The 144,179-nt window shown below is 44.7% G+C and overlaps 7 protein-coding genes and 1 long non-coding RNA gene across 9 annotated transcripts; 5 read left to right on the top strand and 3 right to left on the bottom strand.

Annotated features, from left to right (window-relative positions):
- The first annotated feature begins 10,091 nt into the window (after positions 1–10,091).
- On the top strand, positions 10,092–10,568 carry LOC127309201 (uncharacterized). The gene is made up of 3 exons (XR_007857014.2): positions 10,092–10,184; positions 10,285–10,410; positions 10,489–10,568. It is a non-coding gene; the product is annotated as an uncharacterized lncRNA (long non-coding RNA).
- Positions 10,569–44,548: 33,980 nt separating this feature from the next.
- LOC127305476 (GCN5-related N-acetyltransferase 4, chloroplastic) lies at positions 44,549–50,664 on the bottom strand. Its single transcript, XM_051335891.2, has 3 exons — positions 50,462–50,664; positions 49,604–50,006; positions 44,549–45,076 (listed from the first exon to the last, which is right to left on the bottom strand). The coding sequence occupies exons 1-3, from the start codon at positions 50,589–50,591 to the stop codon at positions 44,797–44,799; spliced, it is 813 nt and encodes a 270-aa protein (XP_051191851.1). The 5' UTR covers positions 50,592–50,664; the 3' UTR covers positions 44,549–44,796.
- A 141-nt stretch (positions 50,665–50,805) lies between these two features.
- On the top strand, positions 50,806–55,037 carry LOC127305474 (mRNA-decapping enzyme subunit 2). The gene is made up of 8 exons (XM_051335890.2): positions 50,806–50,975; positions 51,049–51,200; positions 51,328–51,455; positions 51,806–51,904; positions 52,542–52,694; positions 54,020–54,123; positions 54,302–54,369; positions 54,689–55,037. The coding sequence occupies exons 1-8, from the start codon at positions 50,890–50,892 to the stop codon at positions 54,868–54,870; spliced, it is 972 nt and encodes a 323-aa protein (XP_051191850.1). The 5' UTR covers positions 50,806–50,889; the 3' UTR covers positions 54,871–55,037.
- A 1,938-nt stretch (positions 55,038–56,975) lies between these two features.
- On the top strand, positions 56,976–61,262 carry LOC127309867 (uncharacterized). The gene is made up of 9 exons (XM_051340582.2): positions 56,976–57,076; positions 57,170–57,261; positions 57,554–57,651; positions 57,739–57,826; positions 57,904–58,058; positions 58,137–58,207; positions 59,120–59,234; positions 60,336–60,492; positions 61,138–61,262. The coding sequence occupies exons 1-8, from the start codon at positions 56,985–56,987 to the stop codon at positions 60,483–60,485; spliced, it is 861 nt and encodes a 286-aa protein (XP_051196542.2). The 5' UTR covers positions 56,976–56,984; the 3' UTR covers positions 60,486–60,492; positions 61,138–61,262.
- A 23,506-nt stretch (positions 61,263–84,768) lies between these two features.
- LOC127309866 (secreted RxLR effector protein 161-like) lies at positions 84,769–85,491 on the top strand. Its single transcript, XM_051340581.1, has one exon. The coding sequence runs from the start codon at positions 84,769–84,771 to the stop codon at positions 85,489–85,491; it is 723 nt and encodes a 240-aa protein (XP_051196541.1).
- Positions 85,492–86,620: 1,129 nt separating this feature from the next.
- Positions 86,621–90,435, bottom strand: LOC127305473 (uncharacterized). Of its 2 annotated transcripts, none has more exons than XM_051335889.2 (3): positions 90,134–90,435; positions 88,053–89,842; positions 86,621–87,939 (listed from the first exon to the last, which is right to left on the bottom strand). In XM_051335889.2, the coding sequence occupies exons 2-3, from the start codon at positions 89,809–89,811 to the stop codon at positions 86,915–86,917; spliced, it is 2,784 nt and encodes a 927-aa protein (XP_051191849.1). In that variant the 5' UTR covers positions 89,812–89,842; positions 90,134–90,435; the 3' UTR covers positions 86,621–86,914. The 2 variants fall into 2 exon arrangements, with proteins under 2 accessions (XP_051191849.1, XP_051191848.1); XM_051335888.2 differs by having other exon boundaries at positions 88,053–89,838.
- A 26,016-nt stretch (positions 90,436–116,451) lies between these two features.
- Positions 116,452–118,225, top strand: LOC127305472 (uncharacterized). Its single transcript, XM_051335887.2, has one exon. It carries the CDS (start codon positions 116,632–116,634, stop codon positions 117,964–117,966), a length of 1,335 nt encoding a protein of 444 aa, XP_051191847.1. The 5' UTR covers positions 116,452–116,631; the 3' UTR covers positions 117,967–118,225.
- Positions 118,226–121,228: 3,003 nt separating this feature from the next.
- On the bottom strand, positions 121,229–122,104 carry LOC127305471 (protein FD). The gene is made up of 2 exons (XM_051335886.2): positions 121,705–122,104; positions 121,229–121,611 (listed from the first exon to the last, which is right to left on the bottom strand). The coding sequence occupies exons 1-2, from the start codon at positions 122,029–122,031 to the stop codon at positions 121,528–121,530; spliced, it is 411 nt and encodes a 136-aa protein (XP_051191846.1). The 5' UTR covers positions 122,032–122,104; the 3' UTR covers positions 121,229–121,527.
- Positions 122,105–144,179: the final 22,075 nt, after the last annotated feature.

Raw genomic sequence — 144,179 nt, 5'->3', positions numbered from 1 at the left:
ACGAGGCCATATTTGGCACGTGCGTGGGCCTTAGGATGGGAAGCAAGGCCCCGGTCGCGGATTTCCAATCCGAACCACGGGCGACGGTTTTTCCATTTTCGGGGTGCCTAAGGGCTTTTTTTGTGAAGCGGCTACATGGCGCGCATTTCAAGATCGCGCGGGACCTCCGCCTGCGGTAGGATACCTCCTACGCACCACCTATCACATGCCATATGCGCGCGGAAGCCATCTGGGAATCCCACCCGCTTCCCGCGGTGCCCCGCGAATCCGCCGGAAACCGTCCGGGATTTGAACCGGCGACACTTTCCTTCGCTCAATAAATGGAGGGAAAAATGTTTTTAGGTCTAGGACGCGTCATTTTATGTGCTAAATGTTTTCCGTTTCCCGCGTTGGCGGACGGGTGCACGCGCGCGCCCGTACGGCCATACCGCATGTCCCGCGGCCCCGTTTTGCGCGATTGGCAAAGCAAAAGGAGCCAAAAATCGAGCGGAGCCGCGTGGCGTCATTTTATGCGTCCTAGTGACCACTGCAAAAGACGGAAGTGGGATACTGCAATTATCTTGGAGAACCCTTCACGAACAGGGCTATCTCGTCCGAGTTCTATGGCTTTTAGGGGAAATGAGTAGGAAACGGCCCGTTTCACCACATAGTTTGTCGGAACGAGGCCATATTTGGCACGTGCGTGGGCCTTAGGATGGGAAGCAAGGCCCGGTCGCGGATTTCCAATCCGAACCACGGCGACGGTTTTTCCATTTTCGGGTGCCGGAAGGGCTTTTTTGTGAAGCGGCTACATGGCGCGCATTTCAAGATCGCGCGGGACCTCCGCGCGGCGGTAGGATACCTCCTACGCACCACCTATCACATGCCATATGCGCGCGGAAGCCATCCTGGGAATCCCACCCGCTTCCCGCGGTGCCCGCCGAATCCGCCGGAAACCGTCCGGATTTGAACTGGGCGACACTTTCCTTCGCTCAATAAATGGAGGGAAAAATGTTTTTAGGTCTAGGACGCGTCATTTTATGTGCTAAATGTTTTCCGTTTCGCGCGTTGGCGGACGGGTGCACGCGCGCGCCGTGACGGCCATACCGCATGTCCCGCGGCCCCGTTTTGCCGATTGGCAAAGCAAAAGGAGCCAAAAATCGAGCGGAGCCGCGTGGCGTCATTTTATGCGTCCTAGTGACCACCGCAAAAGACGGAAGTGGGATACGGCAATTATCTTGGAGAACCCTTCACGAATGTGGCTATCTCGTCCGAGTTCTATGGCTTTTAGGGGAAATGAGTAGGAAACGGCCCGTTTCACCACATAGTTTGCTCGAACGAGGCCATATTTAGCACGTGCGTGGGCCTTAGGATGGGAAGCAAGGCCCCGGTCGCGGATTTCCAATCCGAACCACGGCGACGGTTTTTCCATTTTCGGTGCGGAAGGGCTTTTTTTTGTGAAGCAGCTACATGGCGCGCATTTCAGTATCGCGCGGGACCTCCGCGCGGCGGTAGGATACCTCCTACGCACCACCTATCACATGCCATATGCGCGCGGAAGCCATCTGGGAATCCCACCCGCTTCCCGCGGTGCCCCGCCGAATCCGCTGGAAACTGTCCGGATTTGAACTGGGGCGACACTTTCCTTCGCTCAATAAATGGAGGGAAAAATGTTTTTAGGTCTAGGACGCGTCATTTTATGTGCTAAATGTTTTCCGTTTCGCGCGTTGGCGGACGGGTGCACGCGCGCGCCCGTGCGGCCATACCGCATGTCCCGGCCCCGTTTTTGCGCAGCTTGGCAAAGCAAACGGAGCCAAAAATCGAGCGGAGCCGCGTGGCGTCATTTTATGTGTCCTAGTGACCACTGCAAAAGACGGAACTGGGATACGGCAATTATCTTGGAGAACCCTTCACGAACAGGGCTATCTCGTCCGGAGTTCTATGGCTTTTAGGGGAAATGAGTAGGAAACGGCCCGTTTCACCACATAGTTTGTCGGAACGAGGCCATATTTGGCACGTGCGTGGGCCTTAGGATGGGAAGCAAGGCCCCGGTCGCGGATTTCCAATCCGAACCACGGGCGACGGTTTTTCCATTTTCGGGGTGCCGGAAGGGCTTTTTTGTGAAGCGCCTACATGGCGCGCATTTCAAGATCGCGCGGGACCTCCGCGCGGCGGTAGGATACCTCCTACGCACCACCTATCACATGCCATATGCGCGCGGAAGCCATCCGGGAATCCCACCGCTTCCCGCGGTGCCCCGCCGAATCCGTGAAACCGTCCGGATTTGAACCGGCGACACTTTCCTTCGCTCAATAAATGGAGGGAAAAATGTTTTTAGGTCTAGGACTCGTCATTTTATGTGCTAAATGTTTTCCGTTTCGCGCGTTGGCGGACGGGTGCACGCGCGCGCCGCACGGCCATACCGCATGTCCCGGCGGCCCCGTTTTGCGCAGTTGGCAAAGCAAAAGGAGCCAAAAAATCGAGCGGAGCCGCGTGGCGTCATTTTATGCGTCCTAGTAACCACTGCAAAAGACGGAAGTGGGATACCGCATGTTCCACGTGCCCGATACGGCCATACCGCATGTTCCACGCGCCCGGTTAAAGGGGGAGATCTACGGGCCTCTGAGGTTAGGGTTTCATGTACCAGAGGGAATCTGCAGGTAAGATGCTATAATTATTTTACTACTAGTATATTATTGTTAGAACTTAGAAGAAACAATGAAAGAAAAAAACAAAAATTTAAAAAAAATCATTATGCCGAGGGGGGCCCTAGGCGTATCTGGGGCCCTAGGCGTATCTGGCAACCCTAACATTAATCCAGGGTCCACCTGGTCGGCCCGGGCGAAACAGCTACCCCGAGGGTGGCCCTCGGCGTATGGGCGCGACAGGGTAACCCGAGGGTGGCCCTCGGCGTATCTGGGGATTTGGATAACAAGCACCTGGTCGGCCACGCACGCGCGCTCGCGTTTTCCTCCTCCCGCTCGCGTTTTCCTCCTCCCGCGCCCGCTCCTCCTCGCCCGCCGCCGCCTCCCGAGCCGCCGCGCGCCGCCCGCCTCCCGAGCCGCCGCGCGCCGCCACCCGCCGGCACCCGCCGTCCCCGCCTCCCTGCCGGTCGCCGGCCGCCGCCGCCCGCGCCGCCGCCGCCCGCCTCCTCGACCCGCGCCGTCCCCGCTTCCTCGCCGTCGCTGCCGCCGCCCGTCGCCGGCCGCCGCCCGCCGCCGCCGCCGCGCCGCCGCTTCGCCCCAGCCCCTCCTCTCGCAGGCCACCGCGCCCTCGGCCCCTCTCCTCCCGCGCCACCCCGGCCATCGATCTCCTCCCGCAGGTATATGTTAGTGTTAGTTAGTGTTAGGATTAGTTAGTTAGTGTTAGTTAGTTAGGATTTGTTAGTTAGTTAGTTAGTTAGAAATAGAAATTTGTTAGCTGTTAGTTAGTTAGTTAGGATTTTTTTGCTTAGTTAATCTGTTAACAGGAGGTTTACAGTAGTAGCTACAAGGAACACATCCATGTATGTTAGCTTCTTCGCTACTACTACAGTACATGGTTTGCTCCAAATTATACTAAGACTGGCCCGAATTCATATCTTACCCGAGTTAGTTAGGATTTTTTTGCTTAGTTAATTTGTTAGCCGCCACCGGATTGTTTAGTAGAAATATGTCTAATAATGTGAATTTGGTGAATTTGTAATAGGCCATGCCGTGACCGCCTCTTCGTGAGCACCCGGCGTGACGATCCCGGATCTTGACGCTTCTCGCCGGTTGTTCCACTACTTCCTCTACAGCCGAGGGTGAGCAAAATTTCGAACTTCTTCTCCGCATTTTATTTATGTCACTAGATTCATTTTCCAAGTCAAGTTGCGTAACCTAGGTGTCACTTCCGTCCTCAAGCGTTACGTGGATAAATATGCATTAGTGGTCGGCATATTTTCAACCGTAACGCTTGCGGCATTTACGGATAGTCGGCGGATCCGTAGTTGGGCACGTTCTCCATGCTGCTCCGGTCCGAGTCAGGATTTCGGCAGCGCTCACCGTGGTGCTCCGGATGCACATCCTCTTGTCTTTTTGGCGAGACGTGTATCGGGAGAGCAGCGGGGAGGTGCTGCCGAAATTTTGACTCGGACCGGGGTAGAGCATGGAGAACGTACTCAATCTACGGATCCGGCGGCTGCTAGGAGCCCACCTAGTAGAGATGTAGGTTGATGCATTCGTTTTGCTCGTTAAAAAAATTAAAATATGATGCATTTTCCTATTTGATATAAATGCTATGCTTGTCGTTTGGCTTCCAATAGAGCAGAGGATGGCTGATAATGGATGGATGTACACCGGCCGTGTTAGTGCGACTAATAAAACAGATGAGTGGATAAGGAAGACTTGGCATTTAGTGAAGGAGTTGGCGCGTGGTACAAAACAGAAGGTTCAGCCACTTTGCCCGTGCAATCGTTGCTTGAAGCATCACCGTCGTGGAAAGGATGACATGTTTAAACACCTTCGCAATATGGGTATATGCCTCGTTACGTCACGCAGATCGACTTTGATGAGCACGAACGTGACAGAGGTGAGGTGATGCGGCAGCGGCTCAATGGCAATGAGTACGATGGGGTTAGAGACTTTCTAGATGATCTTGTCGATGCCCACATGCCGTAGTCGCCACCTTCACGGGAGGAACCGCCGTAACCGGAGGAACCTCCGTAACCGGAGGAACCAGAGCCACCGCGAAGGCCTTCTATGATATGATAGCCGCCGCTAAGACGCCTCTCGTACGATGGCGCCGAGATTTCTCAGCTCGATGCCATCTCCCAATGTCTAGCCGACAAGACCCGGTACAACACCACCCGTGACGGCTTCGAAGCAAGTCTGAAAACAATCGGTAACATGTTGCCCAAAGGGCATTGTCTGCCTAAAAGCCCGCACGAGACGAGGCAACTCATGTCGGCGCTCAACATGGATTATCAAAGGATAGACTGTTGTGAAAATGGCTGTGTTCTCTTCAGGAAACAGTTTGCGGAGGACAAGTACTGTCCCATTTGTAAGGCCTCTAGGTATGAAGAGGTAACGGGAAAGGATGGTCGGGTGAGGCGGTCAAAGATCGCAAAGTCGATTCTTCGGTATCTCCCATTCATAAAAAGAATCCAGCGGCTTTACTTGATCGAGGAGACCGCCAAACAGATGACGTGGCACAAGATGGGGACTCGAATAAAGGACAATCAGGGGCGGACGAAGATGGGACATCCATCTCGATGGCAATGCATGGAAGAACTTTGATAGAAAATACCCCCATATGGCAGCAGATGCTCGGAATGTCGAATTGCGATAGCTACGGATGGCTTCAATCCATATGGTATGTCGAATTCCAATTACAGTTGTTGGCCCGTGTTTGTAATTCCGCTCAATCTCCCTCCCGAGTCCTAATGACGAGGAAGACCATGTTTACGTCGCTGATCATTCCAGGGCCCCATTACCCGGGAAGAACTTGAGTGTCTACATGCAGCCGATTGTGGAAGATTTGAACCACTCTTGGCACCACGGACGTTGACGTACGACCGAGCATCGAAGACAAACTTCGCATGAAAGTTTGGTTGCGTATACCATGCATGACATGCCTGGGTACGCCCTAACATGTGGATGGTGTACACTGGTAAATGGCCATGCCCAAAGTGTGCGAGCATCGACTTGAGTTCCTTTGGCTAAATAAGGGTCGCAAGTATGTTGCGTTTGACACGAATCGGCAGTACCTCAAACGGAGGCATCCGTTCGGAGAAGACAAAAAGAACTTCAAGAAAGGCAAAGTTGTGCATGAAGTAACAGAGGTGCCAAAGTTCGATGGTATAGCTGTTGATGCCGAGCTACGTGCTCTCGTGCCGGCGGCATCGGAATCTGGCCATCAATTTGAGGGATATGGTGTAACGCACAACCTGGACTCACGAGGCAGCCTTAACGAAGCTCGAGTATTACAAGGACCTCGAATCGCCCATAACATCGATGTGATGCACACCGTAAAGAATGTCGCGGAGTCCTTATTTCACACGTGCCTAAACATTCCCGGAAGTCAAAGGATAATGTCAAGGCTAGAGTTGATGTTGAGAAGCTCTGTGATAGGAAGAAATTACACATGCAACGTCCTACTGGCCGTCGAAAGAATTGGTTCAAGCCGCACGCCGACTTCTGCCTTGATTCCATCCAAAAGAAGGAGGCATTCAAGTGGCTAAAATACGTTGTGATGTTCCCTGATGGTTATTGTTCGAATATGAGCAAGGGAGTCAATCTTTCGACGGGAAAAGTCACCGGGCTCAAGAGTCACGACTATCATATATGGATTGAGCGGCTGATGCCGGTGATGCTTCGAGGGTATCTCCCCGAGAAAATATGGCGAGTGCTCATGAGTTGAGCCATTTCTTCCGCACGCTCCGTGCTAGCGAGATATGTCCTAAGGTTATTGAGAAGCTGCAAGTTCAAGTGCCGGAGTTGTTATGCAATTTGGAGATGATCTTTCCGCCAGCTTCTTTACTCCGATGGCACATCTCATTGTGCACCTCGCAAACGAGGCACTATTGGGTGGCCCAAAGGCGCTTCGGTGGCGCTTTTGTATTGAGAGAGAGTTCAAGTATATTCGGAAGATAACTGAAACAAAGCCAAGATTGAAGCATGCATAGCTGAGGCAACGTGCCTTCGGGAGATGGCAGATGCCGCAACAACGTACTATCCTGATGAAGTTCCCACTCTGCATAACCCGGTCTCTCGTTACAATGTCGACGTGCCCATGAATGACCCCAAGCTTCAACTATTCCAATGTCCCGGTGGCAAGGCTGGTAAAGGACAAAAATATAGATTGGAGAGGGAAGAGAAGGATTGCATAATGCTCTATGTGCTTATGAACATGAAGGAAGTGGTGGGGGGACGACGACGATGGCGGTCACGATTTCATTAGGTAACATGGTGTAATGCTTATTGTATCTAGTTTCGATCACCTACACTCAACTCGGTCTAATGCTTATTGTATCCTTTCAGCGAATTCACGGATGAACAGTGGTGGCTTCCGCGATCCCACGGGCGCGGAGTTGGAGACTCTACTGAAAGAGGGTGCTCCAGAAGTAAAAATAAACTTTGTGTCTTGGTTCATGAAAAAAGTAATGTCTAAGCTGTCCCTCTTACCTACCAATATGTGACTTGTCCCTGTTATTCCACGTAACTAATGCACACAACAAATTTGAACCGTGATTGTAGGGAGCTGATGCAAACGTTGAGATGACAGATGAGTTGAGATGTGTTTCCCAAGGTTGTAACCGTGACGTCATGAAGTATGAGAAGTATGACGTGAATGGGTTTCGATTCCATACGAGACACAGGAAGGGCCGGCGAATCCAAAAACGATAAATACTGGTGTCTTCACTAAAGGATCCGATACCTTTGATTACTACGGGAGGTTAGAGAATGTATACGAGCTGACCTTCAACCGTACAAACAAACAACTCAATCTCGTTGTGTTCAAGTGTCATTGGTTCGACCCAAGAGGTGGACAGAGAATTACCAAGTCCATTGGGTTAGTTGAAGTTAAGCCTTCCACCACCTATACCGGAGCCGATGTCTATATTGTTGCTCACCAAGCCAAGCAAGTTTATTATTTGCCGTACCCATGCCGTAAAGCGGCCCTCAACGGCTGGGAAGTCGTGTTCAGTGTATCGCCACATGGTAACCTACCGATTCCCTCCGAGGACGATTACAACAACATTGACCCCGTAACATACGAGGGAATTTTCTATCAAGAGGAAGAGGACTTCGGGCACTTTGAGTTAGAATGTGTTCTTGAAGAGGACCTCGGGAACGATGCGAAACTCGTGGTGAGTCAGTGGTGGATCTAAAGGACATAGATATGCTCGAGAAGTTACAAGTGGAAGATGATAGCGATGATGAGCCTCCACCCGTCTATCAAAATCCAACTTACTACTCAAAAGATAGTGATAGTGATAGTGGCAAGGAGAAAGAAAATGAGATTGACGATGAGATTGATGACGGCTGGTGAGGGTCTTTTATGTGTTTATATTTCAACATGCTTCTTATTTGTTTAGTATCTTTATGCTTAGTATTTATATTTTTTTCAACATGCTTCTTTATTGCTTAGTATCTTTATGCTTAGTATTTATATATTCTTGAACATGCTTCTTAATTGTTTAGTGTCTTTATGCTTACTATTTATATATTTTTCAACATGCTTCTTAATTGTTTTCTCTTTCTCAATGCAGGTGATTGAACAATATGAGCGGCGGCAAGGAGGACTCGTCGAGCTTGCTTAAGAAGATGCAACAACGCAAGAACAATGTTAGAAGGAGTGAGAGGGAACCGCGTCGCAATCCGCGTTACGAGGACTTTGCGGTAGGAGGAGGAGGACGAGGACGAGGACGAGGACGGGGACGAGGTGGTGGAGCTGGAGGTGGCTTGGGAGGAGGTGGAGGTGGAGGTGGAGGTGGTCGGGAGGACCGGACTTTGAGCCACCACCCTCGGCTTCAGGCGACGTTGCTTCCGGGTTCTTTTTGGAGGGACGTCTAGAGAGGAGGCGGAGACGGAGTCTAGAGCCGAGGAGGACTCTAGCCGCGGGTTTGAGACTCCGGAGGAGGATGGGCGGCCGAAGGCACTGAAGATTCGTGGGGAAGCGAGAGTCCCCGACGAGAGGAAGGAGCCTAAGACCCATGAGGCGAAGACCCTTATAATTCCTGCGGCACCGAGTAAGTGTACTAATTTGGCAATTTCGATTTTCATGTACTAATGTTTGATTTTCATGTACTAATGTTTGATTTTCATGTGCTAATGTTTGATTTTCATGTGCAGCAATTGGATATTTCCTCCGGGGTCAAGGGGCGCCCGCCTAGCAGCATGATTGGAGCTTTGCTTAGGAAGTTCTGGCCGGGCAAGTACTATCCCCTCGGCATCGTCCCAGCTGGCGAGATGAAGCTAGCCACTACTTGGACGGACTACGAGAGTGCCACGGCGTAGGCTTCCCGACGCTGCCGAGGCCGTGATGAGAAAGTTTTGGGTAAGACATATTTTCTCGAGCTTCGTTCATATTTGATGACCCCAATGTTCTAACTCATGAATCTCACAATTGTTTTTTGCATGATTGAAGTGTTTTTATCGTGTGGCGCCCGAGGTTGAGGAGGCGGCCGCGAACAGGACTTTGCGGGCGACTTGTGAGAGGTTGACACCGCAGTGTGGTACAACCAAAGGATCACGTCCGCGGGTCACTTCGGGCAGAGAGAGGCGAGAGGGTCCATAAGCCGGACATTGTCGGTAAGAATGCTAAGGCCGAGTACGAGATGACGGTGGAGGACTACATGTCGGTGAGTAAAATGTCAATGAGATTCTACATTGCTACTAAGTTGCGATTGCATTAGATTGAGTTGAGTATTGCATTTTCAGGTTATCCCCGATTGGGCCGAGCCGCATGCCGAGGCATGGGAGGAGATGGTTAGGACGAGGTGGCTCAAGATGGACGAGGACTTTGCGGCCGTGGCGAGGCGGAACGCGGAGAACCGAGGCGACGGTGGCACACAACGTGGGGGGAACCTCAGCTCCGAGCGCTACAAGGGGCAGTCGGTATGTATACATTTTATTTTCCTTCAGGTTCAAAGTTGGTCGTCACAACAATTCGGTTCGAGATGCAGAGGGCCGCGTTAGGACCCGAGGAGGAGATGTCTGACCTCGAGATATACAACAAGATGCGGCTTAAGAAGCCCGATCTCTCGCAGCCTCAGCCCTCGCTCCCTGAGTACTTCGGCACCTACGCCGAGGACGTCGAGAACTACTGCGAGATGGTGAGGCATCGTCACCCGGAGGTGGATGACCCCATGAGCGCGGAGGTCGACGAGGAGTCGTTGGTCTGTCGTCCGAGGGTTGCCGCATGGCCGTCTCGCCATGCTGAACAAGGCCGTCAAGCATACCCTCACCACGACCTTCACGCGTCTCAAGGCGGGACTCACCAAGGACAGCCCCCTCTCCCGCCTCGTCGCCGGCTCGGCAACAACCCGCATACGACGTAAGTTTCCCTCATTTCCATCCTCTTTCCGACTTTCGTTCATACATTGCTAAGTGCTAACGAGACATGAATTTGTGAAATTGTAGCCTGACTTCGAGGCGGCCTACGTGGTCGCTCATCAAGAATATCAGGTGGCCTTCAACCAGCACCAGCAGCACTTCATGGAGTACATGGCATATATACATGTAAGTTCCAACCTTTGTTTTTGCAAATGATGACAAGTCCCACTTTCCCCTAGTTTGATGCTTCATTTCTTCAAAGACTGACATGTAAACTATCTTGCAGGCGTCGATGGTGGCCAATCAAACTGGACAGACAGTGGATTTAGGGCCGATGCCTCCCTTTCCGGGGCCGGCGCCAAACATGCCATCGAAGGAAAATTTCGCTGCGGAGTACTATGGGAGAACAACGGTAAGTTCTTCGCCAAACCGAATACTACGGCTTTCCTTTGCCTCGCAAATTGCTAACATCTCGGGAACATGTGTGTAGGGAACGGGATGTTCCGGAAACCAGGGTGGTGGGAGGGAGATCACACCGGTTCATCATGGTGGTCCTTCTCCCGGTGCTACACCGGTACTTCTCCCGGTACTTCTCCCGGTCCTTCTCCCGGTGGTTCTTCCGCAGCTTCTACCGGAAGGAATCGGCCCGGGCCGGTGTCTAGCGGCGACGAGCTCCTCTAGTTGTCGCATTGTATCTCTTATCGACACTATGGCACCATGCATGTATGCACACTATGGCACTATGTATGCATCCCATGTCACTATGACACTATGTATGCAACCTATGGTACTATGACACTTTGTATGCACTTGATGTTATATGTATTTGCACTTCATGCCTATGAATTTCATGTGAATTATATGTGCTTGTGTATCCTGTCAAATCTGGAAAACGCGCGAAACAGCAAAAAACGAAAAAAATGAGCCAAATTGCACCCTCTACGCCGACGGGTATACCCTCGGGTAGCTCCCAGATCCACCAGGGCGCGCCACGCGTCCGTAAATGGACCAAATTGCACCCCCTACCCCGACGGTAAGGCCCTCGGCGTAGCGCCGCCGCCAGGGACGCCCAGGCCGCGCCACGTGTGCAGTGTACCCCGACGGGGAGGCCCTCGGCGTACCGTTGCCGGGGACGCCCAGCCGCGCCACGTGTGGAGGTAACCCGACGGGGAGGCCCTCGGCGTACCGTCGCCCGGGGAAGCCCGAGTCCCCGCCACGTGTGGGCGTATGCCGACGGGCGCCCTCGGCGTAGCGTCGCCCGGGGAAGCCTGTGTCCCGCCACGTGGCTCCATACGCCGACGGGGCGCCGCTCGGCGTAGCCCAAACGGACGTTAGCCGGACGGCGCCGGCCACCGTGCTACGCCGAGGGTTGCGACGCCGACGAGCGGTTCCAGCCGTCGGCCCTCTGCGGCTACGCCGACGGCGGCCTCTACGCCGAGGGCCGCGTGTGCTCTGCCGAGGCCTATCTTCCCCGAGGAGCTACGCCGAGGGGGCCCGTCGGCGTATCGTACGCCGAGGGCAAGCGCGTGCTACGCCGAGGGTCGAAGGCCGTCGGCATCTACCGCGATTCCTGTAGTGCGAGAACGACTGGAGATCCGATGTTTATTTACCCCGTCAAGGAGCAGCGTTGAAGCGGTAACTACACTTGCGCGTTGCATGCATCTCAATTCCTGACTGTGAGATCATGGATGAACGACGGGAGGTACATAAGTCGTAGGCCTCGCCGTTGATACCGGCACGTCAAGGGGATCGTGCTTTGTCAAGTCTCCTTGGATCTCTATTTTATTTCTTCTGTATTCTCTCTCTTTTATTTCTTTCGATCGATTTGTTTACCCGAAGGGTATTTCTTTCGACCATGATATACCTGGAATATTTTGGGCCAGCCAGATCATGTATTCTAATGCTCTGATTTGACTGCATAAAACTAGTACGTACAGCAGGGACCAATCCAGAATTTGATTAAAAATTTCCAGTTCTTTTTTTTTCTAAATATTGCGTCGGTGTCAAGGAGGAAGTGATCCAGCACCAACGCTTGAGCTGAACAGCCGATGTCCGGACTGTGGCGGAAGACAGCGACAGGATTCCATCCTAGGCATGGGCCAAGTTGCAAGTGATTTCCCCGCAAAAAGAAAGTTGCAAATGACCAATGGACTCCAAAAAGACAATGGAGCTGAAGACTCCACTAGATGAATATTTTCCCATATGGCAACCATCCGTGTCTTGTGGCCTAAGAGGCGCAATTCCCGCGTCCATGCCAACTTTCAATGCAGATGGTAACAATTTAGAAACCCCGTGTCCACCAAATTGCAAGTTCCATGCATGGACAGTGGATCGACTTGATCAACACTGATGGTCAAATTATGTTCTTTGTCATGTTTGCAAACCTGAACAAAAAAAGGTGCAAACCCCTCTCGGAAGATTTGGGTTCATAATTAAAATATAGAATGCAGTTTAGAGTTGGCCAAAATCCAAACCCTAAAAAATTCAGGCCAAAATCCATTGATGAAGTACTGGTGGACTAGAATGGACAATAGAAAATGCCATTATAGATATATTTTTGCTTCTTTGATCACATTTACCTCTTGGGAAATAGGGGCAACTCCTATTTTTGCACTTGTTTTTTCATGCCCCTCATCATCATTTCAAAAGTTAAAAAGACGATATGAGTAACACAAACCCAAGCGAGCATGTTGTGTCTTTCGTGGCCATGCATGGCTACTTGTAGTTTTATCAATTGATTTAAAGGTAGATTTTGTGTGCCTCGGTTAAAAAAAACCATTTGTTCATCATAACAAGTTGTAATGAAAAGCTTTTGTACAAACTTAGGATATATATGGAAATTATCGTGACTTGAATTCGACCGAGTGTCTATTTTTTTCTCTATCTATGGGTTTTTTTTATGGAGTTGAATATACATTTGATTTCTTTGAGATGCTAAAACATGGAGATTATTAGTCATTTATATGGAAGACTCGAAATGTGACCCGCTTTTAAATTGGGAGTGACTTTATGGCTCATTCGAATGAGAATTAGCTCGATTCCCATTCAGATGAAAACACATTAATCCAATTGCGACCCACGTGCAACCGATATATAACTGGAAAAACTGAGTTTTGTAACTCACCTGCAATCCATATGTAATTAGGAAAATCTAAGGTGCAACAGCCATACAACCCATGCGCATTATAAATCATGTAATGCCACAACCAGCAAAAGAGTAGAACCATGCATTGAACGCCAGCTTATAACGAAAAGTTACGAAACAGATAGGAAAAGGAACATTGTGTGCAATCAAAAAAAAAAGAGAGGTAAAAGTCGGTGAAACTCCTGGTCAAATCTCGGCCGTTGATATATCCAGATGCGGAGCAGGCAGCTGACCCGGGGGAACCGTTTTCCAAAACCGGACGGCACGACCGACGCCGACCGACCGGCGCACGAGAAAGGATACGAGCACGCATGTGCAGGGCGACGGTGCCTCAAACAGCGGCTGGTCACAGGCTCACAACCAAGCTGTACGTACGCGGTCTCTCCTCCAGCTCCAGCTCCCAGGATGGATAAAGGGGGAAAAAAGGTAAAGGAGATGGGATGCAGGAAAAGTTGAGACCATGCATGGAATCCTCGAACCATCACCTACAGAGGAAAGAAAATGTACGGTACATGTAGGGAACGGAAACAGGGGGGAGAGAGCCACGGTACGCACGCAGCACAACGTGGGCGCGAGGCCACTTTTACTACCCATGGCCCGTTGGCTGCATTGCATGTTATCCATCTCATGCGCCTTGCCATTTGATTTGATCACTTCCGGTCTTTGGCCGGATCACCGACTTGTTTAGTCGTCCGTCGTCGTCGTCTGGTCGTACGATCCCTCTATTATTCTCCGTTGCTCCACAAGAGATATTCGAAATTACTACACCTTTCGACCCTCACAAAGGCGCGGGCATGTGCATTTACCCCCATGAAAGTACACACACATGCCGTATTTTCATGAGTAACTGAGCCAACAAACCTTGATGTTAGCGAACTAACCATTCACCTCGTCTGTCCTCACATCTCATGCGTAGGTAATCTCGTGACTCGGCAAGGGAGTATCGCGACGCAATATTAATGTCACCTTGAGACCGAGCTCTGAAACCTACCTATAATCTCAGTAATTTCATCTCACGATTTGGAACACAAACTCGTACTTTCTCGTTTTTGAAGACGCGGAAAATAGGTGTATTGTTTGAAACAAAAAAAAATATGTGGTTGATTTAACATTTTACAAGCTTGCGGTTGTAAGTAAGTACATCGTCTGATGAACATGATCTTACATACTACATTGTGGTTGCATTCTGCATTTCTGCTAATCGATGCCGTTTGTGCTAGCTTTTTGTCAAACGAGGAACTTAGTATATCTATCGCACTAGTTGTAGCAATGCTGAGATCCTCGTGCCATGCCTTGATTTATGTTACTTGCAAAATGTCATCGGCACATTAGAGATTGACTTGGAGTTATTCTATTTAAATCTCCTTTGCCATGTTGCATCGTCTTGTTTTTGTCCGATTTGAGGTTGAGCTAAAACATTCTATTATTCATTTATTTATACTAGACATTTTTAGTTTTAAAAATATATCCATTCTTTTAACATATATATGATTTTAACACTTACAGTTATCAACTATAGTTGGCAAAATTAACCACGTAATAATGCAACTAAATTTTACAATGCATTAGTTTTGTCATGTAATTTTAACATTGATCCCGAAATCCACTTGAACTAAACTTGAAGGATATATTACTAAGGAAGTGATGTTACTCTTTCAAGGACTATCGCTTAAAAATATGTGGTGAACATTTTTTTTCTAGATCACATAAGTTAAAGTAGAGCAAAATCGTATGTTTTCACATAGTAATTGCATTGTTTTCTGAATTCAAAATAAATGACATATTCATGTCTATTTTAGTTTCCTTAAATATCTTGATCAAAACCTCGAAAGGTGGTATTTCTAGAATGCATGATTGTCTATTTTAGGTGTAAGAAAGTAGAAGAGATACTAATCAATAAAGTACTACACATAAATCCTAGAATATACAATTCTATAAGGGTTTTGTCCTAAAACCGATGCATTTGTCATTAACTATTCATTTCAAGGAACAAAATTTATGCCTTTCATGTTCCTCGGTTCAAGAATCTGTTGCCATCACTTCAGACCTTCGGGTGGATGATACGTCTCCAACGTATCGATAATTTCTTATGTTCCATGCCACATTATTGATGTTATCTACATGTTTTATGCACACTTTATGTCATATTCGTGCATTTTCTGGAACTAACCTATTAACAAGATGCCGAAGTGCCGATTCTTTGTTTCTCTGCTTTTGGTTTCAGAAATCCTAGTAACGAAATATTCTCGGAATTGGACGAAATCAACGCCCAGGGTCCTATTTTGCCACGAAGCTTCCAGAAGACCGAAGAGGAGACGAAGTGGGGCCACGAGGTGGCCAAACCCTAGGGCGGCGCGGCCCCCCCCTTGGCCGCGCCGACCTGTGGTGTGGGGCCCTCGTGCCCCCTCCTGACTTGCCCTTCCGCCTACTTAAAGCCTCCGTCGCGAAACCCCCAGTACCGAGAGCCACGATACGGAAAACCTTACTGAGATGCCGCCGCCGCCAATCCCATCTCGGGGGATTCAGGAGATCGCCTCCGGCACCCTGCCGGAGAGGGGATTCATCTCCCGGAGGACTCTACGCCGCCATGGTCGCCTCCGGAGTGATGTGTGAGTAGTCTACCCCTGGACTATGGGTCCATAGCTGTAGCTAGATGGTTGTCTTCTCCCCATTGTGCTTCATTGTCGGGTCTTGTGAGCTGCCTAACATGATCAAGATCATCTATCTGTAATTCTATATGTTGCGTTTGTTGGGATCCGATGAATAGAGAATACTTGTTATGTTGATTATCAAAGTTATGTCTATGTGTTGTTTATGATCTTGCATGCTCTCCGTTATTAGTAGATGCTCTGGCCAAGTTGATGCTAGTAACTCCAAGAGGGAGTATTTATGCTCGATAGTGGGTTCATGTCTCCGTGAATCTGAAGGGGTGACAAGAACCTCTAAGGTTATGGATGTGCTGTTTCCACTAGGGATAAAACATTGATGCTATGTCTAAGGATGTAGTTATTGATTACATTACGCACCATACTTAATGCAATTGTCTGTTGCTTTGCAACTTAATACTGGAAGGGGTTCGGATGATAACCTGAAGGTGGACTTTTTAGGCATAGATGCAGTTGGATGGCGGTCTATGTACTTTGTCGTAATGCCCAATTAAATCTCACAATACTCATCATAATATGTATGTGCATGGTCATGCCCTCTCTATTTGTCAATTGCCCAACTGTAATTTGTTCACCCAACATGCTATTTATCTTATGGGAGAGACACCTCTAGTGAACTGTGGACCCCGGTCCAATTCTCTTTACTGAAATACAATCTACTGCAATCTTTGTTCTCTTGTTTCGCAAACAATCATCTTCCACACAATACGGTTAATCCTTTGTTACAGCAAGCCGGTGAGATTGACAACCTCACTGTTTCGTTGGGGCAAAGTACTTTGGTTGTGTTGTGCAGGTTCCACGTTGGCGCCGAATCTACGGTGTTGCGCCGCACTACATCCCGCCGCCATCAACCTTCAACGTGCTTCTTGACTCCTACTGGTTCGATTAAACCTTGGTTTCTTACTGAGGGAAACTTGCCGCTGTACGCATCACACCTTCCTCTTGGGGTTCCCAACGGACGCGTGTTGTACGCGTATCAAGCAGCTTTTTCTGGCGCCGTTGCCGGGGAGATCAAGACACGCTGCAAGGGGAGTCTCCACTTCCCAATCTCTTTACTTTGTTTTTGTCTTGCTTAGTTTTATTTACTACTTTGTTTGCTGCACTAAATCAAAATACAAAAAAATTAGTTGCTAGTTTTACTTTATTTGCTATCTTGTTTGCTATATCAAAAACACAAAAAAATTAGTTACTCGCATTTACTTTATTATCATGTCTAGTCCCGTAGTTGTTACTCTATCACCTGAGGAATCGATCTTCACTTTTAAACAAGGAGGTGAAGAGAATTTTAAAGAAGCATGGTCTAGAATTTTTGATGCTTATAGTAAAACTGAACCTAAAATGACCTTAAGTTTGCTTCTTAGTAATTTCTATTTCGGGCTTATTCTTCGCTATAGATATGCCTTAGATGCTGTAGTGGGAGGAGATTTCCTTCATTGTGATGGGGATCAAGCTTTTAATGCCATAAGGAAATTGATTACATCATTTAGCTCCGATAAAAATTTGAATCCATCTCATGCTAGCATGCATAATAGATTAAACACTATTGAAACAAATATATCCTGTTTAAAAGAAGTGTATAACCGAATTCGCGAATACTATGATTATGTTCCATTAAGCTTCGAACCTTCAATGTGGGTGCCTACCGTTAAAGCTACTATTGGTGGTGAAACTTTTCCTGCTCGTTGTGATATTATGTCCGAGTTTTGCCTCATGCCTGAAAAAATTTATAAATCTTTGACACTTTGGGGACTTACTGAAGGGGGAGAAGAAATAACTCTTACGGATAACTCTGTTGTAATTCCTAAGGGTATAGCTGAAGGTGTTTTCACAACCTTTCTAGGAAGGACGGTATCCACTGATTATCTTGTTATTGAATGTGTAGGGACATGACAAATCACGCTTGGAAGATCCCTGCTGAAACTCATGGGAGCAGTCATAGATGTTGGGAAAGGCACTCTAAATTTTACCTCTACACCCGGATACGGTCATGTGTTCCCTAGACCAAAGAGTAGGAATAAGAGTAAGAAAGGTAAGAGCAACACCCCTGGTAAGAATGCCGATGCACCACCCTTCGATACCACTTGATACACACTTTCTGCGCCTAGCTGAAAGGTGTTAAAGAAAAGCGCTTATGGAAGACAACCCATGTTTTTACCTACAGTACTTTGTTTTTATTTTGTGTCTTGGAAGTTGTTTACTACTGTAGCAACCTCTCCTTATCTTAGTTTTGTGTTTTGTTGTGCCAAGTAAAGTCGTTGATAGAAAAGTTCATACTAGATTTGGATTACTGCGCAGTTTCAGATTTCTTTGCTGTCACGAATTCCGACCTGCCTCTCTGTAGGTAGCTCAGAAAAATATGCCAATTTACGTGAGTGATCCTCAGATATGTACGCAACTTTCATTTAATTTGGGAATTTTCATTTGAGCAAGTCTGGTGCCATTTTAAAATTCGTCAATACGAACTGTTCTGTTTTGACAGATTCTGCCTTTTATTTCGCATTGCCTCTTTGCTATGTTGGATGAATTTCTTTGATCCATTAATGTCCAGTAGCTTTATGCAATGTCCAGAAGTGTTAAAAATGATTGTGTCACCTCTGAACATGTTAATTTTTATTGTGCACTAACCCTCTAATGAGTTGTTTCGAGTTTGGTGTGGAGGAAGTTTTCAAGGATCAAGAGAGGAGTATGATGCAACATGATCAAGGAGAGTGAAAGCTCTAAGCTTGGGGATGCCCCGGTGGTTCACCCCTGCATATATCAAGAAGACTCAAGCGTCTAAGCTTGGGGATGCCCAAGGCATCCCCTTCTTCATCGACAACATTATCAGGTTCCTCCCCTGAAACTATATTTTTATTCCGTCACATCTTATGTGCTTTGCTTGCAGCGTCGGTTTGTTTTTGTTTTTTGTTTTGTTTGAATAAAATGGATCCTAGCATTCACTTTATGGGAGAGAGACACGCTCCGCTGTAGCATATGGACAAGTATGTCCTTAGCTTCTACTCATAGTATTCATGGCGAAGTTTCTTCTTCGTTAAATTGTTATATGGTTGGAATTGGAAAATGATACATGTAGTAATTGCTATAAATGTCTTGGATAATGTGATACTTGGCAATTGTTGTGCTCATGTTTAAGCTCTTGCATCATATGCTTTGCACCCATTAATGAAGAAATACAAAGAGCATGCTAAAATTTGGTTTGCATATTTGGTCTCTCTAAGGTCTAGATAATTTCTAGTATTGAGTTTTGAACAACAAGGAAGACGGTGTAGAGTCTTATAATGTTTACAATATGTCTTTTATGTGAGTTTTGCTGCACCGCTTCATCCTTGTGTTTGTTTCAAATAAGCCTTGCTAGCCTAAACCTTGTATCGAGAGGGAATACTTCTCATGCATCCAAAATACTTGAGCCAACCACTATGCCATTTGTGTCCACCATACCTACCTACTACATGGTATTTCTCCGCCATTCCAAAGTAAATTGCTTGAGTGCTACCTTTAAAATTCCATCATTCGCCTTACAATATATAGCTCATGGGACAAATAGCTTAAAAACTATTGTGGTATTGAATATGTATTTATGCACTTTATCTCTTATTAAGTTGCTTGTTGTGCGATAACCATGTTTCTGGGGAAGCCATCAACTATTCTTTGTTGAATTTCATGTGAGTTGCTATGCATGTTCGTCTTGTCTGAAGTAAGAGCGATCTACCACCTTATGGTTAAGCATGCATATTGTTAGAGAAGAACATTGGGCCGCTAACTAAAGCCATGATCCATGGTGGAAGTTTCAGTTTTGGATATATATCCTCAATCTCATATGAGAAAATTATTAATTGTTGTTACATGCTTATGCATAAAAGAGGAGTCCATTATCTGTTGTCTATGTTGTCCCGGTATGGATGTCTAAGTTGAGAATAATCAATAGCGAGAAATCCAATACGAGCTTTCTCCTTAGACCTTTGTACAGGCGGCATAGAGGTACCCCATTGTGACACTTGGTTAAAACATGTGCATTGTGATGATCCGGTAGTCCAAGCTAATTAGGACAAGGTGCGGGCACTATTAGTATACTATGCATGAGGCTTGCAACTTGTAAGATATAATTTGCATGATACATATGCTTTATTACTACCGTTGACAAAATTGTTTCATGTTTTCAAAATCAAAACTCTAGCACAAATATAGCAATCGATGTTTTTCCTCTTTGAAGGACCATTCTTTTACTTTTATGTTGAGTCAGTTCACCTATTTCTCTCCACCTCAAGAAGCAAACACTTATGTGAACTGTGCATTGATTCCTACATATTTGCATATTGCACTTATTATATTACTCTATGTTGACAATATCCATGAGATATACATGTTACAAGTTGAAAGCAACCGCTGAAACTTAATCTTCTTTTGTGTTGCTTCAACACCTTTACTTTGAATTATTGCTTTATGAGTTAACTCTTATGCAAGACTTATTGATGCTTGTCTTGAAGTGCTATTCATGAAAAGTCTTTGCTATATGATTCACTTGTTTACTCATGTCATATACATTGTTTTGATCGCTGCATTCACTACATATGCTTTACAAATAGTTTGATCAAGGTTATGATGGCATGTCACTCCAGAAATTATCTTTGTTATCGTTTTACCTGCTCGGGACGAGCAGAACTAAGCTTGGGGATGCTGATACGTCTCCAACGTATCGATAATTTCTTATGTTCCATGCCACATTATTGATGTTATCTACATGTTTTATGCACACTTTATGTCATATTCGTGCATTTTCTGGAACTAACCTATTAACAAGATACCGAAGTGCCAGTTGCTGTTTTCTGCTGTTTTTGGTTTCAGAAATCCTAGTAACGAAATATTCTTGGAATTGGACGAAATCAACGCCCAGGGTCCTATTTTGCCACGAAGCTTCCAGAAGACCGAAGAGGAGACGAAGTGGGGCCACGAGGTGGCCAAACCCTAGGGCGGCGCGGCCCCCCCCCTTGGCCGCGCCGACCTGTGGTGTGGGGCCCTCGTGCCCCCTCCTGACTTGCCCTTCCGCCTACTTAAGCCTCCGTCGCGAAACCCCCAGTACCGAGAGCCACGATACGGAAAACCTTACTGAGACGCCGCCGCCGCCAATCCCATCTCGGGGGATTCAGGAGATCGCCTCCGGCACCCTGCCGGAGAGGGGATTCATCTCCCGGAGGACTCTACGCCGCCATGGTCGCCTCCGGAGTGATGTGTGAGTAGTCTACCCCTGGACTATGGGTCCATAGCTATAGCTAGATGGTTGTCTTCTCCCCATTGTGCTTCATTGTTGGGTCTTGTGAGCTGCCTAACATGATCAAGATCATCTATCTGTAATTCTATATGTTGCGTTTGTTGGGATCCGATGAATAGAGAATACTTGTTATGTTGATTATCAAAGTTATGTCTATGTGTTGTTTATGATCTTGCATGCTCTCCGTTATTAGTAGATGCTCTGGCCAAGTTGATGCTAGTAACTCCAAGAGGGAGTATTTATGCTCGATAGTGGGTTCATGTCTCCGTGAATCTGGAGGGGTGACAAGAACCTCTAAGGTTATGGATGTGCTGTTGCCACTAGGGATAAAACATTGATGCTATGTCTAAGGATGTAGTTATTGATTACATTACGCACCATACTTAATGCAATTGTCTTTTGCTTTGCAACTTAATACTGGAAGGGGTTCGGATGATAACCTGAAGGTGGACTTTTTAGGCATAGATGCAGTTGGATGGCGGTCTATGTACTTTGTCGTAATGCCCAATTAAATATCACAATACTCATCATAATATGTATGTGCATGGTCATGCCCTCTCTATTTGTCAATTGCCCAACTGTAATTTGTTCACCCAACATGCTATTTATCTTATGGGAGAGACACCTCTAGTGAACTGTGGACCCCGGTCCAATTCTCTTTACTGAAATACAATCTCTTTGCAATCTTGTTCTCTTGTTTTACGCAAACAATCATCTTCCACACAATACGGTTAATCCTTTGTTACAGCAAGCCGGTGAGATTGACAACCTCACTGTTTCGTTGGGGCAAAGTACTTTGGTTGTGTTGTGCAGGTTCCACGTTGGCGCCGGAATCTCTGGTGTTGCGCCGCACTACATCCCGCCGCCATCAACCTTCAACGTGCTTCTTGACTCCTACTGGTTCGATTAAACCTTGGTTTCTTACTGAGGGAAACTTGCCGCTGTACGTATCACACCTTCCTCTTGGGATTCCCAACGGACACGTGTTGTACGCGTATCAGTGGACATCGGTTTTTCCATTTTGGAAGAACTACAATGATGATCCGAATTTTCGGACCACAAGTCAATGAGGGTGAGAAGTAAGCAAGACAACTCTTGTTTTTTTTTTGGCATGGATAGCATAATACTACTCATTATTTTTTGAGTCTTGTACTACACAATAATGGTATAAATTAAAGTTCAATGTATGAAGAGGAAGGTGATTGTGATATTGTAATATTGTCCTAACACTAGGACGGCCCGGATATATATTATAGTAGCACACCGTGGGACATGGCATTTTTGCACTAAGAAGCATATGCTACTTATTTTTTTAAAGCATTTTAAATGAATTTTAAAATGTTAAAAATTCTAACAAGCCCTCATTACAAAATTCTTACGCCTTTCAATGCTCACAAACACGCATGTGTATTTACTCCCATAAAAGTACACACGGACCCTATTTCCATGAGTAACTACGAGGAACCGAGCCGACAAATTATGATGTTGACGAAGTAACCACTCACCTCGTCTATTTCACATCTCATACGTAGCTAATTTCGTGAGTCGGTGAGGGAGTCTTGGGACGCAATATTTATGTCACCTTGAGCTTGCGACCGAGCTCTAAAGCCTACCTATAATCTCAGAAGTTTTAGCTCATGATTTGAACACAAAATCTGACTTTATCATTTTTGAAGAAAGAGAGGAAAATGGATGTATTGTTTGACAAAAAATATGTGGTTGATTCAACATTTTACAAACTTGCAATTGTACGATATGTGCATGGTCTTCTTTATCGTCCGATGGACATGATCTTATAGACTGCCACCTGGACCCATTCTGCATTTCTGCCAATCGATGCCGTTTGTACTAGTTTTTGTCATTAATTTTGCCAAACAAGGAACTTAGTATATCTATCGCACTAGTTGTACCAATGGCGAGATTATGGTGACATGCCTTATGTTATTTGCACAATGTCACCGACATTGTAGAAATTAACTTTGTGGTATTCTATTTAATGTTGTATCGTCTTGTTTTTGTCCGATGTGAGGTTGAGGTAAAACATTCTATTATTCATTTATTTGTACTATACATTTTTTACTTTTAATTTTTTCCCATTTTCTCGACATATGATTTTAGTAAGTAGAAGGGATACTAATCAATATAGTACTGATAAATCCTAGAATATACAATTCTATAAGGGTTTTGTCCTAATATATGCCTTTCATGTTCCTATTTTGGGACCACAAAACAATGAGGGAGAGAAGTAACCAAGCCAACTATTTTCAATTTGGCATGGATTGCATGCTAGTATTCATTATTGTTCTACATAGTAATAACTTGAATAAAAGTTCAATGTATGAAGAGGGAGGTGATTGTGATATTGTAATATTGTTCTAACATTAGGATGAACCTGATAAATATTATAGTGGCATATCGTGAGACAAGTTTTTTTTTTGCACTCGAGAGCATATATATGCTCATGATTTTTGAAATGTGTTTTAAATGAATTTTAAAATGTTAAAAAATTCTGACAAAAAATGTAGGACTTACATCTCGACGTTCTAAGTGCTTCCAAAGTTGATTCAGGGAAAACCAATATTATTTGTATCATACCATAAAAAAATACATAATTATGTGCTAACAATATCCTTCACAAGACATTTCTTAATATTTTTTGCACATGACACAAAAAATTCGATTGTCCGCGAAACTTGGCGTGTGCACATAGAATGCTAATATGTACGTGCGAAAATTTTATTTACATTTGTTTTGACATTTTAAAATGTCTTTTGCGGTGTTAGTGGCATGTTCCTGCATTCATATGAACATATCCTATATTCCTATGTGAAGTATTTCTATAAGAATCTTGTAGTACAAATCCTATATGAATAAAACATTAGGTCATACCTTATGGAAAAACTACTTTGGCACAATCAAATATAACTCATCTTCGTATAGGATTTAACTAGCCATGACATCCTAATACTATACTTTTTCTATTCCTATGATTTACCTATCCTATGAATCAAACGGGCTCTAAGAAGCAGTAGTGAGTATAGTGAGTGAGTGAGTGGCGCGGCAGCAGGCCTGGAACGGGGACAACTCACGGACGATTGTAACGAATCCATGCTAGCCGTTGATTACAGATTGAATGGGTGGGGGTGGGGACTGGGACTTTCTGAACCCGGTCGCGTCTCCTCTCATATCTCAACCGTGGATCATCTCCTGATTCGGCCTAATTTTAGAAAGTTTAGCACGCCTTTTGGAGCTTACTTCCTTATTTAAGAAAAAATAACACATAAAATGTATGTATTGTTAGACGGGCAAATTTTAACTCAATATTCATATGCATGATGTTTTAATATTTTAAAACCTATATATGTGTTTGTTGTCTGTGCAACAAAAGCTACATTTGCCATTTATTTTTATTGCCTTTTTGCCGCATAGGGATTGGACCAGTGGTAAAGATATTGAGATTGGACATCGGTACAACCACATATTTTTTTAATTTACAGCCAGGATATCATGAGGGTGTGTCGATGTATTTCTCTTTTCAGAAAGCTCGTGAACCCTGAGGCCATGAATTTCAGCGTCATGATAGGTCAACATGATTCTCAAGAAATAATATTATGATCTCTTCGGAATGGGGTGTAGCGAGCAAGGTTTCTTTCTCGTTGCCAAAATAAAAAGAGTCAGCTCACTCATGCATGTTCGTGATTCACGAGCCATTTCGCACGGTACGGTATCCATCCATCCACGATGAATCCAAAGGTTGGTGTTGGGGTTCCATATTTACAATCTTGAACTTGTCCAAATGTAACTCAATACTTCTTGTTCTCAAAAATTTCGGAACTCCACTAGGATAGTTATGAAATATTGACTAGAATATTTATGAAACTTGGCCAAAAATGTAGGAAACTCCACTAGATTTTTTACGAAACTATTAAAACCATGAATGGATGTTCTAGACTAATTTCATAGTTTCACCATGGTGGATTTTGATACAATACAAGGTTGCTTTTACAATTATTTTGTCACCAAACCAAAAAAAAACATGTGTTGATTTAGATAAATTACAGTGATATTATTATAAGTTGAATGTGACACATTGCAAGACAATGCAAAAGATTTGGTTTCATATGAAGAATACCTTTGTACCAAGAAACTTGAGATACACAAACTTTTGCAGCACATTCTAAACTGAACTCAACTATACATGCGTTATCAGGTAATTCAAGTGGTTGATGTTAGCATATACATTGTAATGTCATGTTTATCTAATATTATTAGGGCTCTTTTCACTGCAATACCAACAAATTTATCCTCTCGAATTTTGTGTGCCTCTTCTTGTATCAAATTTGAGTTCGCAATTGGAAATGGTAATAACCCATATATTTAGTCTTATTAAGTAAACTAAGAGAAACTCAATCAACTCATTATTATTTGTTTAAATTACATTTGAATAAGCTTGGCATATTATTATGCTAACATGTGTTTATTCCAATATAATCGAATGGTAATATATGAGTGCGATATGCATTTTCGAGGAATAACCACACACTAAATTAATCAACTAATGAGATATTGTAACCTTGCTTTTATGTGCATGTCCAATAGTATAAGCCTTTTACATACTTTTGATCCGACCCGTTTGTAAATTTTTGGTCTAAGTACACAATTGTCATGCACTAATTCAGAAAAATGTTATCCTATCATTCACTTAATAATATTTGTAGGCTCTTACTTATACCACTTTCTAAGTAATTATTCTTCAAGTGAATTGTTGTTATTTATGATTGACATGATTTTTGTAGTAAAATAATTTTGCATTTGCTCTCAATATGTTAGTATCGTGTGATGTTTTTATGACATAGGATCGATAGAAAAGTAGGATTGAGAGTTTAAGAAGGGTTTGGATGCTCTACTACTTAACTATAAGCTATATATAAGAGCTTAAGATGGAATTCAAGAACCGGTAGATGTGTCATATAGGGCTATTGTTTTAAGCGTAAATTTCAAAGAATTCAAAAATACATTGGAGTTTGAGTTGCTAAAGATATAAAGTAAGAAGAGCCTAAGTGGTTCCATTTCCATATATATATATATTAATATTCTTTGGAAACAGATAAAAACACAAGATATTTCTCTTTACAACACAAGAACTGTTTTGTGGAAGGGGATAGAAACCTATCCCCTCCGTTCAAATGAATAATGCTTGTAAAATTTAGATAAAAATCAACGTCCTCTAAATTTGACCAATGTTATAAACAAAACTCTGGAAATTTATGTTACCAAATTCAATACTAATAGATTCATCATAAAATACTTTTTCATAATACATTTGTCTTATGTTGTATATGTTTATATTTTCTTCTTTACATTCGGTCAAACATAAGACTTTTGACTAAATTTGTAAGCCATATTCTTCGGAAGGGAGGTAGTATTTGATCATCATGCTTGCTACATGGGCACAAAAACCATGTCAGCCGACTCATTCTATGCCAGACCGTGCCATGCGCGTTGTGCCAAGCCCTATCGCACCTTACTCGTGTCGTGCCTAAAGTTGGTTGAGTTATAACTTAATTCTCACCCGGATGCGAATTAGCATAATCGTTGTAAATTATAAGACCGCGACCATCAAAAGAGTAGACCCATAGGGATACCATCTTACAAGGAAAACTTACAAACCAGGGAAGAAAAAGAACATAGTACAAGCAAAAGAAAAAAAATTAAGTTAAAAGGCTAACGGCTTGGAATCCTATGTTATATTAATTAGAACCCTAACGAGACTTCAAGTCATGTTTGTTGAATTTATTTAGCTCGTAATTTGAATGTGGTAGAATATAAATTGGCTCGTTCCGCGGAGCCTTGAGTTTGTAATCTGCTTTCAGCCGGTGTGATCCCGGAGATGATCCAGGAAGAAGTATTAACGATGTCATTTGATCAATAAAGTACCACATTTTTCTCTCGAAAAAAACTCAAACTACCGATCAAATCTGGGCCGTTGATATTACCGATGCGCGGGGCAGGCAGCTGACCCGGGAACCATTTCCAAAACCGGACGCCACGACCGACACCGACCGACCGGCGCAAAAGAAAGGATAGGAGAGCACATGTGCAGGGCGACGGTGCCGCAAACCGCGGCTGGCTCACAGCCGGCGATTCGTAGCTGTACGTACGCGGTCTCTCCTCCAGCTCCAGGATGGATAATAAAGGGGAAAGAAAAGGCAAAGGAGATGGGTGCAAGAAAAGTTGCGACCATGGAATCCTCAAACCATCACCTACAGGGAAAGGCAAATGTAGATGCATGAAAAACGAAACAGGGGAGAGCTACGCACGCAGCACAACGTGGGCGCGAGTACGCAGCCACTTTCACTCACCCTTGGCTCGCTGCATGTTACCCCGCTCTCATGCGCCTTGCCAACTGATTTGATCGCTTCTGGTCTTTGGCCGGATCACCGACTTGTTTAGTCGTCGTCGTCGTGTAGATCGTACGACCCGTCTATTATTCTCCGTTGCCCCAGAAGAAATATTCGATACCCATTCTCTTGTCAAGCTGCGGCTAGGCCCCATCCAGCAGGATACGCGCATCAGTGAGCAGCACTAGTGAGAATGAGTGAGTGAGGGAGTGGTGCGGCAGCACGCATGGATCACCAACGAGCAGAGCCGGAGGGGATGGACGCGGGCTGCAGAAGTAAAGACAAAACTTTCGAAAGAAGTCCACGTAACCCCCTAAGTATTATGTTTGGGACATTAAACCCCCCTAACTATTAAATGGGACAAATCACCCCCTAAGAGCAATTCCAATAGTATAGCCAATTGCTGGCTATAATAAGATGCCATGTCACTTGTAGTTAGCATATAGCTAATATGTACAATAGTTGACTATAAGAATGAAGTACTTTATAAACATATGGTCCACCTTTCACTCTCACAAAGTGCATAGGAGCACGTGCAAGAGCTGGCTATTGCATAGTAGCCCACCTCCCTTCTCTCTCCTCTTCTCTCTCCTCCAACTAAGCACATATATTATATTTAAACCCTTATAGCCAACTGACTAAGCCTTATTGTACTTGCTCTAACTATGGAATACCGGGCAACTCACCCCCTCAATCTGGATTAGGCTGTTTTGGGATGAGATTGGCTGTTTTGACAGTTGTTTGATCCGGTCACACATGGTCCGGTCGAACCAAATACTAGAACCGTTTATTCTGGTCCTCTCCCCCGACCCGTGTGCTCTGCTCTCTCCGTGCCGCTCCTCTCTCTGCAGTCCGGGCTGCTCCTCTCTCTGAAGCGCTTCGCTTCTCTCTCCATCGGCGCAGACGTCAAATCCGATGATCGGGGGTTAGGCATGGTCTTGGTGAGTTCTGATCCGCTCCTCTGTCCCGCACTGCGCCGCTCTGTTCCGCTCCTCTGTCCCGCACTGCGCCGCTCTGTTCCGCTCCTCTCTCCACCGTGCTGCTCCTCTCTCCCGGCGACGCAGGCGAGGTCCAGTCCGATGATCGGCAGCTCTAATTGAAGACTCGAGGTCGGTTCTCGAATCAGTGCAGGTTTGTTCAATTTTTCACCCCGAAGGAGCTACCCATTTCCCTCTTTGTGTGGAGGATGGACTCGATGACGGCTGGACAGAAAAGGCTGGGCTTTTGTTTTGATATTTCTTCAGTACATGTAGGCTGCCCGTGTGAGTGTTAGCTGGGCTACGTCTAATAGAGATGATGCAGTACTGAATAAGTTAGGGAAATCAGTTAGCTGGGCTACTACGTCCATTTCTGTTTCAGCAAATGAGAGCTCAAAGCGATGTGCTTTGTTTGTCAATATGGAACCTTGCATCGATCGCTGAAGCTTCAGTACAAGCTTCCTCCAATCGCTGGAGCCCACTGGACAACACCACGGAGCAGCGATCGCTCGAAGCTCCACCCTCTCTGCTGATCTGATCAATCGAGGTCAGAGCGACGGCGGACGCGCATCTGCTCGAGTCGGGAGGATCTCCACCCTCTCTGATTTCTCTTCAATCGGGAACGAATTGGGGAGCAGCTCCAATCTCACTGAATCGGGGACGGCCGCGGTCGATGCAACCTCTCTGAGCTCGGCAAGATCGACTGGAACGCGGCGCAGCAGCGGCGCGGGACAGGCAGAGCGGCGGCGCAACAGCGGGCAGAGCGGCGGGATTTTGGTGTCGCTATGCTCTCAAAACCACTGTCCACGTGGACCAAACAGCTCTCAAAACAGCTAAATCCGGTTTTGAGGGGTTGGAGGGGGTAAGTTGCCCGGTATTTCATAGTTAGGGGGGTGATTTGTCCCATTTAATAGTTAGGGGGGGTTAGTGTCCCAAACACAATACTTAGGGGGGTTATGTGGACTTCTTTCCAAAACTTTCCTAGTTTTTTTTAGTTCAGAAGTAACCCACATACTTTCTGGGTTTTTGAAATTCCAGAACTCCACCAAGACAATTATGAAACACCAATAAAAATTTAAGAAACTCAACCATTTTTTAGGAAACTCTCCAAGTTTCTTTTATTGAAACTATTGAACCAAGGATGGATATTCTAATCCAATTTCATAATTCGACAATGGCCAATTTCGATACAATACAAGGTTGTGATTACAAATCTTTGAACGGCAAAACACACAATATGTGATTTAGATAAATTACGGTGGTACAGTTACATGTTGAATGTGACACGTAACACAATGAAACTATTTTAGTTTTACATGAAGAATATTTTGTATCAAGAAAGTACGAGGTATCCAGACATTTGCAGCACATCCTGGGTTGAACTCGATGGTACAGATTCAGTTATCATATAATTCAAGTGCTTGATGTTATAAGACCAAATGCACTGTACCGTGTTTCTAATATGCCAAGGGCTTTTGGTACCAATGACAACTGACCCTCTTTCTATTTTTTGTGGCTCTTGATGCAGCCGCGTCGAGATCGTAGTTTGGAAGTGTAACAACCAATATGTTTATACTTATTAAGAAACCTAAAAGAAAATAAATTAACTCATTGTTATTTGTTTAGAGTTTGATAAGTTGTGTTTATTATCGTGCTAACATGTGTTCATTACAACATAATCGAATGGTAATATATGAGTGCAATAACTATTTTTGCGAAATAACCACACACACAATTAACCAATTAATTAGATAGTGTAACCTCACTTTTATGTGCATGGTACAAGCCTTTTATATACTTTTGATATGACTTGTTAATAACTATTAGCCTAAGTACGCACTTTTCATACATTGATTCCGGCATATGCTATCCTCTTAATCAGATATTACTAATACTTATAGGCACTTACTTATAGTGTCTTGTAAATAGTTATCCTACAAGTGAATTGTGATTATTTGTGATTAATGTCATTTTCGTAATAAGATATTTATGCATTTGCTCCCAATTTGTTATGCACAGATTGAATAATACGATTGGGTGTTGAACGGAGGTTTTGGATGCTCTACAACTTAATTTTAAGGTATATATATAAGAGCTCAAAATGGCCTTCTAGATATATGTATTAGATATGGCTAGTGGTTTAAGCGTAAATTGCAAGGAAATCAAAAATACCTTGGAGTTTGAGTTGTGCAAGATATATAAGTAAGAAGATCCTAAGTTTTTCCAAATATCTAAATAAAATATTATTTGAAACTGATATTTCATATGTTTATGGCTGAAGCTGGTGCTAGAAGAAGAAAGAACAAGATATTTCTCTTTACCACATGAAAATTGTTTTGTAGAAGGGGATAAAAACCTATTGGACCATCATGCTTGCTACATGGACACGAAAATCACGCGAGCTGACTCATTCTATGCTGGACCGTGTTGTGCATGCTGTGACGAGCCATGCTACGCCTTGGCCACGTCGTGTCTAAGCCAAACACACTTGCCCGGGCTGGTCACACATGTGTCTGTGCATACCAAACCCTGTCTCCGATCAAGTTCTGGTTAATCATGACCTTCTTGCCTTGTCACCGACAAAGCAGGAGGAGCGGAATAGAGGCAAACCCTAGGGAACCCAAAACTAGAAAATGGGAGCACCGGTGGCCTACCACAGTACCACGCCCTACACCAAACACCAGCTCAGAGCAAGTATAACAGTATGCTATAAAACTACTTACATGACACCTTTGTCTATTGGGAGGAGAGAGAGAGAAAATTGTGAACTCTTATGCAAGAGCGAATGTCTAGGCATGTTTCTAGGTCGAAACATTAAATAAGAGAAATCACAAGAAAAGTTCTACTAGCTCCACAATAACAGGCACCACTCCCCCCGCACCCCTCCCAAACCCTAAACGCTCCCCGCCGCCGCTGCCGGTAGCGCCGCCGGGCAAAAGCCGCGGGGCGCGGCGGCGGCGGCCTCTACTCGTTGCCGTGTTGGGACGGCGACCGCGATCCCTCAATGCTCGCGGCGGCCGATCGGACTTGGTGATGGGCGGCGGCGGTGGCAGACCTCTGCGCGCCGGCCAGACGCGGCAACCCCTTGCCTTCCGCCGGATCTTCACCGCAGCATGCCGGAGGGGCTGGTGGCGGGCAGCGGCCAGGCCATGATCTGCGCCACCTTCCCCCCGCCTCTCGTCCATGTGTGGAGGCGATCTCGGGCTTCTCCCGCGACACGAGGTCGCCCGGGGCAGCAGCCTGGGGTACGACGGTGGAGGTGGCCCTCTTCTTCGCCGAAGAGGGTCGGCCTGCGGTTGGTGGTGGTGGATCTATCGATATATCACCGCATTCTGGCGGCGTGATGGAGGAGCTTGGAAGCGGGTGTCGGTGTCACCGGTGGAGGGTTGGAGTGGCTAGCCCGGGATGGTCGCCGACGTGGGGGTCCGACCTGTATAAAGGCGGCGGTCCTAGGGCCTCTCTTACGTGAAGAGGAAGACCTACCGGAGGCCTGGACTCGTGATTTGGCCGGTGTGTTGAGTTCCGGAAGGCTCCGCCGGCGAATGTAACAGTGCTTTTTGCCTGGAGTTTGCTGGATCGGTGGTATTCGGTCGTGCGCACCATGCTTTTATTCCGACCGTTTGGTTCTGGAGGGAGTGGCGTGAAGCTCTTTTTTTGTGTTGACATCAAGTGACTATGGATCCATGATGAAAGTCAGAAGAAGAGAATTTCATGAAGGCCAGAGGGGAGGACTAGCTAAGGGAGGTTCAAGTCTGCGCGCTGTTGAGAGACTTTCTTGGTGTTCCGGGCTTCACAGCAACGGTATGAAAGTGGGGGCGACAACACATATGAAGTTCAGAGTTCTATCTTTCAGGAAGAAAACCCAAGGTCTGGCCTTAACTAGTTGTGCGTGGCAATGACCTTGTTGGAGGCATTGTTTTGAGAGCGGGGACTATCTTCAGGGTGAAAACCTAAGATCTCTGATCGGGTGACGACGGTGTTAGAGCACTGTTCCCTTCTTGGAGGCGTCGTTTTTGAAGAGTCTGTATTTCAGGTGTTGTCTTGGCGGTGGATGTATTGCTGTTGTTAGGCCCGAGATGCTGTAACGGGGCTTTTGTTTCTTAGTTTTCTTTTTCTTTTTTTGGCTGTGTGCATCTGTAGTGCCATTAGGGTGGTGCGTTGTTGCAGAGGCTGGGTATAATTGGTATCATTTTGATATTAATATATTCCCTTTATCGAAAAAAGCTCCACAATAACAATATGTGATGTTGCATCAACCGCTTTTCTGCCATGGCATCTTTGTTTCAAATACCGTAACTAAAATTATTTCCATGGGAGGTACAGAACCCTCTTGCCACACATATAAACCCTGCCATGGAAAGATTTACACATAAAACTTTTTCCCCGGCATCGTAAACCTTAGATTGATCATCTAGTCATTTTTGTTCATCATCTAAATGTAGATGCTTCCTAAGCCGCCACCATATCAACCGTAATTAGAGCGTGTACAAACTTACCTACATGTAATCATCTCCATCCTTTATAATTAAATGGCCTAACTCTTGCAGAATTCTTGAAACTAACACCAAGTCCACTTGCATGCACCGGGTACAAGTGTGCAATAATCATGGCGATGCAGACGAGGTCAACTCATTTCGACTTAACCATGGTGGAAAACGAGCATACAGAGGTTATGCCCTTGGACCATATTTCATATTTTTAGGCAAATACAGATATCAATGCATATATCACCGAATGTGAATGCAGAGAAGATGTTATTTGAATAATAGACTCATGAGATATGATAAATCACGATATCACAAACAATGCCATGTTCCGCACAAATAATGAATTATTACAGCAGATTATACTTTCCTTATCTGACCACACAAAATAACACATTTTTTTGCGGGAAGCACAAAATAAGACTTTGTAGCAACTTTGTTTGGTTATTATGGTGGATAATTAGGTCATGGGACTAGTAAGTCTGCAACTGTAAAGTTTGCTTTTTTTTTCGATAAAGGGAATATATTAAAGTCTGCAACTGTAAAGTTTGCTATAGTTGCTAATATTATTTCCAGTCCAGAGTTCCATACATCTTTAGGTCATGGAATAAAGGTATCTCCAACAATGTTGACAAAGAAACATTAGGCGAAGTGAGTGGCATGCAGAGCTATCGTGCATGCACCCATCATGCCGAGGACCTACACGACGGGCAGGCATCCATCGCTAGCAACGTACTGCATACATACGACGACCATTGCCTTACAAGTAAGGCAAAGTGGCAAAAGAGACAAAAACTTTCTGCTATGTTTATTTCTTCTGTACTTATTCTCGTATCGAGCAACGCTTCCAACTTCCATCCATGTACTCGGCATTATTTTGTAGATTGGGCTATGTACGTACGCATGTATAGACAGACTGACAGAGTATATAGGTAGCCGATCGATCGACACTGATGGTTTGGTACTTTGGTCCATCGCTTTCACGGCGGACTAGAGTAGAATATAGAGTTAGTTGCAGGTGCACAGGCCGTGAGATCACTTTGACTTACATGCATTATTGCTCTGATTGGTTTACAACCGGCCATCGATCGAGCTCGCCGGACGAAGGTCATGGCGTTCAATTTGTTAGAGCATCTCCACTCGTCTCCCCACAAGCTCCCCACGGCCACTTTTTTTCATCCGAACGGCGAAAAACGGCCCAGTCAGGCCCCCGGTTCCTCGTTTTGGTCCGGATTTGAGCCTATTTTCGTCCGGACTCCCCATATCATCCTCGGTTTCCCGGGGGTCTCCCGGGGACTCCGGATGAAGCTAAACCAACCGCCCACGCCCACGTGTCTCCTCTTTCGTCCGGATTCCCCGAGCCATCCTCTTTTTCCCCGAGAAACGCCGCTTGGGGAGCACACGACTGGGAAACTACTCCTCCCCACGCCAAATCTTCCTCCAATCCGGACGAAAATTTCGCCGGATTTGGGCGTGGGGAGCGCCAACGAGTGGGGATGCTCTTAGGTCTCGCGATATGGACGCTAGCTAGACGCTTACTCCGATGGCGATGGGTGCAAAGCCACAGCTGATACCGTACACCCCGGCCTGGCCGCCTGGCCCTTCTTAACAATACAGATCCCCAATAGTCTTTAGCTTCATGTTTTGTAGAGGTCCATTCTCGTTCTTAATTTGGTTAGAAGTTTTGGTACCACTCTTATAAAATTTCCTCCTGAAAAGGCATTGCTTCAGAAGGAAGTGATCCGAGATTTGGATTCTGGCCATCTTAAAAGACGGTTTGGACTCTGGCAGAACAAGAGAACAATGTTGTAGCAGAGATGGGTAACTTAACCTTCGGCTGAGATAAACCAAAACTGTATCTATTTGGATATATTATTTTTGTCCATTGTTCTTGAACAGGTTGGTATTTCAAGTGAACTAGTTTCATAAATGCAATTTGATATCGTATCATAGCAAATAGCCACGACAAGTTGACGCTCGGACCAACCCTTGGTGTTTTTAAGCGCTTGCCCGTGGAGAAATCATTTGTTCTCGTTATAGGCCTATGGTCAGGGCCTTATACAATGACGTCAATTTGCCGAAGGAAACACGTTTGTTTTCAGAAATGAAGCGTTGGGGCAAATTGATGCAGAAATAACTAATGATTTATCGTAATTTTTGTGAAACAAACCATCCACAACAATATGTAGTAGGCATCTCGTGGTTGCGGCAGAGTTTCAAAAGTTATTTGTTTTTAGATTTTAGTTTTTTTTGAACTTTTGCAATATTTGTTGCTTATTCTACTGTGTTACCGGATATTCCCCAACATGGCAGATTGACCCTAGATAAAGGCCCTGGTGGTATAAGAAAAATAATGCAAAACAATGGCCAGAAGTCCATTAAGTATCGAAGAAAGAAGTGATACTTGTCTGAAAACATTGTTATTTTGTTACATAAACAAGCCCGTGGCAATAGCACGGCCGTATTCCACTCAGCTGGGCAACCCGCAGCAGAAGTTCCAGAAATCATCTTTTTATTCATATATTCTCATGATTGCCATTGATAAATATCCTCGCCCCCAACCTTTGCTACATCGTCCATTTTCCCCTTTTAGCAGCCGCCTCTCACACAAGCTTGACAAGATCAAATCACTTACTTAAGCGTATGATCCCTCTGATTAAGAAATATTGTGTTTGATCTTTGAACAATTGCTAATCAACTTACCACTATTCTATTTCTTTATACCGATTTTTTTAACTTTTTATAGCTGCAAAATACTTCTCAACAAATGATCTTAGTCTTTATCATATTTATATTATATTTTAATAAATTAACCAATCCATTATAAAAAATAAAATCAGTAAACTATTTTTAAAATTTTGTATCGTTAACATTGGTTGTGGAAATTGTAGTTTCACTAAGTTTGAAGATTGTATTATAGTCAACATTATGTTAGATGTCTCCTTGAGACACTACTTTTTAAAACCCTATAGTTAAATCGTATTCTTATTGGTAAGAAGAAAAGAGAGTAAAATCACATGTCATCAAAGATAACTTCTTACACTCGGATGAACTTCAACTGTATGTACTTGTTCATGAACTTCCTTAAGTATTACTAGTTACCTCTAGAGCTAATAGAGGTTTCTCGAATAAATTATTCTTGAGAAAAGTTTCTTGGATATTACATAATTGACTATTTTAAGTGCAAATAAGTAGACCAAATAGCAACAATTTACCAAATATAAAGTCAAGAATACAGAAAATATCTATGAGGCATTAGTCCTCTGAATTTTTCAACTGCTCATTTAATTGTCCGTTTCTGGCCAATTTTAATCGTCGCATTATTAGCTTGCATCGTATGTTCACTTAGCACTTGGTACTGATGTAACATCACTGATCACAACACACATGAAATAGCCTAATTTATTTGTTTGATCGACACACTTATATTTTTTTTTGGTGTACTTGGTAAAATAGTAGGACTTGGAATTAATAAATATGCAAGGAATTTTACCCTTTGTTTTCTTTGATTGATTTGTTGTATGCATGTGGTGTACATGATGCACAGGGCGAGCTTATGTCAATACATATGTGTGGTCGATTTTTGTTTTGTTTTGCGGGTATATGTGTGGTCGATTAAACATGAAGAGAGGAAGTAGTAGGTAGCTACGGAGGGAAAGGCAAGAGCAGGAAACGAAAGAGGGGATGGACACAACGTGGGCGCGAGTACGCGGCCACCCTTTTTACACTCTCGCTGCATCTTGCATGTTACCCGTCTCGTGCATTATTCGCTTCTTCTACTCTCGGTCGGATCAGACCACACCACTTGTTTACTCGTGTCGATCGTACCATTATCCAATGATTCAATACGAGTGAGCTGAGTATCATCGTCTGGCCTCTGTCGCTGCATCTGGGCTCCACCAGCAGGATGCGCGCACGACATTAGTAGTCAGATCAGTGATCAGTAGCGAGATATAGCGAGTGATGCGGCAGCACGCAGGGCTCACAGCACGTGACGCCGGCCGGGGCGCGGGGAGCCCCATGTGAGATGCGACCACCGTATACGCGTCACCCTCCGCCGTCGATCGTGAATCCAACGGGCCGTTGACCGGATGGCCGGAGGAGATGAATCACGGCCGGGGATCGCGCGTCGGCGTAGACTCGACGCCTTGTTTTGCGGCGACGGTGAGGACAGGGCCAATCACGGACGATTTGAACTGTTGCACATCCCGGTTTGCTTTTGGGAAAATATCCACTGATACCACCCCTTACATGATATCATGATATCGAGTTTCACAAAATTTGAATTCTAAGTATTAAAAAATTTAAAATAAATTTGTGGTGGTTGACAAGATGTGTGTTTACATTCTCTAGATTTTTCACAGCCAAATTTAAAATACACCAAGAGAAACAAAAAAGACAAATGCTATGTGAATAGTGCCATTTGTGTTTTTGTCTTTATGTGACACTATTTATGCTTAATTTCTCTTTTTTTTTCTCTATTTTGAATTTGGTTACGAATGTTACTGGGCATGTATAGACACGCATCTTACGAACACCCAAAATTTTGGTTTTAATTTTTTGAACATTTAAAATTTGGATTTTGAAAAGTGGTATCATGGTATCAAATAAGGTGTGATATCACTAGATATGTTCTCGTTTGCTTTTGTCACTCCGGGCCTTGTTTTGCGTTTTGGCTATCTGGTGCATATGCTCCATTTATTTAACCTGCATTCTAATATAAAAGTTCAAATATTTTTTCTACAAAATGTAGCATGTAGATATCAATATCCTGTGTGCTTAGAAAGCTGGTTCAAGAAAAACCGACTTTTTTTGTGTCCATTGCAAAATGACAAAATTTGGTCCTAAAATAAGGCTTCTCACGAGACATTTTTTTTTACACAAGCAACTGAAAATGTTGCCTTTCGCGAAACTTCATCATGCACACATGGAATGTTGAGATAATCATGCAAAGTTATTCTAAAAAAATTAACATTTTGGATTTTTATTCATGGGTAACGGGCTCCGAGATCAAAAGTGCATTACCGAATATTTATAGTATATGTTAAAGGATCCTGTCTCGAAAAGGATGTCATGCGACATTTTTTTCTGGGTCGAGGGACTATGATAGTTTAATATCTTATATGTTGTGGATGTGATTTATTCCTTCTACCATGAATGGGATTTAATTAAGAAAATACAAGAAGGTTAATTTCTTCCATCAACATTTTGTGGATGAGAATTTTGTTCCTCCTTTATAAAAAAATATTGATTTTTTATTTTTATTTTTTTGAAAGTAGCTCGATCGAGATCGTTACAAGTTGAGCATGAGCCAATTTTTGTAACTTGACTCAGTTCAGGTCAGCTCGAATTTTAGTATGAGCTAACTTAAGCATAGTCCAACTCGCTTGACTTGACTAGTTTGCAGCCCTGGTCGACCATATATCACATTATATGCTTAGCTTCATGTGTATTTTGTGGACAAACTCATCTTAGTAGTCGAATCCCCTTCCTGGCAATCGATTGTTGGAGCGATCATTTTCCTTGGCGCGGCAGCGCTCGCGCCATGCGCGAAATCAATTCCCTTTTTGTCTTTTAGTGTTTAATTACGTTCACATGTAGCTTTGTGTTCACACTAATAGCTCACGTTCCCACTTGCAAGTTGCATATAGCCAAGAGTGTTCACACTGCATGCATGCATAAAGTATCTCATGGGCCTGCATTTAATAAGCCAACTTTTTAGCATGAGGCTAGCTCTCACAAGTTGCTGCATGCATGCACAGAGCATCTCGCTCTTTTTTTTCAGCACGACGCATACTTTCAATTCTCTTTATTTGCAATTCCCTTTTGACAATTTTTTTTTGCAATTCCCTTTATGTTGTTATTTCGTACGGGATTTCATGTTTTTTGGATTAATTTTTATAATTCCCTTTTTCGGGCCAGTGGTTTTTAAGGGGGAAAATAACGGGTGGGAAGATCCACTTGCAACTCAAATGAACTACCACTTGCTACTCAAATTAAATCTTTGTTTTAAGTTGTAAGCTAACAGAAATTGCTAAAATATTTTAAATGAAATTTACTTTTTAGAGTCGCTGGGTTTTTGTATTTACCGTTGATAAATAACGGAGCACCGGGTTGATAACTTGTAAACAAAAATAGAGTCGCTACATGTTTTAAATTAAATTAAATTTTAAGGGTTGATATTTATTTATATTTACCATTGATAAATAGCGGGTCACCGGGTTGATAGCTTGTAAACTAAAAGAGAATCGCTAAAATATTCTAAATGAAATATTTTTTAGGGTTATTATTTATTTATATTTACCGTTGGTAAATAACGAGGCACTAGGTTGATAGCTTGTAAAATAAAAAATGTTCGCTAAAATATTCTAAATGAAATACTTTTTAGAGTTGGTAGTTATTTATAATTACCATTGATAAATAACGGGGCACTGGGTTGATAACTGGTAAACTAAAAAGAGTCGCCAAAATATTCGAAATGAAGTTAGATTTTTAGGGTTGGTAGTTATTTATTTTTACTGTTGATAAATAACAGGACAACGGGTTGATAGCTTCTAAACTAAAAAAGATTCGCTAAAATATTTAAAATAAAATTAACTTTAGGGTTGATAATTTTATACATTTATGGTTGATCACTCAAGTACGGAGGGGCTGATTATTCAAATAGAGAGAGCTGATAACTTTTAGCCAGAAAAAAAGTTTGTCGAAACATATTAACATGGGTGCTAGTTTTGAAGATCTCGTCGAGACGGATTTATTGGTGAAAGCGAATCTTAATTTAGAGTTATCGTTTGAAAGTTAAAACGTTTTGAATTTTCAAATTTGGGAAACATTCCGCTGACATCAGCAGATTCGTCTTTTTGTGGATGCATTTAATTTTTCCTCAATAGCACATACGAGGTTGATAATTTTATACATTCACCTTTGATCACTTAAGTACGGAGGGGTTGATTATTCAAACAGAGAGGGTTGATAACTTTTAGCTCAAAAAAAAGTTTCTCGAAACATATCAACATGGGTGCTAGTTTTGAAGATCTCGTCGAGACGGATTTATTGGTGAAAGCGAATCTTAATTTGAAGTTATCGTTTGAAAGTTAAAACGTTTTAAATTTACAAATTTGGAAAAGATTCCGCTGACATCAGCAGATTCGTCTATTTGTGCATGCATGCAGAACTTTTTCTCAATAGCATGCACCAGGTTGATAATTTTATACATTTACCGTTGATCACTCAAGTACGGAGGGGTTGATTATTCAAATAGAGAGGGTTGATAACTTTTAGCCGGAAAATAAGTTTGTCGAAACATATTAACATGGGTGCTAGTTTTGAAGATCTCGTCGAGACGGATTTGATTGTTAAAACGGATCTTAAATCGGAGTTGTTGTTTGAGAGATAAAACATTTTAAAATTTCGAATTTGATAAGTTTTAACGTGAACATGAGTAAGAGAAAGGAGAAGAAAGAGGTTTGCTCACGTAACCCAAAAAAGCTGTCTGAAAGTGATCGCTAAGTAAGCTTTGAGCGAACGACCGCCAGCTAGGGTCGCCCCTTAGTAGTCGGTGGTAGCCGGGATCAGGGATTTCCCTTAGAACGAAAATGAATTGATCAAATCATTTTTCTTTTCCTTCTCTCTTTTGTAATTTCTCCGCATAAACATTACACTTCATTCGGTAATTTTCTTTCATAACCAAAATTGATAGTTTAGGCCTGGGTTGTAACTTGTAATACACTCTACGCTCCATATTAATTAGTTGTCGATCACAGATTTATATCTAGATACAGCTAAATCAGCGATAACTATTATGGAACAGAAGGAGTATCTTCCAAAAATTTCCTAGTTCGGCTGAACTGCTAAAGTTCTTGCAAGTGACTCTAACTCGATTCGGTTGCCCGCACGTATTAATCGGGTGCAGTACAACACCACCAGCGAGCGTGTCAGCGTCAAAACTCGTTTCGAGCCCGATCATACTAAAATTTCAGTCGAAGCGAATGGCAGGCGCTTGGAGCAATATATCGTGCAGGCATATCTATCATGCCGGCCGGGGCCCCACGCAACAGTCATCGATCGCCACCCACATACAAGTAATGCAAAGCCAAAAATAATAATCCTCAAAACATTAGTACACATGCTGTGTCGACATGTATTAATTTGGAGTAAGTACGTATAGCTACCAAGCAGATACCGATGGTTCGACCCTTCGCTCTCACGGCCGGCGAATCGATTAATCAACGAGACCAAATTAAGTTAGGCGCAGGTGCTTGCTAGCTAACTGCTGTACTCCAGTGCTAATACTGAGCTCGGACGCAAGAATGGATTCGAGCTCGATTGATTGATTGACTGATAAGTGCCTCCGGCGAGCTCGTCTGATATTCTGATGGCTCCGGCTCAGCGAAGGTCGTGGCAGTTAGGTAGCGCGATTTGGACGCTAGCAGCAGCTTGCTCCGATCGGTGGACGATGGCTGCTGCCGACGATCGACGGCGACGTGCGCGCTAAGCATCAGCTACCACTGTAGACCCCGGCTTCCCCGTCTTTAAATACAGGTCATCACTCGCTGCCACGTACTGGTCTTTCCGCTAACATCTCGCCATTCCGGTTGTTAACGAAATCAATTGATCCATAGGACGCGCGCGACTATTGTTGTGCGAAAATGGATATGGCAAATATTATGCTGACAACATTCTAAATGTATATTTTTCTGAATTGTATCTGCGACTACTTTATCGGTCGACGAAGCGGCTCAGTTTCGCCGGTTCCATTGAATTGTATCCCCGGCTCCCCGCAAAGCAAATAAAACAATCATCTGTTCTAGTCTACTACTACCCTACTTTATACTTATGTTGTTACCTGACTATTTGCCTAGGCTAGCTTGAGCAGCGGTACTATCTGCTTAATACTAATCAATTCGCGAGGTGGACCTCCTGTAATACTGACCTGGCATCGCCCCCTGAATCCGACGTGCCACTGGCCACATTGCCAGCTGGCACAAGCCGCCAACCGGTCGCCATCGTCGCCACGTCGGACCGCACTACGCTAGCTAGCTTGTGGTGTTTGTTTAGGGGTGTCACGGCTGCCGTTGCGACTTGCTAATCACGTAGGTGAGCTCTCAGCTAATTCCATATGCTCCAACAAAGCTAAGCTAGCCTTGTTAGTTAATTATCATATACACTAAATTAGTTAACAAGTACTTGCATCGGGCATGCACATTGTACCTTTGTGGATGCATGTACTCCTATTTTTCTCGTTGGTATTGCTTCTAAGATACCCCTCCTATGTTGCACCATCATTATTGGCCGGGAGAGTACGTACCATGAGAGCCGAGCACTGGTAGCAGGTAGGTGGCCATTAGGTGATGAAAACTGGTCAAGGGCATATCTCGGATCGCATGCTCGGAAAGGAAAAGAAATGGTTTGAAAATGGGAAAGGAAAAGCATAGATAAAAGAATATTAATAAAGAAAAAACGGGAAACATGGGATCACGATTGTTGCATGTGCGCGCGCCAGTTCTGGACCGAGGGTCCAACTCCAGCTCATAATCTATTGCTTGGGTTATTCGGGCGTATAAAAAAAAGGAGAATCTTCCAGCCTTTAGGCTTGTTTAATCGTATATCGGAGAAATACAAAAACAAATTCGTATTTCATGAATTTGATTTACTTGTTGACTGCACTCTGCACTGACATGTAGGTCGGTAAAACCCCATATATACATAACAGTAACCTATGAGAACATTTCATACTGACGCACGGTATGCATAGCAATAAAACGTCGGCCAAGAAAAACAAACGAGCAATCCTGTAGCCTAGTGAAACGGAAAGAAAAACATGGAAGCATACTAGTTCAGGTTGCCACGGAATGGGAAAGCATGAGAAAGCGGAGACAAAGGAAAGGGAAAGGAGAGTGAGGTATAGCGTATGGGCGTCGGTCGGCTCATGTGGGGGGTGGCAGGAGTACATGCTACACAACAACATAGGCGACTACTGGGGGCTACATTTTTGTTTTTGCGGCACAGCTCACCAGGTATTGTTGGTGGTGACGCGCTGATGCCGATGTCTCCCCATGCGGAGCGTCGGCCACCGACACGGCGACCGCACCGCCTGCTGCCCGTACACGGAACCGGGGATCGTCGGTGACTTAAGCAATACTCCAGGATACAGTACTAGGAGTACATTGTTTGGCGTTATATTTCTTTTGCTAGATTTTTCTAGCCTCGGGATTTCCATCGGATCATAGTTCAGAGATGTCAAATGGTCCCGGTCAAACTGCCCTCTCCAACCACATTGCCCAACTATTTTTATTTTATTTTAGCTACAACCAGCCTTGAACAGAACATATAAGTACGTGGCTCAGAGTATACAAGTGTTGTACTGTATCAAAATTTGCAAATTGACCAGCAAATAAAACACAAAAATCAGCACGAGCAGTGTGCGGTTGGGCATTTTTGGTGGGCACCATTCCAGTCGACACATTCTAAAATCTTCAAAAGTTATGATTTTTTATAATATATGTGTACAGTGGATGCCATGACGATTCTTGAAAATATGATCGAAAAATCCCATCGAACTTTGAAAATAACTATTTTTTGAGGGATTGGAAATAGTACAGTAACTCTTTGTTCACCTTTTATTTCTGGACAACTACTTCGTTCTGTTCACCCCGGGTGCCACTATCTGCCCTGCATGTGCGAGCACCATTATTCCGCTAACCTAAAGAGAAAGTTAAGTTGAGGCCGATCTGAATCTGGAAGCCAGGGTACGTGTACTGCATAATGCCGGGCACAAACAAAAGGGAAGGCACATATAAATAGCGTTAGAATTCGTTGAGATCACATGCATTATGCACAGATCCAACGATCTCGCCTCACCTGCTGTGCTGGTGGTGTGGTGCGGAGATGATGATCAGTTCAGATGAGCTTCTCTTCTCCTCTCCCTTCCAGGACAGTGCGTGCATGCGTCCCATGTGACATGTTCTTCAGTTCCATCTCCCCCACCCCACCCACCCAACAGCAAAATCTCCTCTCCATTTCCTCCCCTCGAACGGGATCGGCTGCAGCCACGCAAGAAGGTTCTACACAACAGGAACATCATCAGCAATGCTCCAACAACCATACAGTTGAGAGGAAAAAAAGGGGCCGTTACGCGCGTACCTGGTTGGTGTCAAGAACATCATAAAGAGACCACTATGCCACCTAGCGTACTGGCACCCTCTCTGCTGACAGGCAACAGTCCCAGGGTGCACCCTTTAGGGTTCATGTTTTGAATTGCTGCATCAGAAAGAAAAAAAGTTGAAAGTTATGAGGAACCGAAGATGTACGGCTCACCGAGATAATGTGGATTGTACCTTACAGTTTCTGCAGTTACAGAGCAGCAGAGACACATACCTGAATCAGCACAGGGAGACTACAACATTCACTTAAAAATATGTGATTCATATCTGGGAACAATCTTGTCAGTCATTAGAATGAGAGGCAAACAGAACACCCTGCATAACTGAATAAACTCTGTGATGAAAACCAAAGGAACTTATGTACATGACAACAACTGGGATGCATGGAAGCTCTAAGATTTTTCTGTTGCTCCCCAGGCTACTTGCCACGAGTTCTGGGTCAGCTCATCTGAAGAAATGAAGTCTACGACATCCTTACATCTTTTTGAAACAATATACTGTAGCTGTTATATGATATACATGTATGATATGTACCCTGAACTATACATCAACTGCTATACATGAGAAGAGACGTGCTGGGGCACCTCCGTAGTACCTCTGAAGTATCTACATATCAGCTCTGTAGCATCTACACAGCATTGCTGTAGTATCTACAAGTCTCATTTCTTGTGGTCTGATACTCTGAAACTGTAACAGCCTAATTCTTGGGCACTAGCTTCATCATGAAGTCGTATTGCACTCCTTCGGCTATCTTAGGTGCCGGCCACTTGGCATCTTCTGGTACACGGATGCTTTTGTAGCCTTGGCTTTTGTACAGCCGCAGCGCGGCAAGGTTACTTACATCGCAGTGCAAGGCCACAGACCGGCATCCCCAACTCCTTGCTCGTGCCTCAGCTTCCGCGACGAGCATCTTAGCGATTCCTTTTCGACGTTCCTCCTTTCGAACCGCGACGTTTGCTATGTATGCAATACCTGTTCTGCACATATTTGGAAGGAACTTGGGTGACTTTCAAGAGGGAGAAACTACTTGCTGCATGTACATATTCAGAACACTTCATGCAGAATGATCTGCGGGAGAAGGTTTTGCAATGCTGAGTACTTCATGCAGACTAAAATTAGCACAACCAATTTCAGGCTGAAAGTTTTCCTATTGAGGGAATATTTTAGAATGAGTCGACTCAGGTAATTGTGTCCAATACTCAGATGAATGTGACTAGAGGACCCATTCCTTCAAACTTTCTTGATGAAGCAAAGCATATACATGGTCCCGCCTATTATTTCATATTTCTCCAACTTTATGCAGGTAAAGAGCCTGCATTTCGTATCGGTAGGGAGTAGCTATAAAGTAGAACATATTAGGAAATTGACATCTCAACAGAACATGACTACAAAGTAAACATAGATACTAGATAGAACCAGGAAAATTGAGAAGTATGATCTAGTTAGTACCTAAACATATTACTGTCGGACAAGATTGTCAAGGTTGAATAGTATTCCAGTGAGATTAAAAGCTGCACTAGAGATGCATGAAGCTTGCCCTATAATTTTAAAGAACACCCAGGGTTTTGCATATTATTTTCATTGAGCAGAAAGTGTGTCCTATACTAGATACATAGTTATGTTGAGTTGTGCATTCTCAAAATATGGTAGACATCAGGATTCAAATGAATGTTTATTCTTTTTATTGGTTAATTTTCTATATATTTTGTTTTCTGAAAATATCAGAAGTGATATTGCACAAGTTGTTGCATCTTATCCCAATCGAGCTTCGAAATGTAACACTTTTTTACAATGAATTGTTAAAATAAACAGCAATGAACCAATATTGTGCTAATACACTTGCCACTAAATTGGCTGGGTACTGCATCTTATACTCGTGTTGATATTTTTCATTTCTACAAGTAAACCCATAGTTTTACAGGTTTGGGTTCAATTCGAACCCTTCTGTTTATTTGCGGTAAACAGAAGGGTCATCTGAAACTATAACCATTCACCTTAGCCATTCTATGTTATGCTATAGGCACACTAGATGACCATATAGCCTTTTGGTTCTAGTCAAGTACAAAAGGAAAGACACACAAACAAAAAGAAAAAGGTACACAACTACATATTACTACCATGTCATAGTGCAATGAGCGTAAATCATATTGTCTTATAACCTATGAGCGTAATCCTGGAACACAGATCACAGAACATGTTGTCATGTTGAGTAGATTTATGCCACTTGAGGAGTTTATACCAGATGGATTCTCAGGAACCTAAGGAAGTGAAAAGATGATGTGATACATCCCTTTGCAAAGCTACAACATGCACTTGTGAAAGAGCAACACAGCAATGCTAAGTTTCCACACTGCTGCTGTTAGTATGACAGAATAAGATTTTTTTTATCACACGGGAGAGGCGCTCTCCAAAGATTGAGTCGATGAATTATTAAAATAATGTTTTGAGAGTAGTCCTATACACATTTAATATGGCATGTTCTAAGATACTCCTATGTTGCATCATTATTGGCCGGGAGAATACCATAAAAGCCAAGTGGGTGGCTAGTAGGTGATGAAAAGCTGGTCAAGGCATATCTGGGATCACATGCTAGACCCAGAAAGAAATAGTATGAAAATTTAAAAGGAAAAGGAGAAAAAAAAGAAAATAATTGGAAAACATGGGATCACGATGGTTGCATGTGCACCACCTTCATAGTTCTGGACCGAGTGACCAACAACTAATCTATTGCTTAGGTTATGTTAGCGCATATAACGAAATAAAAGAATCTTCCTGTCTTTAGGTTTGTGTAATTGCCTCAGAGATATGGAAAGAAACAAAATCACATTCATCAAATTAATTTAACTTTGTATTTGCAGCCAGTGCTGACATGTAGGACCAGTGCCGTGGAAAAAAATCAGCTGGACCCCACAAAAACAGCAACTTGTGAAACATTTTACTGATGCACAATAGTCATCATAGGATAGGAAAATGTAGAGCAAGCAAGGTAAATAAATAATTAATCTTGCAGCCTAGTGAAAAAGAAAAACATACTAATAGCTACTAACCATAAAACATAGGCCTACCTCTGTTTCGATGAATGAAGGCTTATAAATTTAGTCAAAAGTCAAATCTTGCAAATTTTTACCAAATATAAAGAAAATATAAACATCTACAACATGAAACGAATATATTATTATTTTTTAAAAATGAATCTACTAATATTTATTTGGTATCGTAATCGTTTATCTTTTTTCTATAACATCGGTCAAACTTAGACGATGTTGGCTTTTAACTAAATTTGTAAGCCTTAATCATTGGAACGGAGGGAGTATTGCTGCTGCTGGCTAACGGAATGGAAAAGCATAAGAGAAAGGGAAAGGAGTGAGCCAGCGTCAGTAGGTGGCATGGCAGGAGTATATGCTACAAAACACAAGGGACTACTGGGGTTTGCGGCACAGCTCACCAGGTGTTGGTGACGCTCTGATAGCAACGTCACTAAGCGCAGATGCTGGTGGGAAAAGAATTGGCGACCGACAAGGGGACTGCACGGCCGCTAAATTTGACGACACTGGCCTTTTGTGATAATAATACACTTGCCACTAAATTTGCTGGGTATTGCATTTTATTCAAATGCATCCACATAGTTTGAGTACTGGAATCTTATACTCGTGATGATGTTTTTCATCTTGTACAAGTTAAAGCACAATTTTATGGGTTTGGATTCGTTTCGAACTATGGTTTGTTTGTGCTGAAGAGAATAGTCATCTGAAACTATAACATTCAACTGAGAATTCTATGTTCATGGTGTAGGTACACTAGATGACTATAAACTTTTGGTTCTAGTCAAGCACAAGAAGATAGACACAAACAAAAAGGAAAAAGTAATGGGGTCCCCAGATCCCACATCAATATATAACTATAAAAGGAAGCAGAGAAACTACGCATAAAGATAGAACAACAATTTATTTTTTAGAAACTAAAATGCATTATATAATCGAGAATTACATGAGTCATCATAATTAGAAAAAAGGCTACAAGATTAGTTGATTACGCATTACTATCATGCCATAGTGCAATGAGGCGTAAATCCTGTTATCTTATAACCTGTGACTAAATTGAATATGCAATCCTGAAACACAGGTCACAGAACATTCTAAGTAATCATGCTTATAATTGTATGGTATGCGATTGATAAAATATATGACCAGTATTCTTAGAAGACTGATGCAGTGAGACAATGACGTGATACTTCCTTTTGCAAAGCTATATGACATGCACTATCAAAATAGCAACATGGCAACACCAAGTTTGTCCACTCTTGCTGGTAGCATGGCAGAATAAGAAAAAAAAATGCCACAGGGGAGAGGCACTCTCAAAAGATTGAGTTGATGAATTATTTTTCAAAATGTTTTGGAGAAACAGTTACATGCACATTTAATATACCATGACTTGAGGATGTTAGACTTTGCTTTCCAAGTTGGACTAGAATCAGTACGATTTACTACCTTGGTTCTAATATTTGCGTTCAACCTTTTTAGTTCTTGAAATGCAGCTACAAAGGCGGCTTAAATGCAAGGAACTACTTTTAGTTTGAGGTAAATATTTTAGATATCTTGACTTTTTTTAGTTTGAGTAAAATTTTCCTTGTCTCCAGTGCTTGAAAGAAAATTGTTACCCTGAGCCATTATTTGAGGCAAGGAGCTTTTACAAATCTTCCTCAAGAGATATAGAAAACCTTACTTCCATCAGTTTTGAATAAAATCCCTAATATCAGCTCCCCAGCCTGTTTCTATTTTGGGGAAGAAAAATAGTACACATTTTATTCTTAGCAACTTGCTTATTGTTATCTCCTATGCTTCTAATCATCTGCCACAACCAGCTAAGCTAAAAAAAGATTTGACGGTTAAGTTTTGGTTCGGCCGGCTGGCTTTCCATAGACTGCAGAACTAGTTTTTCACTTCTGGTAACTCTAATATTTTCTCAGGTATTTCCTTACATCTGTAGTTACCTAAGGACACCCCACTTCTGTTTTCGGCTTCCCATGGAGATTTAGAGAACTAGGTAACAAGAGTAGAATGTGTAGTTGTTTATCACCTTTAATTGTGCCAATTCTTGACTATAATATTATATTGGTATTCCATGACAGGTTATGTTAACAGCATGACTGCTGGCTTAAGTCGAGGATATCAAATGTAGTGCATATCAATGTCAAGACAACAAGGTAGGAGCAAATAGCTATCAGACACAGGATGATGCACCCACATGTCTAAAAACATTTAGCATCTAAAATAGCTATAGAAACTGTGATTATACCCACATCTCCTTGTAGAACAGAAACAATAGGTAAGCCATGAAGAAGTAAAGAGAACACTGGTATTACAAGGCATAAACAAATGACATCAATGATATGGGTGCTTAGAAACATTTATAGCTTATAGTTGCACCTACATGCCTAAACGATTCTAGCATCTAGAAACTGGAAAAAACTTGCGTATTTAAGTTTAAAGCAAATAGCGATGTACCTTCTCTGCTTGAGAGGTCCCCGTCTTGGAAGGTAGTCCGCCACCGTGTCGACCGTGAGAATACCAGCAATGGAGCCTTTACTGACACCATATTTCCCATGAAACTCTGCATCCGTCAGATCTCCACACTCGATACTGATTGCGCCGTTAACTGCAGCAGGGTTCACCGCAACAAGGCACGTCCTCGTGCAGCCAGGTGGAACCGCGAAACCGGATAGGAGCGCGATGTAACGGTCGAGCCGGAGAACGAGGTCTAACGGGAACTTGTAGCCCGGGAAGAAGGAGCCGCAGTGAGTGTCTGCAACTTCCCAGCAGTCCTCCAGCCGTGCATCTCGAACGACGATGCCCGTCCCCGGGTACAGAGACGGCAGCAGTTCGACCGCTTGGCTGGCATAGCATACTCCTGTAAATAAGCAAGCATGTATTCCTGTCAATAAGCAGGGGTGCCAGATACGTGAAGGGAGATGGCAACAGAACAGCAAGCTGGCGCCGTGCAGTGGTGTTCACAGACAAAAATGCACCAGACAAAAACATAACTTGCGTTCAACAATAAATAGCATGCTAAATGGGGAAACTACTGGATTCAGTTCTCGAATTAGGCTCATTTGGCGTGTGACAGGGGCTTGGTAATGGCCACACGGCAGAGCCAAATGCCCAATTGGGGCCGACCTACTACGCTTCCATTCTCGTTCAGGATACACAAGTACAGAATTACGCATGCCGAATCATATATGGTGAATTCGCAAAAAAAAAAAAATCATATATGGTGCAAAATTGACTGGGTTCGGCGTATCCTGATGACCCAGTGCCCGAACCGTACAGAGGATTTCAATCGGAGGGGAGAGTGGGGGCAAGGACCTGCGGCGGGTTTGGAGGGGAACGGCGAGCGGTGGCGCTGGACGGCGGATCGGCGGCCGTGGCGGAGAGGGGAAGAGGATACCGACGGCGACGAGGAGCGCGGTAAGCCTAGCAGCGCCGGCGGCATCATGGCCTCCTCGTCCCCTCCGCCTCGCCTCCTCCGCTCCTTCGCTGTCTCCACTGGATTTTTTTTTTTAATCCCGCAAGCCAACTGGAATGCGTTTTCCTGCTTGAGAACGTATTCTGTTGAGATATACGTAAAGCGTTTGTGCGTCTTTACTTTCATTTTACGTAACCCGAACGAATACGTTTTCCTGCTGGAGTCACGGGTCTCTTACTCTCTGCTCGAGTCCGGCCTGCAGTCAGTGAGCGAGACCAGAGAGAGAGAGAGAGGGAGGCAATCGGTGGGCGGCGGCGAAGGTCGGTGGATGACGATGGCCGGCGGCGGGGGACTGAACCGGTCGACGTCGAGGGGCCAGCTGCCGCCGCAGGAGCTGCTCGACGATCTCTGCAGGTTCGTAGCCCTAACCCCCAATCCCAAGTTCATCCGAGTCCAACCAAATCCAAATCCAATCTGCTGGTGGCAGCCGGTTCGTGCTGAACGTGCCCAAGGAGGATCTGGAGTCGTTCGAGCGGATCCTGTTCCTGCTGGAGTGCGCGCACTGGTTCTACGAGGACAACTCCGTCGAGAGCAACCCCTCCCTCAAGTCCCTCTCCTTCAAGGACTTCACCACCCTCAGTAAGATTCATTCTCTCTCTCCTTGCGGTTCAGGACTGTAAAAACCCCTATCAGAGATGATGTTCGGTGTCATTCGTCGCTAACTCCGACATCGTCGCCGTGGTTGTTGCCGTCGTTGTGTATGCAGTGTTCAACAGCTGCAACGCTCTCAGGCCCTACCGCGCGCACCTGGACGACATCTACAAGGACTTCACCCACTACAAGTTCCGCGTCCCCGTCTCCGGCGCCATCATCCTCGATGACACACATGACAGGGTAATTCTTCTTTTACGCACGGGTATCCATCCTATCACATACTGTAACTGCCTCCCTCAATGGTGTTTAGAGATTAAGACCTAAGTTTAGAAATGAGCATGTCTGATGCCAGCCGCCCTGCTCGGAAAAGACGCAACTTAAATCCTATCATCGTGTGCTATACTGGTATCGAATTGGTGTCTCTTCTTAATAGATGGCCGATGACATAATTTCCTCAAATTTCAGTACAAAGAATTTCGCACTCAGTTGTTGCGAGATACATCAATTTACAGCTTATGCTTCTCGACCCTAATAGCCAACAGTTTCCTCAAGATTTTGTTTAATCTCAAGGTTTGCTCCCTACTGCGCAGTGCTTACTTGTGAAAGGCTGGAAGTCTAGTGCCAGTTGGAGCTTCCCCCGTGGAAAGAGGAGCAAAGATGAAGAAGATCATACTTGTGCAGTCAGAGAGGTAAATTTCCGGGCCTGATCCATGTTTTGCTTTGCTGTTCCCGTGAACCACATCGTGAAGCACTGATGTTCTTAGATATTGCTGGACAGTCAGTTTCTGGTTCGCTGAACATGAGAGTCCTTCACTTCGACAGATTAGTTCCTAGGATTCAAATTTTAAAGCTATTCATATTCTATCGCACCCAAACACATCACATTCTTGAGTTAATGTTTACGTCTTTTCTCTGTCGCATAAGCGCCCCCCTCAGACATTTGAAAGTATCCTCCAACAATGGACCCCATTAGCATGTATCACGATGCCAAATATACCAAGTATATCTTCAATTTGTAGAACTTTACAGAATTTAAAAGTTTCCAGTTTTGAGCCATTATTTCATTGTTGGATGTGTTCTTTGCTAGGCTGCACAGCTCCCTAGTTGTCTGTCCTATTTTTCTAAAATGAGAATTTGGACAATTTAGCACCAGTTAGCTGTGTTTATGCGCGATAGCTTCTCTGCATGAATTACGTGAAGATCTCCAGGTTGTCATAGTTTATCTTTTGTCCAGTTTGCAGTGGGTCCTGTCCAATATAAGACTTCACCACCATTTATTACATAACTGATTTTCCTTAAGTGACATTTATTTGCCACATGATGCAGGTTCTTGAGGAAACTGGGTGTGATGTTTCCAAGCTTTTGAAACTGGATGACCACATTGAAGTTTCAATTGGGCAACAAAGAGTTCGGCTCTATATTATTACGGGTGTTAAGGAAGATACTGTTTTTGCACCTCAAACCAAGAAAGAGATCAGTGTATGCAAATTTTCAAAGTCTTTTCTCATCTTTCTATGGCTAATTTTTTGTGTGCACCTATGAAGAAACTTTTCAGCAGATATGGTATGGTATATATGACATGGTTCTTTTATCCGTAATATGCTTGTTTAGTGCGTATTGTGTTATGGTTTCTCCTTACTAAATAACAGGTTGTAAATGAATGATCTTAACTGAGACATTGCATCCAGGCCAAGGAAAAAAATAGCTGGCTATAGCTTCGCTATAGCACCGCTATAGCTTCTGGGACAGCCTTCCGCGACGCTAAGCCTGTTTCGTCCGCTATGGACGCTAAGTCCGCTAAGGTGCCGCTAATTACCGCTAAAGAGTATAGCCGCTAGAGGAGCTATAGCGCCACAAACAAAATTGCTCCATCACACTAGAACTTGAAGCCTAATGCATGTTTTCATTGGCCAAAAACCAAGCCCTCGATGCATAGTCAATTGCTTCCATCCATAACCTAGCCATTCCTCTCATTTTCGCTCGGTAGCTAGCGAAGGATTAAATCCTGATGCAGCTAGAGCAATCCACGATCTCTAGCACCAAGCCGGTTGTGCTCCACGGCTTCTATATACGCCCAGGCCGTGACAACCGTGGCTAGGGAGACATGGGCTGAATTGAGACGACTGAAAACCACCGTGATGTCTCATCCTGAAACTCAAGATGGATTGTCGCAACTCCTATATCTTGTACTCTTTGTTCCTCGGTGTATTGGTTTAGATGCCAGACAGTAGAACCACAAAATTAATTTGTATACAGAAGCTTGTTTGTCTATTCAAGAACTAGAACTGCTACGTCGAGGCTTGCTTCTCTATCCTTTCCTCTTTGTACTATACTTCTATATGTGGAACAGATGCAACCTGCCTATTCAATTCCATTCACCCCTTGTCATTTTTTAGAAATAAGGATCGTAGATAGAATTGGCGTATCTAGTTTAGGTCCATCGCAGATTATAAGAAATGCAATAGTCTTGGAGATGAAGAAAAATATTATATTTCATAATGCATGCTGACTCCAGGCTTAGAAGTAGCACAACGTAATCACGTGTTATTTTTTCGAAACTGCTAACTGATGCATATTTCTTATTTCCTTGGCTTGAAAATTTTAGTCATGTGTCCAAACTGCTTGCAGTTTCTTGCTATTATGCCCTATACTCTAAGCTATAGCTTAGCATTCACTAATTACTGTGCTTGATATTTAAGCTATTGCTGTTTGCATTGGTTACTTTTTATTTACTATGCCCTTTCTGTTTTGTTAAATAAGAAAAATGATCACTGCTAAGCTATGGCTGTCTGCAAATCTGGCAGGAGATCTCGTGGCACAAAATTGATGATCTTCTACCTGCTAGTGATGATGCAATCTCTCGTGGAGTGAATGGGATGAAGCTTTATATGGTTGCACCGTTTCTGACGTCAGTATCTTATCTTTTTTACCTCCATTCTATATAATTCTGTATGCATACGTTGTTATATGCATTACCACCATGGTTGGCTGTTAGCATCTTAGCATGTTTGGTCAGTTCTGCTTCTTCAATGTAATTCTGGTGGTTCTGTGTTATTTGGTGCCTTACTCTTTTGCTTGTGTCCCAGGGGTTTAAAAGCATGGATAGGTACACATCGTCAACCAGTATACCAGAAGTCAGATGCATCTGCTAGAGGTTTATTCTGCTTCCTCTTATACCCATTGGTGGTCAAGATGAACATTCCTGAATTGTCATGAAGTAGTTCCGTGTCGACTCTTTTGCTTAATACTACTTGCCAAGTCCTGTTCTCTATATGTCTTTCCAAAGTGAACCAAATGCCAATACACAAATAGAACACATTCGAGACCAGAGTTGTCATATTTATTATCTTCATGAGCAACTTTCAGTGCTTTATATATATCCATGTGGCCATGTCGAGCCTGCTTGGACATGTACTGCTTTCTTACATGGCTGCGAACCTTGCGCTAACATTTGTGGTAACATCACTGCACAGGTACCGTGTGGAAAGCGAAGAATCCCTCAGGTGTCACCGTGCCTGTCGAGAACCCTGTGATTCATAGAGCAGTGTCTGACCCACAGCATGTTGACCACCGTCCTGGTAAAAGCTTCAGAAACTTCAGATTCGATACGGCGAGTATCCTACAGTCGATGGAAGAATCCTTTCTACTTACCTAGGATCCTGACAGGTCATGAACGCCTGTACCCTTGATGTGAATAGCCTCCCTTGTTGTTTTACTGAAATCCACGACAATCGTCTCCCTGTGTTGGTATCTGTAATCTAGATTGCAGCAAGTGTTACAACTCTCTTGAGTTGTTCTAATATCATACCTTTTCCTGCGTAAGTTCTTGCTTTTCTAACCTGGCGCTTATATGTGATGTCTGAAACTGTTCATGCTGAGTGCCGTAAGAATTCTGGAGCACTATGATCCCCCTCTTTTTGGACACTGCGCACTATGCTTCTTTTTAAAGCATGTATGTGATAGTCACTGTATTAAACCAGCCTTTTTAGTCCTTATTGTTGGTTGCATGTAATTCTATTCTAATGGGCTCGGTAGACCTAGATCAACAATAACCCGGTGTCCTCATATGAAACAACACATGCATCTTGCTTTAAATTGTGGTGTCAGAAATTATACATGTTTTTTGAATGCAAAAGCTTGGCATTGCATTGGCTCCAATGCCAAATATCATTGTGTAATGATGTTTGAGGTTTAGTGCCAGTATCCTTGTTTGGATGTTCACATATTTGAGATCTAGACTTGATATTGTGGTTGAATATCAGTTTTTGTTTGATCATTAGTATATTATTTTGTACATGTTTCAAAATGCATTTATGCACAACCTGTCAATATATTCGAATAATTATATATTTCATAACAATAACAAAGATAAGAAATATTGTGTATAACGATTGTAGCAGCATAAAATTTCATAAAAAAGAACAAAAAATGGCGTGAGAAATGTACCCAACAGCCATGCTCTTGGTGTCGTCATTCTTCGCCAGAAGACACCGCTCGGCAAGGTCCAGGGTCGTCGTGTATAACCTGTTCTTCTCGTGTGCCAAGAACTTCCGTTTACAATCGTAGATGTTCAGCAGCATGCCTTGGACGCGACCCCAGGCTAATGACATTTGCTCCGAGCAGGTATGAAGTACACCTCGCCAAGCTCCATGTGCTACCTGTTGCTGCACTCGAACGGCGGCGCCGGCGTGGCTCTACCAGCGAGCCATCGCCGAAGAAATCATCGTCCTTGTGCAGCCCGTCATGCTGTTTCTCGCCTCGATCGGTATCGAGGTATACCAGTACCACACACACTTAAATGAGCTAACTGAAACTCTGAATCTGATAAAACGACATACAGTGACTGACAGACTTAAACCCAATAGCGCAAGATCGGACGGCGTCGCGCGTTGCATCGAACTTTTGCTCCATATATCACCTGAACTAGCGAAGCCTAAAAAACGCCTCAACTCGCGAGTCACGACTGTTTACGACGCCTCTAGGGTTTGTACCACCGCCGCCGCCCCTCCGACGGTGCCGGCCGCCGCTTTGATAGTTTACATTCGTTGCGTGATCTTGCTTCGTCATTCTTTTCTCAGCTACTTCGGCGACGTTCATCCCCTCCCGCATCAACAGCCTTGCCGCCAAGCGCCACGAACCATGGAAGCTCAGACCACCAAGCTTCAAAATCTCAACATAACCACAGATGAGACGGACGATGACGCCAAGGCGTTGCAGCATCTTCACTTAACCAGCGATGTGGAAACAGAGTCCGATGCCATATTCGAAAGGGATTACATTGTTGACGATGATGATGATTACGATGACGATTATGATGATGATTATGATGACGACGACGATGATGATTACGATGAGGATGGTGAAGACTTAGAGCCTCGAGTAACCTTAGGTGTCTTAGGGGAGAGACCACAAAACTGGCATTTTTTTCTTCCCCAGCACTTCCCCAGTAAAGCTGGCGGTGCCCCGGTGCATATGACTATACTTTTTTAAGTTGTACATTCATCTTACATCGTGATGTCATCTGAACTGTTCTTTAATTATGAGAAACGTATTTGCTTTTCAGGCCTGGCTTGATCCTGTCAATTTGCCATCAGGAAAATCCAGCTGCTGCGACTTCTGCGGCGACCCACTGCGTTTCGTCCTGCAGGTTTGTTTCATCCGGAAATATTAACTCTAGATCCTCGTTTATATTGAGGGGTGCCAACAAAATTGGTTACATCTGTGCAGCTTTACGCACCCCATGAGTGGAAGGGAACAGGCTACCACCGCATGTTCTTTGTGTTTATGTGCCCATCCATGTCATGCTTACAACTAGACCAGCATGAGCAGGGGAAGGACAGGGCAGCAAATCCTAGAAGAAGGTACGTAGTGGTAGCATAGCTGTCGATTGTCTAGTGTTTTAGCCTGAAGTTTTGCATTTCTTGTTTGATCGATTGCGGTGAACTGTGCTGCAGTGTGAAGGTCTTCCGGTGCCAGCTGCCCAAGGATAATGAGTTTTATGCAGCTGAAGAACCTAAGGGGTGTGTCGGATCACAATGTTCAGGAGGTAGCTTTGTTTGCTTTTAGTTCTACATGTTTTGTGCTATTGAGCTGCATTTCTCCTAGTACGAAACTAGCTTTTGAAGTTGTGCAGGCAGATAGCTACTCTGCTATATAGGACATATTTCTGTTGTATTATTGACATCTTCCCTCCAGTAGTCACTACGTTTTCGATAATATAATTATTGGATCACAAAGCTATGCACTGATTTTCTTGTGTGGTTGAATTATTGGAGTACGATGAGTAATTAAGACACTGAGTCATGTATTTTTTTTTTCCTTTGAAATATTTCTATTAGGAGTCCATATTTGGCTTTGTGATTGGTGTGCTACATGGAAAGGTGAAAACTTTTGCAGCCACTGTGGGAACACAAGATACTGTTCTAGGAAGCATCAGGTACCAAAATTTCTCACATGTACATTTAGCTTTATTTGTTTACCTCCCCTGCTTGAATAATGAGTTATTCTCGGTAATGTTATTCAGGAATTGCATTGGCGCGCTGGTCACGAGAACGATTTATGTCGAATACCCAGTTCACCCGATGGTTCTATTCTTCCAGGCGCAGGGAAAGGTTGTCGACTGTTTCAGTGTTCTTTAGGTGTTCGTTGTACCTCCCATGTAATTTGTTGCCGTTTGTACTATTTGTAGTATTTCCTGGCCACAGATGGCCCGAATATCTGGTGGTTGGTGAAACCGAGCCCTCTTCTTCGACTAGTTCTGGTGATGATAAGTCGGAACTGATGGGTGTGCAAGGACAAGTCGAACCAGATGTCATGATGCAAGCATTTATGGACCACTTTGAGGTTTTCTCCGTGCTTTTCTGTATTATTTGTAGTGAAATGCTACTATTTATTCAGTAAAATGCTACAACTTATGCGCAGGCTGATGAAGACAATACATGCTGGGCATCTTTCCGAGACCGTACTGAAAGAAAAGGAAGTCAAGTATTGAGGTGAGTGTGAACGAGTATACTTTTTTTTTGAGTGTGAACAAGTCAGACTTTTGTTTGTGTTTTAGCTTTTGGATCGACAAAACTAGTGTTCGGTCTTACTTTTGCGCCACAATTGCTATTGGAACACGATGTACCGTTTCAAGTTGAATAAGTGGCTTGTATTGTCATGGGTACTGGTGTTTGGTCATCATGGGTTTTAGTGAATCTTCTGGTTATTCTTTATACTAAGGACATGACTAGGTGTAGGTCTGTTGATACCGCCACTTGATTGACCTTCTGGACTACCTATAGGACTGTGAGTTCCCACAACACTGGATTGGCCCTCTTTACAACACTGTCCTATCTTATTATAACGAATCATGAATTTTTGGCATCAAATGGCCTTGATGTCATGTGAACTGCTAGCCATACTGCTCAGGTCACCATGGACTCTGCCTGTGTCACCATTGAAGGCTCCATGTTAACAATTTCTTCATCCATTTAGTATATATTGCAAGAACAAATTTAATAACTTGCAGCAAAATTTAATGATTATGCAACGGTTTTTTAGGTTTCAACATGAGTGTTATTTGTGTGCAATAAGTGCATTAAAAATGTGTAGTAAAAATTAAATCATTTGGCAAAAGGACCATAGATTATCATAACATTTATTTTCATGAAATTGCAATGATGGTACACTTCTATGCAACATGAGCAATAAAAGCAACAAATATTTGCAACAAATGCAACAATTAAACTATAACAATAACAAAAATCTAATTACAAAGCAATATAAAATCTCACTACACATCAATTTTGTTTAGTTTGCCATTCAACATACATCCAAAACACTTGCTTAGACCTGGCAACAATTAGATTGAGCATTACTTGCGAAAAAAACGTATTCATAATTTTAATTATTTTGTCATGCAGGTACCATAGGAAGGAAGGTGCAGAACCTCTTTGGGCAGTATCATCTGGGTCTCTATCAGAGGCTGATATTCCATCGTGCATCTATTGTAATGGCCCGCTTGGCTTTGAATTTCAGGTAGGACAACTTTCAATTTCTATGAACTATTCAGCTTATTATTTTCTGTCCACGAAAAAGATTTTTATGAACTATGATACTATTCAGTTTTACTTCTGTACCTACTGTTTGAATCTGAACCGTTTCGTGTAAGACTGATATTCCAAGTGAACCTGGGCTTTCAATCAAAAGCTGGGCCTTGTGCCTTTCCTCTAAAAGTATATGCATGTCTTATCACCCTTTTTGTTTATGTGATGCATTATTACTCTTGGTGTTTATGTTACTTTCATGCCTACCTGACTTATCAGAGGCAAGTCAGAACGTGATGTTCCTTCAATATCGACCCTCCATGTACACTCAACGTTTGCTTGGTTTTTGTCCTGACTTCACCTCTGTCATTCCGGCATCAGCCAGACTCCTATCTTTTACCGCCTAGAGAAGAGGCAAATAGTAGAGTTTTATCATAGCTTCTGAATTCTTCTGTACAGGTGTAGGGACAAATATACATGTACTAAATCTGGACAAATTTTGGAAATGCATTCTGCCGTCAGTATTGTAGTATAGAATATTGGAATTCTTCAACGAAAACACATCTACGCACATTGAATTCACTAATGCATTTATATGTTGATATGCATGTATAGTATCTCTAGTGGTGTGTTATTTCTACCCTAGGAAAACCTACTTCGTTTATTTTCTTTCGCCAAGCAGGTTCGGAAGGTAGATCCTTATGCCACTTGTATATTATATAATTATTGGAGGATTGCCTTGGATGCTAGTTTCTCAGTGGATGACAGGAAACCGGCCTTGATAAATGACTTTGCAAATGATAATGAGTTGGAAAGTCACTCTATTACTTCAAGAGGACCCATTGGAAGAGCAGTTTTCCACAAAACAGCCTAACCGCCATATCAAGTCTAGTGTCTTAGGCTTGAAGCCTCTCTGGCCTGGTGCCATGGTGCGCAGTTAGGGTTTAGGAAAAACGCATATGATGTGCAGGGGGGCGTGGAGATAAGAACATGGGAGCATTGTTCTAGATAACTATTGCTTCCCTTTCATTGACCAGACACATTTTTTTTTGCTTTTGGTTTCACATTATATATATTTCTACTATACATGCAGATAATGCCACAGCTGCTCTATTACTTCCATGTTGAAAAAGAACCAGACCCCCTTGATTGGGCAACAATAATTGTGTACACATGTCGAGATTCATGTGATGGAAGTGTTAGCTACAAGGAAGAATTTGTACGTGTTCAGTTCTCTCCTTAGCCAGCAGGTTTGTAATATTTCTGAATACATTTTTATTTGCCCTCAGTTTTTAATTTCATTATAGAGATCTTCATAATTTGTGATCAACACTAAGCTATATTATGCCTAAAGAACTTCTGCTCTATTTTTCTTTATGAAATTATCTGCAACTACATTCTTACAGAATCCACATATTGTTTGGTATTAGGTACACAAGGATTTATGAAACTGTTTTCATGCTACATGGGTGATAAACATAACCTAGATTGGTTTTCCTATGTATTGTAAGATGGAATATGTCTATTATGTCTACATGGTAAAAGTGCAAATATTTCTTTTTAAAACAAAAACGCACCTAGTGATACACATGTGTTGAGTGTTGGCTAGGCCCACTTAGCTCATATACTAGGCAGTTATCGTGTGAGTATTCAGTTGTACGGAATATATATGGTCTTTTCTCTGAAAGCTGGGCTTGCTTCCTTTCAATTTTCCACAGCAAGTAGACATGACTCAGGATTTACTTATTCAGGCAAAACCTTTTATGTGTTTACAGTCCGAAATAGATCAAATAATAATGCAATTCAAACTGCATTTTCACTAATGGCATGTTTTTCTATGGATATTGGGTCAGTGGGACATCTTCACATTATGTTTTTATTACTTTTGTTGCCAGGCCCTCAACACCGTCATCTCATTTGAAAGGTTTTGTGTGTGGAGCTATAGAAGAGGATGTTCACTGAACTTGTGTAACTTTCATGTACCTGGAGCTGACAGAAATGTAACCGCTATTTTGCTACCTGACATGGACGGTTATCTGCATGACTTCAAGCTGAGTAGTATAATTTAGTCGATACCTGCTATTCAATTACTCTGAAAGCTTCTCTTGTTTAGGTTGGCTATGTTTGAGAATTTGGCCAGCATAGCCAGGTTGTGAACCCATCGCTGACAGCTCCTGGGCCGGACGGCTTGCCGGTGTTGTTCTTCAAGAAGTTCTGGGGAACCTTCAAAGGACCTATGTTCGTCCTAGGGAGGCTCGACATCGCTCGTCTCAACTATGGGGCTATCTCGCTCATCCCTAAGGTGAAGGGCACGGACTGCATTAAATAGTTTAGGACGATTGCTTTGATTAATTTTATTTTTAAGTTCATGGCCAAGGCATATGCGGCTTGATTTGCTCCGTTGGCGCACATGACCATTGTCCGAAGTCAGATGACTTTCATTAAAGGTAGATGCCTGCACGAGGATGTGCTTGCGCTACATGAGATTGTGCATGAGCTACGGATAAAGAAGCGGGGAGGCTTACTTCTCAAGCTCGACTTTAAGAAGGCGTATGATTGTCTGAGCTGGGATTTCCTTCGGGAGGTGCTCCTTAGGAAGGGTTTTTCCACGATGATTGTTCACCGCCTGATGGAGGTGGTATCTGGGGGCCACACAACTGTCAATGTTGATGGGGAGGTTGGGGACTATTTTAGAAAATGCAAGGCAGTGTGACAAGGGACCCCTCTCCCCGATTCTATTTGTTTTCATGGTGGATTCTCTTGCCGTTATTTTATCTAAATCGAGTGAATCTGGGCACATACAGGGTTGTGCCTCACCTCATCCCTCGGGGTGTCACCCATCTCCAGTATGCAGATGATACCATGATCCTAATTGATCCTACTCGGATGGGGGCTGCTAACCTAAAGCTCATCCTACTATGTTTTGAGAACATGTCGGGACAAAAGATGAACTTCTTAAAGAGTGTGCCAGTTGTGACAGGGGTTGCAGAGCCGGGGAGGTTGAGGATCACCAGCAGGCTTAACTGCAAACTGGGCAACCTGCAGATTCAGTATCTGGGGCTGCTAGTGAGCGATAAGACCCTGCCGACGGCGGACTTGATCTTTTTAACGGTGAAGGAGATAACCATCTGGCTACTGCTATGGACCCGTAGTCCAGAGATGAACTACTCACGCATCACTTCGGAGGCGGTGGTGATGAAGAGGCCTCCGGTGATGATCTCCCTCTCCGGCAGCGTGTCGGGAAGAGCTTCAGAACCCTCCCGAACTAGGGTCGACGATGGCTGCGGCTACAGAACTTTTTGTGGATGTAGGCTCAGGTGTTTAGGTTTTTCCCGAGGATGTGAATTTATAGGCGAAAGGGCGAGGTCGGTGGGTGCCCGAGGGACCCACACCATACCTAGGCGCGACCAGGGGTGGGCCGCGCCTAGGGGTGGTGTGGCCAACTCCTGGCTCTTCTCCGTCTCCCTTTTGGACTCCATCTTCGTGACAGCAAAATAGAAACTTCGGCTTTTGTTTCATCCAATTTCGAGAATATTTCCTGTACAACCTTTCTGAAATATAAAAATAGCAGAAAACAAGAACTGACACTGTGGCATCTTGTTAATAGGTTAGTTCTAGAAAATGCATAAAAATGCCATGAAGTGTAAACTAAACATATAGAAATTGGTGTAAACTAAGTATGGAGCATCAAAAATTATCCTGGTGGATTTTGGACATAACTTGTATTTGTTTTGATCTGTTTTTGTTGGGTCACGAACTATAAATTAGCTCATTATCCGTTTGCGCCAACCTGCCTCAGCGGCTCTGCCCTTTTTTTACCGCATCTGGCAGGGCAAAGGCATGTCGTATGGGCATGCATTATTAGAGGAGGAGAGAGAGGGGCAAAGATTCCTTTTGTGTGGCTGGCACATGGTCATGAAAGGGCAACCCTTATGGGCCGTGCATTCATTAGGGGAGCATATAGAGGGAAACATGCATTTTGACGGACACAAGGACGCACAAACAATGTTTGCTGAACGCAAAGCTACCTCAAATTTAATCTAAAAATGCGTCCAAGCGTCGTGTCGACATCAAGATGTGGCTGGAAGCCAGCCATACTTATCCTCTGTCAACTCTGCCGAGGATATCCAAAGTATGGATTGTAGTTGTTGGTTGTCAACGTGTTTTCCGATGGCTATCTTGCGGAGCTAGATGGTGAAAGAGCAGTTCCCTACTTAAATGGATTTTTTTTATGTTTGATGTCAACACAAGAAAGGTTTTTCCATGTTCTAATTTGTCCTAGGTACATGTATCGTTTTGCACAAGACGGCGTTGGACACTTGAAGAAGGAGTAGTGGTGTTTGTTGCCCCCTAGTTATTATAGTGTGTGGGGTGTAGTGATCTCGATGGAAGGAAAGGGGTTTCGTTTTTCTCGCATGCACAAGCCAAACGTTACAGCCTCACAGCCTTCATATGCTTCAAGTTATCACTATCCCTTTGTGTGTTCAGCCTTTTTCTCGAAGCTGGCGGCTCGGATGATATATGTTAGCCTTCTCTTCCTTGGCCATCTACATCAGTAGTAGGCCATAATTATGATTAATACCTCTTGTTAGCGTTGTATCCACACCTCCTTAATAACTCCTTCGCCTATTGCAGTTTCATCTTAAAACTTCATACTCCACCCCCTAGGTTGGAATCTCTAGCATCTGGTTCATTCAAACATTCTTAAAAACTCACATTATTACTTGCATTACTAGATTTCATATAAGTATACTTTAATAACGGTAACTATGAGCATTAAGATATCTTGCAAACTAACTCTCTGTGGTTTGATATTCTTACTTTCGAAACTAGCTACAAACGAACCTTGCAATTGCAGTCATCAATTACATAAAAGGTAAATAGGAAAAAAAACAATTAAGAAATGAGCAGTAAGCGCCACAAGTGTCCTCGAACTCATTCATACTGACATATGTGGACCTCTTAATGTAAATTCTATAGATGGTTTTGCTTCATTCATCTCCTTTACATACGACACTTCCCGCCATGGGTATATTTACCCTATAATTAAGTGATCAATCGGAAGCTTTGAACAAATTCAAATTGTTTAAAGCCAAAGTTGAGAACCAATTGAATACAAAAAAATGAAGTTGTACGATCTGATTGCGGGTGAGAGTATTACAGTAAGCATGCTCCTTATAGGAAAATTCCAGGACCCTTTGCTAAATTCCTAGCTAAGAATGGAATTGTTGCCCATTATTCAATGCTTTGTGAACCTCGGAAAAATGGTGTGGCTGAGTGTCGCAATCGTACTTTTATGGATATGGTGTGTAGCATGCTTAATCATGAAAGTTTGCCAGTAAGCCTATGGATGGAGGCATCAAAGACGGCTGCACATATTGAAATCTTGCTCCCACTAAGTTAGCACCGAACACACTTTACGAGATATGGACGATGTGTGTGGGGTTGTCCTGCTGAAGCTAGAGTTTTCAATCCACAACTTAAGAAGTTAGATCCAAAAACAGTTAGTTGTTTTTTCATCGGATACCCACATTGGGGAAAGGGATATCGTTTCTATTGCCCTGGTCATACCATTAAGTATGTAGAGACTCGGCAAGAGGTATTTTTCGAGGAGAATGAAGTTACGAAAATAAGGAAGGTTGATCTTGAGGAAAAGAGGGCGTGTTCTCCTTCCCCTACTATGCAAGAGACCGTTCTACCAATGCAGAGGAGAATCCCATCTCGTGTTGAGACTAGATCTCACAGTTTAGGTCCTCAATCTGATGGCGATTCTGAAACTAATGATAATGGAAATCCATAAGGTGAAGACAATCACCAGTCAGATAATGAAGAATATCCTTATAATAATGATGCCCCTCCCCACCACCATCTCTTGTGAGAAGATCACATCGAGAAACAAGGAATGAAAGCCATCTCAGATGGTTATTCACTTACATGAGTGAGGATGTAAATGATATAGGAAAGTTGGAGGATCAAATCTCATATAATGAGGCCATTAAAATTTTGAATTCATCAATGCGGCAAGTTACCATGGAAGACGAGTTGAAATCTATGAGCTCAAACGATGGTTGGGACTTACAAGAAGTTCCTAATGGTGCCAAAAGAGTAGGCTACAAATGGGTCTACAAAACTAAGGACGACTCCAAATGAAACATCGAAAGATTCAAAGAAAGATTTGTGGAAAAAGGGTTCACAAAGAGAGAAGGAATCGATTACAATAAGACTTTCTCTCATGTGTCATGTAAAAATTCTTGTAGGGTTGTTATGGCTCTAGTAGCTCATTTTGACCTAGAATAGCATCAAATGGACGTCAAGATGGCAACATGGGGCTAAACCTAATGATCAAAGGGGAGAATGTTGAATTGATTTGATAGACAAAAGGAGATAGTCAAAACACTTGACGTTAAAAGAAAATGGAGTGGCCCACAGGACCAACGTCTAGGAGGACCTTTTCTTTACGTCACTTATCTCCTAAACGCCCTGATCGGGGGCACCTCAACCAACTAATGGCTCTGCCCCCTGTTGTGTGCGCATATATATAGGGGGAGCTCCTGGCGGCTGTGAAATCTACAAAGTTAGTGCCTAGCCTCGCTGCTCCCCAATCTTGTTTTTCGTAAAGTGAGTGCCGGCGGCGGCAGCAGCGGCGTGGGCCTTGTCTTCCCGATGCTCAAGCGCGGCGACTACACCAACTGGGCCATGGTCATGGAGGTGAACATGCAGGCGGCGTCGCTGTGGGACGCGATCGAGGACGTCTCTATCTCTCGCCGGGAGGACAAGCAGGCCCTCGTGGCGCTGCTGCGGTCCACGCCACCGGAGATGCACCCGATGCTGATCGGGAAAAGCAGCGCCAAGGCTGCATGGGAGGCCATCCGCGTTTAGCACCAGGGCACCGATCGCGTGCGCGACACTCGCGTGCGATGGCTCAGAACCGAGTTCGAGTCGATCATGTTCAAGCCCGGTGAGCGGATCGAGGACTTCGGCATGCGCATCTCCACCCTGGCGGCGACACAGCGCTCCCTCGGTGATGCCTGCGACGATGAGAAGGTAGTGCGAAAATTCTTGTTTGTGGTTCCACGCCGCTTCATCCAGATTGCATTCTCGATGGAGACGCTGATGGACCCAGCCACCCTCACTGTCGAGGAGGTTGTGGGCCACCTGCGTGCTGTTGAGGAATGACTTGATGGCGAGCCGGGCGGCACGAACGCCGGCGACCAGCTGCTGCTGACAGAGGAGCAGTGGGAGGCGCGCAAGAAGAAGCCCAGCGGCGGGAGTGATGTTGGCGCTGGCGGTGGGCGTGACCGCGGCCAGGGCTCTGGCGCGCGGAAGACCACTCCACCTCCAAAGAAGGGCACACCACCGTCTGGCGGCAGCGATGATCTTGATCGCGAAAAGTGTCACTACTGCGGCAAGAAGGGACACTGGGCCCGGGAGTGCAGGAAGAAGCAGTGCGATGAGGCGGCGGCGGCAGTCCACCTCACGCAGCATGAGGACGACGAGGAGCCCGGCCTCCACATGGCCACTGTCGTGGAGATTGTCCATGCCATGACAGCCGGGCCTGTCGTGCCTGGTCCAGTGGTGGACGTCTCGCTGCTGATGGGGAGCACATCTTCCTCAACGAGGAGCGTGCACGCGTCGTGCTCCGACGTGCGCCAAACGACGTCGACCCCGCGTGGTACCTCGACACTGGGGCCTCAAACCACATGACTGGTGACGAGGATATCTTCGCTGAGTTGGACCGCGTCGTGTCAGGCAAGGTGCGGTTCGGGGATGGCTCCATCGTCGACATCTGCGGGCGCAGCACCGTCTTGTTCGCCATCGATGGCGAGCGGCATCATGAGCTCGCAAACGTCTACTGGATACCGAAGCTGAAGTCCAGCATCGTCAGCATCGGCCAGCTGGACGAGCTCGGCTTCCCCACCCACGTCGAGCACTATTTCATGACGGTACGGGACCAAGACATGCTGCTGATCGCCAAGGTCCCTCGCACCAGGAACAGGTTGTACATAGCACATCTGAAGATTGTGCAGCATGTGTGCCTGGCGGCGCACACCGACGACGAGGCTTGGCACTAGCACATGCGCTTCATGCACCAAAGATTCGATAGCCTCCGGAAAATGTCCAGGACAAACATGGTGCGTGGGCTTCCTGTGGTCGACCACGTCGAGCAGCTGTGTGAGGCCTGCATCGCTGGCAAGCACCGGTGCGCTCCGTTCCCGGCTGCAGCAAAGTTCCGTGCCACGACGCTGTAGGGATTCGTAGCATAGAAAACAAAAAAATTCCTACCGCGAGAACGCAATCCAAGCCAAGATGCAATCTAGAAGACGGTAGCAACGAGGGGATGAACGATACTAACCCTTGAAGAGTTCCAAAGCCTACGAGAGGAGGCTCTCGTTGTTGCAGAAGATGATCACTTGCCGCTTTCAAAAGCGCGTAGAAGATCTTGACGGTGCCACAATCGGGCAGCACCTCCGTACTCGGTCACACGTTCGGTGTTGATGAAGACGACATCCTTCTCCCCGTTCCAGCGGGCAGCAGAAGTAGTAGCTCCTCCTTGAATCCCGGCAGCACGACGGCGTGGTGGCGGTGTCGATGGAGATCTCCGGTGGAGCTTCGCTAAGCGTTGCGGGAGGGGTGGAGGAGGTGGGGCGGCTAGGGTTTAGGAGAGGGGGTGGTGGCCGGCCACTATGAGGGGTGCGGCCAGCTATGGCTTTGGTGTGGCCGGCCCCCTCCCCTTGCTCCTCATTATATAGGTGGAACCCCCAAGTGTTGGACTACAAGTCTTCGAATAAGACCCCAACCCAAAAACTTCCATGTGTAGGGAAACCTACCTAAGGTGGGATTCCCACCTCAAGTGGGACTCCCACCCTTCCATGAGGGGGGTGGCCGGCCACCCTTGGTGGAGTCCACCTGGGACTCCACCCCTCTAGGGTTGGCCGGCCATGAGAGGTGGAGTCCCTCCGGGACTCCGCCTTCCAAAGTGATTTCTTCCGGACTTTTCTAGAACCTTGTAGAACCTTCCATAAATGCACCGGATCATTTTCAAACTTATAAAATGACTTCCTATATATGAATCTTATTCTCCGGACCATTCCGGAACTCCTCGTGATGTCCGGGAACCCATCCGAGACTTCGAACAAAACTTCGAACTCCATTCCATATTCAAGTTCTACTAATACGACATCAAACCTTAAGTGTGTCACCCTACGGTTCGCGAACTATGTAGACATGGTTGAGAATTCTCTCCGACCAATAACCAATAGCGGGATCTGGAGATCCATAATGGCTCCCACATATTCAACGATGACTTAGTGATCGAATGAACCATTCACATACGATACCAATTCCCTTTGTCACGCGATATTTTACTTGTCCGAGGTTTGATCATCGGTATCTCTATACCTCGTTCAACCTCGTCTCCTGACAAGTACTCTTTACTCGTACCGTGGTATGTGGTCTCTTAAGAACCATTCATATGCTTGCAAGCTATTAGACGACATTCCACCGAGAGGGCCCAGAGTATATCTATCCGTCATCGGGATGGATAAATCCCACTGTTGATCCATATGCCTCAACTCATACTTTCCGGATACTTAATCCCACCTTTATAACCACCCATTTACGCAGTGGCGTTTGATGTAATCAAAGTACCTTTCCGGTATAAGTGATTTACATGATCTCATGGTCGAAAGGACTAGGTAACTATGTATCGAAAGCTTATAGCAAATAACTTAATGACGTGATCTTATGCTATGCTTAATTGGGTGTGTCCATTACATCATTCATATAATGACATAAACTTGTTATTAATAACATCCAATGTTCATGATCATGAAACTATGATCATCTATTAATCAACAAGCTAGTTAAGAGGCTTACTAGGGACTCATTGTTGTTTACATAACACACATGTATCAATGTTTCGGTTAATACAATTATAGCATGGTATATAAACATTTATCATAAACACAAAGATATATAATAACCACTTTTATTATTGCCTCTTGGGCATATCTCCAACAGTCTCCCACTTGCACTAAAGTCAATAATCTAGATTACATTGTAAGGTACCTAACACCCATGGCATTCTGGTGTTGGTCATGCTTTGCCCTAGGGAGAGCTTTAGTCAACGGATCTGCTACATTCAGATCAGTATGTACTTTGCAAATCTTTACTTCTCCATCTTCGATGTACTCGCGAATCGAATGATAACGCAGCTTGATATGCTTCAGCCTCTTGTGTGACCTTGGTTCTTGTGCATTGGCGATGGCACCCATGTTGTCACAATAGATGACTAGTGGGTCCAATGCACTAGGAACCACACCGAGCTCTACAATGAACCTCTTCATCCATACTGCTTCTGATGAAGCCTCTGAAGCTGCTATGTACTCCGATTCTGTTGAAGACTTCACCACCGTGCACTGCTTTGAGCTTGCCCAGCTTATTGCAGCACCATTCAATATAAACACGTACCCAGACTGAGACTTAGAGTCATCATGATCAGTGTTCCAACTTGCATCGGTGTAACTGGTTACAACGAGCTCTTGGTCACCTCCATAACAAAGAAACATATCCTTAGTTCTTTTCAAATACTTCAGGATATTCTTGACTGCTGTCCAGTGTTCCATTCCTGGATCACTTTGATATCTGCTAGTCAAACTAACAGCATGTGCTATATCCGGTCTAGTACATAGCATGGCATACATGATAGAGCCTACTGCCGAGGCATAGGGGATCTGATTCATCCTTTCTCTTTCTTGTGCCGTAGCCGGTCCTTGAGTCTTACTCAAGACCTTGCCTGGTAACATAGGTAAGAACCCTTTCTTACTTTCGTCCATTCTAAACTTCTTTAGAATCTTGTCCAGGTATGTACTCTGTGAAAGCCCTATTAGACGTCTTGATCTATCTCTATAAATCTTGATGCCTAATATGTACGATGCTTCACCAAGGTCTTTCATTGAAAAACTTTTATTCAAATAACCTTTTACACTGCTTAATAGTTCTATATCATTCCCAATCAATAATATGTCATCTACATATAATATCAGGAACGCTACAGAGCTCCCACTCACTTTCTTGTAAATACAGGCCTCTCTATGACACTGTATAAACCCGAAGTCTTTGATCACCTTATCAAAGCGTCGGTTCCAACTTCTGGATGCTTGCTTCAGTCCATAAATTGAACGCTGAAGTTTGCACACCTTGTCAGCATTTTTAGGATCGACAAAACCTTTGGGTTGTACCATATACAACTCTTCCTCAATGTCTCCATTAAGGAACGCCGTTTTGACATCCATCTGCCAAATCTCATAATCGAAAAATGCAGCTATTGCTAACAAAATCCTCACAGATTTTAGCTTCGCTACAGGTGAGAAAGTCTCATCGTAGTCAACACCTTGAATTTGTCGGAAACCCTTTGCGACAAGTCGAGCTTTATAGACAGTAATATTACCATCAGCATCTGTTTTTCTTTTGAAGATCCATTTATTCTCGACAGCCTTGCGGCTATCAGGTAAATCTACCAAAGTCCACACTTTGTTATCATACATGGATCCCATTTCGAATTTCATGGCTTCTTGCCATTTGCTGGAATCTGGGCTCATCATCGCTTCTTCATACGTCGCAGGGTCTTCATCATTGTTATCCACAATCATGACATTTAGACAAGGATCATACCAATCAGGAGTGGCATGTTCCCTTGTCGATCTGCGAGGTTCAGTAGCTATCTCGTTTGAAGTTTCATTATCATTATCATTAGCTTCCTCTGTTACCGGTGCAGGCTGCACAGGAACAACTTCCGGTACTGCGCTACTCTGATCAACGAGAGAAGATTCAGTAATCTTGTCGAGTTCTACTTTTCTTCCAGTCACTTCTTTAGTGAGAAATTCTTTCTCAAGAAAGGTTCTGTTCTTAGCAACAAAGATTTTGCCTTCGAATCTGTGATAGAAAGTGTACCCTATAGTTTCCTTAGGGTATCCTATGAAGACGCACTTCTCCGCTTTGGGTTCTAGCTTGTCCGGTTGTAACTTTTTTACATAGGCTTCGCAACCCCAAACTTTAAGGAACGATAGCTTAGGTTTCAAATTAAACCATAATTCATACGGTGTCATTTCAACGGATTTAGATGGTGTCCTATTTAAAGTGAATGCAGCTGTCTCTAATGCATAACTCCAAAATGATAACGGCAAATCAGTAAGAGACATCATAGCACGAACCATATCTAAGAGAGTTCGATTACGACGTTCGGACACACCGTTTCGTTGTGGTGTTCCCGGCGGTGTCAATTGTGAAAGTATTCCGCATTTCTTTAAATGTATACCAAACTCATAACTCAGATATTCACCTCCGCGATCAGATCGTAGAAATTTAATCTTCTTGTTACGTTGATTTTCTGCTTCACTTTGGAATTCCTTAAACTTCTCGAAAGTTTCGGATTTATGTTTCATGAAATAGATATACCCATATCTACTCAGATCATCTGTGAAGGTTAGAACATAACGATAACCACCGCGCGAGGCTACACTCATTGCTCCGCATACATCGGTATGTATGATTTCCAATAATTCTGTAGCTCGCTCCATAATACCAGAGAATGGAGTCTTAGTCATTTTTCCCATTAGACATGCTTCGCATCTATCAAGTGACTCAAAGTCAAGTGATTCAAGTAATCCATCGGTATAGAGTTTCTTCATGCGTTTCACTCCAATATGACCAAGACGACAGTGCCACATATAAGTAGAATTATCATTCAATTTAATTTGTTTAGCATCAATGTTATCACTACTATCGAGATCTAATAGAAATAAACCATTCTTTTCAGGTGCTCGACCATAAAAGATATTATTCATAAAAATAGAACAACCATTATTCTCTGACTTGAATGAATAACCGTCTTGCATTAAACAAGATCCAGATATAATGTTCATGCTCAACGCGGGTACTAAATAACAATTATTGAGGTTTAAAACTAATCCCGAAGGTAGATGTAGAGGAAGTGTGCCGACAGCGATCACATCGACTTTGGATCCATTTCCAACGCGCATCGTTACTTCATCCTTTAATAGTCTTCATTTATTCTTTAGTTCATGTTTCGAGTTACAAATAAGAGCAACCGAACCAGTATCAAATACCCAGGTACTAGTACGAGAACCAGTAAGATAAACATCTATAACATGTATATCAGATATACCTTCTTTCTTCTTCTTGACAAGGCCGCTCTTCAGATCAGCCAAATACTTGGAGCAATTACGCTTCCAGTGTCCCTTCTCCTTGCAGTAATAGCACTCAGCATCAGGCTTAGGGCCAGTCTTAGGTTTCACAGGAGGCGTGGCAGCTTTCTTGCCACCCTTCTTGAATTTTCCTTTAGACTTGCCCTGTTTCTTGAAACTGGTGGTCTTGTTGACCATCAACACTTGGTGCTCTTTCTTGATCTCAATATCAGCAGCTTTAAGCATGGAGAAGAGTTCATGTAACTATTTGTTCATGTTCTGCAAAATGTAGTTCATCACAAAGTTCTTGTAACTAGGTGGCAGTGATTGAAGGATACGATTAATTCCCAGTCTGTTAGGAATAACTATTTCCAAGTCACTGAGTTTCTTCGCATGCCCGGTCATAACGAGCATGTGCGCACTAACGGAGCTACCCTCTTCCATCATGCAACTGAAGAAGTGTTTCGATGCTTCATAGCATTCCATGGCCGCATGAGTTTCAAAGATAGTTTTCAACTCATTGATCAACTCATGTGGATCGTGGTGCTCAAAACGTTTTTGAAGATCGGCTTCCAAACTGCATAGGATGGCACACTGAACTTGAGAGTACCGAGTTTTTCGAGCCGCGTAAACATTCTTTACTTCATCGGTTTCAGTTTCTGCAGGAGGGTCACCTAGCGGTGCATCAAGCACATATTGCAGGTTTCCACCAGCGAGGAAAATCCTCACATGACGGAACCAGTCGGTGAAGTTGCTACCGTTGCTCTTAAGCTTTTCTTTCTCTAGGAACTGGTTAAAATTGATTGGGGATGCCATATTTACAACATATATTTGCAATAGCTTAGACTAATGTTTATGAAAAGTTGAGTTCATTTTAATTCAACAAAATTAAAAACTAGGTGAACTCCCACTCAAAACAATATCCCTCGAATTGTCTTAGTGATCACACGAACCAAATCCACCACACCAAGTCCGATCATCACGAGACAAGATGTAACTTCAATGGCGAACACTCAAAATGTTCATCATATCAATCATATGATTCATGCTCTACCTTTCGGTATCACGTGTTCCGAGACCATGTCTGTACATGCTAGGCTCGTCAAGGCAACCTTAGTATCCGCATGTGCAAAACTGGCTTGCACCCATTGTATGCACTTGTTGATTCTATCACACCCGATCATCACGAGATGCTTCGAAACGACAAGTCTTGGCAACGGTGCTACTAAGGATGAACACTTTATTATCTTGATATTTTAGTGAGAGGGATCATCTTATAATGCTACCGTCGCGATCTAAGCAAAATAAGATGCATAAAAGGATTAACATCACACGCAGTTCATATGTGATATGATATGGCCCCTTTGTCTTTGCGCCTTTGATCTTCATCTCCAAAGCACGAACATGATCTCCATCATCAACGGGCATGATCTCCATCATCGTCGGCGTAGCGTCAAGGTCAATGACGCCGTCTTCATGATTGTTCTCCCATGTAGCAACTATTACAACTTCTTTGAAATACTACTCAAAATGAAATTTAAAGACAACCATAAGGCTCCTTCCGGTTGCCACAATACAATAATGATCATCTCATACATATTCATCATCACATTATGGCCATATCACATCACCAAACCCTGCAAAAACAAATTAGACGTCTCTAATATGGTTTGCATATTTTACGTGGTTTAGGGTTTTCGAGTGAGATCTAATCTACTTACGAATATGAACCACAACGGTGATACTAGTGTTGTCAATAGAAGAGTAAATTGAATCTTCACTATAGTAGGAGAGACAGACACCCGCAAAGCCACTTATGCAATACAAGTTGCATGTCGAGCGTGTGTTGCGGTCAAAACCCACCGGCGGGCAGCGACGGGCAACACAGTAGAGCCAGGAACAACTTAGGGCTGCGGCTGGCCCTGGTCCCTCCGAGCGACGGCCCGCAAAGCCTCTGGTACACACGTCCGATGCTGATGCAAGGGCGTGCCACCTGACCTATACCTGGTCAGGAAGGTGATGGAGATGCCGCGCTTAGTTTCCTGCATGGCATACACGTAAACATTAAATACGAGCCTCGATCGGCTCTCAGGTTGTCCTGTGAATCGGCTCAAGGAGCCGATCCACCCATGATTCGTACGAGGTGCACGAATATATGGTGGTCCTGCTTGATCTAGATAAAGCTAATGCGATCTACGACGATCTGGGGTTTTCACCGCATAATCGGATCATCCTACTCACGATTGGGCCTCGCGGCCACGCACGGTGATCGTAAGCCGATCCTAGATAGGGCCTAAAAACCAACACGAGGTTGATCCCCGGAACATCCTGTCTAGGACTAGCAAACGACACCCTACGTGCCGCTGGATCCTCCAACCCTTTGTAAGGCCTAACTATTGCAGATATTAAACTAATCCTTGTAGAACAAGGAGCAACCGTAATGGATCGGATCTACTAAATTATGATCAAGCGGGGTGCCGCCCCCACACCTAAGATAGGTGTGAGGGCGGCTAGATATGCAAGGGTCGCACTACGATAGCATGTTATGCGAAGAACTATGCTAACCCTAACACATCTATGATAACTACGTTGCTCGCCATCAAAAAGGCTTCAGTACGAGCAACGCATGAACAACATAAAGCATCTGCTGCCTAGATCGCAAGATGCGATCTAGGCAGCATGATGCTTACCGGTAGAAACCCTCAAGACGAAGGAGTTGGCGATGCGCCGAGATTGATTTGTTGGTTGAACGTTGGTTGTTGTTTATTCCATAAACCCTAGATACATATTTATAGTCCAGGGGACTTTCTAACGTGGGAATAATCCCAACCGTGCACGAGGCAAACTCTAACTAACCGACACGTAATCTACTATGTTACAGATACAAGGGCAAACTAGCCCAACTTTGCATAACAGGCCGATTCACGTAATTCTTCTATGTATACTCTTTAAATCCATCTTGATCGCGGCCCACCTCTGACTCGGTCAAATCCTGGTGATAACACATGCCCCCCTGGTTTTGATAATGATAATTTCAAAACCATTCTGTTTTCTACGAAGGGTCATGTCGTGGCAGAGCAGAACCGTTGCAGCATCCTTCATCATGATATCCTGTCTTCTCAGCTTCGCTGCAATTCGATAGCTTTAGCATCACCTCCTTGGAAACTGCAATGGCATTAAATCTCCACCAGGCTTCTCATTATTTATCCATGCCGATCGATTAGCCGTCTTCATCCCCTTTTCTGTCCCAGCCATCGGCACCAAAAAACCCTCTTTTTTCCATAGCCATGTCGTCTTCTTCCTCCTTTTCCATTTCTCTCCAATCCTCTTCCTCAAGCGAGTCGGTTCCAGAGCACGACCAGATGGAGGCGTACAACCGTCGTGCTCCCAAGTATTGGGACCAGCGGGAATGGGATTTCGACTTCGTGCCAGAGGGCGAGGACCTCGTCTGGTCAGATGGGGCCATGCCCCTAACCGACGGGGAAGATGACCTCCGGTACCTGGTCGACGGAGCACTGGAGGCGGAGAGCGACGACGACGACCCTCCCTTCCGGGGTAAATTCACCTCCGTCACCAAAGAAGAAGAGGATGACGAAGACGAAGACATCTCCTCCGACATGAAGAAGGAACAGAAGGACGACACCTCCTCTGACGAACTGCCGCCAAAGCGCATCCGTGGCTGGGCTTGGTCAGACGAGGACGATGATGATGACGAGGGAGAAGCCTCCGCTGAAGGTCACAGTAGCAGCACCGAGGGATTCGTCGACAGCAACAATGAGGGCAGCTACCCCAGCGACGGCGAAGACGGCAACAACCCTTAGAATAGGGACCTACTAGTATAGGATTAGCAGTAGCAATCTGTCCCTTTTGCTGTACAATCGGCTTCTCTTTGTAAGAAATCTTATTATCAATGGAAACTTTCCTTTGATTTTGCCGATGTTCTTTACGCTGATTTAGCCGATTCGTCCCCTTGGCCAATGCTTCATGAGCTGATAGCAACGCATCGGCCCTTTAAAATCCACCCTTCGATTCTTCAACTGATGATCCTAAGATCTGGTGGACAATGTGGAATCTTCAAGAGAGCCCTTAAATTTCTCCCACCAGTTTCAGCGATCCTCTTCTGCCTGCACTCATCATTCTGTGAAGAAGGTTGCCACGAAGGATGAGCTGATGACATATCAATCGGCTCCTAAACAGAGCATCCACCAGGCCTGCTGCCCCCCGAGCCTTACTTGAGGCGAGAAAATTTTTTTTTTACTGGCCGATTTTTCCTATCAGCCCCAATATTTTACTGCACAAATGTTCTCCTCTTCATGTTCACATGTTCATCTGGTTTAGGTGCCCCCCGAGCCGAATCTGCCAGGTGACTACAGATATCGGCTTTGTGGTTAGCCAAGGCACTGCACTTGCACGTCGGCTCTGCTAGGATCCGTGTTGACTCTCATCCACCGACGTGACAGGTGCCCAATAGATCAACGTTGAACATAAGCAGAACCTGTGGTGAAGATAATTTTGGCCGATTGCTGAAAATCGGCCTCCATATTGATCGAAACACTCAATGAAGGTTCTGTAATGTCCCTTCATAGATTTTTGGGGCCGATCACAAGGATCAGCCTCGCCATGTTTGCTCATTGGTCTGCTCCAGTTACACGGTTAGGCCAGTGGATAAAACCAGCCCAACCTCTGACTTTATCATGTTGATGCGCTTGCTGTCGTCCACCTCGAGTGCATCGTGTAATCGTGGAGCACTAAGCTCCGTCGGAAGGACGAGCACCATGTTTGTGCCAGCCGATGTTTCATCATCGGCTTTCCTTTGCTTGGGGCGCCACTCCATTTTCCGTGGACGACCCTCTTCGTCCAGGGTTCGCTGAACTTTCGCAGCCAGATCAGGTCGTGCCTTCCTCAGCGTATGCAAGTACAACCTTTCGGCTTCCTCCAAGCCGCGCAATCGCTGAACCCTGCGCTTTTCGGAACGGCTGAGTCCATCAGGGCACCACCTTGGACGGTGGTACCTGTCTTCTTCTTCTTTTCCCTCGTCTTCTGAATCCTCGAGATCTTCCAAACGAGGGGACTCAGCGCGTTTGCTTTGTGTTGGGGGAGGCCCTAGACGTTTGAACACAGACACGTTGGCTGCCTCCTTCTTCTTCTGGTTGCATTCTGGGCAATTGCCGATTGTAGGCAATCGGCTCATTCCTGAATCCCAGCAGTGTCTGAAGAAGGGACAGTCCCAGTGCTTGTCCTGGTCGTCTCGCTCCCTTGCCTTTCCTTTGGCACGGCGCTCGTGCTCCTCCTCATCGCAATCATGCCGACGATGTCTTCTGGCTTCTCTAGCCAGACGATCTCTTTCATCATCATCGCTGGATCATCGGCGTTGGTCATACTGACTCACATACTTGTTGAGGAGGTGATCAGAGAGGGGTCGCTGATATCTCATGTTCTTCACTTCTCCCTCTGTGACGTAGCGCTTGCCATCATGACGGAGCCTATCGCGTGGAGCGGCCTCCTCTGCGTCCTTGCTACGAGAGCAGCTGCCCTCGTCTCCATCCTTGCCAGAGGGGTGTCCAAGTCCTACCATATTGATGCTGAACGAGGATCCTGGCTGGCAACCTTCAGGGTAAGTGCATTCCACCATGTTAACGGTGGGGAAGGGTTGGGTGTCGACTTTCATGGCGTACTGGTTGAATATCAGACGTCCTTGCTCTATCGCCATTTGGATCTGCTGACGCCACACCCTGCAGTCGTTGGTGGCATGGGAGAGCGAGTTATGCCATTTGCAATATGGCTTTCCATTCAGCTCCTGTACCGTGGGGAATTTGAGACCTTCGGGTATCTTCAACTGCTTCTCCTTGAGCAGGAGGTCGAAGATTTGCTCAGTTTTGGTCACATCAAAATCAAAACCCCTGGGCGGACCTGGTGGCTTAACCCATTTGCAGGACACGGGGGTTGCCCCCCGAGTCCATTCAGCCATTGCTACTTCTTGATCTCCCGCAGAAACTTCGTCTTCCTCTGCCTCGACCAGGACTACTGCACGCTTGAATTTGTCCTGGTACAAGTCCGGGTGGCGCTGTTCATATGCCGACAGTTTCTGAACCATGTGCGCCAGTGAGGGGTAGTCTGCTTGGGAGGCCATGTCCTTGAGCGGTGCTGCAAGGCCCGCCATCGCCAACTCGGCTTGCTTCCTTTTCAGTCACACGAACCGAATAACATCGGTTCCTAAGATTCCTGAAGCGCTGGATGTATTCTGTCACGGTTTCTCCACGCTTCTGACGTATTTGTGCTAGATCGGCAAGGCCAGACTCGGAAGCCTCTGAGTGGTACTGCGTATGGAACTGTTCTTCCAACTGCTTCCAAGTCCGGATCGAGTCTGGTGGCAACGAGGTGTACCATCCGAAAGCCGATCCCGTGAGGGACTGTGAGAAGAGCCTCACGCGTAGTGGATCCGACACTGAAGCCGTTCCTAGTTGTGCCAAATATCGGCTCACATGCTCGATGGAGCTGGAACCATCTGATCCACTGAATTTGGAGAAATCAGGGAGCCGATATTTAGGTGGTAGCGGGATCAACTCGTACTCGTCGGGGTACGGCTTGGAATAGCCGATTGCCCTCCTTTTCGGCACCATGCCGAACTGGTCTCTCAGTATAGCACTGATCTGATCCGCTGTGCTGGCTGCAGGAGTCGAACTCTGAAGATTCACCGGGGTGGCGTACTTAGCCAGCCATGCTTGCTTTTCCAGCTCTGAGCCAACTGCAGGAGCTGAGCTCTGGAGGTTCGTCGGCGTGGCATATTTAGTTAGCCACGTCTGCTTCTCAAGATCTGTTCCTGACGTTCCTCCTACTTTCCCAGAAGTCCCTGATGTAGCGGCCTGGTTTGTGAGCGCCCAGTTACCGCAATCTGGCACATACGTGCACATGTACCCGTGAGGGATCTCCTTAGGCGCCTCATGCAAGAACTGGCAGTCACTAGGGTCACCACCGATCTTGTAGACGACGAATGCCGGTGAATTCGGCACTTCTGGTGCTGCCAACGCAAATGGCAGCGGTGGACGGGACTGGAGTGGCAACTGTCCTTGATGCGTTCCGAGAGCTGGTCCTGACGGCGAGTACTGGTGCCTCATGATTTCCTGGATCACCCGAAGAGCGACACGCTCCAACGTGTTTACCAGGTTCTCAGAGTGGCGGTGTAGCGAGTGAGCCACCAAGTAGTTGATCTCCTGCCGCAGGGACCTGGTGCGTTCTTCTGACGGGGCAGAGAGGTCTATCCCATCGAGTGCACCATCAGACGTGAACCCCTTCCACCTGATGCCATGTGAACGGGTTCTGTGGAAAGAGCCGATGAGGTCGGCTTCGAGGATGGCTTTGACCTCGTCATACTTCTTCTTGAGCTCGTCGGTCAGATCCTCGTACGTGACTGGCGTGCCGTCCGCCATCTCAGATGTAGATGGCGATGTGGTTGATGTAGACGAGAGTCCCACCGGGCGTGCCAGAATGTGTTGCGGTCAAAACCCACCGGCGGGCAGCGACGGGCAACACAGTAGAGCCGGGAACAACTTAGGGCTGCGGCTGGCCCTGGTCCCTCCGAGCGACGGCCCGCAAAGCCTCTGGTACACACATCCGATGCTGATGCAAGGGCGTGCCACCTGACCTATACCTGGTCAGGAAGGTGATGGAGATGCCGCGCTTAGTTTCCTGCATGGCATACACGTAAACATTAAATACGAGCCTCGATCGGCTCTCAGGTTGTCCTGTGAATCGGCTCAAGGAGCCGATCCACCCATGATTCGTACGAGGTGCACGAATATATGGTGGTCCTGCTTGATCAAGATAAAGCTAATGCGATCTACGACGATCTGGGGTTTTCACCGCATAATCGGATCATCCTACTCACGATTGGGCCTCGCGGCCACGCACGGTGATCGTAAGCCGATCCTAGATAGGGCCTAAAAACCAACACGAGGTTGATCCCCGGAACATCCTGTCTAGGACTAGCAAACGACACCCTACGTGCCGCTGGATCCTCCAACCCTTTGTAAGGCCTAACTATTGCAGATATTAAACTAATCCTTGTAGAACAAGGAGCAACCGTAACGGATCGGATCTACTAAATTATGATCAAGCGGGGTGCCGCCCCCACACCTAAGATAGGTGTGAGGGCGGCTAGATATGCAAGGGTCGCACTACGATAGCATGTTATGCGAAGAACTATGCTAACCCTAACACATCTATGATAACTACGTTGCTCGCCATCAAAAAGGCTTCAGTACGAGCAACGCATGAACAACATAAAGCATCTGCTGCCTAGATCGCAAGATGCGATCTAGGCAGCATGATGCTTACCGGTAGAAACCCTCAAGACGAAGGAGTTGGCGATGCGCCGAGATTGATTTGTTGGTTGAACGTTGGTTGTTGTTTATTCCATAAACCCTAGATACATATTTATAGTCCAGGGGACTTTCTAACGTGGGAATAATCCCAACCGTGCACGAGGCAAACTCTAACTAACCGACACGTAATCTACTATGTTACAGATACAAGGGCAAACTAGCCCAACTTTGCATAACAGGCCGATTCACGTAATTCTTCTATGTATACTCTTTAAATCCATCTTGATCGCGGCCCACCTCTGACTCGGTCAAATCCTGGTGATAACAGCGTGGAGCAAATCTCATGAACGCGATCATGTAAAGTTAGCCCGAGCCGCTTCATCCCACTATGCCACAAAGATGCAAAGTACTCAAACTAAAGAAAACATAAGCATCAATGCCCACAAAACAATTGTGTTCTACTCGTGCAACCATCTATGCATAGACACGGCTCTGATACCACTGTAGGGATTCTATAGAAAACAAAAAAATTCCTACCGCGAGAACGCAATCCAAGCCAAGATGCAATCTAGAAGATGGTAGCAACGAGGGGATGAACGATACTAACCCTTGAAGAGTTCCAAAGCCTACGAGAGGAGGCTCTCGTTGTTGCAGAAGATGATCACTTGCCGCTTTCAAAAGCGCGTAGAAGATCTTGACGGTGCCACAATCGGGCAGCACCTCCGTACTCGGTCACACGTTCGGTGTTGATGAAGACGACGTCCTTCTCCCCGTTCCAGCGGGCAGCGGAAGTAGTAGCTCCTCCTTGAATCCCAACAGCACGACGGCGTGGTGGCGGTGTCGATGGAGATCTCCGGCGGAGCTTCGCTAAGCGTTGCGGGAGAGGTGGAGGAGGTGGGGCGGCTAGGGTTTGGGAGAGGGGGTGGTGGCCGGCCACTATGAGGGGTGCGGCCAGCTATGGCTTTGGTGTGGCCGGCCCCCTCCCCTTGCTCCTCATTATATAGGTGGAACCCCCAAGTGTTGGACTACAAGTCTTCGAATAAGACCCCAACCCAAAAACTTCCATGTGTAGGGAAACCTACCCAAGGTGGGATTCCCACCTCAAGTGGGACTCCCACCCTTCCATGAGGAGGTGGCCGGCCACCCTTGGTGGAGTCCACCTAGGACTCCACCCCTCTAGGGTTGGCCGGCCATGATAGGTGGAGTCCCTCCGGGACTCCGCCTTCCAAAGTGATTTCTTCCGGACTTTTCTAGAACCTTGTAGAACCTTCCATAAATGCACCGGATCATTTTCAAACTTATAAAATGACTTCCTATATATGAATCTTATTCTCCGGACCATTCCGGAACTCCTCGTGATGTCCGGGATCCCATCCGAGACTTCGAACAAAACTTCGAACTCCATTCCATATTCAAGTTCTACTAATACGACATCAAACCTTAAGTGTGTCACCCTACAGTTCGCGAACTATGTAGACATGGTTGAGAACTCTCTCCGACCAATAACCAATAGCGGGATCTGGAGATCCATAATGGCTCCCACATATTCAACGATGACTTAGTGATCGAATGAACCATTCACATACGATACCAATTCCCTTTGTCACGCGATATTTTACTTGTCCGACGTTTGATCATCGGTATCTCTATACCTCGTTCAACCTCGTCTCCTGACAAGTACTCTTTACTCGTACCGTGGTATGTGGTCTCTTATGAACCATTCATATGCTTGCAAGCTATTAGACGACATTCCACCGAGAGGGCCCAGAGTATATCTATCCGTCATCGGGATGGACAAATCCCACTGTTGATCCATATGCCTCAACTCATACTTTCCGGATACTTAATCCCACCTTTATAACCACCCATTTATGCAGTGGCGTTTGATGTAATCAAAGTACCTTTCCGGTATAAGTGATTTACATGATCTCACGGTCAAAAGGACTAGGTAACTATGTATCGAAAGCTTATAGCAAATAACTTAATGACGTGATCTTATGCTATGCTTAATTGGATCTGTCCATTACATCATTCATATAATGACATAACCTTGTTATTAATAACATCCAATGTTCATGATCATGAAACTATGATCATCTATTAATCAACAAGCTAGTTAAGAGGCTTACTAGGGACTCATTGTTGTTTACATAACACACATGTATCAATGTTTCGGTTAATACAATTATAGCATGGTATATAAACATTTATCATAAACAAAAAGATATATAATAACCACTTTTATTATTGCCTCTTGGGCATATCTCCAACAGACGCCCATCGAGCTCGTACACGGTGATCTGTGCGGGCCTATCTCGCCACCAACGCACGGAGGGAAGAAGTACTTCCTCCTGCTCGTCGATGACTTCAGCCGTTTCATGTGGATGATCCTGCTCAAGTCCAAGGACGAAGCAGCAACGACAATTCGCCGCTTCCAGGCAGAGGCGGAAAAGGAGTCACGACAGCCACTCCGAGTGCTTCGCACGGACCGCGGCGGCGAGTTCACTGCGGTGGACTTCGCTGAATGGTGCGCCTATCGCGGCGTCCAGCGGCACCTCACTGCCCCTATTCTCCTCAATAGAATGGAGTAGTGGAGAGGAGGAGCCAGACGGTCGTCGGAGCCAAGGAGCATGCTCAAGGCCATGTCCGCGCCTACAGAGTTCTGGGGAGAAGCTGCAATGACCGCAGTGTTCGTGCTGAACAGATCAGTGACGAGAAGCCTGGATGGCAAGACTCCATTCGAGGGCTGGTACGGCCGTAAGACAAATGTACACTTCCTACGTGTATTTGGCTGTAGGGCCTACGTGAAGGAGACGAAGCCAGGACTCAAGAAGTTGGATGACCGCTAACGACCGATGGTGATGATCGGCTATGAGCACGGGAGCAAGGCCTATCGCCTGTATGATCTAGCAAGGAAGAAACTTGTCGTCTCCAGGGACGTCATCTTCGACGAGAGTACCAGCTGGGACTGGGGGGAGCACGGCGGTGGCGCGTTCACGCTCACTGTCAAGAACTGGACCATGCCGATGCCAGCATCAAGCGTGCCAGCCATGCCTTCGTCCCCGGCTCCAACTCCTCTATCTCGGGCCACATCCGTGGCTGATGGACCATTGAGCCCAGTCATACCCACGACTGCGAGCGAGGTCCAGCTCGTCCGCTTCGTGTCTCCACCAGCTGAACGAGACGAGGACAAGTGGACAACCTCGATGTTGGTGTCGACCCAGACGGCACCCAGCGCTACCGCCGCGTCCTCGATCTGGTTGATCCCGACGCACAGAATCCAGGGCGGGCGGAGCACCTCCTACTCACTCCCACTGGCGAGCCATCGACGCTCGCCGAGGCGGAGGGCGATGAGGACTGGAGGCTGGCGATGGTCGACGAGCTGGTCTCGATTGAGCAGAACTCCACCTGGACGCTGGTGGACATGCCCGCCGGGCACAGGCCCATTGGCCTTAAGTGGGTCTACAAGCTGAAGCGCGACGCCGATGGCATCATCCTCAAGCACAAGACCAGGCTCGTCGCAAAGGGCTACGTCCAGCGGCCGGGGATCGATTTCGATAAGGTCTTTGCCCCTGTCGCACGCCTAGACTCGGTCAGGCTTCTGCTCGCCGTAGCCGCTCAATTCCAGTGGCAGGTACACCACATGGATGTGAAGATAGCGTTCCTGAACGGGGAACTGGGCGAGGAGGTGTACGTGAGCCAGCCACCAGGATTCATCGATGGCAACAACAGCAGCAAGGTTCTGCGCTTCCACAAGGCGTTGTATGGACTTCGCCAGGCCCCACGCGCCTGGAACACCAAGCTCCACATCGTCCTGGTGTCGCTCGGGTTCAAGCGGAACACCTCCGAGCACGCTGTGTACACCCGTGGGAAGGGCAAGTCGCGGCTGTTGTTTGGGGTCTACGTCGACGACCTCTTGGAGAAGGTGTCATAGAAGCCCGGCCACATTACTCTGAAGCAGAGTGCATTCGCTGCCAAGCTCTTGGAGAAGGCAGTGCCGATGGAGCCAAGGTTGAAGCTGTCCAAGCAGAGATCCAATCCACCGGTCGATGTCATGCTCTACCGCAACATCGTCGGTAGCCTGCGTTACCTGGTACAAACGAGGCCCGACATCAGCTTCGCCATCGGCATGGTGAGCCGCTTCATGGAGGCGCCCACCACTGAGCACATGAGTGCTGTCAAGCACCAACTCCGCTACGTCTCTGGGACGATGGACATTGGCTGCTCATACACCTCAGCACCGGGTGGAGCTCATCTGATCGACTACAGCGATGCAGACTTGGCCGGCGACATCGATGATAGAAAGAGTACCGCAGGCACACTTTTCTTCTTCGCTGATTGTTTGGTGTCTTGGCAGAGCCAGAAGCAGAGGGTTGTGGCGCTGTCATCCTGCGAGTCTGAATACATTGCAGCAGCAACCGCAGCTTGTCAGGGAGTCTGGCTAGGGTTTTTGCTCGGTAATCTGCTAGGAACTGATCCTCTGGTTGCCGATCTACACGTGGACAACAAGTCCACCATTCAACTCATCAAGAACCCAGTGTTCCACGACAGCATCAAGCATATTGAAGTGCGGTACCACAACATCAGGAACTGCGCTGAGAATGGCACCATCGTGGTTCAGTTTGTTGGCACTGAAGATCAGCTCGCAGATATCCTTACAAAGGCTCTGGGCCGAGTGCGTCTCCAGATGCTCCGTGAGAAGATCAAGGTCGTCAAGGTTTAGTAAGCGCACTGCATCTGCCTTAAGGGGATATTGTTGAATAATTCAGTGCAGTGCTAGTGTAGGTCTTGTTTTTCGTCAGACATAAGCAGGCTAGCTGCAGTAGTTTCAGTTTCAGACTAGTTTTCAGTTAGCCGTTTTGTTTCAGTCAATTTAGACTTGGTCTTAGCTGCCTTGGATGCTCGTGGGCACTGGCGGAGCTATGTGCATGTCAGGGGGCAGTGCCCCCCCCCCCCCCCCCCCAACTTTTGACCATTCTCTGAAGAATTTTTTTGGGGGATAGGCTTAAATGGGATTTTTTTAACCTTTTGCCCCCCCAAAACTTAGAGATTTTACATTTCGCCCCCAGCACTTCTTGCCTAGCTCCGCCACTGCTCGTGGGGATGGACACGACCTATTCATGCAGCTAACTTGTAGGGGTGATGGATCTGTGCGGTAGTGGGATGGCACTGCCCTGTAGGCTCGGGTGTTGATCCTAGTTTCTAGCCTTTTCAGTTGTAAGCAGTTAGCATAAAGAGAGAAGAGGAATACAGAAAACATTGCAAGTTTTACGCAACACAAAATACCTGAGTCCAGTCGTCAAGCAGTGCAGGTGGCATCTAGAGGGATCACGAGGATCTCCAGGCCACCACCAGATCTTCATCACCACCGCTGCACCAAGCCTGCCTCACGCAGGCATTGATGTGCATTAGGTGTTCTAGTCTACCATGGATGATCTTGTGCTACTCTTGATGCTTTAGAACGTAACACTCTGTAGATCATCCCACAAAGCCACAGGGTATCAATTCACATGTAATCCTACCTTCTTCCCACGGAGCAGCGGGAACCTTTAGATAATGGATGCAATGGGCTGATGGCGGTTGTAATCCTATCTTCAGCCAGGGTGGTTGGCTTCATACTAAACGTCTCTATGATGCATAAACGAGCCATGTTTTTCTTATTTCGTTGCCTAATCTTTGTATCAACCCTTTGTGATTCGTGAGTTGTAAACCTTGATAGTATTTGATACTCGTGTTGCCATAAATAAATAAAAAGTCGCGTGCATCGTTTCGATGCAGAGGACGTTGCTCCTATTTCGAAAAAAAAAGTGTCTCCATCTACTTTCAGTTACAGTACTAAAACTAAAAGGGGAGAGAAAACTGAATGCCAACTGAATACCTCGCAAAATGACAGCTAAGTACAAAATGAGTCTGTAGAGTGCAGGAAGCAAAAGAAGATTTAAAGGAAATCTGAAGAATTAATAGACCATCATTGAAGAAGATTTATAGGAAATCTGAAGAATTAATAGACCATCATGTGCAGCACACACAGCGTACGTGCTGATCGAACAAATTGTTTGGAGAGAAGTTAGCATACACGCAAATGCGATGCAGCCCGTAGTTTATGCAATGGGATCGTTCAATGTCTGTCAGAGACGATACACTCATCAGAAGGCGCTGCAGTTCTTGGGCAAGCCGGTGACGTGGTCGACGGAGACGAGCTGCGTGGCGACGCAGGTGATGACGTCCTGCCGGAGCTTGGCGCCGGCGGACTTGAGCCCCTTGATGGACACGGGCTGGTTGAACAGGTTGAGCACCGGCAGCTTGGACGCCGGCGGCATCTTGCCGGACGGCAGCAGCGGCGCGAAGTCGTCGGCGACGAGCGGCACCTCGAAATCCCCCTTGTCGTGCTTGAGCTTGTTGTCCTTGGCGCTGATGTGGGCGCCGGGCTCCATGTGGTTGGTCGAGAAGCTGGTCTGGTTGGGGAAGTTGGGGTAGAGGCTGACGTACCCGCGCAGGTACATCATGTCGATGAGGAACTTCTTCCACGACGCCTGCCAGCCATTGGTGCGCGACTTGGGGATCTGCACCGGGTTCGTCTTGGCGTCCTCCGTGAAACGCGCCGCCATGTACGCGTAGAACTCGCGCCAGTGCTTGGGGAAGAAGACGGCGCCCCAGCTGCAGGGGAGCTGGTGGAGGTAGGGCGTGTTGGCGCCGAGCTTCGTCTTGCCGAAGAACTCCGTGGGGTTCCACCGCGGCCGCTCCTTGACGACCTCGACGAGCCGGGGCGTGTAGAGGGAGATGGAGGAGAGCTCCGGCAGGGACACGGTGGGGTCGTAGCGGTAGGCCAGCAGCGCGTACTTGACCCACAGGTAGTAGTAGGGGGACACCTCGATGTCGTCCTCCAGCAGGAGCCCGTAGTCGTCGTCATTGGCCGGGTACCAGCTCTCGCTCACGGCCCGGATCAGCCCGCCTTGGATGATGCGGCGGCGCAGCGTCTTGCCGCCGTGCGGCCACACGAAGTTGTTCACCGTGTTGAGCGTCGCCGCGTCCACCTTGCTGTCCATGTTGAAGCTGATCGGCACCTCGTCGCCCAGGTAGTAGGCGTTCCGGAGCGAGTTCAGGAGACGCTGCAGGGACCCCGCGCGCGTCTGCGTGATGATGTTCACCGAGATCCTCATCTTGTTCCAGTCTGCGCCCCAAGACTTGGCCCATCACGACATGATCGATCGATGCAGTGCAAAGTGTTCGATGATATGCAAGAACATAATTGATATGACGAGTAGAAGAGGTTGATGTGTTTACTTGGGAGCGACGCGGGGCGGAGGGTGGCCATCCAGAGAACCTTGGGGATGGTTTTCCTGGGGAGGAGGACGAGGGCGGTGTGGTTGACCGCGGCCTCGGTGGCCATGCGGAGCGCGTCCTCGACCTTGCCGTCGATGTCGGCGACAGCCACGACAACGCTGGGGTTGTGCATCCGAACGAGACCGCGCATGCTCGAGTACACGGCCTGCAGCACGGGAACCTCGGACCGCGACGGGCCGGAGATCGCGCCGACTGCCAGGTCGAACACCTTGAACCGCCGCTCCTTGCACACCACCTTGGGCCACTTGAGCACCGCCGCGGCCTCCTCGCAGGGGCAGTGCCCACCACCGGACACCACGAGGTACGCCTTGCGCCCGGGCGTGGTGCGGAACTTCTCCATCAGCGGCGCCAGCGCCCTGACCTCGCCGAGGGAGTGCGCGTAGAAGAGCGCATCCACCTTCTGCGGGTGCATGGCCGCCCACTGCGTCACGTACCCGGAGGTGAGCGCGCGCCACCACTGCTCGTCGCGCACCTGCACGATGTCCTTGAAGATCACCGTCGTCTCCGACACGTAGGCGAGGCGGTGCTCGCTGTCCCCCCACGTCTCCTTGTCGCCGGCGTCGACGGGGAGCACGAAGGAGCCCGCGCCCATGTACTTCTGCAGCTGGTAGCTCAGGTGCAGGTCCTCGCCCGTCATGAAGGTAAACGGCGTCTCGACGAAGAGCGTCTTGACGAGCTCCGTGGCGAGGAACCATGAGCTGGACAGGAAGTCCACCTGCACGATCCGATCAACGATGATGTCGTAGGCCGGATCGGGGAGGTAGAGCCCGGCCTCCTTGGACCGGAACTTGCGGTAGCTCGGGAAGGTGAAGTCCTTGCCCCGGAACGGCAGGATGCGACCGATGCTGCCGAGCACGGAGTTGCGGTACTTGTCGGTGCCGGCGACGTGGCAGAGGATCTCGAGCATGCGTGTCCCGGGGATCATGTCGTCGTCGAGGACGTACACGAAGTCGGACTCCGCCTGCAGCGCCATCTGGAACCGGCCGTAGTACTTGAAGTCGTAGCCGGAGGCGACGAAGCTGATGCGGGAGTCGTTGTAGCTCTCGACGATGCGGCGGAGGGAGGCCTCGTTGGGGCTCCCGAAGGCGAGCACCCAGGCGCGGTGGAACGGCAGCGTCTGGCGCCGGAGCGTGTCGAGCTGCGCGCACAGCGTGCGCCGCTTGAAGTGGTTGAGGATCACCGTGACCCGCGGCCGGGACGCCGGGTCGTCGTCGGAGATCTTCCAGCGGGACCGCATGCGGAGGAGCTCCGGGAGCGTCTCGGCGGCGAAGGAGCGGCGCTGGAAGGCGAGCACCTCGTCGTAGAGCTCGCGCTTGAGGCGGATCATGAGCGCGTCGGTGGACTTCTTCTGCTCGAACTCGATGGTCTCGTGCTCGCACACCTCCTGCAGGGGCAGCAGCGGCGGCCCGCCCTCCTCCCCGCCGGCCATGATGCTCTGCTTCCAGCGCTGCGCGACGCGGGCGGCCCACGCGAAGTCCGGCTTGCCGCGGAGGTCCACGGCGGGGCTCATGTAGTAGAGGAGGAAGGTGGCGTAGATGGCGAAGGCGAGCTGGAGGCAGGTCAGCGCCGCCACGAGGCGGGACGAGTGTCTCGCCACCGACGAGCGGCCGGTGACCGTCCTCGGCTTGACGCCGACGTAGTCGCCCAGCTTGTCCTCCATGGAGTCGTTCTTCACGATGTGCGCGCGGGTGATGCCCATCGCGACGATGGCGGGAACTCGCGCCCACTGCCTAGGTTTGAAAAACTAGTGAGTCTGACTTCACTTATGCCGCTGACTTGCTTAACTAGCATGCAAAATACGAAACTCTCCGCTACTTTAAACGGCATGCAAGCTAGGTAGGCACGATGAGTTGCTTAATTAGTCAGCGATGGCGTTTGATTTGCATGATCGGTGTAGTAGGAATTCAGCAAAGCGGACAACCGGTTCAGACAAGAACAAGCAACATACATCTTCAGAAAAAAAAGGACGGTAAACAGCGTATAGAGATGTGACTTGCTCGGAATTAAGAAACACCAATTACCTTAGCTGGAGACAAAATGCCAGCAAGAAACACTCGATCTTCACAACAAGGACATATATTTTTGGGGAGGCAGATCAAAACCGATATGACAATGCCAAAACAGCTACTGAATCTGCGCAGGGCATCAAAGGCTAATCCTCTGAAGAATCAGAGGCAAACCGAACAACGTAAGATAGAAGGAATGATCAAAGGAAGTAAGATACAGGAGATCGATTAAGTCGATCACCACAGTCACAGAGGAGGACTAGTCTATTGTAGCTAGTGTGTGATCATGCTGCTGCACGCATCATGGACTTGAGGATCTAGATAGCTAGGCGCCTAGGCTGTGATGCACTGCGTGCCCTCCCATTTATAAGCTAGCAATGGCGATGCACAAGCCAGCAGCAGCGAGGCATCACGACGACGAGTGTGAAGAAAGCCAACCGAGCATGCACAAATAGGTCAAACGCCTAGCATGGAAAGATGAACACAGTGCTAACCTAGCACAACATCAATACGTTACCTTTGCACCAGTCCAAGCATCCGCTGTGGTGAGTGAAAAAAATTTAGAAGTTTTTTGACGAAAAGCAAAATACTTATGGCATGTACAATGATACATAAGACGAGCCTTTCCTTAGCCCTCCATATCACAATAAAAAAAAAGTTGTACAACGACTATCTCTTATTGTCATTCGTAGCAATTAAAAGAGTGTTAATTAAATTTTATTGTAGAATTGTGTTAATAAGATAAATCAAATGGTACAATGGAGAATACTCTTCTCTTGCTACATGAGCCCACCGTGGACCTCCACAATGGAGAAAATCTAGTAGGTTTTAGGGTTTACTATTATAGGGCACCACATTTACGGTATGGATCATGATTTAGCAAAGGCACGTAATCTGAAGTTAATTCTATCAGCGTTCCACGCCACTTTCCACGCCACTTTCCACGCAAATAGTTTGAATTTGAGAGGAGCCTTGTATTTCCAAATCGGGTCGTGCCACGCCCACAAAGTACGCCCCTCAAAAAAGGCCAAGTATGCAGACTTCACGGAGAACTCTTTCGAAGTAGTCCATATCCATGTAAACGAGTCGGCCATGTCCTCCACCAAGTGCACACTGGAGAGCTCGTTCCAAAGATTGAGATATTGGACCAACGCTGGGACCGAGAGACCTACCGAGAGATCATGCACCCAAGCATGTGCCGGCAGCCCCTGCGCCACAGTACGGGTGCGTAGGGCGCGCTTGTCCACAAAATCAAGCAAGAGTGGAGTAACCATATCCACACTTTTGTTATTGATCCAACGGTCTTTCCAAAAGAGGCAGGAAAATCCATTTCCAAGCACCGGCATAACCGAAGCCTGAAAGATGGCTCTAGCATTTGTCGTGCAAGGCAATTGATCACAAGTTCACGCTCTATCAGACGAGGTTCGACATATCCATAGCCATTTCATGCGAAGGGCATCATTAAGCATGTGGAGGTTCCGAATCCCCAATCCACCAAACCTTGTGGGAGTGCAAACTAAGGACCAAGCAAGGGGGCACCCCCCCCCCCCCTTTGGCCGATGGTTTCGCACACCAAAGGAATCCACGACATAGCCCCTCAAGGGCATTGATCATCCACATGGGTAAGTCAAGAGCCATCATAATATATATAGACATCGCCGCAAGCACAGCCTTGACCAGCACCGATCTCCCTTGGAGGTCAAGAAGGGATCCCTTCCCCGTGGGGAGCCTATTAGCCGATTTGTCAATATAAGGCTGAAGGTGGGCCTTTGGCAGTTTATAAGTAGATAGCGGTAGACCCAAATAAGTGCAGGGAAAATCCACCACCTCACGCGGGAGCAGCGAATGAATATGATCCACATCAAGATTTCCACAGCGGATCAGGGTGGCCGTACTCTTGGCATAGTTCACACGAAGACCTGAAGCATCACCAAAGAGGCAGAAAATCTCCATAGCAAGGGAAATTTCCTGTTCCTGAGGCCTAGTAACCAAAATTTCACTCCAAAGGAAAACAAAGGGTCAAACAGGCCTCTGTCATATGCCGCCTTAAACAACGCAGCAAGAACGTCCATAACAATGACAAATAGAAGTGGAGACAGGGGGTCTCCCTTGACGCAAGCCACGACAATGCCAGACCCTCTCCATTGCTTGACGGGAGAACGGAGGCTTCGTCATGGATTGACTAACGATGATTCTTGCACCTTCTGCTTGCAACACCCAGAGACTATTGACCATCTTCTCCTCCAGTGCCCTTTCTCCCGAATCATCTGGTTCGAAGTCCTGAAGGGCTTGGACCGCACCTCCCTTCTCCCGACCAATGTGGATGGCCTCCTCGAGTGGTGGCCGCGTGTGCTTGAGTCCTGGCCGACCAAGCTGAAGCCTCAAGCGTGCTCCCTCTTCTTGTTGGTTCTTAGGTCAATTTGGATTGAGCAAAACAATAGGATCTTCAAGAACAAATCTAGGTTGGAGGCTGTTCTTCTCGACGCGATTGTCGAGGAAGCGGATAGGTGGAAACTTGTGGGGTTTTTGTGAGGAGTTTATTTTTCTTCTTTGGCCTTGGCCACGTGTGTTGTAAGTGTGGAGTTTGTATTTGGTTCTTCCTCTATCCATAAAAAAAAGGCGTGCTTTCTCGCGCGTTCCTGAAAAATTCTATCAGCGTTCGAGCAATTGTCAGGTCTTAAGATCAACTTCCATAAAAGCGAGTTGTTTTGTTTTTGCAAAGCCATTGATGATGTCAACCTTTATGCCGAGCTATTCGGCTGTGGGCTTGGTTGTTTTCCAATTAGCTATCTTGGTATTCTGATTCATCATCGGAGACTAACTCTGGCTGAATGGAAAATCGTGAAACAACGACTTCAGAAACGCCTTACAAGTTGGAAAGGAAAGCTCATATCCCTTGGGGAAGATTAGTCCTCATATATTCAGTACTTACAAATATGATACTATATATGATATCTTCTTGCAGTTACCCAAAGGAGTCTTGCATCGATTGGATTACTTCCGATCGAGATTCTTTTGGCAAGGGGATAGTGAAAAGAAAAAATATCAGTTGGCAAAATGGAGTGTTGTATGCCATCCAAAAGATCAAGGTGGACTTGGTGTTCACGATCTAGATGTTTAAAACAGGGTCTTGCTAGGCAAATGGCTGACCAGGTTATTAACGGAGGAGGTGTATCGCAACAACTGTTGCGGAAAAAGTATGTAGGCTCAAAGGCGATATCCCAGTTTATTTGGAAACCGGAGGATACACACTTCTGGGATGGCATAATGGCAACAAAGAAATACTTTTTTTCCGTTTGGCTCCTTCTCCATTAGGAATGGGGCGGCGATACGTTTTTGGGAGGATCAATGGTTGGGAACAACCACTCTCCGTGAACTAGTATCCAGCCTTGTACAATATTGTTCGTTACAAAGGGGACACCTTGCACAAGGTGATGGAATCTTCTCCACCCTAAGGAAAAATAAAAAAATAGCAAGAGAGACTCCCATGGCGATCTAGGGTTTCCCACCCTAGGTCTGTCAGGGTCTTCTCCGGCGCCGGCCACCCTCTCTGGGTTATATCTGCTAGATCTGCATGGGGATCCCTCTAGACTTGCGGTGGAAGATCACATACATCACCACACGTGATCAAGATCATGGGCGTCAAAAACCCTACGATGGAACCCTTCTCTACTGGAATGTTAAGGATTGGCTGTTGCTGATGAATGCCAAGAGTGCACCGGGCATTCAAGGAGGGAGAATGGATCAAGGATGGATCGGAGGTAAAATTTCTAAATCATCATGTCAAAGTTTTATCCTGCATCGCCGCTCCCAGAGGTGATTTGGCGAAATGGCTAGGGGACTAGGTCACCCGGTGTCACCTTCTAAACCTCCCATGCACGGGGATGGATCTACGTCAAAGTCTTCTCCTACGCCTATGAACAATAAAGATATTGCGGCCGAGTCTTCCTCGGTCCATGATTCACTTGTGCTAGGGCTGGATTTCTCCCCAGGGTTGGATTTTTCTAGACAAGCTAGATCTGAGTTTCATGCCACGGTGCATCCGACTAGGAATTCATCTCATTTCACGATGGTGGTTTATTTCGGAAGATCCATTTTTTTAGGTTAACTGAGGATAATGTATCGGTGGCCCTTACTGTTTCATGCCGACAGATTGGATTTATGATTCTTCAGAAGAGATCATATGCTTGTGATCAGTTCAAATGCTTCTTTCATCCTTGGGGTAGAGGAGGACCTAACTGGGTGCATGAATTCAAGCTTTGGCAGCAGGAATGGACTCTGGTTAGTCCTTCCAAGTGTACTGTACAAATGGGTTTCAATGCAATCTGTGCAGCTGGTAATTTGAAGTCGGCTCTTCGCTCTCGTTCTAAAGTGCAGAAAATTTTGCAGTTTGCTACTATAGTGCATTATCCTGCTTGTCAAGGTTATCGATATCCGACTACATCTGAGGAAATTCAGGATTTGCAACAGGGTGGTTATATATTATCTGATACAGAAAAGGTGCGCCTGCCCCAATAGTACATTGGACTAATACTGAATCTAGTATTACTTTCAGTACTTTGGCTATGTCGAATAACTTGCAGTTTGCTCGGTCCATTCAACATGGGGCACGTTCTAGATCTGATGTTGTTCCAATAGTCAAGTTTGGAACTACAGTTCCAGTTAATATTGTGCTCTCTCAGGAGAAGTTTATTACTGTCGAACAGTTCTAGTCTGAATAGTAATCTCGATGCAAGTATTCTATCTGATTCTGAGGATGAGGCACATGAACTCACTGGTATTGAAGAGGTGGTTGATGATATTTTCAGTATGTGGGATTGTCGACGATGCCTTTCGTATGGGCCATGATACAGTGGGTTGTACAAGAGATATTAGATGTTGTAACTGCTATAATTACGGTCATAAAGCAAAGAATTGTCTTAACAGATTTTCTAAGAGGTTGCAGAAGTGGGTCCCCAAAAAATCAATTGGTGGAATTAATTCAGGTGTTTCTTTAAATACGGATAAAGAAGTCTCTGCTCCTAATACGACTAGTATCGAGACAAAGATTCCCTTGGCCGTTCCAGCTTCCAACCTAGTCTTTGCTTTTGGTACCAATATAGTTACCCATGGTGCTAGGGTTGGCATTTTAGATTCTCCACCGCCACATTGCCCAACCCCTGCTCAGTGCGATGAGGCCATGGCGATATTTGAGGTCAATCCACTGCCATGGTTACCTTGGGTCCATCAGGTCATTGACGGTGGTCCGACGCGCCTCCCTCGGACGTTCTACTACGCTGTGCAGGATCCACCGCCGCAACATCAGGCGTTCTGCATTGGTATGGTTCATCCGCTTCCTTTGCCGCCGGAGGAGGAGCTATGGCGTGAGCATGTTTGCAACTTCCTGGAAGGTCCTTTGAATCGCAATGTGATTGAAGTGTAGCCTAGTCTTTTTGGTGTTGGTCTGTATAAGCTTAGCAGTTTGAACTCAGTCAATGCATTGGTTCAGCATGGCGATTATCAGATTCAGGGTAGATTGGTGTGGTTCGTGCGTACTGATTTGGCAGAGCAGAATCATAGGGCGGCGCTGGGTTTCATAAGGGGCTGGTTGATGTTCTTGGGGATGCAGCCTGACTATAGGAACGATACAGATATTGCTAATGTTGTGGCGGCGTTTGGGCAATATCACTACTGGAATAATCTTGACCAATCAAACACTACAAGAAAAAGAGCACCTAAAGATGTTTTTGCAATGATGCTTTCAACTTCGTCTCTACGTCTAAGTTAGTGCGGTACATAAAGACGATTTTTAGAGGTTATACACGTCGTCTCTATTCCAGCACCTATCCATTAAGTTGGGCCTTTATCTGTCGTGCCCACCGCCCTACCCGATCCCCAATTCTCCGGCTCCTCCTCGAAGGAAAGAAGATATCAAGCCACTAGTAGAAAATGGGTTTTAGTCCCGGTTCATATGGGGCTTTAGTCCCGGTTGTGCAACCGGGACTAAATAAGCGGGACTAAAGCTCACCCTCCTTTAGTCCCGGTTGTTGGGGGGATGGCCCCTGGTAGGCCAAAGGCTTGGCAAACTTGCCATGTTTCAGTTATAAAGATACCGGTTTAAAGATTAATCCGGATTACTAACTTATGCTGGCAAGCGCCAAGTGAAAACATACCGGTATCCCAGGAGGGGTATACCGGAATCTGGTTAACTAGAGAAGAAGCCGGAGTACCGGCAAGAGCTCTACTGTAGCCTGTCGGCACGTTGGTCAAAGATTCCTTCGAGAACTAGAAGACAAAGATGAGCGAAGCAAATCAGCTTTAAACGAAGCCCTGGCGCCAAAGCAGAAGGTGACGTAGAAGCTACCGGAGGATGTCACCGTTCCCTGATTAAAGACATACCGGTGTCATCTGATGCCAAAGAGGCTTTGTAAAGTAGTTTTTCTAGTCAAAGATGCCATTAGGGTTTCTTCCCTTGTAAGCCACCATCTCCCCTATATAAGGAGAGGGGGCACACCCTTGCGCGAGAGGGCTCATTCGAAGGATCACAACCTAGCAGTAGAGAGAAGCAGAGCTTGTACTGTACATCTTCAACCTCTGGCCAAGGTCTAAGTTAAGGAAATCATACCGGAATTCTGTTCCAAACCTCCTCCCTTGTTACCAAAACTCTCCCCCGGAGTCGGCCCCAACTTAAGCCATCCTATGGCATCTGTCTGTTCACCACGACGACACCTGTTGCTTACGAACCGGAACTAAAGGTCCATCCATGTGGGCTGCGTTCGTCGGGGCGAAAATGCCACTAGGTGATTTTTTATTTTATTTTTCTAATTTTTCCACTCCCTTTTTCTATTTTTTTAGAATTTCTATTATTTCAGTTATTTGCATAGTTTAGTCTCTATCTCTAACTACACTTATCTCTAGTCAAATTATTTACTCGTGTCAAACTTCCCGCTCGATCACCCATCTTCCCACTACTGCAGCATTAGCACGCTTAACTTCTGAATTCCATCCCGTCGCGCATCCAAGTGCTTCGCACGCATGTATGTGATACTAGTATCATATCAATCCTATGAACATGTTGGTCGATGTCATATTTCTTTATTGTTTGAATAATTCTTGTAATAAACAAAATTAATAATGTAATAATAATCTTGAATAAATAAATAAAAAATAACTTTTAAATTTGTATTATTTTGTATTTTTAAAATTTTTAAAATATTTATTTTTTTGCCAAACCTAAAACCTAAATAGTTTTAAAATCTAAAAGTTGGGTAAAAGTAATCGTAATCTTTATGCGGGATGCAATTATTAATTTTAATTCAGATGTAACTTTTTCCCACGATGATTTTGATATATTATACTTTTTTTCCGACGTCGTATGCAACCGTTAATGCGGTTTTACCATTTTTCAAACTTTTTTTTGCAAAAAAGTGAAAATTGGAATTTCTTAATTTCACCGAATAGTAGGTTGCATAACATACACTAATCTAAAAACATTCTATTTTTAAAATTTTCTATCATTTTCTTTTGTATTTTACAAAGCAAAAAAAAGATGGTTGGTAATACCAACCGGGACTAAAGAGGCATGCGCCGGCCGCAGCCTGCCATAGCCCTTTAGTCCCGGCCGAAGCATTAGTCCCGGTTCACTGCCAGAATCGTCACTAAAGACCCCATTAGTCCCGGGCCAAAGTATTTGAGGACTAATGGGTTGGGATGGAAGACCTTTTTTCTACTAGTGGCCCTAGCAGATTTGTGGAGGCAGTCGCCACCGGATACCTTCCCCGTGCTCTTCGCTTGCGAAATCTCCCTTCCCCCTAATCTTAAGGTACTTTCTCTCCCTAAAGGGTAGATCTTTTACCTGATCGAATATGCAAAGTGTGCCTTTACTAGAACATCTGGACTGGTTTTTCATCAGTGCTAATTGGGTGTCAGATTACCCTAATACCATGTTGTTGCCACTAGCTAAAACAGGGTCAGATCATGTGCCTTGTGTAGTCACAATTGGAACAAACATACCCAAGTTCAAGCTTTTTCGTTTTGAGAATTATTGGATGGATTTGCCAGGGTTTAATGAGTGTGTTCAAAATTCTTGGAACATGTAATCTAATAAAGACTATTGCTCTGTTGTTTTAGCTGATAAACTGAAATCCTTAAGGTTTGCAATCAAGAAGTGGCATACTAGCTTGTCCAAGCTTAAGGAATTAATTTTTTAATGTAATCAAGTAATTCTCTCTCTGGATGGGTTAGAGGAGAGAAGGCCACTATTCAGATATGAATTTAATTTTAGAAATGTGGTTAAATTGCATCTTGATGAGGTGCTCCTAGCAGAGTGTAATTATTGGAGGAAAACATGTACATTGAGATGGATTAAACGGGGAGAAGATAATACTAAAAAAATTCATGGCATGGTTACTGAAAGATTTCGTAGGAATTCAATTGCCATGCTTAAAGATAAGGAGGGTAATGAAATTTTTGATCACCAAATTATGGCTGGCATGCTATGGACTAATTATAAGGAAAGAATGGGTCTCTCCTAGGGCATTTATATGGAATTTGATCGTTCATCCCTTTTATCTATTGTGGAAGGTTTAGATCAGCTCAATGTTCCTTTTACAAAGAAGGAAATGGATGACATTAATTGTTAAGCATATGCCACCTGACAGGGCCCTGGGCTAGATGGTTTCAATGGGCTATTCTTCAAAAAATGTTAGCCCATTGTTCAAAAGGAGTTTTACCACCTAGCAGAGGACTTTCATGCTGGCACAGTGAGATTGGAGAATATAAATGTCTCTTATATAACCCTTGTGCCTAAAAAAGCTTCTCCAGTAGATGTCAGTGATTTTCTTCCAATCTCACTCACCAATGTCTGCTTAAAGTTTCTGACAAAGTTAGCAGCCAATAGACTCCAAGATAGAATTTTGGATTGTTTGCACAAGAATCAATATGGGTTTTTAAGACTAGATCCATTCAGGATTGTCTGGCTTGGGCTTTTGAGTATATATATCTTTGCCAAATTTCCAAAAAAACCTATTGTGATTATCAAGCTTGACTTTGCTAAAGTTTTTGACACTATTGAGCATGAGGCCATTCTGCAAGTCATGAAGCATAAAGGTTTTAATGATATTTGGCTAAGTTGGATTAAAACAATTCTATCTACTAGCTCATCTGCAATTTTGTTGAATGGCATACCTGGTAAAACTTTTTTGTGCAAGCGTGGAGTTAAGAAAGGAGATCCCCTTTCCCCATTGATACGTCTCCGACGTATCGATAATTTCTTATGTTCCATGCCACATTATTGATGATATCTATATGTTTTATGCACACTTTATGTCATATTCGTGCATTTTCTGGAACTAACCTATTAACAAGATGCCGAAGTGCCGATTCTTGTTTCATTGTTTTTGGTTTCAGAAATCCTAGTAAGGAAATATTCTCGGAATTGGACGAAATCAACGCCCAGGGTCCTAGTTTGCCACGAAGCTTCCAGAAGACCGAAGAGGAGACGAAGTGGGGCCACGAGGCGGCCAGAGCACAGGGCGGCGCGGCCTAGGTCTTGGCCGCGCGGCCCTGTCATCTGGGCCCCTCGTGACGCCCCTCGACCTGCCCTTCCGCCTACAAATAGCCTTCGTCGCGAAACCCCGATCGAGAGCCACGATACGGAAAACCTTCCAGAGACGCCGCCGCCGCCAATCCCATCTCGGGGGATTCAGGAGATCGCCTCCGGCACCCTGCCGGAGAGGGGAATCATCTCCCGGAGGACTTTACGCCGCCATGGTCGCCTCCGGAGTGATGTGTGAGTAGTCTACCCCTGGACTATGGGTCCATAGCAGTAGCTAGATGGTTGTCTTCTCCTCATTGTGCTTAATTGTCGGGTCTTGTGAGCTGCCGAACATGATCAAGATCATCTATCTGTAATTCTATATGTTGTGTTTGTTGGGATCCGATGAATAGAGAATACTTGTTATGTTGATTATCAATTTATATCTATGTGTTGTTTATGATCTTGCATGCTCTCCGTTACTAGTAGATGCTCTGGCCAAGTAGATGCTTGTAACTCCAAGAGGGAGTATTTATGCTCGATAGTGGGTTCATGTCTCCGTGAATCTGGGGAAGTGACAGAAATCTCTAAGATTATGGATGTGCTGTTGCCACTAGGGATAAAACATTGGTGCTATGTTCGAGGATGTAGTTACTGATTACATTATGCGCAATACTTAATGCAATTGTCTGTTGTTAGCAACTTAATACTGGAAGGGGTTCGGATGATAACCTGAAGGTGGACTTTTTAGGCATAGATGCATGCTGGATAGCGGTCTATGTACTTTGTCGTAATGCCCAATTAAATCTCACAATACTCATCATAATATGTATGTGCATGGTCATGCCCTCTTTATTTGTCAATTGCCCAACTGTAATTTGTTCACCCAACATGTTGTTTATCTTATGGGAGAGACACCTCTAGTGAACTGTGGACCCCGGTCCAATTCTCTATACTGAAATACAATCTACTGCAATACTTGTTCTACTGTTTTCTGCAAACAATCATCATCCACACTATACATCTAATCCTTTGTTACAGCAAGCCGGTGAGATTGACAACCTCGCTGTTACGTTGGGGCAAAGTACTTGGTTTGTGTTGTGCAGGTTCCACGTTGGCGCCGGAATCCCTGGTGTTGCGCCGCACTACATCTCGCCGCCATCAACCTTCAATGTGCTTCTTGACTCCTACTGGTTCGATAAACCTTGATTTCTACCTGAGAGAAACTTACTGCTGTACGCATCACACCTTCCACTTGGGGTTCCCAACGGTCGCGTGCTGTACGCGTGTCAAGCTAAATTTCTGGCGCCGTTGCCGGGGAGATCAAGACACGCTGCAAGGGGAGTCTCCACATCGCAATCTCTTTACTTTGTTTTTGTCTTGCTATATTTTATTTACTACTTTGTTTGCTGCACTAAATCAAAATACAAAAAAAATTAGTTGCTAGTTTTACTTTATTTGCTATCTTGTTTGCTATATCAAAAACACAAAAAAAATTAGTTACTTGTTTTACTTTACTTAATATCATGCATGTTTTTATTTCACTAGTTAAACATAATGGAAAACAACAAAAGTATGAGAGATCTTTATGAACTTTATCTTGAATTAGGACATGATGTGTTTGAAGAGAGAATTAAAAAACCCATGGAACTTTATATGCATGCTAATGGGAATGTTATTAATATGAATGCTTTGAACACTATTGTTGCTAATGCTATGGAAAATTCTAAGCTTGGGGAAGCTGGCTTTGATGAGCATGATCTTTTTAGTCCCCCAAGCATTGAGGAGAAAATTTTCTTTTATGATTACAATATGCCTCCTATATATGATGATAGCCACTTTGTTGAATTTGCTCCCACTACAACTAATAAAATTGATTATGCTTATGTGGAGAGTAATAATTTTATGCATGAGACTCATGATAAGAATGCTTTATGTGATAGTTATATTGTTGAGTTTGCTCATGATACTACTGGAAATTATTATGAGAGAGGAAAATATGGTTGTAGAAATTTTCATGTTACTAAAATACCTCTCTATATGCTGAAATTTTTGAAGTTACACTTGTTTTGTCTTCCTATGCTATTCACTTTGTTCTTCATTGACTTGTTTATTTACAAGATTCCTTTTCATAGGAAGCATGTTAGGTTTAAATTTGTTTTGAATTTGCCTCTTGATGCTCTCTTTTGCTTCAAATACTATTTCTTGCGAGTGCATCATTAAAACTGCTGAGCCCATCTTAATGGCTATAAAGAAAGAACTTCTTGGGAGATAACCCATGTGTTTATTTTACTACAGTACTTTGTTTTTATTTTGTGTCTTGGAAGTTGTTTACTACTGTAGCAACCTCTCCTTATCTTAGTTTAGTGTTTTGTTGTGCCAAGTAAAGTCGTTGATAGTAAAGTTCGTACTAGATTTGGATTACTGCGCAGAAACAGATTTCTTTTCTGTCACGAATCTGGGCAAAATTCTCTGTAGGTAACTCATAAAATTATGCCAATTTACGTGAGTGATCCTCAGATATGTACTCAACTTTCATTCAATTTGAGCATTTTCATTTGAGCAAGTATGGTGCCTCAATAAAATTCGTCAATACGAACTGTTCAGTTTTGACAGATTCTGCCTTTTATTTCGCATTGCCTGTTTTGTTATGTTCGATGGATATTTTGATTCCATTGACTTTCAGTAGCTTTGTGCAATGTCCAGAAGTGTTAAGAATGATTATGTCACCTCTGAACATGTATATTTTGATTGTGCACTAACCCTCTAATGAGTTGTTCTAAGTTTGGTGTGGAGGAAGTTTTCAAGGATCAAGAGAGGGAGATGATACAACATGATCAAGGAGAGTGAAAGCTCTAAGCTTGGGGATGCCCCGGTGGTTCACCCCTGCATATATCAAGAAGACTCAAGCGTCTAAGCTTGGGGATGCCCAAGGCATCCCCTTCTTCATCGACAATATTATCAGGTTCCTCCCCTGAAACTATATTTTTATTCCATCACAGCTTATGTGCTTTGCTTGGAGCGTCGGTTTGTTTTTGTTTTTTGTTTTGTTTGAATAAAATGGATCCTAGCATTCGTTGTATGGGAGAGAGACACGCTCCGCTGTTGCATATGGACAAGTATGTCCTTAGGCTTTACTCATAATATTCATGGCGAAGTTTCTTCTTTGTTAAATTGTTATATGGTTGGAATTGGAAAATGATACATGTAGTAATTGATAAAATGTCTTGGATAATGTGATACTTGGCAATTGTTGTGCTCATGTTTAAGCTCTTGCATCATATACTTTGCACCCATTAATGAACAAATACATAGAGCATGCTAAAATTTGGTTTGCATATTTGGTCTCTCTAAAGTCTAGATAATTTTTAGTATTGAGTTTGAACAACAAGGAAGACGGTGTAGAGTCTTATAATGTTTTCAATATGTCTTTTATGTGAGTTTTTCTTTACTGCCAGGATTCATCCTTGTGTTTGTTTCAAATAGCCTTGCTAGCCTAAACCTTGTATCGAGAGGGAATACTTCTCATGCATCCAAAATACTTGAGCCAACCACTATGCCATTTGTGTCCACCATACCTACCTACTACATGGTATTTCTCCGCCATTCCAAAGTAAATTGCTTGAGTGCTACCTTTAAATTTCCATTCTTCACCTTTACAATATATAGCTCATGGGACAAATAGCCTAAAAACTATCGTGGTATTGAATATGTACTTATGCACTTTATCTCTTATTAAGTTGCTCGTTGTGCGATAACCATGTTCCTGGGGACGCCATCAACTACTCTTTGTTGAATATCATGTGAGTTGCTATGCATGTTCGTCTTGTCTGAAGTAAGAGCGATCTACCACCTTATGGTTAGAGCATGCATATTGTTAGAGAAGAACAGTGGGCCGCTAACTAAAGCCATGATCCATGGTGGAAGTTTCAGTTTTGGACATATATCCTCAATCTCATATGAGAAAAATAATTGTTGCTACATGCTTATGCATAAAAGAGGAGTCCATTATCTGTTGTCTATGTTGTCCCGGTATGGATGTCTAAGTTGAGAATAATCAATAGCGAGAAATCCGATGCGAGCTTTCTCCTTAGACCTTTGTACAGGCGGCATAGAGGTACCCCTTTGTGACACTTGGTTAAAACATGTGCATTGCGATAATCCCGGTAGTCCAAGCTAATTAGGACAAGGTGCGGGCACTATTAGTATACTATGCATGAGGCTTGCAACTTGTAAGATATAATTTACATGATACATATGCTTTATTACTACCGTTGACAAAATTGTTTCTTGTTTTCAAAATCAAAGCTCTAGCACAAATATAGCAATCGATGCTTTCCTCTTTGAAGGACCATTCTTTTACTTTTATGTTGAGTCAGTTCACATATTTCTCTCCACCTCAAGAAGCAAACACTAGTGTGAACTGTGCATTGATTCCTACATATTTGCATATTGCACTTATTATATTACTCTATATTGACAATATCCATGAGATATACATGTTACAAGTTGAAAGTAACCGCTGAAACTTAATCTTCCTTTGTGTTGCTTCAATGCTTCTACTATGAATTATTGCTTTATGAGTTAACTCTTATGCAAGACTTATTGATGCTTGTCTTGAAGTACTATTCATGAAAAGTCTTTGCTATATGATTCACTTGTTTACTCATGTCATATACATTGTTTTGATCGCTGCATTCACTACATATGCTTACAAATAGTATGATCAAGGTTATGATGGCATGTCACTCCAGAAATTATCTTTGTTTATCGTTTACCTGCTCGGGACGAGCAGGAACTAAGCTTGGGGATGCTGATACGTCTCCGACGTATCGATAATTTCTTATGTTCCATGCCACATTATTGATGATATCTACATGTTTTATGCACACTTTATGTCATATTCGTGCATTTTCTGGAACTAACCTATTAACAAGATGCCGAAGTGCCGATTCTTTTTCTGCTGTTTTTGGTTTCAGAAATCCTAGTAAGGAAATATTCTCGGAATTGGACGAAATCAACGCCCAGGGTCCTATTTTGCCACGAAGCTTCCAGAAGACCGAAGAGGAGACGAAGTGGGGCCACGAGGCGGCCAGAGCACAGGGCGGCGCGGCCTAGGTCTTGGCCGCGCGGCCCTTTCATCTGGGCCCCTCGTGACGCCCCTCGACCTGCCCTTCCGCCTACAAATAGCCTTCGTCGCGAAACCCCCAGTACCGAGAGCCACGATACGGAAAACCTTCCAGAGACGCCGCCGCCGCCAATCCCATCTCGGGGGATTCAGGAGATCGCCTCCGGCACCCTGCCGGAGAGGGGAATCATCTCCCGGAGGACTCTACGCCGCCATGGTCGCCTCCGGAGTGATGTGTGAGTAGTCTACCCTTGGACTATGGGTCCATAGCAGTAGCTAGATGGTTGTCTTCTCCTCATTGTGCTTAATTGTCGGGTCTTGTGAGCTGCCGAACATGATCAAGATCATCTATCTGTAATTCTATATGTTGTGTTTGTTGGGATCCGATGAATAGAGAATACTTGTTATGTTGATTATCAATTTATATCTATATGTTGTTTATGATCTTGCATGCTCTCCGTTACTAGTAGATGCTCTGGCCAAGTAGATGCTTGTAACTCCAAGAGGGAGTATTTATGCTCGATAGTGGGTTCATGTCTCCGTGAATCTGGGGAAGTGACAGAAATCTCTAAGATTATGGATGTGTTGTTGCCACTAGGGATAAAACATTGGTGCTATATTCGAGGATGTAGTTACTGATTATATTACGTGCAATACTTAATGCAATTGTCTATTGTTAGCAACTTAATACTGGAAGGGGTTCAGATGATAACCTGAAGGTGGACTTTTTAGGCATAGATGCATGCTGGATAGCGGTCTATGTACTTTGTCGTAATGCCCAATTAAATCTCACAATACTCATCATAATATGTATGTGCATGGTCATGCCCTCTTTATTTGTCAATTGCCCAACTGTAATTTGTTCACCCAACATGCTGTTTATCTTATGGGAGAGACACCTCTAGTGAACTGTGGACCCCGGTCCAATTCTCTATACTGAAATACAATCTACTGCAATACTTGTTCTACTGTTTTCTGCAAACAATCATTATCCACACTATACATCTAATCCTTTGTTACAGCAAGCCGGTGAGATTGACAACCTCGCTGTTACGTTGGGGCAAAGTACTTGGTTTGTGTTGTGCAGGTTCCACGTTGGCGCCGGAATCCCTGGTGTTGCGCCGCACTACATCTCGCCGCCATCAACCTTCAACGTGCTTCTTGACTCCTACTGGTTCGATAAACCTTGGTTTCTAACTGAGGGAAACTTACTGCTGTACGCATCACACCTTCCACTTGGGGTTCCCAACGGTCGCGTGCTGTACGCGTGTCACCCATTACTCTACTCTTTTGGATCAGATTTGCTCCAGACTGTGGTGAATGATTTGGTTGTGAAAGGTTTGATCTCCAGGCCAATAGAAACAAATGATCATGACTTTCCTATTGTCCAATATGCTGATGACACATTATTAATCATGCCTGCTGATAGTCATAAGTTATTTGTGTCGTGGTATCGTCACTGCATATGCCATAGGGTGGCTAATGAGAGTGGCTCCTAGCGCCAAATGTCGTGGTATCGTCACGGCATATGCCATAGGGTGGCTAATGAGAGTGGTTCCTTGTATGGTCTACGGTGGTATCCGGATGCGGGTATGGGCACGAGCGACACGGCGACGTACCCAGGTTCGAGGCCCTCCGATGGAGGTAACACCTCTACTCCTGCTATGAGTATATAAGTGGTATCACAGTACAAAGGCACTCCTTGAGCTGTATCCGGCTGCTCGGGGAGGCTAAGGTAGACGAAGGTCTCTCTCTCAGAGTAGCGCTAAGACTAGAATGAATGAAATGATCGATCGTCCCCTCGCACGGGAGGGGTAACACAGCTTATATAGACGATGGTAATATACAAAGAAGTCCCTATGACCTACTGGCCGGCTGGCCGGCTCCGGCTTCGCGCTCCTTCCCGAGGCGCCGGTGTTAGGAGCCGTTGGACGTGGAAGCCCTGTCTTGTCTCCTGCCGAAGTCAGCGGTATGGGGAGGAAGCGTCCCTGTCGCCATCGAGTGGCCTGTAGCCGTACGACGCCCCGCACTTTACGAAGGATGAGATCATTGTGGACTTTAGAAGCCGGATCACCTTTCCAGTTCTTTCTCCTGCAAGGCTCACCAGCTTCGAGCCGGTCAGGGGAGAAACAACCCAAGTCGGATATGACAAGTTGAAGCCGGCCCAGCCACATCGCAGACGGCTATGACTAGACCAGCGTGGACTTTGAACCAGCCGGCTCCCAAGGCAGCCGGCCACGGCTCCAGCCAGCTGCTCCTCAGCCGGCCTTTGCCGCGGGCCAGCCGGCCTTGAGCCAGCTGTTCTCAGTCCTTTGCCCTACCCGGGTTCTTCCCCCCGACAATTTGTCCTTCAGGAGGCCCTAGACAAATTCTCCAGATCAACTGGGCTAAACATAAATTTTGATAAATCTCACATGGTTCCTATTAATGTTCCAGAAAGGGATATTGAGGTTTTGGCCACTCAATTTGCGTGCCAAATTGGTAGAATGCCATTCACATATTTGGGCCCGCCTTTGGGGTCGACTAGACCCACTATCTCTGAGCTTATACCTCTGGTTTGTCGACTGGAGAGGAAACTAACTTCTAGTTCAAGTTTTTTTGTCTCAGGGAGCAAGGTTACAATTGATCAAATCAGCACTAGCTTCCATGCCTCTGCATTTTCTTTGCTCCCTGCAATTGCCTCCAGGTTTAACCAAGCAGTTGGATAGAATCCTTCATCAGTGTCTTTGGAGAGATAAATTTTATGAACCTAAGCAATCTTTTGCTGCCCGGGAAATGATTGCAAAGCCAAAGCAAAATGGGGGTCTAGGGATTGTGGACTTTCAGAAACCGAATGCTTCTTTACTCATGAAGTTCTTAGATAAGTTCTACAATCGTAAAGACATCCACTGGGTCAATTTGGTATGGTTTTCTCACTATGACAATAAGATTCCTCATGTTGAGAATTTATGAGGCTCCTTTTGGTGGAGGGATGCTCTCAAGTTAGTTGATAATTTCAGAGGGGTGGCTGTTGTTACTGTTGGCATGGGAAATACTTTTTTGTTCTGGGAGGATAATTGGATGTTGAATGGTTTTGTTAGGCCAATGAAGCTAAGGTTTCCATAACTGTTCTCTTATGCTTTAAATAGTCAGATCTCAGCTCGAGATGTCTACATGGAGGAAGACATTACAAATTTATTTTATAGGCTATTGTCCCAAATTGCATATCAGCAGTTTCAGGAGTTGACATTACTATTGCAGCAAAATCAGTTGTCTGATAAGAATGATGTGTGGTCTTATACATGGAGTGACAAGTATACTTCTGCAAATTTATATAAGCTGATACATGCACATATCAAGGTACCAAGTGTTTATAAATGGCTCTGGAAATCTAGATGTATTATGAAGATAAAGGTTTTTGCTTGGTTAATGTAACTTCTGATACTCATTGTGAGCTATGTCCAGGAAGACATTATGAGGACAGAGCTCATTTATTTTTTGATTGTATGTTCAGTGTGAGAGTTTGGAATTATCTCCAAATATCTTGGGTGTCCAATGATAATCTTCAAGCTGTAGTAGCAGAAGCTAGAAAAGGTTTTGGTAAACCTTTCTTTATGAAAGTGGTGATGGTTGCCTGCTGGAATATTTGGATTATAAGGAATGGGAAAATTTTTAGGCAAGAGAAGCCCACTTTTGGAAAGTGGAAGGCAAAGTTCATTCATGATATTTCCTTGCTGTATTATAGGATCAAAGCAAAGTATAAGGATACTCTGTTGAGTTGGATTAAGTCCTTGCTGTAGGTTGTAGGCTTTTTGGGAGAAGTCTTGTATTTAGGTTAGTTCTTTCTCTTTTTCTCCCTATAAACACTTTGTGCAGTTTCCTTGATTTGCTTTAATATAAAGAAAATTTATGTGGAGCTTTTGCCTCACAGTCCTGGTTCAAAAAAAAAATCTTCTCCACCCTCGGTAATGTTCAAACGTGATCTTATCGGTCCCCACCTTAACTCTTGGAACGAACTGCTTCAGCTGTAAGATTTAATACAGTTATCCACGGGGACTGATGAATTCTGTTGGAGTCGAATGGTGTATTCTCGGTAGCCTGAATGTATAAAGCCCTTTGCATTCATACCCAATCGATTTTAAATAATAAATCCATCTGGAAGATGAAGATACCATTAAAAACTAAGGTCTTCGCTTGGTATCTTCGTCGATGTGTGATTCTTACTAAAGATAACCTTGTAAAACATAACTAGCAGGGTTGCAAGAAATATGTGTTCTGTCACGAAGATGAGACAATAAAACACCTTTTCTTCAGCTGTCGGGTTGCTAGATCTATATGGTCAATCATTCAGATAGGTTCTACCTTGTACCCACCCCGTAGTACAACCAATATATTTGGAAATTGGTTAAATGGAGTGGATTCAAGGTATAAAACGATTATCCGAGTGGGAGCGATTGCAGTTGTATGGTCGCTTTGGCTGTGTAGAAACGACAAGGTTTTTAATGACACAAATTCTTCTATTATGCAGGTTATCTACAGATGTGCAACTATGCTCCGTTCATGATCACCGATTCAACGCTTCGAGGATCGAGACCCATTTATGGAGGTGTCTACACGATTGGATACAGCCAAGAATTTTATTACCCAACACGGGTGGCTGCATTGATCACAGTTGTTCCACTCCTTTCATATCCCTAATTTGACGTGAAGGGAAGCTTAGAGAGTTGTCGAGGTAGTAATTAGCAACGTGACAAACACCAAACTAGCACCTAGTCCTCTACTCGTATTTGTTTGAATTACAGAACTAACACGTACAGTACAACTCGATCGATCGGTCCCGAAGAAAGAAATGGATGCTCATTCGTGATCAACCGAAAATGTCAAACACGTAGCGTGAATCGTCGCTAACACAGGGGTACAATAGAGTCTGCCATCTTACAACGGGCTAAAGTTTCTCCAAGATTTGCTACTACTGTACATGCGAAGGGACGAAGGAAAGGGAGGCAAAAGCGCAGGCTGCATTGCAGGTATTCCAAGCGACCACATTGGACCACCGGCATTCGTGGATCTCGAGGCATGTACGCAGGAGCACCGGACGGCATGTCGCGTGTGTGCGCGTTGCGATCGAGTTTGCTGCAGTTTGAGGGCAAAGATGCTAGTTTTGTGTGGGAAAAAGATATTTTCATCGGTCCCTGTACCCCAGCCAATGGATTCACATGCAAACAACAATGCCAACCCTAGCCGTCGGTGGGCTGAATTTTTCACCAACTTAATCTTCTCCCTGGCTATCCGACCTCATTTAAATCTGAGGTCAGAAATGTATAACTAGTGCAATGTGGAAGCCCGATATATTTTACCCATGGTCAGAAGAAAATGTGCAAAAATAATGCAATAATTAAAACACGTTCACGCAACAAATCCGCATTAGTACTTACAAACCGTTGGAAAATATGCCACACCATATCACTACAGAAAATAGTCAAGGCGCCGATGGCTTGAACTTATACCGACGGCCATTTATCGGGGCCATCGGTGTAGGGCACGAGCCTGGGAGCCCCCCAGAAGGGCGGTCAGCCCAGGTAAGCCAGCAGCGTAGGGGCATGCTAGGCCGACGGCCACCGTCGGCGTAGGAATTGTCGTCGGCGTAGGGCAAGGCCTACCATCAGCGTACTCTGGGACACGTGGCCTTGGAAGGATTCGCCGTAACGGCGATGCAATGGCGCCGACCGTAAAATTCTATGTCAACGGAGAAGTTTTGGATGTTTTTTGCCCCATGCACCCCCTTGGATCGTCTTTCTAGTTTACAAAAAAAATTTGATAAAAATTGCAAAAAGTAAAATATTTCGAGATGTTCATGCGCCATGTCATCTAGTTGCAAGAGAAATTAACAAACATGAATTTTGATTTTTTTCGCAAAATCGCGTCATGTTTCGCTAAAACTGCTTTTTTGGTTACATACGACCTCCGATGAAAACGTTTTTTATATGAAAATGTACATACGAAATAATTTACATATGATTTCTACTGCCTATGGCTGTTTACCATTTTTTGCATTCCTCCAAATCAAAAAGGGAATAGGAGATTTTTTAGGTTTTAGATTTCGGTAATTTTTTTAAAAAAAGTAAAATTCATTTTATTGTTATTTGAATTCAAGATTATTATTACTTATTCATTATGGTTTAGTCAAATAATTTTTGTGTGGGAAAAAGATATTTTCATCGGTCCCTGTACCCCAGTCAAATAATTTTTGTGTGGGAAAAAGATGCTAGTTTTGTGTGGGAAAAAGATATTTTCATCGGTCCCTGTACCCCAGCCAATGGATTCACATGCAAACAACAATGCCAACCCTAGCCGTCGGTGGGCTGAAGTTTTCACCAACTTAATCTTCTCCCTGGCTATCCGACCTCATTTAAATCTGAGGTCAGAAATGTATAACTAGTGCAATGTGGAAGCCCAGATATTTTACCCATGGTCAGAAGAAAATGTGCAAAAATAATGCAACAATTAAAACACGTTCACGCAACAAATCCGCATTAGTACTTACAAACCGTTGGAAAATATGCCACACCATATCGCTACAGAAAATAGTCAAGGTGCCGATGGCCTGAACTTACGCCGACGGCCATTTATCGGGGCCATCGGTGTAGGGCACGAGCCTGGGAGCCCCCCAGAAGGGCGGTCAGCCCAGGTAAGCCAGCAGCGTAGGGGCATGCTAGGCCGATGGCCACCGTCGGCGTAGGAATTGTCGTCGGCGTAGGGCAAGGCCTACCGTCAGCGTACTCTGGGACACGTGGCATTGGAAGGATTCGCCGTAACGGCAATGCGACGGCGCCAACCGTAAAATCCTATGTCGATGGCGAAGTTCTGAATGTTTTTTGCCCCATGCACCCCCTTGGATCGTCTTTCTAATTTACAAAAACAAATTGATAAAAATTGCAAAAAGTAAAATATTTCGAGATGTTCATGTGCCATGTCATCTAGTTGCAAGGGAAATTAACAAACATGAATTTTGATTTTTTTCGCAAAATGGCGTCATGTTTCGCTAAAACGGTTTTTCTGGTTACATACGACCTCCGATGAAAACGTTTTTATATGAAAATGTACCTACGAAATAATTTACATATGATATCTACTGCCTATGGCTGTTTACCATTTTTTGCATTCCTCCAAATCAAAAAGGGAATAGGAGATTTTTCAGGTTTTAGATTTCGGTGATTTTTTTAAAACAAAAGTAAAATTCATTTATTGTTATTTGAATTCAAGATTATTATTACTTATTCATTATGGTTTAGTCAAATAATTTTTTTGGAATTCAAATAATAAAGAAGTGTGATGCCATGGCGCAAGGTTTAATAGGATTGATAGGGTATTATTATCAACAAAGTATAACTTATCTGTCGGAAGCTCATCTGGAAGGAACGAAGAAGTAAATCGTGTTAGGATGGGAGCAGTTTAAAGATTGGTGGACTATTAATAAGTAATTCGACCTCGTATTAAGCATGATTATGGATTAAACTGTCAAACAGTTCAATTTTTTTTTGGAAAAATGGTTATTTTTTTTTGAAAAACTGACAAAACGGATGTTACCCTCTATGTCAGAGGGGCTATGCCAACGACCGGCGCCATAGCCTACGCCGATGGTAAATTCGCCTGCCACGATGTCGTGAGATTCTGACCGTCGGCACCTTGAATTTCTTGTAGTGTATGTGAAAGGAAAATCAAACTAAGAGACATTTAGAAATGGCACTCAGGGCAACGCAAAAAATACATTGGCAACATAAAGAGACCTGCTTACAATGCGCCTAGAACTGATGCAGCGCGATGCGTATATGTACGCAAAAGACAAAGCCACTTGCAGCATATCAAAATAGGTTGTGCAACATCCACAAAATTGCAAAATCTGTTGCTCTCATAAGAGACCCTAGGAAGAAGACATGACCAAGGCGACTGGTTGCTCTGTTGGTGGAATCTGAACATTTACCAAAAAGAATTTATTGTAAAGAAGTTCACCGACACAAATAATTGGCTAGTTCACCTGATAGAATATAGGAGGAAACAAGAATAAAAGAAAGGAGATCACCACTAGTAGCTAGTATATGTGTTGTGGCATCTTTGGAAAGGAAAAAATATATATAGGCCCTTTTATCATCAAAATGCCATCCTACAGGAGTTGCATGCCTCATACGAGATAATATAGGCTACTTAAGGGAGGTAGGGGGGACTTGCGATCTTAATACAGTTGATCTGTCCTTTTGTGGAATCAAACATTTCTTGTTAGTTGTTATCTTTCTTGTCTTTCATCTCGCCTCGTTGAGCATGTTACCTGATGAAAAGGCTGGGCACATGTTAATTAACTGCAAAATAAACAATAAAAGCTCCTTTAAGTCAAACAATAAAAGCACCTTTAAGTCATAGGATATACTACAATGTGTAGGAATAGAAAACGTGTACGATAGAGATGCCATATTTACTTTGATCCTACATGAAGATGAATTATCTTTGATTCGGTGATGTAAGTTACCTCGAGGTCTAATTTATTTGTATTTTCCTATGAAATTACGCTACAAGATTCCCATGAGATTATTTTTATAGGATTTGATTCTATGAATCAAATGGCTTCTGCAGAAAAAAATCCATAGGATCTCAACCCTACAAAATTCCTTTGAAACTCCCATGAATCAAAGGAGTCTTAAGTGTCCCTTTGAACTAAAGGGTTTTTATTTAAAGAAGATGGAAAATTTAGGTCCATAGGAATTATTTCTATGAAAGCCCTTTCAAATTCTTCATTCATTCTCCTGCACATTTTCACTTGAAGATAAGGGCCGTAAAAGGATGAGAGGAAGCCATGGACGAGGCTATGGAGCTGAATAGAACTATGAGAAAATTGATGTCCTTGTCTGCTATGTACTGTATCTATCCTTTCTATTTTGAACATTGTTCGTGTGTGCTTTTCCATTTGAAACATTTGCAAACAATGTGATAATACATTTGTCGTGTTTGTCGCATGGTGCAGTGCAACATGTGGAAGAGCTTGTATTTCATTACGAGAATTTGATGGCAATGGGGCCTCAGAATCTAGCTTTAAATACATGGACTCTTTTGTTCGTAAGATTCTGAAAATGCATGAATAGAAAAAACATAGGAATGAGAGGGAAATGCATGTGCAAAAGACGGATTGGAAACACCAACAATTTACTGACTTGTTTGATTCGCATGAATAGGAAAACATGAAGATGAAAGTCAAACCAAATGAAATGGTATACCTAAAATGTTACTATAAGCCGCCAAAGATCTTTTCCTACTCCTTGTGTAGAAATTCCAAATGGGGCTTCAAGTCGATTGTAAAATTCGCGTGTTTTCCTTCCGAAACTGAGACTCTGTTTTTTCTCTACCATAAGTTTTGTCAAACTGTCCTATATCTATGTTTTTTCCTCTACTCTTTGCATGAACCAGGAAGGCCTGAAACTTGCATCACGGGTATGGATTCCTCACTGCAAATGAATGAAGGGTCGGGTTTCATCAGCGCTCTGCATTATTAAGCGTAGCATCCCCACAATGCAGGGGTCAGATAGATTTTGAGCTGACCTGTGCTCGTTAACATGGCACGATCTACCATGCTCATGTAATTATTTCACTCACCTAGAGACACTATACGTGAACTGTACCACTGTACTCCGTATGCATTAGCGTGCAAGCATGAGGCTAGCTACGTTTTTCCTTTAATTCTAATCAGCTTAGCTTCTGTGCTGACTTTATGAGGCGTGGACTTGTGGTGACACTGGGGTATATTTTCTCAAAAGGAGAAAACACGCGTCGACGAGACTGAAGTAGGACGCCAGAATGCACATGCAGCGAGTCAAAGGGGCTTATACGAATCGAGCATACTTGCGCCCGCCGGTAGCGCGTGTGGCTGGCACCTTTTCTTTTTAGCCATCCTTGGCGCTGAGAGATGAGCTACATGGCACATCATCTTCCAGTATAGAAAGCTTCAAATCGTGGGGCAAGACTCAAGAGCAGCGTGTTAGGCATATGTGTAGTGTTGGTAACTGATCGATCGCTAGACACTTGTATTTGTACAAGGGGATGGCGGCGAGAGAGGTGAGGGACGGCGGCGGCAGAAACCCTAGGGACGGGGAGGAGATGAGTGTGAGGGCTCCTTTGATTTGAAGAATAGGAAAAACATAGGAATAGGAAAGGTATAGGATTGGAATGGCATGTCTACTTGAATCCTATAGGAAGATGAAGTTTGTTTGATTGTAGCAAATGAATTTTTCCATGAGGTATGAGCTAATGTTTTTTTCCTATAGGAATTACACTACAAGATTCCTATAGGAATTTTTCCTATAGGCTATGTTCCTATGAATCAAACAACATGTATATGAAATTTTCTCATAGGAACCAAATCCTACACAATTCCTATGCAAATCCTTTGAATCAAAGGAGCCCTGAGAGGTTGCGCGAGAGGAGAAAACCTTTCGGTCTTCGCTGCCTTTGAGCTTTGGCGAGCACACGCACCGCTTGCTAGCTGCAGCTTACGCAGAAAGAGTGCACGGAGGGATAGAGCCATGAGAAGGCTTTGATCGCACCAGGATTACTTGTTGTAGTAATGCATGCTAGCATGAGCTTCACCCAACGATACAAGAATCTTAAGGTTTTTCTCCCAAAAGAATATGTGGAATGTGGGTAACTGTGTTGATCACTGATTCTGTTGCAGTGTCTACTTTAAGAGATCAAGAAAAGAGAGCAGAGAAGTGATGTGGAACATCTGCGAGAAGATATCTTTTCACTCGAGTTACGTATTTGCGTTGTAATATATTTAATCAAGGCATATAAAAATTTATATTTTTTTGAGGGTGAAACAGTGGGAAAAATCCCACAGCAATTTTTATTAGTAAAATCAGTACAAAAGGTTACAGAGAACTAAAAATAAAAAAAAACCAAAACCCTTAAACAAAACAAAAAACTAAACTTGTGATTGTAGCCACTCCTTGAAACTTTCTGCATGTTTTCTTCATTTTATGAGCCACCATTCTTAGTTCTTCTGTGTATATTGCTTTCCATCTTTGAAAAGTAGGCCTCTGGTTCTTGAAAATTTTATTATTTCTCACTATCCATTTACTCCTGGCAGCTATAATTATAATTTCCATTGAGAATTTGAGGTTCAGTTTTTCTCTAATATCATGGAAAGATTCCAGAGCTCTAAAATAATATTTCAATGCCTCAACTATTTCAATGACTTGTTACTTTTTTTTTGGAAACATGTCCATTTCCTTGTGTGATGTGGTTAAAGATGCACTTCCTCCGTTCCATGAAAATTATCTAAGGTTTGTTTAAATTAGGATGTTTCTAGACACTAAACAACATCTAGATACATCTAAATTTTAACAAAAATTCAGACAAGTTTTAGGAGACAGAGTGAGTATTTTACTTCATTACACATGCACTTATCAGAAACTATACTCATCTATTTTTCTTTCTTTCACGATGTTTACATTAAGTTTTCTACTTTGAAGGGGAGAAAACGACCTGAAAAAAAAGTATATTTAGGATTACAAAAATTATTGATTAAATTTTTTGAGTGGAAAAAAGTATTTATTAAATAATTTGAAGAAAATAGATCACACCTTTATTAAATATAATTTGCTGATCTAAGCCTACGTGGGCCATCTTGTTTAGTCGGCCCAGCCCAAGTATCACTCCCGGGCGGCCAGCCACACCCACTCCCTCACTCCCGACGGTTCACATGGAGGCGGCGGCGGATCAGACTACCTAGCTCGTCTCCTCCTCCGCCGCTCCTCCATCCCACCTCTTCACCCGCCGCCGCAACCCGTTCTCCTGCTCCCGTCCGTCGCCTTCCACTTGCGCCGCCACCATTTTCAGACAGAATCCGCCATGCTCTGGGAGGAGCTGCCGCCGGAGCTCATCTGCCTCATCGGTGACAGCCTCGACCTCAAGGGCTACGCCAGCGCGCGGGGGGCCTGCACTGCGTGGCGACGCGCGCTCGCGCAGCCGTTCCCGCTGCTCCTCGTCGTCCCCGACCACGGCAGGTGCCGCCCGTCCGCCGCCTCGGTCCCCACGCGCCGCTCCTTCGAGCTCAAGCCCATCCCCTTGGGGTCACATTGCGTAGGCTCCAGCTACGGATGGCTCGCTCTCTCCTTCTGCATCAACGGTGGCCAGATCATGTTCAGCCTCTTCAACCCTATCACCGCCACCGAGATCCTCCTGCCGCCACTGATATACAGCAGCAGGTGGGTACCAAAGTCCAAGCTCGTCTTCGCGCGCAGCCCCGCCAGCGACGACTTCACCGCCGTCGCCATCTGCGACCTCGACAGGCTCGCCTACGTCACCGCCGGGGCCAGGAGGTGGGCAATCCTCGATCCTATCCGCCTCCCCCACGGAGACCAGCTCGCTGACATCGTCTACCATGATGAAAATAACAGAGTCTACTGCCTCACGCACTATGGAGACGTCCACGTGTTGCTCCTACCGGAGCGCCGCCGCCGCAGGGAATTTATTATGGTCGACAGCCCATCATCACTGCCAACGATACCACCTTCACTCTCAGGTCCGGCAGATCATGCTCAACTTGCTAGGTGGCGGATCCTACAACAGCATGATTTCATTCGTAGGAGATCTTTGGGGCCAGACCTGAATGCGGCGGCCAACGTCAAGGCCCTTCCATTTGACCCTGCAACCAGTTTCGCCCCGCCATACAACACAGTCTCTGTTTTCGCTGGTGCCAAGAATCTAGTGTTCTGCGAGGGTAATCTGTACCAGATATGGAGGAACTCGAGCTGCACGGTTACTGTGCGGCTGCCAGGAGGCGGTCGTTATCGTGTAGCACAGAATGAAGTATTTGTTTTTAGGTGTTTTCCGCAGCGCCAACCATGCTGGGATGCTGTGACCGACTTGGGGGGCTACTCGGTGTTTCTTGGGAGGAACAATGCAGTGTCCATGTCCCCTGCTGAAGGTGTTCTGGGGTTCAAGGGTAACTGTGTCTACTGGATCGGCGGGAGGGGTAGGGATCAGGGCATGGTCTTTGACATGGCAACCGGGAGGTCCACACCTTGCCTTCCCGCTGCTGCTGCTGCTGGGGTTGCTCCACAAAGCACAGTTTGCTGGTACTTTCTCAACGACATGGTGAATAACTGCAACAATATTATTGGGGCAAATGAGTTTATCAGACCTGTGCGGGAAGTCCAGGCTGATCGAGAAAAACAAGACTGATGTGTCACCAAACTGGTTCAGTGAGCTCCACCAGCCACGTCTGCAAGTTATGTGTATAGTGCCTGAGAAACAGCCTGATCTGAAGGTGCTGAAGATGTATGTAGCCAATAGTTATGCTAGATGTAGCCAATAGTTTGTTCTAAGTTATCTGTTCCCTAAGATAATTTGCTTCAGTCTTTTGTTGTTGGTTTGTATTAGTCCATATCATCTGACTTTCTATGTTTATGTCATGTAATGGACAAGTCGTTTATATTCATCACTGTATGATGGAATATACCGGCATATATCCGGTTTATCCTACCATCGTGAGGTCTTGGTCTCTGGGTCCAATGAGCTCATGTAGGTGCTCAGCTTTGATGTCCAAGGATGACCAGGTATGAAGTCCAAGCGTTCTATATTGTGATCATCGTACCATCAATGCTTTGATGTCTTGTTTGGCTATACTAAACAGGTATAGATGTGCTTATGCTTGATCTAAACTGTATTGTTTTGTGGCTGGTAGATCCTTCACTTTAGGTAGATACTTGGTTTATTAGGTGTCTATTTTTACTTTTTAGATAGTGGAAAAAACTCTCTTTATGTGTTATAAATATCTGCAATATCATAACTTGATACTGATAGACCTTCTCTAGCTCCCGTCAAATGTTAGTTCATTGTATTGTCAACTTGTAGTGCCTGCAATTGAATTCGTATCATAGCCTTACTTAACTAGCTTACTCTCCAGATGTGGGATAATAGTTCCTTCAGATATGTCAATACGCCGGCGCTCTAACACCTTCTTATGCCCCGACAAGTCCATCACAGCCGCCATCATCAAGTTCACCCCCCATATACCTCCTGCTCGTGAAGTAGACAAGATTGAAGTAGGACGCCAAAATGCATATGCAGCGAGTCAAAGGGGCTTATGTCTTTTTTTATTATATAAGCCATAATAGGCTTATGGCTTATATAAATCGAGCATATGTGGACCCCATTTGAATCAAACCATAGGATCCCACTGTTCTGTCTCATGTTCTTCTCTAGCTACTGCTTCATATTATATATTTGATTTCCCTGCAACATCAGTCCATCATCATGTTATTGGTTTTAGCAGTTCCTGAAATTTGAATCTATAAATAGGGTGTGTCTTCTCTTGATTAACTGAAACTAGAAAAGCTTTTCATTCAGGGGCTTGCTGACCACAAGGATACCCTTCGAGCTCCTTGCCGCCCTTGCATGTAAATCAACTGTCTCATCAGTTTCTTAAAAAGATTTATCCTCTAGTTGGATGTAATAGCAATTGTTTACTTGCGCGCTGGGGTGGCGCAAGGGTTCTGGAACTGCCTGTGCTTTCTCATGAGAGAGGTGAGGCTTGGTTTTACAATCTTGTTTTTGTTATCTTTTATGGCACTGTGTACAAAAAGGCTGGGATGCTCTTTAAATACATTGTAGAGGTGTACAAGAGTGTCATGCTTCCCTGTTACTTGCAATACATGGTAGGGTTATTGTCGTTCTCCAACATATGAATTTCTGTCGCGGTTCCATTTCTTTGTAAATACCATGGACAAAAGGATTCAAAGGATATACCGGTTCAGTCTTAAGTGAGGAAGCTGCGAGAAGCCGGGAAAAGCATCTCCCGAGGTGCTTTCTCTTCCCTGTGTATTTCGCTTGGTGGCTTTGTAAAAGCCTGCAGCCAAAGCACCTCGTTTCGTTTCATCTGCTTATTTTAGTGGAAAGCTAAAAAAAAAAGCTCAAACAAACAGGTCCTGAGACAAAACAACTTCATTTCTTTACCATATTCCTTTGAAAAAAGCAAGTGAATGGTGTCACAAAAATAAAATTTCCTATGTGATGTTTTTCCTCTACTCTTCGCATGAACCGGAGAGGCCTGAAACTTGGACCATGATATGGAATCTTCACTGCAGATGAATGAATGATCAGGTTTTAAGCTTAGCATCCCCACGACCACGATGCAGGGGCCAGGTAGATTTTGACCTGACCTGTGCTCTTTTACATGGCACACTCTACCATGGTCATCTTATTTTCACATTTTCACTGACCTAGAGAAACCAGATGTCAACTGAAGAGAGAGAGAGAGCTCAAAGAATGGTTGACCTTAGCTCCTCAAGGAGGAAGGAAGGTTGTTCATAGTCCAAGAAAGAAAACTAGCCATTTGGTGGAAATACTGAAAAGTTCGGCGGAGCTAAGCCACACACCGGACAATCCGATGCACAGACCAGCGAACCGGAATGGCCACAAGCACACACGGCTGGCTGGGCAGACCTAGTTCGACAGGCCAGACTCCTGACCAGTTTGATTCCTGCAAACCGGATCCATTTCACCGGCCGCTAGAATAGTGCTCCGTACAGCCTTTCTGCATATACCGGAAATCCTAGCAGCTGCCGATTGGTTCCACCGATGAGCCCAGCGACGCCAGTTTGCACGCAGGTTTGTACAGCTCCTTCAAAGTGTATTTTTCTCAAAAGAATTGAACTCTCACAATGTTCTTGAACTCCAACTAGGATGAAACCAATTTTTTTGGAAAGATAATGGAAAATAGATCCCAACAAAAAGGGGAATATTATAAACCAATAAAGGATATTTTACCATGAATTTAGAGGTGAAACCTCTCTACATGAAAAGACAGTAAAAACGTCCAAACTCGAAAACACAGTAGAAAATGCATATGTTTTCGATGAATTTGGGGTTGTTGAAAAGCTAGCAACAAGCTTAAGAACCTCACACGGAGAAACATCAAGGAGCAACAAGAATAAGGGGATGTGAAGTACGTATATGATTGAGCTTCCGAAGACGATGTGATAAAGTTACGCAACCGAAAACCCCTCTTTATACTGCATTATATAACCTATATTCCGGTGTCCCTACAACCACCTTACGGTCGGTTAAAGAGAGGTGTTTCTTTGGGATGTTAAGTTTTTTTTTTTTACTTTGCCAGTTGGCACCAAACTTATCTTTGGATAGTGGAACCCGAGGCTCTTTTGAGTCTCGTATGGAAAAAAAAAGCATGAATATTGTTCAGGGACCCCAAGACACCGATGCTGCGAAAATCCATGTTTTGAGCGACAGTGACCATTTTTATTGGCTATAGCACACCGTTTTAAGGCCCTTGAGAGAGATTTTAATCTCGCCAAAATTTTCGATATCTCCCTCGTAATCGTATTTTCTAGCACCCATTGGCATAAGAAAATACTAGCCAATGGTATAATTTGCTCGAATTTAAACAATCTTGATAAATTTGGGAGAAATAAAAAAACAAGTAATCTCGCACGGTATTTCGACTGGTATTTCCAATAACCGGTAATACCGGTGCCCACCGAATTATTTTGGAGAACGAGAAAAAAACATGCCCCTGATTGGCTTTTCGGACAAACAGTCGAGTTAACAAATCCGACAAGTGCTAAATATTACAGCCTCCAATCCTCAATATAGGACGTAATGGGAATTTAGATTGAACTCTTAAAACGTCTTCATATTCAGAAAGGGTGGGAGCAGTTCATATACTAGTGATTGTGGTGGAATTCAAATGACGCAGCTGCCAGCAGCGGTGGCCTAGCTAGAAGGCTAGAACTGCGTGTAGGAGGTTCTTCTGTGTGAGCTGCCGTTGGTTTGCTGCTGCTGGACGAGTGCGGCCATCTCCGTTTTAAGCTGAATCAGCATCGAGGAGAGTTTGAGTTAATCAACCACAGAGAAGCAAGCAAGGCAAGGAACTGAAGAGAGATGTTAGTAGGACGTACGTACCTGTTTGAACTGTCTTTTCAGTCTGAGGTTGTCGTCGGCGAGCCGGCGGACCTCCTTCTCCAGCTCCTGCACGTAGGCCCTCTTCCTGGCCCTGGAGCGCAGCGCGGACTCCCGGTTCTTCATCATCCGGACACGGGCGGTGGTCCCCTGGCCGCTGCTGACGACCTGATCCTCCTCATGCTCATCCCCGCCGGTGCCGATGCTGAGGGAGAGAGAGGGCGGCGGCAGGTCGTGGTGGTGGTGGTGGTGAGGACGAGGGGTGGTGCCGGAGATGGAGAAGAGGGAGCTGAACCCGCTCAGGCTCAGCTGGGCTTCGTCCTCAGACATGCTTTCTTGCTTGTCGATGTGGTGCCTGGCGATGCCGATGCCTTCTTATGTGAGTGGATAAAGATCGACGACGTAGCAGCACGTTGGGCGATCCACCAATGGATCACACCGCCCACCAACCCACGTGAGTAGAATTCGAATGATCCGTACAGGAGATGAAGATGCGCGGTCCAGCTGATTTCACAAAGAAAATTGGCTGGCTACAACGACGTCCGAAATTGGATGCTTGGTCCTGTGCGAAGCAAGAACGCATGACACGCTCACAGAATTGGCTGGCTACAACGATGTCGTACCTCGTACGGCGATCGTCGCGTGCGTCCGTGCCACTGCTCGTGACTCACTAACCACTACCGAGAGGTCCATCGATCCAGAGAGATAACACGTCTAGTGAGGGGTGGTTCTGGAGATGGAGAAGGGAGCTGAATCCGCTCTCAGGCTATAAGAGCATCTCCACTCGTGCCCCCGACGAGGCCCCCGAGCGACGTTTTTCCCATCCGGACGGCGAAATTCGGCCCAGTCGCGCCCCCGGTTCCTCGTTTTCGTCCGGATTTGGCCCTTCATCCATCCGGCGAGCCCACGCCACCCCCGGCCCCCCGGGGAGCGCTCGGGAACTCCGGACGAGTGAAAAGCGGGGAAGGGCCCGATCTGTCGGTGACTCGACGCACGAACCCCACCGCCACGTCGCTCAAAATCTCCCCCACCCCTCGTATCTCTCTCGCCGCCGGCACCACCCCGCCGGCTTGTTGCCCAGATTCCGCCGCCCCTCCTTCCCCACCTGCCTATATTCCGCCGTCTTTGGACGACGGCCTATCTGGCTACTCTTCCGCCGGCCTGTTTTCCGGCCTGCTTGCTCCTCGTCGCTCGCGGCTCGGGTTGCCTCGACCACGCCCGTCAGGTGTTCGTCCATTTGCCTCGCCGGCCATGGACTCGGACGAAGAGGAGGAGCAGATGTTCGTCGAGCTTATGCAAGAAGAGATGGCGACGGCTCGCCCAAGACGACGAGCACATGATGATCCTCGGTTGCTTGGCAAGCATGTACGCCGGACGGCAACCGGTCGACGTGGTGGGTCGGCACGAGGTCGCGGAAGTGCAAGCCGAGACAGCGAATGGAGGGCTACCGCATGTTGTACGCCGACTACTTCGCCGACAATCCATTGCACGGTGAGAGTGTTTTCCGGCGTCGTTTCGGGATGAGCGAAAGCTATTTACGCAAATTGTGTATGCCATCCGCCACTTTGATCCCTACTTCGTATGCAAGGTGGATTGCACTTGGTTTGGTTGGATTTTCGTCACTGCGAAGTGCACGGTGGCTATGAGGATGTCTTGGCGTATGGAGCTCCCGGTGATACTGCAGATGACTATCTTCGGATGGCGGAGTCCACCGCTCTTGATTGTTTCTACCGGTTCTGCAGGGCCGTCATAGCAGTGTTCGGGGACTATTTCTTGAGATCACCCACTGTCGAAGACACTCAGAGGATCCTTGCAACAAATGAAGCTAGGGGTTTTCCAAGGATGCTTGGAAGCATTGACTGCATGCATTGGCAATGGAAGAACTGTCCGTTTGCGTGGCAGGGAATGTACAAGGGTCACAAAAAAGGCCGCACTGTGATACTTGAAGCAGTGGCTACCCATGATCTCTGGATTTGGCACTCTTTCTTTGGTATGCCTGGATCGAACAATGACATCAACGTCCTAAACTGCTCCCCGGTCTTTTCCAAGCTTGTTGAGGGTCATGCTCCCCCGGTGGACTATGTGATTAATGGTCGGCACTACAACAAAGGATACTACCTTGCAGACGGTATCTATCCAAAGTGGGCAACATTTGTGAAGACTATCTCCAACCCTAGCACCCCCAAACTTTGCGAGTTTGTCAAGAAACAAGAAGCTTGCCGAAAAGACGTCGAGCGTGCATTTGGTGTCCTCCAGCAGAGATTTGCTGTCGTCCGGTTCCCCGCTATGACTTGGTCCAAAGATCAGATGTGGGAGGTGATGAACTGTTGTGTGTGCCTACACAATATGATTATTGAAGATGAGCGAAAGCATCCGGTTCCTCTGGCTGAGCAAGAAACACCATATGAGAGAGAGGGTCCTCTTGCACAGCCTAATCACCAGGTGCCTCCATCATGGGCCGCCTTCATTGCTATGCGCCAGGAGATTCGAGACTCTACAATGCATCAGCTGCTGCAAGATGATCTGGTAGAGCACATATGGAGGCTCCGAGGCAACGCCAACGCCGACGCCAACTAGTCTGTCTTAATTTGTTTGAAAAATTGTGAAATTGTGTGCTTCATTTGTTTCAGCACTTGTTAAACATTGTACTGATTATCGCCGAATTTGTTTCAGCAATTTTCGTACTCTTGTTCGCCGAACTTGTTAAATTTTATGTTGAATTTGTTTGAAATATGTCAAATGGCCGAGGTTGGGGGTTTCCTGCCGGGGGGACGGCTGGAACTTCGGCGCTCCCCACGCCAAATCTTCCTCCAATCCAGACGAAAATTTCACCGGATTTAGGCGTGGGGAGCGCCAACGAGTGGGGATGCTCTAAGCTACGGAGACATGCTTTGCTTGCTCTCCTTGGGGATGCCGAGATGCCTTCTTCTGTCACTGGATATAAAGACGATGTGTGGAAGGATAAATGGATACCCGGTGTTCCAGGATTTAAACCATTATGTAAAGGCCAAAATGCTACGGCAAGGATAGTCTCTGACCTGATGATAAATGATGGCTGGAATCATAATGCCTTACAAGAAAATCTGCTGCCACTTGATGCTGAAGCAGTTACTCGAATACCATTGGGGAAACTTGAAGATGATCAATGGGCCTGGGCGCCAGAGCATAATGGAATTTATACTGTTAGATCAGCTTATAATTTGTTATCTCGGGAGGCACAAAATAAGAAAGATAAGACTGAATCATCCAATGCAGTCCGAGGTGATCCTTGGAAATCAATTTGGAAATTACATGTTCCACCAAAGATTCAATCATTTTGGTGGCGTGTAATCCATGATTTTGTACCGGTTCGAAACAATTTGAAAAAACGTTATGTTGAAAAGTTGAGTCAATGTGTTGACTGTGGAGCTGAGAGGGAAACAACTTATCATACTTTGGTGGAGTGCACTTTTGCTCGTTGCTTCTGGAAAGAGATGAAAACATTGACAGGTATTAAACTCCCTCCTCTACACCCTGTAACATGGGCTAGAGATATACTGGATGCTGCCATATGCCCTTCTGATCATATTAGTGTAATCTTGTGTGGGATGTGGGCTGTCTGGTGTGAAAGAAATAATCGACGACATGGCGATGAACCTAGAACCTGGAGAGCTGCCTGTAGGTGGGCGATTGATACTGCTCTTGATCTGGCACAAGAGGCAAAGCCAAAGGCAAAAGTGAATACGGGGGTACGCGTTACTAGAGGATGGACTAGGCCAGAAACTGGTGTGCTCAAATTGAACTGTGATGGAGCTTTCAATGGAAATGACCATACGGGATCAACGGGCTGCATTATTAGAGATTCAGACGGAAGGGCACTTGGAGCGAGAGCCCGGTGGTACGAGGCACTGTCAGATGCACTGCACGGAGAGGCTTTGGCGGTGAGAGACGGTGTTACTTTCTGCGAACGTTGGCGCACTTGCAATTTAAGAGTGGAGACAGACTCTCAATTGCTAGTGAACCTGTGGAGAAAAAGGAAGAATCATAGGGCAGAGATCACACCAATTCTCCGTGAGATCGAGGAGATTAGTAAGGTTTTCAATTCTTTTGAAATCTCCTACATTTCTAGAAATGCTAATTTGGCAGCGCATTATTGTGCCAAGGAAGCATCACCGCGTAACCCCGAATGTATGTGGATTGGCCGAGGGCCAACATCTGTAGAATTGGTGATGCAGCTAGAATGTAATCCTACATGATATTTAATAAAGCCTTTGTTTTCTCAAAAAAAAAAAAAAAAAAAAAAAGTTGCCAAGTTGGCCATCCACCGATGAATCGCACCACCCACGTGGTTGAATTCGCTAGCTCCGTACAAGAGTGGAAGAGACGCGGTCCAGCTTGAAATGGGTCCCGACAAGCACACTCTGCAGGTCCTGTGAAAACCAAGAATGCATGACAAGCTCGCAGAATCGGGTTGCTGCACTACATGCGGCAGACATGCATCGCGGCCGTGCATGATTGTTCAAAAGTTTCAAGATAATATTAGTTTCTCTTTGCAGATGCATAAATTAAACATGCATGATTGTTATGAGGGTGCAAACTTTCGTTACAAAAACATGTTGTATTTTGGGTTTCACAAAAATCACCAAAATGTGTCTCTAAATATGCATTAAAATATTCACATTTATTGTGTAAGAACGGAATGCATCATCAATGAAAGGGCCATTCAGCGAAATCAAAAGTTTCAAGATAATATTAGTTTCCCTTCAATAAAATAAATAAATAGGTAAAAAGATCGGTATAAATCAATGGATTCCATTTAAACATGTATTGTCGTTGTGTTAGATTTCCAATCTTATACCCTTTTCATCAATGGACTCTTGAGGCCTACGAAGGAGTGCGATTCGTTCAACAAATTCCTACCTCTATATCTATCTCTGAGGTGTTTGTGGGTTTAGAAAAACTCCATAGACATACATAAGAGAAATGATAACCCGACTCCGACTAAGAGAGAACTTTAACCAAAAGTTTATTGTGATCTTTTTATTCAAATAGCAATTAAGGTGAAACATGGTCAGGACTCATGTCTTTTTTGAAACTCAAGACTCTTTTCAGCTTTCCGACCAAACTCAAATTTCTCTATTTCTCATTGATTACGTTTCCTCTTAATTAAACTGCACTATGACAAGGTTTTCAACTAGACCATAGATTTCCGACCAAGCTCAAATTTCTCTATTACTCATTTATTACAGAACCTTTTAATTAACCTGCACTATGGCAAGGTTTTCAACTAGACCATAGAGACAAACGGGTATCACCTATTTATATTGATCATTTTTACTTATCTTTTGATTTTATTTAAGGGAAATATTTGGCTTACCTTTTTATGTTAGCATTCAGATAAAATATATATAATATTCATTTATTATATGTAGCACCATTAACAACTTATATTTGAAAATAACATATGATTCTAACGTTTATCCTTACACGAGTCCTAACACGGAACAATGTTTATCATAGAAATGTTGCGAGTATTTCAGTCTTGGTTTGCTATATGTATAAGATTCTTCTGCGAAATGAATTTGTTCTAGATCTAAGCAGAGCAAGAAAAGAAGATGACAAAACCACATTTCTTCGTGGATTAATTAATGTCTCTCAAGTGTATTGCAGTATGTTTATATGCATATTTTCCTATTTTAGTATGTGTTGATATACTAGAGGATTCTACAACACATGAGACTAATAAATATTGCTAATTCCTAAGGGGGGTTCGTACATTTTTACATGTGAGGATTTTCGGTGACTTTATGTAGAGAAGATTACCTATACTAAATAGTTGATTGTAGGGCGAACCATCTTCGTGTTGATTTTATCGTCATTACCTCTCTTCTTTGCTCTTTTTTGTTCAAAATTAGTAAGACTCTTATTTTCTCGTAGGTTCAATAGCTGACGGTGACACATTTGGATATCCTTATATCATCGCATGTCTAGTGCCGATATAATGTTTTATCTTACGGTTTGAATACTTATAAGTTTGTGTGGTCATGTTTTATGGAAAATAGACAAATACCTACGAGCAAGAGCACATAATGACTCCATTAAAGAGTAGAGGATAGTGGAAACAAGATCATACATGACATCCATGTCAAAATAGATGAATAGACTATTCAAATGGGACAAAAGTAAATGAAATAAAAAATGGTCTTCTCCACTGTAGTGTTCTAATTTGTGTAATGATACTAGAAAGAAGTATCGAAAATAGTAAAATAAAAGTTATCAACATTTAGTTGATCTTTCCTATCTACAAGTATAAATTATTATATTTTCAGTTCATTAAGTAGTTAAGACATTGTTATTCCAACCAAACTATGGTCTTAATATCAACATGTATTATAAGAACCTAAACACCTATTATATGTTTGTTTTTTTTATCATATTAAAAGCATAAGTGGTCATCGGAATAAACAATCGAGCTAAACAAATCACAAACTACAACTAATTAATGACGTTATTAGTTCCGCCTATTATCATTAATTAAGTGAGAAGTTAAGATTTTTTACAACACATGGCCAAAAAAATGGCCCAAAAAGACAAAGAAATTACTCTCACAACATTATATCTCCCAAATGCTTTGCCCTTGGGGATCTCCATAGAGTTGATTTTTTTTATGTTGCCGGAGACCCACGTGTTCTTCTAAAGACCCACGTGTTCCTCGATCTCATTCTAAATTTTCCAACAAACAAGCATGAGTAGCGACCTAATCGAGCTCTTGTGGGTGCCTTCAATATTTGTGATGGGACCTAGTGGCGGAGCTCGTATAGAAGAGTTGGGTTCAGCTGAAGCTGAACCCAACGAAACTTTTCCTCGTTGAATTAGTCTTTGAAGATTTCTTATTAGTGGAAGAATACATCACAAGTAACATAGCTAACCCTAATGAAATTCAATACTAGGCTTGCCCCTGCGGGAACCCACCAATTTTTTTTGAACAAGAAGAGGGGTCTGGAAGACCCCAGAGGAGCTCCATTAAAAGAACATGTGGCTGATGCAATTTACATCGAGGCCCTTTACAAGACTCGCCCTATAGATACTAGTATTTGAAGATAAAGCCTCAAAATATGCGAAAAACACAATGTCTAAAAGAGATAACAAAAATACAATCAAGGACACATGTGTCTCTGCCACTAGTCGTCGGCGATCTTCAGGTGTTGCCATCAAAATCAGAGGGTTGGATGCTCGAAAATCCTCTCCCGGTGACGAGATCCCGCCATCGGCCACTTCTAAGAATCCGGTGACGAACCACTTGGCTTCCTAGAGGCACCGAGTTCTAGTGAGGGATCGAAGAAACAACCTCCGTAGTTCTAGAAGGGCCGCCATGCCGGGCGAAGATCACGGCAGCAGCGTCGGCCACCATGTGTTCCGATCGCGAATAGCTTCCGCGCCACCTAGATCTTGCACCAACAGTTGCTCCCTTCATCTTCCTTCCGTCACCATGCCAGCCAAGAAGAAGAAGAAGAAGAGGAACAACTCCACCAGATCGAAGCTGACCAACAGCACCAACGACGGGCTTATTTAGAGGGTAGATGATACATCGCAAACGTATCTACAATTTTTGATGCTCCATGCTTGTTTTACACCAATTCATATATGTTTTGCTTACACTTCGTTGTACTTTTACATGAGTTCCGGCACTAACCTATTGACAAGATGCCACGCTGTCAGTTCATGTTTTCTGTTGTTTTTGTTTCAGAAAATTTGTACAGGAAACATTCTCGGAATTGGACGGGACAAAAGCCGAAGTTAATATTTCTCCGTAATGAAGACAGAGACCGAAGGGGGGACGAAGAAGCGCCAGGGGCAGCTAGGCCAACCCTAGGCGTCGCCTAGGCCCTGGCCGCGCCTAGGGGTGGTGTGGCCCCACCAGGGCTCCACCGACCTCGCCCTTCCGCCTATTTATTCACGATCTCGGGAAAACCCCATACGCCCGAGCCTCCATCCACGAAAAGTTCCGTCGCGGCCGCCATCGCAGAACCCATCTCGGGGGGTTCTGAAGTTCTTCCCGGCACCCTGCCGGGGGGGAAATCATCGTCGGAGTCATGTACATCGCCATGCCCGCCTCCGAAGTGATGCGTGAGTAGTTCATCCCTGGACTATGGGTCCATAGCAGTAGCTAGATGGTTGTCTTCTCCAATTTGTGCTTCATGTATAGATCTTGTGAGTTGCCCTACATGATCAAGATCATCCTTATGTAATCCTACATGTTGTGTTTGTTAGGATCCGATGAATATTGTAAACTATGTTGAGGTTGATTATATATTCATGTCATATGTTATTTGTGATCTTGCATGCTCTCCGTTGCTAGTTGAAACTCTGGCCAGATAGATACTTGTGACTCCAAGAGGGGGTATTGTTTATGCTCGATAGTAGGTTCATGTCTCTAGTTTTTTGGGAGAGTGATAATAACTTCTAAGATTGTAGGTGTGTTGTTGCTACTAGGGAGAAACCATTAATGTTTTATCCGAGGGTAATTCTATTATTTACATTGCACACAATTCTTAATGTATTTTTTTAAATAGGGGAAATATCGCCCCAGCTTCTGCATCCAAGGGATGCACATGGCTTTTTTTATTAGATTATTCACAACACCTTATAAGAGCAATACAAAACATCAAACTCGAAATCACCTCGCTAAACTGAAAGTATAGAGATGGTAAACCTAGAGGGGGGTGAATAGGTTTCTACAGATTTTAATTCTTTCTTTGCAATGTTAGGCTTTGCGGAATATAAAGGTGAGCCTAATGCAAACTAGGTGAAGCAACCTATATGAGGATACAACTAACTCAAGCACGAAGGCTCTCACAGACAGTTAAATCACAAGTAAGAAGTTCGGTTAGAGATAACCGATAGCACGCGGAGACGAGGATGTATTCCCGTGTTCCCTTCCTTTGCAAGAAGGTACGTCACGTTTGGAGGGGTGGAGGTCCCACGAAGGATTCCCCACGCCACGAAGGCTCACCCTATTCTCCGGAGCCTATCCCACGAAGGAATAGCTCACTCACTTGTGGTAGACTTTGAGGTAGCCTCCAAACCTTCACAATCTTGCCCGGAGCAAATCCACAGCCCGGATGCTTTCGGACTCCTCTTGCCCACCTAGGGTTTCCAAGGAACCCTAGGAAGCAAGCTTCTCGATGAATACAAGGGGGAATGAGATTTGGCTTGGTAGAACAGTAGATCGGGTCCTCCTCTAACGTTTCCCCGGAGGGATTTGAGTTTGGGTGGAGGAGGAGGGAGATCGGATGCTTTTGGTGTTTCTAGCAATGGAGTATGAGAGAGAGAGCTCAAGAACAGCTTGTAGTGTAGTGCCTGACTGTTCAGAGGTAGGAGAAGGCCTATTTATAGTGTTCTTCGAAATATGGCCGTTGGTCACTTGCCACCTCATCTTTTCTCTCGACAAACCCGGTCAACCGGACCCCTGACCGGATTGTCCGGTACAGAGGCCGGTCAGACCGTACCAGTGACCGGACCTCCCGGTTGTGACCGGATGGTAGACCGGAGACACTTTTCCAACGTCCAGGAGCTCCTCCGGTTGGCGCCGGTTAGCGCCGGTCGGCGGACCGTACGCCGGGCCCGCCGGTCTGTGGGCCGGCAGACCGGGCAGTAGACCGGATCTTCTTAGGCGCATATTTGGCGCCCGGTTGGCGCCCGGTTGACCGGGTTGCTTGACGGACTGGCCCGTCGTGAGGCCGGCTGACCGGGCGGCAAACCGGATTTTTGCTGTAGACCCCTTTTTGATTGTTGTTGAAGGGGGGGGGTCTCCTTTAGCCTTCTTGTTCCTTTGATACACCATTTATGCCTCTTTACCTAATACCTGAGATAATCCTTATAAACATATTAGGTCAAATACTCTAGCACGGTGTCATTGTTACCAAAATAATGGATAAGGGTAAAATACCCTTACAATCTCCCCCTTTTTGGTATACGATGACAAACCGAGCTAGAGTCACATATGGATATTATGTTAAGCTCTAAACCTTGATTCCATATAAGATATTACGACAGCTCCCCCATAATGTATGCACTTGGAGAATTTGCATTTGAATTCAAAGTGCACCATTTGTGGAACATGAGAAGCTCCCCCAATATCTTTAGGAAACAAGCATGGTATGGACAAGTATATCAAGATATATAAGCACAAAGCATGATTATCCTAATAGACTAAGCATACAAATACTCGTCCATACACAAATTATTCTTGAGAAATAGCAAATGGTTCTTGAGAAATCAAAACAAATAAGCACAAGCCATATAAGATTCAAATAAAGAAACTCCCATGGCTTGTGACAATCAAAGAACCCCGTGGTCCTAGACTCTACTCTCTTCTCCCCCTTTGGCATCGGAACACCAAAAAGGCGAAGAAAAGAGGAGAGATGCTATCGCACCCATCAAAAGAACTGATGCCCGACGGAGTAGGAGCTCTCGCCATCATCACGCGCAGCCGCATCACCTTCATCCTCATCACCATCATCATCAGTAGGAGTAGGAGCACGAGCAGTCCGAGGAGGAGGGCCACCATGAGAATACATGGATAGGTCGAAGTTCTGGAGCATCTCATCGGTAATGGGAGGCATCTCCCAAGCAGGTGCGACCATAGGCTCCATCTCAGGGTCAGAAGGAGGAACAGGAGCATTCCGTGCAGCCATGAACTCACTCTGTCTCCTCCGTGTCTCCTGGTTCAAAGCAAGACTCTGATGTGCAACATCATTGGTATTCTTGCACATCTGCCACATGCTAGAGAAGAAGCGAGCGGCACCACGCTGAGGGCGCCGAGAGTAGCTGGAGCTTGCTGCAGGATCATGGTGTTCCTTGGAACGGTGCTCAGTGGAGGGCATCATGGAAGGGACTTCCGGGCAACCGTCCTGAGTAGGGAACCTGAATGGTTCCATGACGACCCTTTCATCAAGAGTGTTCAGAGGAGCAGGAACAATGTAGTTGATGAGCCGCTGAACATACTGAGCATAGTTGGGAGTCATGCGGTCCATAACTGCACGCTTCAGCTCATAGTGAATAAGGTCACAACCATCAATCTTCCTTATCCTGGTAGGGTGGCAATAGTACATCAGATTCAGGTGGTAGTTCCTGACTTCACTAGTATCGCTTGACTTGCTGATAAGACTCTCACGGAACATCTTGGCAAGAACAAGATATGAGTAGTACATCCCAGAGATAGTGGGAGGCCCAGCTGTGGGGTTAGTGGGATAGCAAAAGGAGATGTCACCTCTAGTCATCTTAGACCGAGTATGAATTATGTACCCTTGAGCACGGTCACCACCAAAACCCATGGCCGCACAGAACTGAGTGTAGGTGCAGGAGTACTTCTCCCTGCCAGTCATCCAAGTCATGGTGCGGTCCGCATCATCATGGAAGAAGACGGTGCAATGGAACTGACGGATTAGGAGAGGACAATAGGTGGGATCTTCTTGTGCATCATCGGGCTTGAGGCACACAAGGTCATATAGTCCCATACCCTTCAAGGTTTCAACCACAAAGCGGTACTTTGTGGCTTCATGCAAGGCAAGCTCTTCAGGATTGATGGCCTTGGGCATCACAACAGCGCCATTCTTCATACACTCTTGAGTATCATAGAAACCATGCCATAGGGCTGCTTGTGTCTTGGTCCAGAAGAACTTGTCCCCACCAGTGTAAGTCCGGTGCTCATAGCGGTACGGATTCACCGTCCTCACTTCCCGCCAATCACCACGGTGTGCATCCGCAAGATTGAAATCTGGCACTATTTCATCATCCTCTTGGGCGGCATGCTTATCCTTTTTCTTACCACCGACTGACTTGGTTCTTCTCCTCTCCGAGCTGCCAGTGTCAGTAGTCTGATGAGCTGCAGTGGGTACGCGACCACTAGAACGGCGGGGTGGATTCTCAGCAATCCGTCCTCTCTTAGCAACAGTGCCACGTGGTTCACCACTCCAACTTCCTGTGAATGAGAGAATAGAGCGAGGATAGCAGTGGGGTAAGTGTACATGTCATCAATAAGAGGGAAGCCAAAAAGCATAGCATATATCCAAGTGTATTGATGAGATTGTGCGAAAACTGGGCGATCCGGCGCACATACTGGTCCAACCGGGCGGCAGACCAGACGAGCCGGTTGCCAATCCGGTTGACCGGGCGGCACGCCGGGCCGGCCGGTTGAGAGGCCGGTTGACCGGGCCAGTGACCGGATCTGTCGAATTGTGAGGTGTTGCCCAGATTTTCTACCACAAATTCATGCAAAAACTCATAAACTTGAATATAGACTATAGCAATAGAGTGGAGTATGTGCATTGTGTGGTGAGACACTCTAAAGGCATGAGGACTTACAAACCCTAACCCTAACCCTAAAATTTTCTCAAATCTTGTCAAGAAAGTGCAATGTGTGATGAGGACTAGAGAATAGGGAGGAAGGGAGAGTACATTACCCAAAGACATGGTCCTCCTTGATCAAAAGAGCAAGAAGAACACTAGGTAGGGCTTGAACACCAAGAACTCCAAAAATTCCCAAAATAGCTTGAGAGGGACCAAATCCTTTGGTGGAGATGTTCTAAGGGGCCCGATCTATGGTTTGGGGGATTCTTGTGGTGGGAAGGTCCTAGATCGTGGTGGAGGTGGTGGAGGTGGCGGCCATGGAGGTTTGGGAGTTGGGGGATAATGAGGAAGATGACCCCAAGAGGTATCCCCTCCATGACATATCAGGCCGCACGGCCAGTCGGGCGCCCGGTCGACCGGACCTGGCGCCGGCTGGTCCGGCCCAGAGGCCGGTCCAACCGAGACGAAGACCGGCCGAGGGCTAATCGCCCGATTTTGACTCGTTTTGCCTCGTTTTGCCCCTATTCTTTGTGTAAAAGTGTGTGAATGCTCAGATGATGACATGTACATATAGATAGATGATGATGATGAGATGAGCATAGACATGGGGTTGGAAACACAAAGTTCTCTAGGCATACCCATTGGAGAGAAAATCCAAACAAGATGTAAATAGCAACAATGGGCATGATTCGAAATATATATCAAGAATCATAGATCATTTTGAAATGATTTTTGCAATAAGATCATTTGGCCTTATATAGTCAAATCAAGTTGTAATGACGGCTCAATGAGGGGCGGGGGATTACTCCCCCTATGTGAAAGCGCAAATGTCATGAGACCTCGAAGAGACATGCTTGGGTCCATATAATGACATTGGGTCTATTTATGTTGCACACATAGGTATGCATCATACCAAGACATGGTAGGATGACTATCCCCATATGTGCTATGCCTCTAAGCTAGATAGCAAGATAAATGCAAGAATATAGTGCAAGAAGTTAATCAATCCAAGTTTTTAGGATCAAGAATACCAAGTTATCCTCTCAAATAACAAAGCGGGCTTCATCCAAAGGCTTAGTGAAAATATCCGCCAATTGGTAGGTTGTTCCCACATGAGTGAGATCAATATCCTTATTGGCAACATGATCACGTAGGAAGTGATGGCGAATGTCAATATGTTTGGTGCGACAATGTTGAACCGGGTTATTGGCGATCTTTATTGCACTTTCATTGTCACAAAGAAGAGGCACCGTACCAAGAGACACACCATAGTCTTTCAAGGTTTGCTTCATCCATAACAATTGAGTGCAACAAGATGCCGCGGATATGTATTCGGCTTCGGCGGTGGATAGAGCGGTGGAGTTTTGTTTCTTGGATGACCAACTCACCAATGACCGGCCAATAAATTGGCAAGCCCCGGAGGTAGACTTCCGGTCAACCTTATCACCGGCCCAATCGGAATCCGAATAGCCAATGAGTTCAAAGTTGACCCCTTTGGATACCATAGCCCGAGAGTAGGAGTGAGAACAAGGTATCTTAGAATCCGTTTGACCGCCATTAAATGGCTCTCCTTAGGAGCGGATTGAAAATGAGCACACATCCCTACACTTAGCATGATATCCGGCCTAGAGGCACAAAGGTAGAGCAAGGATCCTATCATGGAGCGGTATACCTTTATGTCCACATCCTTCTCACCGTCACATGAGCCAAGTTGTCCCTTTACGGGCATGGGTGTCTTCATTGGGCTTGCATTGGTCATGTTGAATTTCTTGAGCATGTCCCTCACATACTTTTCTTGAGAGATGAAGGTGCCTTTTGCAAGTTGCCTCACTTGGAAGCCTAGGAAGAACTTCAACTCTCCCATCATGGACATCTCAAATTTCCTAGTCATCAATATCTCAAAAGCTTTGTTATGATTGGGGTTAGTTCCACCAAAGATAATATCATCAACATATATTTGACATATAAATAGGCCACCCCCTTTAACCCGCTTGGTGAAAAGGGTGGGATCGACCGTACCCATGCAAAACCCATAATGTAGTAAGAAATCCCTAAGGAACTCATACCAAGCACGTGTAGCTTGCTTGAGACCGTAGAGTGCCTTATGGAGTAAATACACGTGGTTGGGTCGGCATGGGTCTTCGAAAACCGGGGGTTGAGCCACATATGCGGTTTATTTTAGGGGACCATTCAAAAATGCACTTTTCACATCCATTTGATATAGTTTGAAATTATGGAAAGATGCAAATGCAAGCAAAAGACGAATAGCTTCAAGGGCTACCGGCGCAAAGGTATCCTCAAAATCCATACCTTCTATTTGGGCAAACCCTTGCGCCACTAACCTTGCTTTGTTTTGTATGACAATGCCATTCTCATCTTGCTTGTTCTTGAATACCCATTTGGTCCCAATAACATTGATGCGATGATCCTTGGGTCTCTCAACTAGAGACCACACTTCATTACGAGTGAAACACTCCAATTCTTCTTGCATGGCAATTACCCAATCCGGATCAACCAAGGCTTCATGTACCTTAAGTGGTTCAAAACTAGACACAAAAGCATGATGTTGACAATAAGTGATAAGTAATGCATGGTGTCTACGAGTTACCACTCCTCTTGAGATGCTACCAAGGACTTGATCCACTTTCATGTCACTTGCCCTTGTAGCGGCCTTGATCTTCCGAATGGTTCCTTCATGATCAATGAATTCATCTCTTGCTAGTGCTTGATCATGAGGGATCACTTGAGCTTGATCATGAGTTGAGGATGTTTCTTGATCATCATCATGGTCTTGCTCCGTGGAATGAGGGTTTTCTTCTTGTTCTTCGGAACGTGACTCATCTTGAGTAGAGGATGGTTCTTGAGTTGCACTTGATGGTTCGGCTTGAGTTGAGCTAGGCTCCACTTGAGCCGTGCTTGATACATCTACTCCATCATCTTGATCATCATTATGAATTTCCATGGGCCGGATGTGTCCAATGCCCATATGCTTGATGGCACTAGATGGATCATCATTATTACCTGCAACACATGGAACAACTTGCTCCACTTGGGAGCCATTATCCTCCAAGAACACCACGTCACAAGATACTTCAATAGTCCTAGTGGACCGGTTGTAGTATCTATAGGCGTGAGAGTTCTCCGCATACCCAACAAATATACCCTCTATGGTTCTAGTTTCAAATTTACCGAGCTTTCCTTTGTTGTTCTTAACAAGACATTTGCATCCAAAGACACGAATGTACATGACATTAGGCTTGTTACCGGTAAGAAGCTCGTATGGAGTTTTGTTGTGGAGGGGACGGAGGAAGAGCCGGTTGGAGTAGTGGATGGCCGTAGAGATGGCTTCTCCCAAAAAGTTGTGGGGTGAGTGGAATTCACTCAACATGGTTCTTGCCATCTCAATGATAGTCCGGTTCTTCCTTTCAACAACACCATTTTGTTGAGGGGTGTATGGCGCCGAAAACTCATGCTTGATGCCCTCATCATCAACAAACTCTTGCATAGTATAGTTCTTGAACTCGGTGCCATTGTCGGTCCTAATTGCCTTGATCTCGAATTCATACATACGTTGAGCTTTCTTGGCGAAGGTGATGAACTCTCTATGGGTCTCGTCCTTAGACTTAAGGAGAAAGACCCAAGAGTATCTTGAGTAATCATCAACAATGACAAGTCCATACTTGCTCCCACCAAGAGTATCATAATGTGATGGCCCAAAGAGATCCAAATGAAGGAGCTCCAAAGGCCTAGATGTGGTAACAATACTCTTGATAGGATGTTTCTTCTTGAGTTGCTTTCCGGCTACACATGCACTGCAAACACGATCTTTCTCAAAAGAAATGCCGGTTAGTCCCACAATGTGCTCACCCTTTAGGAGTTGTTTAAGATTTCTCATGTTAACATGACCAAGGCGGCGATGCCACAACCAACCTTCGTCATGCTTGGCCGCCATTAAACATGTGGAGGGAGAGGAGCTCTCTTTCGAGAGGTCAACCACGTAAAGGTTGTTCTCCACATATCCAACAAGGACCAATTTGAGATTGTCACTCCTAAAGACTTTCACACAATAATTAGTGAAATATGAATTGTAACCGGCATCGCCAAGATGATATATAGAAAGTAAGTTATACCCAAGGGATTCAACAAGCTTAACCGTCTCAAGGCACAAGTCCTTAGAGATTGCTACCTTGCCATACCCAAGTACCTTTCCCTTTGAGTTGTCACCAAAGGTGATGCTTGACTTCTTGTTGATATCTTCAATGAATTGATCAAGCACACCTCTTCCTCCGGTCATATGATTGGTGCATCCACTATCAAACACCCATTTTGGACCACCGGAGGAATACCCCTACAAAATCAAGCAAAGGATTTAGGAAACCATCGATTAATGGGTTCCTTTGCAATGGCAACAATATCTTTTGGTTCCCAAATTGAGTACTCTCTATAAGCATAGCCATTAGGAGGGCCAACATAGTTAGCATAGACATCACCATAATAATCAACAAATAATGCATAGTGGTCGTTTGGCCCCGTGCGGTCACCACTAGTGGCTTTGCCCTTTGAGGCTTTGCCCACATTAGTGACCTTCTTGTTCTTATCTTGAGCGGGTTTCTCCTTCTTGTAGTTGTTCTTCTTGTGAGACTTGGAAACATATCCAAGTCCAAACTTTTGATTGTTTGACCTTTGCTTACTCAAGAGGTCATCCAATCCCATCTTGTTCTTGGCGGTGGTGAACTTTGCAAGTTCCTTTGTTAACCTAACATTTTCCTCAAGAATAGATGCTTGCTCACAAGAAGATTCATTAGGATGATAGTCGAGACCATATTTGGTCACCAAGGATTCAAGATATGCATTGGTCTCAACATGCAAAGAGAGTTCCTCTTGTAAACGAACATGTTCCTCAACAAGTTTAGCATGCTCACTAGTAAAGGAAGTGGAGGAACAAGCAAGCTTTCAACAACAATGGGATCCTTCATTGATCCAAGAGCCTTTTTGTAGGTTTCTTGGAGTAGGTCATGGTTCTCTCCAAGTTTCTCGAGCTCATCCTTGACAAGCTTGTTAGCTCTTTCAAGGTGGTCAAGATCCCTAGTGAGAGAAGCATGAGCAACTTCAAGCTCCTTGATACGTCTCCAACGTATCTATAATTTCTTATGTTCCATGCTACTTTATTGACAATACCTACATGTTTTATACATACTTTATGTCATATTTATGCATTTTCCGGCACTAACCTATTAACGAGATGCCGAAGAGCCGATTCTTTGTTTTACGATGTTTTTGGTTTCAGAAATCCTAGTAAGGAAATATTCTCGGAATTGGACGAAATCAACGCCCAGGATCTTATTTTTCCACGAAGCTTCCAGAACACCAGAGGAGATACGAAGTGGGGCGATGAGGCGGCGACACGCCAGGGCGGCGCGGCCCACCTCCTGGCCGCGCGGCCCTGTTGTGTGGGCCCCTCGCGTCGCCCCCTGACCTACCCTTCCGCCTACTTAAGCCTTCGTCGATAATAGTTCCAGTACCGAGAGCCACGATACGGAAAACCTTCCAGAAACGCCGCCGCCAATCCCATCTCCGGGGATTCAGGAGATCGCCTCCGGCACCCTGCCGGAGAGGGGAATCATCTCCCGGAGGACTCTACACCGCCATGGTCGCCTCCGGATTGATGTGTGAGTAGTTCACCCCTGGACTATGGGTCCACAGCAGTAGCTAGATGATCGTATTCTCCGAATTGTGCTATCATTGTTGGATCTTGTGAGCTGCCTAACATGATCAAGATCATCTATCTGTAATGCTACATGTTGCGTTTGTTGGGATCCGATGAATAATGAATGCTATGTTATGTTGATTATCAATCTATCATCTATGTGTTGTTTATGATCTTGCATGCTCTCCGTTATTAGTAGAGGCTTTGGCCAAGTCGTTACTTGTAACTCCAAGAGGGAGTATTTATGCTCGATAGTGGGTTCATGCCTCCATTAAATGCAGGACGGGATGTGAGAAAGTTCTAAGGTTGTGGATGTGTTGTTGCCACTAGAGATAAAACATCAATGCTATGTCTAAGGATGTATTTGTTGATTACATTACGCACCATACTTAATGCAATTGTCTGTTGTTTGCAACTTAATACTGGAGGGGGTTCGGATGATAACCTGAAGGTGGACTTTTTAGGCATAGATGCATGCTGGATAGCGGTCTATGTACTTTGTCGTAATGCCCAATTAAATCTCACACTACTCATCATAACATGTATGTGCATTGTCATGCCATCTTTATTTGTCAATTGCCCAACTGTAATTTGTTCACCCAACATGCTATTTATCTTATGGGAGATACACCACTAGTGAACTGTGGACCCCGGTCCATTCTTTTACATCGAATATAATCTACTGCAATACTCGTTCTACTGTTTTCTGCAAACATCATCATCCACACTATACATCTAATCCTTTGTTACAGCAAGCCGGTGATATTGACAACCTCACTGTCACGTTGGGGCAAAGTAATTTGGTTGTGTTGTGCAAGTTCCACGTTGGCACCGGAATCCCTGGTGTTGCGCCGCACTACACTCCGCCGTCATCAACCTTCAACGTGCTTCTTGGCTCCTACTGGTTCGATAAACCTTGGTTTCTTACTGAGCGAAAACTTGCCGTTGTACGCATCACACCTTCCTCTTGGGGTTTCCAACGGACGCGTGTTGTACGCGTATCAAGCTCTTTTTCTGGCGCCGTTGCCGGGGAGATCAAGACACGCTGCAAGGGGAGTCTCCACTTCCGATCTCTTTACTTTTTTGTCTTGCTTTATTTTTATTTACTACTTTGTTTGCTGCATTATATCAAAACACAAAAAAAATAGTTGCTAGCTTTACTTTATTTACTATCTTGTTTGCAATCTCCATATTAAAAACACAAAAAAAATTAGTTACTTGCATTTACTTTATCTAGTTTACTTTATTTACTATTGCTAAAATGGGTACTCCTGAAAATACTAAGTTGTGTGACTTCACAAACACAAATAGTAATGATTTCTTATGCACACCTATTGCTCCACCTGCTACTACAGCGGAATTCTTTGAAATTAAACCTGCTTTATTGAATCTTGTTATGAGGGAGCAATTTACTGGTGTTAGTTCTGATGATGCTGCTGCCCATCTTAATAATTTTGTTGAACTATGTGAAATGCAAAAGTATAAGGATGTAGATGGTGAAATTATAAAATTAAAATTGTTTCCTTTCTCATTAAGAGGAAGAGCTAAAGATTGGTTGCTATCTTTGCCTAAGAATAGTATTGATTCATGGACTAAATGCAAGGATGCTTTTATTGGTAGATATTATCCTCCTGCTAAAATTATATCTTTGAGAAGTAGCATAATGAATTTTAAACAATTGGATAATGAACATGTTGCCCAAGCATGGGAAAGAATGAAATCTTTGGTTAAAAATTGCCCAACCCATGGACTGACTACTTGGATGATCATCCAAACCTTTTATGCAGGACTGAATTTTTCTTCGCGGAACCTATTGGATTCAGCTGCTGGAGGTACTTTTATGTCCATCACTCTAGGCGACGCAACAAAGCTTCTTGATAATATGATGATTAATTACTCTGAATGGCACACGGAAAGAGCTCCACAAGGTAAGAAGGTAAATTCTGTCGAAGAAACCTCCTCCTTGAGTGATAAGATTGATGCTATTATGTCTATGCTTGTGAATGGTAGGACAAATGTTGATCCTAATAATGTTCCTTTAGCTTCATTGGTTTCCCAAGAAGAACATGTTGATGTGAACTTCATTAAAAATAATAATTTCAACAACAATGCTTATCGGAACAATTCTAGTAACAACTATAGGCCATATCCTTATAATAGTGGTAACGGTTATGGTAATTCTTATGGGAATTCTTACAACAATAATAGGAATACACCCTCTGGTCTTGAATCCATGCTTAAAGAATTTATTAGTACACAAACTGCTTTTAACAAATCTGTTGAAGAAAAGCTTGGGAAAATTGATATACTTGCTTCTAAAGTTGATAGTCTTGCTGCTGATGTTGATCTTTTGAAATCGAAAGTTATGCCTAATGAAAATAAAGATATTAATTCATTTGCTACAGCAAACGCCATCCAAGTTAGAATTAATGAGAATATAAGATTGATGGCCGAATTGCGTGCTAGGTGGGAAAAAGAAGAAAATGCTAAAGATGATAATGTAGCCAAAGTTTGGACTATTACCACCACTAGTAATGCTAATGCTTCACATGTTGCTGCACCTCCTACTATTAATGGTAAAAGAATTGGTGTTGGCAATGTTTCTACTTCTAATGCAAAGCGTGAAAAAGCGCACAAAGCTGCTAAAGCTATGAAACTGCCGGTGATAAAACTGCTGAAATTTTTTCCAATGTTGGGGATAATGATCCCATTGCTTTAGATCATAATGGTTTAGATTTTGATGATTGCCATATCTCTGAAGTTATAAAGTTCCTACAAAAACTTGCTAAAAGTCCTAATGTTAGTGCTATAAATTTGGCCTTTACAAAACATATTACGAATGCTCTCATAAAAGCTAGAGAAGAGAAACTAAAACTTGAAACTTCTATTCCTAGGAAGCTAGAGGATGGTTGGGAGCCCATCATTAAGATGAAGGTCAATGACTTTGATTGTAATGCTTTATGTGATCTTCGTGCAAGTATTTCCGTTATGCCTAGGAAAATCTACAATATGCTTGACTTGCCACCATTGAAAAATTGTTATTTGGATGTTAATCTTGCTGATAACTCTACAAAGAAACCTTTGGGAAGGGTTGATAATGTTCGCATTACGGTTAACAATAACCTTGTCCCCGTTGATTTTGTTGTCTTGGATATTGAATGCAATGCATCTTGTCCCATTATATTGGGAAGACCTTTCTTCGAACTGTTGGTGCTATTATTGATATGAAGGAAGGTAATATTAAATATCAATTTCCTCTCAAGAAAGGTATGGAACACTTCCCTAGAAAGAGAATGAAGTTACCTTTTGATTCTATCATTAGAACAAATTATGATGTTGATGCTTCGTCTCTTGATGTTACTTGATTCACACTTTCTGCGCCTAGCTGAAAGGCGTTAAAGAAAAGCGCTTATGGGAGACAACCCATGATTTTACTACAGCACTTTTTGTTTTATATTTGAGTCTTTGAAGTTGTTACTACTGTAGCAACCTCTCCTTATCTTAATTTTGTTGCATTGTTGTGCCAAGTAAAGTCTTTGATAGTAAGGTTCATACTAGATTTGGATTACTGCGCAGAAACAGATTTCTTGCTGTCACGAATCTGGGTTGAATTCTCTGTAGGTAACTCAGAAAAATCTGCCAGTTTACGTGAGTGATCCTCAGATATGTACGCAACTTTCATTCAATTTGAGCATTTTCATCTGAGCAAGTCTGGTGCCTCTTAAAAATTCGTCTTTACGGACTGTTCTGTTTTGACAGATTCTGTCTTTTATTTCACATTGCCTGTTTTGCTATGCTTGATGGATTTCTTTGTTCCATTAACTTTCAGTAGCTTTGTGCAATGTCCAGAAGTGTTAAGAATTATTATTTCACCTCTGAACATGTGAATTTTGATTATGCACTAACTCTCTAGTGAGTTGTTTTGAGTTTGGTGTGGAGGAAGTTTTCAAGGATCAAGAGAGGAGGATGATACAATATGATCAAGGAGAGTGAAAGCTCTAAGCTTGGGGATGCCCCGGTGGTTCATCCCTGCATATTTCAAGAAGACTCAAGCATCCAAGTTTGGGGATGCCCAAGGCATCCCCTTCTTCATCGACAACATTATCAGGTTCCTCTAGTGAAACTATATTTTTATTCCGTCACATCTTATGTGCTTTACTTGGAGCGTCTGTTTGTTTTTGTTTTTGTTTTGTTTGAATAAAGTTGGATCCTAGCATTCATTGTGTGGGAGAGAGACACGCTCCGCTGTTGCATATGGACAAATATGTCCTTAGGCTTTACTCATAATGTTCATGGCGAAGGTTGAAACTGCTTCGTTAATTGTTATATGGTTGGAAACGGAAAATGCTACATGTGGTAATTGATAAAATGTCTTGAATAATTTGATACTTGGCAATTGTTGTGCTCATAAGGATCATGTTTAAGCTCTTGCATCATATAC

This window comes from Lolium perenne, chromosome 6, assembly GCF_019359855.2.
Source record: "Lolium perenne isolate Kyuss_39 chromosome 6, Kyuss_2.0, whole genome shotgun sequence".
Taxonomy (NCBI): domain Eukaryota; kingdom Viridiplantae; phylum Streptophyta; class Magnoliopsida; order Poales; family Poaceae; genus Lolium; species Lolium perenne.
Note: the sequence above shows the minus strand (reverse complement) of the source record. Positions and strands in the feature narration are given on the sequence as shown.

Bases quoted from the DNA above. Each gene is read 5' to 3' on its own strand.
- LOC127309867 (XM_051340582.2), top strand. From the start codon at position 56,985: ATGTTCTTTGTGTTTATGTGCCCATCCATGTCATGCTTACAACTAGAC. The intron at 57,652-57,738 runs GTACCAAAATTT...AATGTTATTCAG, and splicing joins ACTGTTCTAGGAAGCATCAG to GAATTGCATTGGCGCGCTGG. The intron at 59,235-60,335 runs GTAGGACAACTT...CTATACATGCAG, and splicing joins CGCTTGGCTTTGAATTTCAG to ATAATGCCACAGCTGCTCTA.
- LOC127305476 (XM_051335891.2), bottom strand. From the start codon at position 50,591: ATGATGCCGCCGGCGCTGCTAGGCTTACCGCGCTCCTCGTCGCCGTCG. The intron at 50,007-50,461 runs GTCCTTGCCCCC...GCTTATTTACAG, and splicing joins CCCCTCCAAACCCGCCGCAG to GAGTATGCTATGCCAGCCAA. The intron at 45,077-49,603 runs GTACATCGCTAT...AAATATGTGCAG, and splicing joins GGACCTCTCAAGCAGAGAAG to AACAGGTATTGCATACATAG.
- LOC127305471 (XM_051335886.2), bottom strand. From the start codon at position 122,031: ATGTCTGAGGACGAAGCCCAGCTGAGCCTGAGCGGGTTCAGCTCCCTC. The intron at 121,612-121,704 runs GTACGTACGTCC...ATGCTGATTCAG, and splicing joins TGAAAAGACAGTTCAAACAG to CTTAAAACGGAGATGGCCGC.
- LOC127305474 (XM_051335890.2), top strand. From the start codon at position 50,890: ATGACGATGGCCGGCGGCGGGGGACTGAACCGGTCGACGTCGAGGGGC. The intron at 51,456-51,805 runs GTAATTCTTCTT...CCTACTGCGCAG, and splicing joins TCGATGACACACATGACAGG to TGCTTACTTGTGAAAGGCTG. The intron at 52,695-54,019 runs GTATGCAAATTT...CAAATCTGGCAG, and splicing joins AAACCAAGAAAGAGATCAGT to GAGATCTCGTGGCACAAAAT.
- LOC127305473 (XM_051335889.2), bottom strand. From the start codon at position 89,811: ATGGGCATCACCCGCGCGCACATCGTGAAGAACGACTCCATGGAGGAC. The intron at 87,940-88,052 runs GTAAACACATCA...CTTGGGGCGCAG, and splicing joins CCGCCCCGCGTCGCTCCCAA to ACTGGAACAAGATGAGGATC.
- LOC127309866 (XM_051340581.1), top strand. From the start codon at position 84,769: ATGGAGCCAAGGTTGAAGCTGTCCAAGCAGAGATCCAATCCACCGGTC.
- LOC127305472 (XM_051335887.2), top strand. From the start codon at position 116,632: ATGCTCTGGGAGGAGCTGCCGCCGGAGCTCATCTGCCTCATCGGTGAC.